This window comes from Acinonyx jubatus, chromosome B4 (genome assembly GCF_027475565.1).
Source record: "Acinonyx jubatus isolate Ajub_Pintada_27869175 chromosome B4, VMU_Ajub_asm_v1.0, whole genome shotgun sequence".
Classification (NCBI taxonomy): domain Eukaryota; kingdom Metazoa; phylum Chordata; class Mammalia; order Carnivora; family Felidae; genus Acinonyx; species Acinonyx jubatus.
Genome location: NC_069387.1, coordinates 42,229,994 through 42,374,172, shown reverse-complemented (window position 1 = coordinate 42,374,172; position 144,179 = coordinate 42,229,994). Strand labels below are relative to the sequence as shown.

Sequence of the window (144,179 nt, the reverse complement as noted above, 5' to 3'; positions counted from 1 at the left end):
TACTCCCACGTGTATTTCAGTGTATAAGGGGACAGAGATTTGGAGACACTGATAAAATCTGGCATAAGGAATGTACTAGTGAATCCTATACAGAGACTTTTTTTTGTTTAATACTCAAACTGTTTTAATTGAGGCCCCAGAATGGCAATGTAAATGATTTCCCTACCAACGTACATACAAATCTTTCCTTCACTGGGTATATTCAGAATTGAACAAATTCTCCCAAAGCATCAACACCTCAGCCTGTGTTTGGGAGGGGTACAGGCAATGTAGTGAATGGAGTCCAGCGGCTATGGTTCCAAACAGAGTCCTACCACTCATTACCATTCACCTTGGGCGGTTTACTTAATCTCTGCACCTTCATCTGTAAAATGGGAGTGATAGTGGTATACCGGCACCTAGCTGATTAATTGGCTGTAAACATTAAATAATATCAAATAAACGAAGTGCTTGGAACAGTGCCTGGCACAGAGTGAACCTCTTACAGAAAACACTGGACTGCCTAGGGGTCGTCACCAGAGAAAGTGGCTTCGCTTCCGATTCAGGGAGATAGTAAAAGACGCAGCGAACGTCTAGTCCAGTGGTTTGCTCACGCCTTCGGGAATATCAGAATCACCTCGAGGGCTTGTTAGAAATACAAATTTCTGGCCCACGCCCTCCAGAGTTTCTCAGAGTAGGCGGGGTAGGAACTGGAATTTGTATTTCTAACAAGTTCTCAGGTGCTGCTGCCGCTGATCTGAGGACCACAAGTTGAGAGCCTTGTGCTAGTACATGTTCTCGTTTTCTACAGACGTGGAAGCTGTGGCTCAGACTGGTTGAGTACATTGACCGGGGTCACCCAGAGCCAGGGCTCAGACCTGAAGAACACTGACTCCCAGGCCTATGCCCTTTTGATTCTGCTCAGTCAGAGGTGCAAGCTCCTCCCAGATGTGGGGATGGGCTGAGAGCCCTGGGGTGGATTTGCACCTTCATAGCTGTGTGTAAGAGCTTTCCCACATTGGCATAGCAGCCGCTGGGGAGCTGGTTTTCCGCCATCCACTTGAGAGCATCCTGGATATTCTTCTCATCAATGAAGATGAATTCCTGAGCTTGGCCAAAGCATTTGGTGACAAACGCTGTCAACCTACGTGGGTAAAGAGAGACATGTGGCATGAAGGGGGGGATTCCCCAGTGAGGGTACAACAGTTCCGTCATTTATTCTGGCCTATGGTTCCAGAAGGGGATTGAGGAAACATAATGCCATAGGAGCCTAGAAAAGGGAAGTATTAATGGGTATTAATGGGGACAAGAACGGGGGAGGCACAAGCTCAAGGAGAAGGGTGAGGGGCTTGACCCTACATGAGGCTGAAATAATCAGTATTAAAGGAGTAGAAGACAGATGTAAGAAGGAATGGGGTTAAGGGAAGAGGTAGAGAGGAATAGTTCTACAGGCCCAGAAATGACACTCTGGGATCCACTGAGAATTGGGCAATATTACCAGGTGTTTCCATTTTCATCCTGCTCCCCAAAGGCACTGTATGAACCATTGCTGTGTTTGTACAGTAGCTCCTTCTGGTACCCTGGGAAGCCAGATATGGGGTTAGATCACAGGACCAACTTCAAAAAACATGGCTTTCAAGACTTTCAGGGATGTGGGCCACTTTGGAGGGAACCTCCCTATATCTTATTAGCCTATCATAGCCCCTAGAGAATGCGTTCAAGAAGAAAAATTGAACCAACTCACCGAGCTCCAGGAAACCCACTGCCCGAGACCTGATTTCCTCAGTCAGCAGCCTTGCCCTCTTCAGATACTGCAAGACGTAGATTATGGGAGCAAACAATACCATGTTCTGCTCCCCACAGCCCCTTGGCATCTGTACCAGATTGTCTAGGTTCTGGAGGGCTGTGCCCATAATGTCTCCTGAGATCCAAAAGAAGAGAGAAAGTGACGGTAGAGAGAAGAAAGAAGCCTTCTGAGTTATTGTCATTCATTTAATTTTTTTTAATTTTTTTTTTTACAGTTTATTAATTTTTGACAGAGAGAGAGAGAGAGACAGAGAGACAGAGCATGAGTGGGGGAGGGGCAGAGAGAGAGGGAGACACAGAATCCGAAGCAGACTCCAGGCTCCGAGCTGTCAGCACAGAGCCCGACGCGGGGCTCGGACTCCAGACTGCGAGATCATGACCTGAGCCAAAGTCGGACACTCAACCGACTGAGCCACCCAGGCGCCCCATATTGTCATTCATTTAACAAACACGTATCAGCTATCATTTAGTTGAGTACCTACGCTGTGGCCTGGGAGACAGTAAGTCAAGTACAGTCTTTATCTCAAAAGATCATAATCCGAGGAGCAAACAATTACAAAACATTACAAATAGTATTCATTATAAACAATTATAATATAGTGCGATCATTTTGGGTGCACACAAGGTGCTGGAGCACACAGAGAAGAAGTACATGGGTTACCTAAGGGCGTGGAGGGTTGTAAGAAGACATGTCACGGGCTGGTGAGTAACATAACAAAACCTACAATACTTAGACTCAATCTCTAAGTTCCTCCCCTGCGTATAAATGCATTGTCCTCCAACTCACCATGTTCCTGCCAAAGCGAACACAATCCTGATCCCCTTTTCCAAGTTATACCTACTGACCTAGCCATATATTTTATACACCCGTAAGCCTGATCTAAGTGACCCATTAACATCTGCACTTTTAGCCATTAAGTTCAATTCAAATCTATAAATACATACTGAATGTCAGCTATGTGGCAATAACTGTGCTAGAATCAAATAAAAAAAGAGGTGGGGCGCCTGGGTGGCTCAGTCCATTAGACGTCCGACTCTTGATTTCAGCTCAGGTCATGATCTCACAGTTCATTAGATGGAGCCCCACCCACATCGTGTTCCATGCTGACAGCCAAAGCCTACTTGGGATTCTTTCTCTCCCTCTCTCTCTGCCTTGCATGCTCTCTCTCTCTCTCTCTCTCTCTCTCTTTCAAAAAAAAAAAAAGGGGGGGTGACCCTTGTCCTCAAGGAGCCCACAGTGCAGCGTGAAAGACAGACATAGACAGTGAGCTACATCCTACAATAAAAATGAGTGTTACACTAGAGGTCTGACTCAACTACAGTCAAAATAGAGAAATTTTATCCTGGAAAGGATCTTAGTAGGGGATCAGAGTAAAGAAATGATCTAACATACACAGGGCTCCTAGTAGATGCTAGATATTGTGGTGGAAACTTTATATTTAATTTTTACACCAATCCAGAGAGGTGGGTTATCATCACAGTCTTGCAGAAGGGCAGGGGAGGATCAGAATTGTTTACTTATTCAAGGTCACGTGGCTATTAAATGGCAGAACTGGGATCCCAACCTGGTTTGATATGATTTTCAACCTCATGCTTTTCTACTCAATCCCTCTCCTTGCCCAGAGAAGTGTCCTGTCTGTATAAATATGGTGTTATTTCCCCTACGCTATACTCAACTAGATAAATTCCTCATTTTTTTAAAGGTTGCTACAAACATTATGTCTCTCCTCCACTCAGTTTATAGACCACCTGAACCTAAACGCATATGAAGCTTCCCTGACCTTTAACTTCTTCCTATCCAGGCTCCTTTCTGGTTTTTGTTTTTGTTTTTTAATTTTTTTTTTAATGTTTATTTATTTTTGAGACAGGGAGAGACAGAGCATGAACAGGGGAGGGTCAGAGAGAGGGTGACACAGAATCTGAAGCAGGCTCCAGGCTCTGAGCTGTCAGCCCAGAGCCCGATGCGGGGCTCGAACTCACGGACCACGAGATCATGACCTGAGCCGAAGTCGGCCGCTTAACCGACTGAGCCACCCAGGCGCCCCTCCTTTCTGTTTTTAACTACCATAGACATCTAATCCCACATGTACTGTTATCTAGAGGCTGTGTTTGCCCACTACATGGAATAAGCTCTTCTTTTGTCCCTTCTAATTTGACACATCTTCCCTCGGATAGGTCCACATGCCCCAACCCACTCCACACTTTCAGCAACTTTCAGCCCCATTTTTTTTTTTTTTTTTTGTCCTTTTGAGCAAGAATCTCTGGCTATTTACCCAGAGCCGCAACATAAGCCTTGGCTGAATCAGGAACCACATCCACAGGGAGCTCCAAGGAAATGGATTCTGAAACCACTTGTCCTGTGAGAGGCAGAGAAAAGGGGAAAGCATAGAAGGTCAAAACAGTGGGAGTTCAAGCCCAAACCATAGAAAACCTTTCTATAATCCAGGGTTGTCTGTACCCAGTCCTTGCTGTGGGATGGAGGCAAATTTCTTTTAACCTATTCATAGTGCTCTTTGCTGGAAATAAACTTAAAAAAAAAAAAACAACACACAATTGTGTTGTACATTTTTTCTTCATCCTGTCTCTCAGCTAATTGGTCCTATTAGGGACAGCACCCTTAGGCTCTCCTACCCTTTCCTGTCCTTTATATTCCTTCTTTGGCCCAAGAAAGTCTCCCGTTGGCTACGGGAATTCTCAGTACCAACCCCTCTCTGCACTCACCCACCTTTTGGGCAAAGCAATGAGCTGTGGGTCTTCTCCACGAGGACTCCTTCAGGCTGACATGAAGAGAGACATAGGGTGAAAACAATGAAGGTGAATGTCAGGGCAGGTGGCCCTGAAGGAACAGGAAGTGGATGGGAAATGGGGAGAAAAGGCCCTCCCTGTGCCCCCAGGGTTTCTCCCAACAAGAGAAAACAGAGCCTTCTCCTTGAAGTTCAGAAGAACTCCATTTCTTTTCTTTTCTTTCCTTTTTTTAATTTTTTCAATGCTTATTTATTTATTTTGAGAGAGAGAGAGAGAGAGCATGAGCCAGGGAGGGGCAGAGAAAGAGGGAGAGAGAGAATCCCAAGTAGGCTCCACACTGTCAGCTCAGAGCCCGATGTGGAGCTCGAACTCACAAACCATGAAATCATGACCTGAGCCAACGTCAAGAGCGGGACGCTTCACCGACTGAGCCACCCGGGCACCCCGAGAACTCCATTTCAACACAGGGATGGATCTACCAGTCAAATTCTTTCTGTGCAAGGGCAAGAACTAAGGGCAAGTTTAGGACACTTCTAAGAGGCATGATTGGCAATGGGGTTCCTGAGGGGATAAAAGAAAAGCAGCAAATGCCGATAGTAGAGATTTTTAATAAGAGAAACTAACATTCGTTGAGGGTCTATAGCCGGCGCTGTATTAGGCACTGTCATAGAGCATTGGTATGGGGTAGGCAAATAATTAAGGGCAGAAAGGGGTCACAGAAGAAGGCAAATGAGCTACCTGACTGCACTTGGAGTCAGACAGCCGTGGGAGACCAACCGTACGGTTACACACACACAGAGCACCCCCGGGGTGCCTGCTGTCTCTACCTCGTGAAGCTAAGCTTGCAGAAAACTCACCTTGACCAGAACTGGTTTGATGAGTGTGTCACTTTGGCCCTTTTCTGGAACAAACCCCTTCTGCCTCCCACAGAGTTCATCGCTGTCCAGAATCTGGGTAGTAACAGTAAAGTTTACATGACCTGACAAGAAAGAAGGAGAAAGGAAGGCATTAGCCCTGTTGCCGGAGGTCCAAGGAGGTCTCTTCCCCTCCAGACCAGTGCTCCTTAAACTTAATGGCGTTCAAAGACCAGTGTGGTAGGCCTCCTCTAAGGGTCCCCAATTATCTCTGCATCCCGGTATTCATACTGCTGTGTCAGTTCCTCTCAAAGCATGGGCTGGATTAAGTGACTGGCTTCCAAAGAGGAGGATAGGACAGAAGCAATGAGATGCCACTTCTGAGATTAGTTTACAAAAGACTATAGCTCCTATCTCAGGGGCACTCTTTCTCTTGGGCCCCTTACTCTGCAGGTGGCCAGCTGTCCTGTCATGAGGCCGCCCGGTGGACAGATTCATGTGACAAGAAACTGAGGGAGGCCACCAGCCCACAGCTGAGGCCAAGAACCGCAGCCCGTGTGGGACAGAGGCTTTGGAAGGAGCTTGGAAGCGGATCCTCTTCTAGTCAAGTCTCCAAATGAAAACATAGCCCTGGGTGACGATTTGATTGGTATTTGATGAGAGACCTTGAGACAGAGGCACCCTGCTAAACAGTACCTAGATTACTGGCCCACGGAAACTGGGTGATGAGAAATGTTTATTCTTTTAAGCCTCTAAGTTTTCAGGGTGGTTGTATCAGATAGGTATTAGATAACTAATGTATTAGGTAACTAATACATCGGAAGACCATACTTTAAGTCGCCAGGATCTTATCTTAAGAGCAAATGACATCTCTTAGGGCTATTGTGACGGTTAGATGAATTCGTACAGGTCAAGCAGCTAGAACAGAGGCTGGCCTTTAGTAAGTACTTGATTAATAACAAGACTCTATAGCCCTTGTCCTGCCATAAATATCAAAAGCTCCCCTTTTCGCACTCAAAATAGTCTCATTTGGATAACTTTTTGGTCGTCGATCAAAGAGCATTTGCTTATTTATTGATGGCATAGGCTTAGAGGGCAAAAATAGAGGCAAATAAAATGAAAAAGCAAGAACAAAGTGAACACAGGAGAGGAAAGGGTAACGTTCTCAATGACTGAGCTTTGTTCTATGCTTGCTCCCTCCACCCTCTCCTCCTCTTACCCAACTTGATAGCTGTGATATTCCAGTGATAGCTTTTTGCTTCATCAGCACAGAGACAGCTGGAGTCCTGAGGACCTGTCCACGATTCCACCTGGTACTCATCGGATTTAGCCAGGTGAGTGTGAACCTGAAGATGTTTAGGAAATATAAAGGGTCTGAGTACAGGAAGCCACGCACAGAGGCTTAGGAAAACGGGGAATCGCGTCCCATCTCTTTCCCGGGGTCAGAGATTCCCGTATCTCGGCTCTTACCCTGATGCAGTCCTTTAGATAATTGAAGATGGTGGCAGTAAGGCGAAAAGATTCCCCTCGAACTACTGAGTAAGGGAGAGTCAGATCAACAAAGAATGGTTTGAAAGCAGTCAGTCCAACAGTGGGTGACAGACCAAAGCCGCTAGTCTGGGAGGTGCAGAAAGTCATGGCCTTCCACTCGGTGATAGTATCAGGAACCGTGACGTGGACAGCCTCCTTCCCTGAGTTACTGTGAGAACACAGAACCCAGGTGAGGCGCGCACACACAGCAGGACAAGGAGAACACTGTGGAGGAAGCTATCAGTTCACCTGCAGAAGTCATTTGTTGTTGTCACGGAGGTGGGGGGAAGGTAAAAAAGGCAACTGAACTGAGGAACATGCCAGCCTCAGAGTGTGACCCTTCGGGGGGAGTGAGGATGTACAAATATGGGAGAAGGGGGTGCCTGCGTAGAGGAGGGGGTAAGAGCAGGTGGGCACGTGTGGACACACGTATCTGAAAGAGCCAGTGCCCCTGAATCTGTGAGGTGCGATCTCGTCGGGGTTCTCACTTGCATTTCTCTGATTAGCGATATGGAGCATCTTTTCATGTACTTTTTGGACACAGGAGCCTTGAGATGAGCTTGTCACGAGCCCCGGGCCGGGCTCTGTGCTGAGCGTGGAGCCTGCGTAAGATTCCCTCTAGCCCTCTGCCCCTCCCCTGCTTGCACTCTCTCTCTAAAATAAAATTTAAAAAAATAATAAATTTTAAAAATAAATAAGTAACTCCATGTCTTAAAAAAAAAAAAAAAAAACATTATCTCTGGGGTGCCTGGGTGGCTCAGTCGGTTGGCTCAGTCTGACTTTGGATCAGGTCACAATCTCATTGCTTGTGAGTTCGAGCTCCGCGTCGGGCTCTGTGCTGATGGCTCAGAGCCTGGAGCCTGCTTTGGATTCTCTGTCTCCTTCTCTCTCTGCCCCTCCCTGACTGGTGCTCCGTCTCTTTCTGTCTCTCAAAAATAAATACATATAAAAAAACAAAAAATTAAAAAAAAAAAAAAAAGATCTGACTCCGAATTCGCTGCTGACTCCACAAGGTACAATCTTGCTATATCTTTGAGGCATCACTTACCCAACTGGAAACAGATCCCAGAGCCAAGTCTCTGGGAAATACTGGCGGATCTGAGGATCCTCTGACTGAAGTGATGAAGATGATGATGATTCAAAACTCACTAGACGATTACCATAATTTGCTGAGGAGAACAAGAATAAGGGAATTTGGGAAAACAGAAGACTTTTGGGAGAGAGAGAGAGAGAGACCTCTCACACGTGCGAGTAGGGGCGGGGAAGAGAGACAGAGGGAGAGAGAGAATCTCAAGCAGGCTCCATGTTCAATGTGGAGCCCAAGGTGAGGCTCAGTCCCACGACCCTGAGATCATGACCTGAGCCGATATCAAGAGTCGAATGCTTAACCAATTGAGCCACCCGGGCTCTCCCAAAAGACTTCTGTTGTACGATAAGCTGAGGCAGAGGAACTACGACCAAGAAATTTAGAGGGAAACGGAGAACAAGTCAGAGACAAGGAGGAAGGAGTACCGAGGAACCGACTAGTCTCAAGGCCATCAGGGGGAAGTGACAGATGAGGAGGTTTGGCCAGGGGATGAATAGGTAAGGGCTTCAAGCTTCAAAAGTGCTCCCCAGAGAGAGATCTGGCTGCCTGCATCCATGACCGGCAAGCCATTATCACTCGGACCGGAGGCAACAAGAACAGGAAGCAAAGAGTGCGCTTCCGGAGTTCCATGATTTAAGCTACACGGGTAGCTTACCTTCCGCCACTGCAATGCTGTGCTTTAGAGACTGGTGACTGCAATCTACTGCCTTCTTAATCTGGGCATTGGACAGTATTTTCAGGCCCATGTCCTGATAGGCACCAAAGAAACCGGAGGACGAAGAGTTAAAGTGGTCCCCTCCCTTACTATGTGGGCTACTGCCTAGGCAGTCTATCCTCAAAGGGTTGAACCAAGCCTTCTTTTCCTGTTAACTGTGATACAGGTGTTTATTCCCCAACACTCAGCCGCCAAGTTGTGTTCACTTCTGTCAGCCAGAAATGTAAAAAATTGCAATTTTTTAAATATATACTCTGCATAATGATCACCAGAATAAGCCTAGTTAACATCCATCACCATACCTAGGTACAAAAAAGATGTTTTTTTCTTGCGATGAGAACTTTCAAGATCTATTCTTTTAGCAACTTTCAAATATGTAATACAATATTATTAGCCATGCGGTCGCCATACTATATGTTACATCCCCAGGACTTCTTTTTTTTTTTAAAAATTATTGTTTTCAATGTTTATTTATTTTTGGGACAGAGAGAGGCAGAGCATGAACGGGGGAGGGGCAGAGAGAGAGGGAGACACAGAATCGGAAACAGGCTCCAGGCTCTGAGCCATCAGCCCAGAGCCTGACGCGGGGCTCGAACTCACGGACCGCGAGATCGTGACCTGGCTGGAGTTGGACGCTTAACCGACTGCGCCACCCAGGTGCCCCTCCCAGGACTTCTTTTAAACCAGATGTCTGTGCCTTTTGACAACCCTTACTCATTTTGCACACCCCATGCCCACTGCCTCTGGCAGCCACCAAATTATTCTATGAGCTTGTTGTTGCTGTCGTTTAGGTTCCACATAGAAGTGAGATCATATGGTATCTGTCTTTCTCTGACTGACTTATGTCACTGAGCATAACGCCCTCAAGATCCACCCACGTGGGCGCAAATGACAAGATCTCATCCTTCTTTTTATCACTGAATAGTAATCCACTTATTTCATTGTCAAATATATTTCATGCTTCTTCCAAACGTTAGTCACTGTGCCCTTATTATTTGATTTAGCCTGAACTTTCTGAGGGCAGGAACCATCTTGGCTCAGTCAATTCAACAAAAACACATTGAGTATTATGAAGGATCAGTCATTAGAGAGAATACAAAGATGAACAAGACATGGTTCCTGACTTCAGAGACTTCCGGTCAGACTTAGGCCTTGGCATCCCCAACTCCTACTCATAAAGTACTTAACTTCTACTCATGTGTAGTTTATAATGATGGAAAGAGGCTGCACACAGCCTCTCACGGTGGCCCTCTTCCAATGCAGTTGGGCAGTTGGGTACCTTCTTCAAGGATAAGGACCAGGAGAGGCTACCTCACATATTAGGAGTTTCTTCCAAGGTTTTATCCCCTCAGTGCCCACATGAGTCTCTGCTTTTTTTAGATAAGGAATTTCCTCCTCCCACCACCACCATTGTTTCTACAAGAACAAAACTGGTAAGAACATCTACCTGGAAAAAATGGAAAAGGTCCACACGTTCAGAGAACCAAGGCCTCCACATAACCGAGAGGGTTTGTGGAGAGTTCCAGAAGCCAGACATTGGACACTCATCATATTCAGCCACCTGATGGGGGTAGTGACCATACCAGAATGAGAACATCCTATAGATCTGAAACAGGAAGGGAGAAGGAAATAAACTATTGACACAGTGAAATCAGTAGAGAAACTTCTCTCGGACTGTGGTGCCACAGCTCACCGCCCTCGTATTATTTCTCTTTGTTACTCCCGAAATCTTCCTGTATTTATTGCATCACAAAATCTCCCCTACCTTTACATTTTTGACCCCTTTTTCACCATTTTTTTAAAGGTTTTTTAAAGCTCATTTCTTTATTTTGAGAGAGAGAGAAATGTGCGTGAACGGGGGAGGGGCAGAGAGAGAGAGAGAGAGAGAGAGAGAAGATTCCAAGCAGGCTCTGTGCTGACAGCACAGAGCTCGGGGCGCTCGAACTCACGAACCACGAGATCGTGACCTGAGCCAAAATCAAGAGTCAGACACTGAACCGACTGAGCCACCCAGGCCCCCCCCTCTTTCTCACCTTCTTCAATAATCTGTCACCCTTAACTCCTATTACATCTTTCCTACTTCTATGCCCACATGAGCCCTGCCTTTCTCATGCCATCAGTTTACCTCTATTTCCCCACCAGCTTTTCTACCATAAGGCTTTCCCTCAGCCTTTCTTTCTCACTCCCTGAAATCCATCTTTTGTTCGAGTGCAGTCACACTGTCTTCTCTTCCCGCCCCAGTAGCAGACTACTCACAGAATTGTTGCTCAGCTCTCTCTCTGGCCTCAGCAGTGAGACACTCTTATCCACCGCCCGGATGGCACACAGGGACCCAGGAGTTGCCTGCAGCTGTAGTTCCACATCTGCTCCTGGAAGCTGCTGGGAAGGTGAGAAGCCAAGGGAAACCTGGGGAAGGGAAAAGTATCACTTGGGGATCAGGTCAGCCCGGAGACGGGGAGAAACAACATAATTTGCCTCATCTGCCAATATGCCCCAGTTCTGGCATCGGGGCCCATTCCTTCACTTTTATACTGATTTTTTTTTTTCTTTTTTTAAAGTCTGGCCCTTTTGGAACTAGTGCCCTTGGGGTACAGCTGGAAAAAGCGAGCAGCACAGCACAGAATAACACAGAAAGTTTACGAGGCAGAAACTAAAAAGAAAGAAGACCTAGGTAGAATACACAGTTTCCCCGGCATGACTTTCTAAAAAGAAAGAGAGCGATTTCAACAAAACATCCTGAAGATATAAATACGATAATGACGTCCGCCTCCCCATTATCTTCCTATTCCTCTGTCCCTGCCTGATCTCCAGCCCCAGCATACACAAGATCTCTCTCTCTCTCTCTCTCTCTCTCTCTCTCTCTCTCTGCCCAGACCTTTTCTTCACCTTCCTCAACTGCCATTTTACCTGATTGTCAAAACACATCTCTACTGAGAACTGAATTTTGTCGGCTATAACCGCTCCGCTGGGAAAAATGGCATAGATCACCAGAGAAGGATGAGGGGCTAGTCTGGAAGTGAAGGTCAGTGAGATGGAGAAGGAGCCTTTCATTCCTGGAAAAGAAGAGGGGATACACAGGGATGAGAATGCGCGCTCGTCCACCAATGACCTCCAACCACAAGTCTACGCCTCTCATTGCCCTAGCTGCGGCCCCCCCATTCTCCTGCTCTGTGGTGATCAGTGGTATTCTCTCATTGCTTCTTCTCCGTGGCTTCTGGGATAACAAGAGCTTTCTGGAAGTTGAAGATATTCTTTCATCTTTCAGTGGAAGCCTAAACACTCACCTTCCTTCTCAGAATTCAGGTGTTTCTGCCCCTCTATCTCCAAACGCCCTTTCCCCACTACCTAAAAAAGAGAAAAGAAAAAAAAAATCATCAACCGCACAGAAGTTATGGGACCCTACTTGTGGAGCATCCCTGCCTCTCTGCATAAGGAAAGTCTCCTTTCTTTGTTCCATAAGGAAAGTCTCCTTTCTTAGTTCCAGAGCCTGGCTCAGTGCTTCATGCCGCATCCGTCAGTTTGTCAAATGTCGGATGGCACCATGAGCCTTGATGACCCTTCCTCTTGGAGGCGCTCCCGAGAACCACGGCCAAGGATGGGAGGAGACAAAGGTCATCATTACTTCGGGGCCAAACGGAACAGAAGCCATTCTTCACAATAGAGAGCTGTCCACCGATTCTTGAGGGTCTCCAGGTTTGATTCTCTTATACTCCTTGTAACATGAAGTTAACCCAAAATCCATCCGTCTTCATAACTTTTTTTTTTTAATCGCTTGATTCAAAATTCAATGGAAACGAGTGCACTTTAAACTGCCTTAAGCCCTTCTGACATTTGACTCTTTGGGGGAGAAATCCCCTCGTCGAACTCTCCCTGTTCCCTCACTTGAAACCAAATTCAGTGAAACTGTTTCTGAGCAGGCTGTCAGCTCAGACTGCAGTCAAGGGCTCTAGGGCCGGCTCTTCAGACTCTCAGCTGGCCCTCAGCCCTTCCACACTGATCAGCCCATCCACCCGCCCCCCGGCTGTCCCCACACTCCTGTCCCGAAGACAGCGCCCGTGTTAGCACTCTGACTCCTTATGTTGTCTACCTCTCCTCATCCTGTTTGGTCAGGATGATTGTTTCTGCGCGAAGACACTGAAATGAATCAATGGGGAGAAAATCCCTCAGAAACTTGGAGAGGGTGATAAGAGAATAGAGACTCTGGGCCCTGGCAAACCCGGGCTTTACACAAATCTAATTCCCCGCTATCACCAAGGTGACCAGTAAAGCCGCTTATCAAGCCACAAGTTGTGATTTTACTCACACCACAAAGCTGCTATCAGTGTTAATTTTAACCTTTATCATCTATTTTTAAATTACTGACCAATGAATCACAGAGTGAAATTTGTTCTGAGTCCCAGCCCCTCCGCACCCTCTCCCCCATTCACGCACCCAGCTCCCATTCAGCCCTGACCAGCAATGTGTTCTCCTTAATTCTTCGTTTTATCTTCCCAGTTTCCCTGGGCTCCTTTCTAAAATCTCTTTTTTTTCACATCCACCCCCATCCTTTACACCGACACTGTGCAATACAGTAGCCACGAGCCACATGTGACTGCTGGAGCCCTTGAAAGGTGGCTACTGGAAAATACACACTTTGAGTTTCAGAGACTTGGAACTCAGCTGAAACAAGAAGTGTAAAATATCTATGAATAATTTTGGTGTAGATTTCAGGTTGACACGATCATATGTTGGATACACTGGGTTAAACTTATACATATATACGTGTATATACGTGTGTATGTGTGTGTGTATATACACATATGTGTGTGTATATACACACATATATACGTACATATATGTATGTATTATATATTATGTATATATACACATATAGATATGTATTATTATACATACATGTATGTATTATATATTATGCATATATGTATTGTTATACATATATGTATGATTATATATTATGTATATGTGTGTATATACATATATGTATTATTGTACATATATGTATGTATTATATATTATGTATACATGTGTATATATACATATATGTATTATTGTACATATATGTATTATATATTATGTATATATGTGTGTATATACATATATATGTATTCTTATACATATATACATATATACACATATACATTATATATACATATATACATACATGCATATATTATATATTATGTATGTTATATATACATATATATTATGTATATTACATACATGTATATATTATATATTATGTATATATGTGTGTATATATGTATATATACATATATTACATACACACATATACATGATATTTTATATATATATTCTCTACACCCAGTGTGGGGCTTGAACTCATGACCCTAAGAGCAAGAGCTGCCTCTTCCCCTGACTGAGCCAGCCAGGTGCCCCTAAAATGTATTTTTTAAATTAGTGTGACCTATTCTTTTCATTTTTTTAAATACGGCTTCTAAACATTTTGAAATTAACCACGTGACTTGCACTGTGTCTCTAGACATAAATCACCCTCTCCATCTCACTCTCCTCATTTCCTTTCCTTCCCTCGTGCACTTTCCCCAGCCCTCATTGCCCTGTCTCACATAGTAGGAGAAGATGACTTCCTGGGCAGGGATCGCATCAGCGGGATCAATGTAATAATCCACCAGCACTTCCTGGGGCTGGCCACATGCCAAGACTCCGTTTGGCTGGTGGATGCCAAGGAAGCTACGAGTTGTGTTGTAGAAGGGCTGTAGGCGCAGATAGTCGTTCTGGTAGTAATGAGGCACCTGTTCTGGCTTATATACCAGATCTTCCATTTGGAATCTGCCCTAAGAAAAGAGAAAGAAAAAGGCTTTTAACACAAGCCCCCACCATAGTAACCCCATGGACTTCTTATGGTTTTCAAAACCATCTCTCTCAAATCTTCACTGCCTAAGAATGGCCTGTGGATGTTTTACTAGAGGTCCAGCTAAGGATGATTGAAGAATCTGTAACAGTGGTTATGTGCAGCAGCACTTTGGTATGTAGACGAGTGAAATTATAGTTTTCAAGTGATGCTCAATTGTGGGTGATAAACCTTCACGGACTGATGCAAGAGATGTAGATAAGCATGACTAAGATTACACAGAAATCAAAGCATACATCCTAGGGATAAGAAAACCAGGTGTAAAGGATAGTAAGGTTAAAAATAATCATTTCTAGGGGCGCCTGGGTGGCTCAGTCGGTTAAGCGTCCGACTTCGGCTCAGGTCATGATCTCACGGTCCATGAGTTCGAGCCCTGCGTCGGGCTCTGTGCTGACAGCTCAGAGCCTGGAGCCTGTTTCAGATCCTGTGTCTCCCTCTCTCTGACCCTCCCCCGTTCATGCTCTGTCTCTCTCTGTCTCAAAAATAAATAAACATTAAAAAAAATTTTTTTAAATAATCATTTCTATTAAGGAACGAAAGAGATGAACATATGAGAAGGGGGGGAAGGAAAAAAGAGAGAGAGAGGGAAACAAACCATAAGAGTTTCTTTTTTTTTTTAATTTTTTAAAATGTTTATTTATTTTTCAGAGAGAGAGAGGCAGAGTGCAAGTGGGGGTGGGGCAGACAGAGAGGGAGACACAGAATCCGAAGCAGGCTCCAGGCTCCGAGCTGTCAACACAGAGACAGATGTGCGGCTCAAACCCACGAACTGTGAGATCAGGACCTGAGCCAAAGTCGGACGCTTAATCGACTGAGCCACCTGGGGGCCCCCGAACCATAAGAGCTTCTTAACAACAGGGAGCAAACTGAGGGTTGATGGAGGGAGGTGAGTAGAGGATGGGCTAAATGGGTGATGGGCATTGAGGAGGGCACTCGCTGGGATGAGCACTGGGCGTTGTCTGTAAGTGATGAATCACTAAACTCTACTCCTGAAACCAATATTGTACTGTAGGTTGACTAACTAGAATTCACATAAAAATTAAAAAAAAAAAAAAAAGAGGGGGAAAAAATGAAGATTATTTCTAAGTAGAGTGACTGAGTGAGGCCTTATGTAAACAATTACTTAAATGAGCCACCACACAAATTGTATGTGTTTGCTTAAGCAGCATGGTGAACGATGGCACTCATGGGCCCAATCCATCCCTCCGGTATTAATGCCCTCTGCCACGTAGTCTTGTGTTGCCCTGTTAGTCTAACTGCAGACCCACCATGTGACTTGTCGGGAATGGGATGTGAGCATATGCAAGAGAGGGAGAGGCTTGGAAGAGCCCTTGCGTGTCGACCTTTGCTCTTGCTCCCAGTCATGGCTGTAAGAATGTACCCGAACTAGTTTGCTGGGACGTGCGAGCCTGGCCTTCATCAGCCAGTTGAGCCACAGCATGTAAGAACCACCCCACTCAAGACCAGCAGAGCTGCCTGACTACCCCAGAGGGACAAGAAGTGCCCCAGAGGGACACACTTGTGGTTGTATAATACTAAAGTTTTGTGGTTGTTTGTTGAGCAGCATCGTGTCACAGCTGATAACTGGTATGAGTTGCCTTCCCTGGAAGTTATCCAAAACACAGAGTTTCCTTCTTTGCCATGTTTATGAGTAATGGCCCCAGAGCGGGTGGAGGGAGGGACATAAAGGGAAGAAAATGACTCTGAATTATCTTGTCCTCCCTACTCTACTTTTATTTTATTTTTTCATGTTTATTTATTCTTGAGAGAGAGATAGGAAGCAGGGGAGGGGCAGAGAGAGAGAGAGAGAAGGGGACAAAGGATCTGAAGCGGGCTCTACACTGACAGCAGAGAGCCTGACGCGGGGTTCGAACTCACAAACCTCGAGATCGTGACCTGAGCCGAATTTGGATGCTCAACCAACTGAGCCACCCAGGTGCCCTCTCCCTACTCTGATTTTAACGTTTATTTATTTTTGAGACAGAGAGAGACAGAGCATGAATAGGGGAGGGCAGAGAGAGAGGGAGACACAGAATCCGAAACAGGCCCCAGGCTCCGAGCTGTCAGCACAGAGCCCGACGCGGGGCTCGAACTCACAGACTGTGAGATCATGACCTGAGCCGAAGTCGGACGCTTAACCGACTGAGCGACCCAGGCACCCCCCCACTCTGATTTTAAATATGGGACCAAACAGAGATGAGGATAAGTCGTACGATGAATTAGTAGAAATAACATTGCTTACCTGAAGGAAAATTTATTCGGTTGATATTAAAGACCAACAAAAGTTTTTGTCAAGTGGGAAGCAGGACTGGTGAATGATGCTGACAGAATGACAAATGAGGGAGGAGGGGAGAGAACAGGAAAAGTTTGAGGTCTTCCTTCAGGGAAGCCTTACCAGAAAGCGTGTCCTCTTTGGTGCTTACCTCCAGAGAAATATCTCTCCCATTCCAACTGACTGTATCCAGCTCGAAGGGAGCAAGGCCATCGTTGTCAGTAGTTAGGGTCTGGTTGGTGGTTCCATTTATGCCAGAAATCACCAGAAATACTGAATGATTCTTGAGGGGGGAGCCGTCATGGCCCCTAACTCTTATCTAAAGGGTGAAGGTTATGAGGGCATGAGTTAGGGTTAGGTTTGGAGTCGATTCAAGTATGAGGTGAAGTGAGGTGAGAAAAGAAACTCTAAGAATACATTTCACGAAAGAGTCCAGAAACAAGTAGATGCGATTCAAGCATTGGAACCTGACATCTGTGGGGAAGTGAGAAGCAAACAGAAGCAGCTCAGCCTGGAGCAGGAATAGATTTGTCACGTAGCTAATGAAGCTTCAGTACCCTTCATTTACACAGGTTGCCCCCCTCCAAGGCTCTCTGTACATTATTATTTTTTTTAATTTTTTTTTAACGTTTATTTATTTTTGAGACAGAGAGAGACAGAGCATGAACAGGGGAGGGGCAGAGAGAGAGGGAGACACAAAATCTGAAACGGGCTCCAGGCTCTGAGCTGTCAGCACAGAGCCCGACGTGGGGCTCAAACTCACGGACCGTGAGATCATGACCTGAGCCGAAGTCGGACGCTTAACCAACCAAGCCACCCAGGCGCCCCTCTCTGTACATTATTATTTTTTTTTTTTTAGAGAGAGAATCCCCTTCCACTCCCAAATTTATAACCCATAGGCTCCCAGAGAATCTGGATCTACCCTTGGTCTAGAGACAAGATGGCTAAGGATTGATCTAAATAGATCTAAAAGTATGCTACATTATTGTGCTGAACGACTGTTTGGGAAGTTAACAAAGATAAACTGGAGAGATGGACAGATTGTCAAGTATCAGAAAGAAGACTCCAACAAAGGAAATTTTTAAATCTCTGAAGAAACTGCTTAAGGAGCGATAATTGGCTCCCTGTTAAGCCACGTTTAATCTTGCTTAGATGAGGAGCCAGACTAGATGATTTCTCCAGATACCGTGCAGGTCTAAAATTCAAAGATTTGGACATTAGAGTACGAGTCCCGGGCATTGGGAAAGGCAACGAAGTCACATTAATATTCAAGGCACATCTCATGTGAGACTAAAGGCAGCACAATCCAAGGAATTAAGACTATATACTATGGATGCAGTCTGCCTGGGTTTGATCCTAGGTGCCACTTACTAGCTGTATAACTTTTGGAAAATCATTTAACCTCTCTGTGCCTCAGTCTCCTCATCGGTAAAACGGGGCCAATAATAGTGTCTACCTCATTGGATCGTTGTAAGGATTAGACAGGCGAATACACATAAAGGACTGAGAAAAAACGTTAAATGAGCTATTATTATATGTCTCCAAGAAGAAGGCAACAGTGGATGGTTAAGCACCTTTTGGGTGTAGAGACAGGTTTCAACATACCTTCCCAGTGAAGGGGAAATTGGGATAATAAAAATTTTTGGTGTCTTCAAAGGTTATCGATCCCATTTCTGAAGAAATGTAGATATCCTGAGTGGTATTGGCCTCTGCTCCTGAAGAGGGAAACCAGATGTATGATGACCTAAACACCTGGTGTGTGTAACGTAAAATCCCTGAAAGGACAGTGCGACCTTGGACGTATGAAACTGAACACATTTCTGGCCAAAGATCCAAACGAACTCCTCCTCCCCAAACTTTTGGGGAAATAGGTAGTGAATGACAGATTGGAATCCGGCATTTCCCTTTGACGGTGAACTAGGAACAGACTCGTTCGCAAACACTAATGAGGGTAGGTCTTGAGCCCTCTCGATGGGTCTGTTCCTAGGACAGCCCTTCTGTCTCTTTTCTTAATGAAGGCAGGCGTGTCCAACTTACCTGTTCCTTCCTCCACCACGGTAGCCACAATATTGATGCTGTGGCTGTACGTGTAACCAGTGAGGTTGAAGGTGGACATATCCACGGAAGCTGAGAAGCATCCTGACTTGTCAGTCTAGTGAGGCAATCAGGGAGAGAGAAAGGGAGGATGAATCACCTAACTTCTACTCCCACTTGATAATATACCGTAGACAGAAATTCTGATCTCCATACTTCAGTTTCTCCACGTTTAAGAAAGAAAAACTCTCCTCCGACATAGATAATCATGAAGCAACGTTAAAGCTCCAAGATCGGAGAAGGAGGAGAAACAACCAACTGCAGGGCAGGAAAATTGTGCCTCGCGAGGATTTAGTGTAATTTCTCGACTCCAGGGCAGATTCTAAAAGACTTCACCTGTTTAGTATAAAGAAGACTGCCTTGTGCTTTGGAACTGGGACGACGATTGTGTGAAAAGGTTCCTACTCTGGGGTTTTTACTACTTTTCTATATTGGTATATTGGTGCTCAGTTACTTTCGGACACAGGAATAAGTTTCCCTTGCTACATCCCCTTTACTCACCTGTCCAGAAAGGTTCTTGCATCTGTCGGGTAGCTGTTCCCATTGTGCGTCTGGAAAATGGTGAGTATATGCCTTTTGACACACGGATACCTGTGCCGCCCCTCGCATGGGCTTTCCGTAGGTGTACCTAACCCAGAGAAGCATGACAAGTCAGAGTTGGGAGATTCCACTTGAGATCCAGCCCTCCTCTTCCGAGACACCACTTTCCCTTCTTTTCCGTACTCCAGCCTCTGGAAGCACTGACTGTCCTACCCTTCACTAGTCTGGTCCACTTCCCTGCTTTACCCAAAGCCTTAGGGCATCGGCCACCACACAACAAATACCAGCCGAAGGACCGAGATCGATGCTTTTCTTTCTCCTTACCCCGATTTCTCATGGGATTCACTGCTGTGTTCCGCACAAAGCGGCACTAATAATGCTGAGGGGCACGTGGGTGGCATAGTCAGTGGCGCGTCTGGCTTCCGCTCAGGCCATGATCTCACCGTTTGTGAGTCTGAGTCCCACAGTGGGCTTACTGGCTGCTGACAGGGCTGAACCTGCTTTGGATCGTCTGCCTCCCTCTCTCTCTCTCTGCCCCTCCCTCGCTCATGCACACTTTCTCCCTCAAAAATAAATAAATAAACAAGAAAAAAAAAAAAAAGAAAATGTAGGGGCACCTGGGTAGCTCAGCCGGTTGACTGTCCAACTCTTGATTTCAGCTCAGATCATGATCCCAGGGTCATGGGATCGAACCCCATGTCAGACACTGTGCTGAGCGTGGACTGTGGACCCTGGTTAAGAGTCTCTCCCTCTCTCTCTCTCTGTCTCCTCCCCCCTCCCCCGCTTGAGTGCCCTCTCACTCTCTCTCTTTCTAAAACAAAACACAAAAAACCCAAACCCCCCCCAAAAAAACAAAACAAAAAAAGAAAATGTGTTCTGGGAGAAGTCACGGCTCTGGACCGCATAAAATGTTTCGAGTCTTAACCACCGCCTCCATAACCACTCTCCCCTGTCACTCTTCTCCATATAGCTGTAATCTCCACCAGATCCAGAGTTTTAGTCTCACCTACAACAAATTTTCACTAAGAAGGATTCCTCCACGGTCGATAACTGCTTGGGTTCCACCACATCCACCTGAAACTTAGGCAGCACTGGGGAAAGTGGAAACAAAAATGGGCAAGAAAAAGGATTTGACCCCTACCGACAGTAGACAGAGGGATATAGAAACCGTGATAATTAAATGAATTAAGTTAAGGGAGGGGACGAGCAAGGCAAAAATGCTCCTAACGTTATTAGCTGGCTTAGCCAGGATTCAAAAACGAATCAAGAATCCCTCCCCGTAGTATATTTTACTGTACCTTTGCTGACTTGGGGGCAAGATTCTGTCCAATGCTCTGACCTGCTGATTCTCCCACCTACCATATTCTTCCACAAGGAAGGTGCCAAAGGTCTTGCCCCCAGCCACTGCCACGGTATAGGTGCCCAGCGTTGCCTCTGGGGCCAGTTGGAAGGACAGGTCCGCAATGCCTTGCTCCGGCATCACTTCCAGCCACTGGGCAATCCTGTTGCTATTTGGGTCCTGCGTTCATTAAAAAGAAACTTCATGACGTACCTGCCCGTCTCTCGCTCTGCGCTACAAAAAGCAGGTAAAGACACAGAGCGCAGGTAAAGAATCCCACTCCCTGGGATTCATGACCGCCATGGTCTGCATCCAGGAAGAAGGGCCCCCTGTTTCATTCATAATTTTCTTTGTGGCTAAGTTTTCATTTATAGCTTTCTTGTTGCTAAATAAATTTTCCTATAGGGCCGGACCCCACTGGGGAAGAAAAGCATCCTTGTGGATTCAAAGAGTCAGATCGAGTCCTCTAAGGTGTTATTGTCGGTTTCAGAAAGTGGGCTTTAGGATAGCCTTTACAGAGAGTTGTTTGTTCTCGGTGCCTATGTAGGGGTAATGCTGAGGGAATTTATCGTAAGCTACCTGACAGATAAGGTAACAGAACAATGGAGGCGATGCCATGAGATATTCCAGCTTTCTGGTCCCTGTCCTTCTCGGCACTGCCCACAGGTATTCACGTCATAGCCAACTGCTGAGCGTCTACAAGAACGGCCATGACAACAAGAAGAGTACAGAACTGAGCCCGGTGGAACTCGCGTGGAGCAGAGAAGTCACGGGAATCAGAGTGGGAAGGCTGGTGGCCGCAGGGCAGTGTGTCCTTATCTACAGAGGTTCAGGCCTGAGAGGGTGGGAGAGCACAGGCCAGAGAGCAGGCATGGCCTGGGGGGAATTGTGGGTGCTGGGCCGCGGACTCCATCTTGGGCACTGGGCCAACATCTCAGAGTGGTTTCTGGCCTCGGGGTTGAGCACCGAAATGATCTCCCCTTTTCCACAGCTGACAGAAAAGGAAAGGAAACTTCTACCTACCTGTAGTTCCACCATGGAGTACTGAAAAGGAAAACCAGACAACGTGGGTTAAAGCAGGATACGCAATAAGGATGGGCCGAAAGCAAAAGGTTCACGAGGGGCCACCTGGGTGGCTCAGTCGGTTAAGCATCTGGCTGAGGCTCGGGTCACGCACGATCTTACGGTTGGTGAGTTCGAGCCCCACTTCGGGTGAGCCCTGCTTCTCTCTCCCTCTCTCTGTCCCTCATGGGATTCTGTCTCTCCACCCTCTCTCACTTGTGCCCTCCCTCTTAAAAAAAAAAAAAAAAATTCACAAGGTCTGTCTTTCTCTGAGCCTTTCTAAATGGCTCTTTGGTGCCCCCATAAGGGTAACAATGAGCAAAAGCTTATTGGCTGGGGGGGAGGAGAGAGAAGAGATTTCCTCAAAGGGATTGCCAGTCTCCAGAAACTGAAGAAATGAAGCTTCTGATGCTTTTGCATCCCTTAGTGCTCTACACCACATGCCTTAAAAGAAAGTATTGGGGGCGCCTGGGTGGCTCAGTCAGTTAAGTGCAGACTTTGGTTCAGGTCATAATCTCATGGTTCAAGAGTTCGAGCCCCGCGTCAGGCTCTGTGCTGACAGCTGACAGCTGGGAGCCTGGAGCCTGCTTCAGATTCTGTGTCTCCCTCTCTCTCTCTGCCCCTCCCCTGCCCATGCTCTGTCTCTCTCTGTTTCTCAAAAATAAGTAAACATTGAAAAAAAATTTTTTAAATGCTTTGTTTAAAAAAATGTTTAATGTTGGGGCGCCTGGGTGGCTCAGTCGGTTGAGCGTCCGACTTCGGCTCAGGTCATGATCTCGCTGTTCGTGAGTTCGAGCCCCACGTCAGGCTCCGTGCTGACAGCTCAGAGCCTGGAGCCTGCTTCCAATTCTGTGTCTCGCTCTGTCTCTGCCCCTCCCCTGCTCATGCTCTGTCTCAAAAATAAATAAACCATTAAAAAAAAATTTTTTTAATGGTTTATTTATTTTTGAGAGAGAGAGAAAGAGAATGAGAAAGACAGCATGAGCAGGGGAGGGGCAGAGAGAGAGGAAAGCAGAGGATCCGAAGCAGGCTCCGTGCTGACAGCAGAGAGCCTGATGTGGGGCTCAAACCCAGGAACCGCAAGATCATGACCTGAAGTCAGCCGCTTAACCAATTGACTCACCCAGGTACCGCTAAAAAATACTTTGTTTAAAAGAGTTCCATCAAAGGACCATGTATAGTTTCTTCAAGAAAATGGACGCTAAAACCACTAAGTTCATGGTGAACGGGTTATTGGGCTAAGTGTCAAAGTGTCACCAAAATTACTTGCTAATTAAAAAAAAAGAAAAAAAAAGACAGGGGTGCCTGGCTGGCTCGGTCAGTATAGCATGTGACTCTTGACCTTGAGGTCATGAATTCAAGCCACAGTTTGGGCATAGAGCTCACATTTAAATAAATAAATAAATAAATAAATAAATAAATAAATAGAATTTAAAAAATTTTAAACAGAAGACATACTTTTACCTGGAGAAATTAGGCTATCACCACCTTAAATAAGTAATCAAACTCATCATCACTAATAACGGGACAATCTGACATTAGGTATCTTCTGAAGAGATACATTGGGTGTTCACAGCATTTCCTGATAAATATTTTAGCCAAAAAGGTTCAGTTTAAATCTAATGAAGACCTCAGAACTACCTCCAGAACATAGGGGAGCAAGTTAGACTACAAAGAAAGACATAATCAAATGAATGAAGAATGTCAGATATTTTGGAGCACGTGGGCGGCTCAGTCAGGTGAGGGTCTGACCCTTGGTTTCGGCTCAGGTCATGATCTCAGGGTTGGTGGGGATCAGAGTCCTGTGTTGGGCTCTGCACTGACAGCATGGAGACTGCTTGGGATTCTCTTTCTCCCCCTCTCTCTGCCCCTCTCATTGTCTCTCACAATAAATAAATAAACAATTTTTTAAAAAAAAGAACGTTGAGGGGCGCCTGGGTGGCTCAGTCGGTTAAGCGTCCGACTTCAGCTCAGGTCATGATCTCGCGGTCCGTGAGTTCGAGCCCCGCGTCGGGCTCTGTGCTGACAGCTCACAGCCTGGAGCCTGTTTCAGATTCTGTGCCTCCCTCTTTCTCTGACCCTCCCCTGTTCATGCTCTCTCTCTGTCTCAAAAATAAATAAACGTTAAAAAAAATTTTTTTTAATAAAAAATAAAGAAAGAACGTTGAATATTCTATAAGACAACTAGGCTTCCTCAAAAGTCAATGTCATTTTCTGGAATGGGGACATTCTACAAGTCATTTAGCCTGATCACGTCTCTCACTCTCTCTCCTAAAAAATATATAAGGCGACAATGAAAAAATAAGATTATTTTAAATTATGAGAGGTTTGAAAGATATAACAATCAAATGTAATGCATGAATTTAATCAGATCCTAGTTTGAAAAAAAAATCAGCCATTTGAAAAAAACCTAACTTAAGACAGGTGTTACATGATAGTAAATGATTCTTATTAATTTCCTTAGGTTTGATAATGAGATCATGATTATTTAAGATGTACTTTTTCTTTTTTTTTTTAAGATTAAAAAAAAATTTTTTTATGGTTTATTTAGTTGTTTTGAGAGAGTTATTTAGTTATTTTGAGAGAGTTATATTTCTCACACACAGGGGAAAGGGGCAGCAAGAGAGGGAGAGAGAGAATCCCAAGCATACTCTGCTTTCTCAGTGCAGAGCTGGACATGGGGCTCGATCTCACCAACCGTGAGATCATGACCCAATCCAAAATCAAGAGTCGGACACTTAAGCAGTCGAGCCACACAGGCACCCCTAACGATTTCAAGCAATCTGTACACTCATCATGGGGCTCAAACTCACATCCCCGAGATCAAGAGTCGCATGACCTACAGACTGAGCCAGCCAGGTGCCCCTGAGATATGCTTTCTAAGAGATACATGCAGGGACGCCTGCGTGGCTCATTCAGTTGAGCATCCAGCTTGTGATTTCCACCAGGTCGTGATCACAGGATCCTAGGGTCAAGCCCAGAGTCGGGCTCCGTGCTGAGCATGGAGCCTGCCTGGGATTCTCTCTCTCCCTCTCTCTCTCTGCACCTCCCCTGCTCATGTGCTCGTACATTTCTCAAAATCAATAAATGCGAAATACATACATACGTACATACATACATAAACGTTAATGCAATTAAAACTCTGATTAGAGACTGTACACCTATTAAGTTCAGGGCATTCCAAGTAGTATTACATACACTTAAAAACCAAATGGGATTGGGGCGCCTGGGTGGCTCAGTCGGTTGAGCGTCCGACTTCGGCTCAGGTCATGATCTTGCAGTCCGTGAGTTCGAGCCCCGCGTCGGGCTCTGTGCTGACCGCTCAGAGCCTGGAGCCTGTTTCAGATTCTGTGCCTCCCTCTCTCTCTGCCCCTCCCCCATTCATGCTCTGTCTCTCTCTGTCTCAAAAATAAATAAACGTTAAAAAAAAAAAACTAAATGGGATTGAAAGCTGGAATTTAGATGTGTGGTCTCAGAGAGGGTTCAAGGGCTGCATCTCACTTGGAAGGAAACGGAAATGAAGTCAAGGTGGTGTTTGCCTTTGATTCTTGGGCCAAGCACCACGTCATGTCAAGGCAGCTGTCAGCCTGGATATCAAGGATCATGGCAATTCTTCAGAAAAACAAAAAAAAATGAGAGGTAAGGATTAGAGGGACAGAAAAATTTCCCCCTTCTAGTTTCTTTGGCTAGTCTAGTAATCCAAAAACAGATTAGCAGGAGAAAAACATTTGATTACCGGCATTTGGGAGCCCCACAAAGACAATGAGACCCCAAGGCAGTCCGGCAATTGAGGCTTCTGTACCATCCTGAGCTAAGGAATGGCAAAGGTGCCTGGGGTTTCAAAGGGACACCGGGCAAGTCACAGGGAGAGCAGAAGAACAAATGGTTGGTAATCAAATCTTTGCCTTACCATGTAGATAAATTTTTTTTTTTTTTTTTGAGAGAGAGAGAGAGAGAGAGAGAACACGCGTGAGACAGCACAGGAGCAGGGAGAGAGGGGCAGAAGGAGACAGAGAGAGAAGCTTAAGCAGTCTCCAGGCTCAATATGGAGCCCGACTTGGGGCTTGATTCCACGACCCTGGGATCATGACCTGTACCGAAATCAAGAGTCGACACGCTCAACCAACTGAGCTACCGAGGTGCCCCCAGATAAATCCTTTAGATAAAAAAAGTTATATCTGGTAACTGGGCCAGGCCTCCTATTTCAGTTCTCTAAGTCAGTTAAGAGAGAGGTAAAAAAAAATGTTTTTTGAGTATGCTGGCTCTTGACTACCCGCAGTTCAAAACAATCCACGTGCCACAGTGGCCCATTTTGAGGTGGCACATTCCATTCCCCTTCGGGGTCAAAGGAGAGGCTTGAGACTTTCACAGACCAGAGCTATACAGACAATAAGGAGACAAAAATGAGATTACTATGGATGGCTAAAAATTAGAGAAAAAGAACACTTCTCAGGTAACAAAGTACTTTCCTCACACGGAGAGTCAAGAGGCGGGAAGAACACCAATTACTTAGAAGCAGGCTCTGGTAAACAACAAGTGTTCAAGTAAGAAGACAGCGTTTCCCCCTGGAAGTAGGCGGAGGTTTCTGGATAAATGGGTGTGGCCACCAAAGTAGATAGGCTCGGTTAATCTCAAGTATACTTCAGTCGCTTAACTTCACAATTGTTGTCCCTCAGTTTCTTAGTAAAGTTCCTTTAGTTGATTTCAGTGTTCCAAACAGGAGCTTCAAATTTGGAACTTGGAGTAGGGGGCTGGCTAAAGAAATGGTGTAGGGGAGAAGGAGTAATTTTACGATAGAAAGAGAGGATAGCTATGGAAATCAGAACAACTCTCAGTAATGGGGTCTAATTTGAGCAGAGGAGAGATCATAGAAGAAGGGTAGTTAATGGGACCCTTAACCTTCAGGCACCTTCAGGGGCCAGTGGAGTCTAAAATAATACTTGGCTGTGGTCACATTTTCCCCTAGCCTTTCCTCTCCGCTCTGGAATTAACAGTCTGTTAAGAAATAACTAGTCAATATTAAACCCGATTGATACAGAAAGGATACAGGTGACAGGAAGGAGAAGCTAAAAAGAATTCCAAATTGGGAAAGAAAGTAATGGCAGAGGAAGCTACTCATCAAGAAGCTCATAGCTTCTACAACCCAGCAATTGCACTACTAGGGATTTATCCAAGGGATACAGGGGTGCTGTTTCAAAGGGGTACATGCACCCCCATGTTTATAGCGGCACTATCGACAATAGCCAAAGTCTGGAAAGAGCCCAAATGGCCATCGATGGATGAATGGATAAAGAAGATGTGGGATATATATACAAGGGAGTATTACTCGGCCATCAAAAAGGATGAAATCTTGCCATTTGCAACTACGTGGATGGAACTGGAGGGCATTATGCTAAGGGAAATTAGTCAGAGAAAGACAAATATCATATGGCTTCACTCATATGAGGACTTTAAGATACAAAACAGATGAACACAAGGGAAGGGAAACAAAAATCATGTAAAAACAGGGAGGGGGACAAAACAGAAGAGACTCTTAAATATGGAGGACAAACAGACGGTTACTGGAGGGGTTGTGGGTGGGGGGATGGTCTCAATGGGTAAAGGGCATTAAGGAATCTACTCCTGAAATCGTTGTTGCACTATATGCTAACTAACTTAGATATAAGTGAAAAAAAATGTTTTTAATTAAAAATTAAAAAATAAAAAAATTGAAAAGAGCCTAAAAATGAAATATGAGGATAATGGTTAAAAAAAAAAAAAAAAAAAAAAAAAGCTCATAGCTTCACAGCACGGAGAGGAAAGAAACTCTGAGAAGGGGAGATGGAAATAACAATAATGCTGCCCTATGATTATCTTTAAAAGCTTCATGACGCATCATGTATCATGGGCTGTGAATGAAGGGCAAAGAAGGCAGCAGAAATGTCTGAGAGGTGAGGTAAGCGTTTCAGAAATATAAAAATGACACCAGCCCTAAGCTGAGATCAAACCTATCAAAAGGCTTATGATTCCAGGGACTGGGTTGTTTAAGGAACCTTTAAGTAATTGCCAAGTGTTACCACATTTTTTTACCTTAGGCATGTAATGTAGCCTTAGGAAAATTGCCTACTTTATAAATCACCTTGCCTTGTAGTAAAAACAAACAAACAAAAAAAAAAGATGGTGGGATTGGATATTCTTATTTCTAATTTTTGTTAGGAATACTCCTGAATTATTTCTTTTTTTTTTTTCCAGTGTTTATTTGACAGAGACAGAGAGAGACAGAGCGCAAGCAGGGGAGAGGCAGAGCGCGAGGGAGACACAGAATCTGAAGCAGGCTCCAGGCTCTGAGCTGTCAGCACAGAGCCCGATGTAGGGCTCATACCCACGAACCATGAGACCACGACCTGAGCCTCAGTCGGATGCTCAACCGCCTGAGCCACTCAGGCGTCCCCTCCGGAACTATTTCTAATTTTTAAACTGCAAGGTCATGTGGTATCACTCCTGGAGAGAAAATCTTGAAGTTTTCAAAAACTCTTCTATGTTATTTGTTTGTTTGTTTGTGTGTTTATATTTGAGAGAGGAAGAGAGAGTGTGCATGCGCACACGCGAACAAGCGGGGCAGGGGGGGGGGGTGGGCAGAAAGAGACAAAGAGAGAGAATCCCAAGCAGTCTCCACCATCAGCACGGAGCCTGATGTGAGGCTCGATCCCACAACCCTGGAATCATGACCTGAGCCGAAATCGAGTCAGACGCTCAACCTGCCGAGCCACCCAGCACCCCTGTAGAAACTCTTAAAACGACAGTGGAGGGGCTCCTGGGGGGGCTCAGTCAATTGAACATCCATCACTTGATTTGGGCTCAGGTCATGAGCCTGAGATTCTTGGAAGTCTCTCCCTCTCTCTCTCTCTCTCTCCCCCTCCCACCCCGCCGCTCTCCCCCACTGGCACTCGCAAGCTCTCTCTCTCTCAAACATTTTTAAAAAATAAAAAATAAAATAACATGGAAAACATTTAAAACGGGCAGTGGATACAAGCACGTCTCAGGCATATTAACCTAACTGATGTTCGCAGCTATCAGCTTAAGAACTGGCACCTCTGGCTGTTTTTAGGCTGCTGGGGACTGGCAGGCTTTCGACCCGTGCCCTGAGGCTAGCACAAGCATTCTGCTCCTCAGAGGACTTCACCTCATCACGCTCTTAGGAAGAATCTCTTCTCCTTCTCCCTGCTCTATCTCAGTCTGCCCTACCCGTCTCCCCTTCCCTCTTCCCAACTGAATTCTCACCTTGTCATTCACGGGAAGAAAGCTACCGTTCAGGGTGACGATGCGGAAATGCACTAGAATAGAATAGGCATCATTGGCAAAGGGATTTCCCCCTCTCCAGTCCTTCTTCCACTCTTTCCACTCCCCGCTGCCTCCCCCCCCCCCACTTCTGAGTCAGCAAAACCTGGTCAGGGTTTACTTTTAAAAAACAAACAAACAAACACACACAATAAACAACCTAAACTGACAGACAGATAAAAGCCCCTGACTTGGAAACATCATAATGGAATGCCCTTCTAGGGAAGAAGGCACAAAGTACAAATATCAGGAGCTTAAGCCAAATGCTTTTGATGCTTTCTTATTCATAGACAAGCAGCTCACCATAAGACACAGCAGCCCAGCTACACTGATCAAACGCCATTCCCGGAAAATGTATACTTTTGTTTCAGACACACACACACACACACACGCAACTCCACCCGCTTTTCTCTGCTTCCGTAACACAGCAGACATTCCACACTTGTCACGCTTCATCCCTCCAGAACTTTCTCCCTCCTGCCCCATAGGCCTACCCCCAAACCACAAAGCCCCTCTTTCTGGAATACGGGCAGTGGTCTCCCCAGTCTTTTGTCGAATCCCCTATGTACGCCTCTCACCTTTGTGCCCCGGGTTGTAGATGGGCTTGTCAGTTTGTATAAAGATGCCGTTCTCCTGCCTCTGAATCAGAACCTTTTTCTTCTCCACAAAATTGATGTTATTTCCAGTTCCCGACACCCAGATTGTAGCCACTTCTTCTGTGCCACCAGCAGGAGGTGGTACCTGGACAAGAGAAGGGGGCTCTGGAGGAGCAGGATGTTGGGAATGAATCAACTGGTCTCAACCCCAGAGTGGGAGGGTGGAAGGAAAGAGCTGAGTTAGAGGCGGGTAGCAAAGTTAGGGCCGTAAGACACATTGCCAGGGAAAAGAAGGGAAACGATATTCAGAGGTTAAGGTCAAAAACTAAAGGAAGAAATCCAAGGTCAAGGAAATGGTGAATGAGTTGTGGCCAGGAGCTGAGTTTACGTTTAGGGGAGATAAGTTTAAAGACTGTGGCAAAAGTAAGGCAACAGAAATCGTACTTACAATCAGATTGTGCCAAGTGTCTCCAAAGAAGGATAAGAAAGGAAGGGAGCAGATTCAGGGTTGAATCTGTGCTTACCAGAAAGGAGGTGCAATGGAAGTGTCTCTTCTTCAACCCAGAGGTTTCTAGCAACTTCTGGGTCTTGTCTTTGGTCTCCAGAGTAATAGTGAATTTTACATCATGGTTCCCAGGGCTCAGATCCAGACAAACTTTCTGGGTAGAGGGGAAGTTAAGCTGGGCTGGTAAGGTCACCAGGTAGTTTCTATTAAGGAAATATTAGAGTTTCAGGGCAGTAATGATATATTCAGTCAGTGAAAAATTAAGCTCTCTCCTAAGAACTCAGCATATAGCAGTGAATTAAGCAGACTGAGCCCTTGCCTTTAGGAATCTTATTTTCTATAATGGAGAAACAGATGAGTAACAAATAACTCAGTGCATAGCCTTAAACCTCCCACAATCACTAGGAGACCATCACTGAGAACCTATGCCTAGGGTACCAAGAAGGAAATTAATTCTATTACAGAGAACAGGGTATTAGGACCCTATTGTATTTTAACATTATCTTTTTTTTTTTTTTTTTTTAACATTATCTTTCCTAAGGCTCCCTTTTGATGCCTCAGCCTTTCTCTCTGGGTAAAGGAGAAATGAAACCAAAGAAGGAACAGATGAGAAGGAAATTAAAATAAGTCAAAGGTTATCTCTTCTCCCGCATATTTACATTTGAGAAAAATAGACAAAGAAGCCACCTGCCCTACATCACCTCTGACACCAAGCACTTACTGGAGAGATTTTTCTGCAATGGCTGGTGACAGGGCCAATATTCCTAGAAGGAGTTGAGCCCACATCTTTGCGGGTGAGACAGACTCCTCAAGAGCAGGAACCAGAAATCTGGGTCCCCGCTATAGCATATATATTAACCCCACAGGGTGTGGAGTTTTTATTAATGCTCCAGCCAATAACCTACTGGAGCCCCAGGCTAAGGTGGTAACCCAGGGTAGGACCTCTGCCACTTCCTCAAGTTTATTTTTCCCTGAAATATTCATACTGGCTCAGCCAGTTCGTAATACCTGTTCTGGGGGAAAACCCAGGGCTGAGTATTCATAGTGGTAATGCTCTTGGAACAAATTTTGGACTCCTCCCTTTTTTTCTGGTGTCATTCCAAATTTCCATCCATGTTTGATCTTTGCTCTCTTTTTTATGATCCTATGAAGACATTATTTGGGAACACAGGTATGGGTGTTCTATACACAGGTATAGAAAAGCAGTCTATCTACTTGGGAATTTAAAAAAATAATAATACTCAGTATTCCCGTGACTGTAAGGAAATAGGGACATATACACTCCTTACAAAAGTATAAATGGACAACCTTTCTGAAGGCAATTTCACACACATCAAAAGCCTTTCAGATCTGCGTGTTCTATGACTCAGCAATTCCTACTTTGGAAATGTTTCTTAATGCGGAAAGAAAGCGTGCATGTATGCAAAAGATGTAGTTACTAAGTTGCTTCACAGTGTTCTTTATAATGGCAAGACTTTAAAAAAAAAATTTTAAGTGTATTTATTTTGAGAGAGAGAGCGCAAGTAGAGGAGGGACAGAGAGAGAGAGAGAGAGAGAGAGAGAGAGAGAAAATCCCAAGCAGACTCCGCCCCACCAGTGCCGAGCCCAGTGTGGGGCTTGAACTCACGGACTGCAAGATTATGACCTGAGCGGAAGTCAAATGCTTAACCTACTGAGCCACCCGACGACCCCTAAAATGGCAAGACTTGAACGCCGCCTACAGCATAAATCAGTAGGGATACTTTCTGGGGCACTGAACAACCCAAGTCAAACCAACTTAAACAAAAAAGGATTTTTGGTAACTGGGGTGGATCACACACAGAGAACTGAAGGAGCCAGAGAAACTGAACATGTTATGGCCCGAAGTCAGAGAACTGATTCTGCCAGGACTTGCTTCTCCCAATCTTTCTGTCCCACCACACACAGGATTTCCTTCAAGCAGTGGAGAAGAGGGAGCTGTGAATCCTTCCAGCTCTATGATCCCAAGAGACAGAAATTTTTCATCTATGTTAGGGAAATTTCTGAAGAAGGATGTTGTTCCTCCTTCTCTCACATGCTCACCTCTGAATCAATCATTGTAGCCAGAATACTACGAGGGGGAGGACCTGGGTCCTTCTTACCACCCAAAGGCCAGCAGGATGAAGCAACCCCAAAGAGACATGTGGCATTGACCAAAGGAAGTTCTCTTCCACCGCTATGTCGGGGTAAAGATGCTGGGAAAATCAAATGTTAGGTCTATTACAGTGCCCAATCATTTTAATTTGGTTGAAAAAATTGCCAGATTAATATAAAACAACAATAAACAGCCGCTACAAATAATCTTCTCATGGGGCACCTGGGCGGTTCAGTCGATTAAGTGTCCGACGCTTGGTTTTGGCTCCGGTCGTGATCTCGCGGTTTCGTGGGTTCCAACCTCCGCGCTGGGCTCTGTGCTGACAGCATGGAGCCTCCTTGGGATCCTCTCTCTCTCTCCCTCTCTCTGCCCTTCCCCCACCCGCACTCTCTCTGTTTCTCTCAAAATAAATACATAAACTTTAAAAGAATAACAATATTTTCATGACAAGGGGAACTGTTTGCAGTACTAGTTGAACGGCAGGGAGGGAAGGGGGAATATGGTACAAAACAACATGTAGGAAGTGTCATTTCCATTTAGGATGTAAAAAAAAAAACCTGAAAAGAGCATTTTTCCCTACCTGATAGTGAGAAAAGGCCAGATGAAGTGCAAAATGCCAACTTTTCTTGAACCAAAAAGTTGAACGTAAGAGCCGAGCTTACGTCAACTGGTCAACTGGTCAACAGTTGCTGGTCAACTAAGTAGCCTGAAATCCAAGGAGGCACAGCTCCTCCGGAGAGGAGACTGAGTGTTGAACGGTCTCATCTATGCCAGAACATGGGAGGTGTTTGGGCCCTCACACAAGCCAGTACGAACGCAGCTAAAATTTCAATGATTTACTGAAAGTCTAGTGTGGACTGGAGTAACTACAAGGACGCTCTGTGTGCCACAAGGGGGGGCTTATATTCACTTACAGGTCTGTCCTCAAAGGTCTTTTCCGTGACCTTTACCAAGTGCTCACGAGAAAGACTGGATACAGAATAAGACTGAAAAGAGCTTCCCTTAGTAGTGTAGAGAGAACAGTATTTATGTATTCCATAGGAAAAGTCCCAGCTGCCCAGAGTCCTTTTAGAAAAGCTTAAGCCTCTGGGTAGAAGCAGTAAATACCGTTGCCCCTTCTGGTGCACAGGTAAATACCCGTAGTTGTCCGGGGATGGATAGAGGAAGAAGGAGGAGGAGGAGGAGGAGGAGGAGGAGGAGAAGGAGAAGCAGAAGGAGAAAGAGAAGAAGAAACCTACCCCAGAGGGAGGGAAAAGAAACAGACCTCAGCCCAGAAGTCTATACCAATGCTCTCAGAAGTTTCCTAAGACTGAAAGAACAGCAGGAAAATCTTTTCCACACAAGACCTGCCACAGATACAAAGGAGAGTTTGGTTGGGAGTAGAGGCAGGAATCCTAAGAAAATCTCACCCTCCAGGGCCCAGGCATATCAACTACCTATCAACAGAGCCACTGAACCCTGTCACCAGCACTCGAAGCAAAAACATAATGAGTAGAAGCAGTCCACCACCGGCAGAGGGGCAAAAATATGGAGAGAGACCAGCTCTGTGGCACCTATAATGTGTATGGGGAAGGCCGAGAGGAGAAAGTGGAGAATAAATACCAAGGTCTCCAGCATTCCAGACCCGACCCTAAGCATCAGGCATCCTAAGAGGAGTCCAAAGCCTATGGTGCACTGAAAATAACCTTGGCAAGAGCAAACCCTAAATCCACCTCATCTTTTAACTAGCATGACTTCATCCGCCGTGATCAACTGCCCGAGAAGAGATGTGTCCCTTTCTAGGGTCACGATCTCACGGTCTGTGAGTTCGAGCCCCACGTCGGGCTCTGTGCTGACAGCTCAGAGCCTGGAGCCTGCTTCGGATTCCGGGCTTCCCTCTCTCTCTGCTCCTCCCCCGCTCATGTTCTGTCTCTCTCTCTCTCCTTCAAAAATAAATAAAAACATTAAAAAAAAAAACTTAGAAAAAAAAAAAAGTCTTGAAGAGGGCCAGAGGAATAAAAAACTCATCATATATAGAAAAGCAAAGGTGAGAGTTCCAGCGAACTTCATGAGAAGCAATGTTAGCCGGAAGACAATGACTTGGCGTCTTCAAAATACTGAAAGGAAAGGAAAAAAAAAACAAAACCCCACAAAATCCAGTATTCTGTTAGCCAACAAAAACATCTTGTCAAGGAAGGGGAAAAAAAGACTTTTTCAGAGAAACCAAAGGTTAGTGCCAGACCTGTGCTACTGGCAATATTAAAGGGAGTCTTACAGCAGCAGATATGACAGGGGTGACAAACTATAGCCTGCAGGTTAAATCCCGCCCCCCACAGGTTTTGTAAATAAAGTTTTGTTGGAGCACGGTAACACTCATTTGCTCCTGTGCTACCATGGTAGACTTGGAATTCCAAGAGGAATTCCAAGAGACCATTTGTCTTGCAAACCCTCATGATTTACTCTCTGATCATTTCTAGAAAGTTTGCTAACTCCTCTCATAAGATACCAGACAGAAACTGCCCAAATAAATGAAGATCTCTGGAAACGGGATCAAATAAATATAAAAGACATCAAAAAAAATTTTTTTAATGTTTATTTATTTTGAGGGAGAGAGAGAGACAGAATGTGAGCGGGGGAGGCGCAGAGAGAGAGGGAGACGCAGAATCTGAAGCAGGCTCCAGGCTCCGAGCTGTGAGCACAGAGTGCAAGGTGGGGCTCGAACTCACAAACCGAAATCATGACCTGGGCCGAAGTCGACGCTTAACTGACTAAGCCACTCAGGTACCCCCATTTTGTGCATCTCTTAAGTACCTCCAAATTAATTCCCTCTGCTTCTGCTCTCCAAACTCTTTCAATGTTCCTTCCCTGTTTGCTTGGTATAATTTTATGATTAATGGCACCATTCGCTCTTTCCTATGGCTAACCTCAGGAAGAAGGAAGTTAGGATCCAGGAAGAAGGATCCACCTTTTATTTTTTTTTAAATAGGCTCCACACCCAACCTGGGGCTGGAATTCACAACACTGAGGTCAAGAGTCACACGCTCTACTGATTGAGCCATCCAGGAATCCCTGAAGAATCTATCTTCTGTCTCAATTGATTTATTAATAAGAGAGACATGGCAAAATGTTTGTTGGGACCCTGCCCCAGAGTTTCTGACTCCTTGGTCTCTGGTGGGGCCTGAGAATTTGCATTTTTTAACATTTTTTTGTTAATATTTTATTTATTTTTGAGAGAGAGAGAGAGACAGCACAACCAGGGGAGGGACAGAGAGAGAGGGAGACAGAGTCTGAAGACAGTCTCCAGGCTCTGAGCTGTCAACATAGAGCGTGACGCAGGGCTCAAACTCAAGAACCGTGAGATCATGACCTGAGCTGAAGTCGGATGTTTAACCAACTGAGCCACCTAGGTGCCCCGAGAATTTGCATTTTTTAAAAAATGTTTATTTATTTTTGAGACAGAGGGAGACAGAGTGCGAGTGGGGGAGGGGCAGAGAGAGAGGGAGACACAGAATCTGAAGCAGGCTCCAGGCTCTGAGCTGTCAGCACAGAGCCCGACGCGGGGCTCGAACCCACCAACCGTGAGATCATGACCTGAGCCGAAGTCGGACGCTGAACCGACTGAGCCGCCCAGGCGCCCCCGAGAATTTGCATTTTGAACAAGTTCTAAGGTGAGGCTGATTTCCCAGTCCAGAGACCGTACTTCGAGAACACCTGCTGTAATGCTAGATCTAAGAGTAGTCAGAAAGGCTTCCTGGAGTTTAGAGCAAAGTTCTGACAATAAAGGTTCAGAATGTCAACTCTCTTCTGCATTTCCTCCACCAATGTCCAATAGAAAGAGGTCATGAAACTGCCTACCTTTCCCTCTTTGTTCTTGTTCTCTTGCAGTCAGTTCTTCCCAGGACTTCTCTGAACTTAGCATTAGCAATTTTAGTTTGGTACTCTGCTACCTGGAATAAAACGAAAATAGTAACCACATCTGGTAGAAGAAATAAGATGCCAACACTAATGAGCTCTCCGTGGAACGAATCCAGATGAACTCTCCCTTGATAGGAAAGGCGAGTTGTTCAGAAAAAATGAGGGGCTGCCTCTGTGTTTTATTGTCTATAATTTTCGTTAAAATAGACCCATATAAACAGTCACGAGTAAGCAGAACAGTGAATGTTAAATTTAGTCTGCACCGTGGAGTAGTTAGTTAGCACTGGAAGGCCCAGGATATAGATTCACATCTACATTCATCTGGAAATCTCTCTGATGTGCACAGACGATATAACCTCTGAGGACAGGAACTCCGTTTTGCTAAATATCATATCTCTACATTTAATATAGTACCTGGCACCTAGGAAGCTTTTAATCAGTCATCACTGGTGAGTACTGGTGAGGTCAGGATTAGATCTTCCACAAATATCGCATCAGAGCCTTGTTAGGAACACGCTAGGAAACTTGTTTCTACAGGTTAAAATATTCCCTGCATGCTTCTCTCATTCCCACAGCAAACACGCACAATAAGCACACATACGCATGCACAGAGCAGAGTTCTTATTTAGGTTCGGAACACTTTGTGGTTGCCCAATTTCAGTTTTAGTCTACATCAAACAAATTCTTATGTAAATAATCAATTTTATTATACTATATAGTCATAGTCTACAGAAAGTGTATGTAAAGATGAATACCAATTTTTTTTTAATTTTTTTTAACGTTTTATTTATTTTTGAGACAGGGAGAGACAGAGCATGAACAGGGGAGGGTCAGAGAGAGGGAGACACAGGATCTGAAACAGGCTCCAGGCTCTGAGCTGTCAGCACAGAGCCCGACGCGGGGCTCGAACTCACGGACCGCGAGATCATGACCTGAGCCAAAGTCGGACGCTCAACCGACCGAGCCACCCAGGCGCCCCAAGATGAATACCAATTTAGAGACACATGAAAGCCAGGGTTTTGAAGTATTCCAAATTAGATTCCATTTTCTTTCTATTATTAATGACTACTTGTCTTTAAATACATGGTTCTAGTCTCTATTTTCCCTCTCGTTTCTGTCTGTCTCTCCCTGAAGTGACCATGAAGGGTCAGTGTCAGTCCTGCCTGATAGACACTTCAAACAGCAAACTATCTGAAAAAGAAACTTTTAAAATTCCCATTTACACTACATTGCATTAAAACCAGTAAAACACTGGGGTGGCTGCGTGGCTCTCAGTCAGGCATCCGACTTCAGCTCAGGCCATGATCTTGCAGTTCGTGAGTTCGAGCCCCTTCTTGGGCTCTGTGCTGAGGGCTCAGAGCCTGGAGCCTGCTTTGGATTCTGTGTCTCCTTCTCCTCTCTGCCCCTCCCCAACTCCTGCTGTCTCTCTCTCTCTCTCAAAAATAAATAAATATTTAAAAACTAAAACAATAAAATACTTAAGAATAAATTAAAAATTTTTTTTCAGTGTTTCTTTATTTTTGAGAGGCAGAGATAGAGCATGAGCAGGGGAGGGACAGAGAGAGGGGGAGACACAGAATCCTTAGCAGGCTCCAAGGTCTGAGTTGTCAGCACAGAGCCTGACACGGGGCTCGAATTCACAAACCATGAGACCATGACCTGAGCCGAAGTCGGATGCCTAACTGACTGAGCCACCCAGGCACCCCAAGAATAAATTTAACTGAGGAGGTGAAAGTTCTGTACATGTAGAAAATATAAGACATTAATAAAAAAATTGAAGACAGCACAAATAAGTAGAAAGATATCCCAAATTTATGGATCAGAAGAATTAATACTGTCAAAATGTTCATATTATCCAAAGTAATCTATAGACTCAACGCAATCTCTACCAAAAATCCAGTGGTACTTTTTTCATAGAAATAGAAAAATAAACCCTAAAATTCATATGAAACCACAAAAGTCCTTAAATAGCCAAAGCTTTTTTTTTTTTTTTTTTTTTTTTGAGAGGGAGAGAAAGAGAGAGAGAGCATGCACAGACAGAACTGGGGAGAGGGAGAGAGAGAGAGAAACTCAGGCTCCAGGCTCAGCGTCGAGCCTGACAATGCAAGGCTTGATCCCACTACCCTGGAACCCCGGGACCTTGGGACCCGGGGACCATGACCTGAGACAAGATCGAGAATTGGACATTCAACCGACTGAGCTACCCAGGCTCCCCAAAAGCAATCTTGAGAATTGCAAAGCTGGAGTCATTACACTTCCTGATTTAAAACCATATTAGAAATCTATAGTATTCGAAACAAAATGGTGCTAGGATTGGAGGGGAAGATAATGGCAGAGTAGAAGGACCCTAAGCTCACCTTGTCCCACGAATAGAATAGATGACTACCAAATCATCCTAAATATCCCAGAAATTGATCTGAAGACTGGCAGAGCAAACACCACAAGTAAAGGCAGAGAAGAGGCCACATGAAGAGGAAGCGTGGGGACACAGCTTGGGCTGCAGGAAGGGAACTGCCACGGATGCCGAGAAGGGAAGAGACAAATCAGCACACAGGGGGGCACATGGGGGTAAATGACTGCCCATAGCAATTCGCTTGGAAAGCAAGAGGGCCCAGATTTTGTGTTCTCGCAACCAGCCAGGCTTACAGACTGGAGTCAGCATGTCTGGCTCTGGGAGAAATCAGAGGACACTGGGGCCGCTCTTGGAGGAAAGGTAGACAAACCGCCTATGGACATACAGCGCGGAAAGGTCGTTTGCTCATCTCAGAGCACATCCCAGAAAGGCAGCATTCACGGAAAGAGCCCGCCAGGAACAACGGAACTGGCCGGGGCCATTTCCCTCCCCCACCCTTCCAGAAACACAGAACCACCAGCGCAGCACTGACATCACTATGCACCTAACTGGCCTACACCGAGCCCCGCACACTCCCCGCTCTGCACTCCCGAAGAACCACGCTTCCCAGTAACTCTTCCCTCAGTCCCAGTACATCGGCCCCTCTCCCCGGAAGACTGGCCCAAACCCCTGCCAACGCCACATCTCCTGACCCAGGAGTTTCGCGAGGCCTCGGTTCGGGTGGCGGCAGCAGGTCTCACTTCACAAGCAGACCGGAGCGCACCTCGCTACGCCGTGCCACGTTCCGGCCAGGAAACAAACACTGCCCACAACAGGCGGAGAGCCTCTGCAGACAACCGGCCTGAAGGATAAAGCAGCCAGGATCCGCTAGCACGCGGAGCACACGTCGGAGACGTTCCCAGAAGTGCCACACTCTGGGGAACAAGGGGACACTGCACAGCAGGGCACCGCAGGACCTCCTGTTCATAAAGCCCTTACCCTCAAGAGGAGGAGACACAGCTGACTCTCCTAACGCACAGACACAGGCACAGAGACTTAGACAAAATGAGAGGACAGAGGAATCTGTCCCAGATGGAAGCACAGGACAAAGCCAGTTTACTTAAGATGAATTAAGGACTTAAATGTAAGACCAGAGGGGCACCTGGGTGACTCAGTCAGCTGAATGTCCGACTCTTAACTTGCGCCCAGGTTATGGTCTCATGGTTCGTGAGTTCAACACCTGTGTCGGTGAGGAGCCTGCTTGGGATTCTCTCTCTCTCCCCCTCTCTGCCCCTGCCCCACTTGCATGTGGTTTCTCTCTATGTGTGTCTCTGTCTCTATCAAAATAAATAAATAAACTTGTATTAATTAATTAATTAATTAAAATGTAAGACCTGAAATGATAAAACTCTTGGAAGAAAACGGAGGAAAAAAGCCCCTTGACACTGGTCTTGGGAATGATTTTTTTGGATATGTCACCCAAAGCACAAACAACAAAAGCAAAAATAGACCAGCACATCACATTAAAAGCTTCTGCATAGCAAAAGAAATAATCAACGAAATGAAAAATCAACCTATGGAATGAGAGAAAACATTTGCAAACCATCTATCTGATAAAGGGTTACCATCCAAAATATATAAGGAACTTGTACAACTCAATAGCAAAAAAAAGCAAGTAATCCAGTCTTAAAATAGGCAGAGGATCTGAATAGATGTTTCTCCAAAGAAGACATACAAATGACCAACAGGTACCTGAAAAGTTCCTCAACATCACTAATCATTAGGGAAATGCAACTCAAAACCACAATGTGGTATCACCTTACACCTGCCAGTATGGCTAGAATAAAAAAGACAAGAAACAGTAAGTGTTGGCAAGGATGTGAAGAAAAAGAAACCCTTGGGTGGCTCAGTCAGTGGAGGGTTCAACTACTGATTTTGGCTCAGGTCATGATCCTAGGGTAATGGGATTAAACCCCTCATCAGGCTCCACACTGAGCCATGGAGCCTGCTAAAGATTCTTTCTTGAAAGAGAAAGAAAGAAAAAGAAAGAAAGAAAGAAAGAAAGAAAGAAAGAAAGAAAGAAAGAAAGAAAGAAAGAAAGAAAAGAAAAGAAAGAAAGAAGTAAAAGAAATCTTTACACACTGTTAATCAGAATGTCAGTTGGTAGAGCCACAGTGGAAAACGATATGGAAGTTCCTCAAAAAGTTAAAAATGGAAGTACCATATGATCCAATAATTCCACTACTGGGTATTTTACCCAAAGAAGACAAAACCACTAATTCAAGAAAATACATGCACCCCTATGTTTATTGCAGCACTATTTACAATAGTTAACATGCAGAAGCAATCTAAGAATCCATTGATAGACGAATGAATGAATAAGGAAGATGTGATGTATGTACACACACACACACACACAAACACACACACACACATATACATACACTTGAATATTATACAGCCATAAAAAAGGATGAGATCTTGCCATTTGCAACAACATGGATGGACCTAGAGGGTATTATGTTAAGTAAGATAAGTCAGACTGAGAAAGAAAAATACCATATGATTTCACTCATATATGAGTCTAAAAAACAAAACAAATGAATAGACAACACAAAGCAGAATCAGACCTGTAAATACAGAGAACAAACTGATGGTTGCCAGAGGAAAGGAGAGTAGGGGGATGGACAAAATGGGTAAAGGAGAGTGGGAGATACAGTCTTCCAGTTACGGAATGAATAAGTCATGGGAATAAAAGACACACCATCGGGGTGCTCCTGAGTGGCTCAGTGGGTTAAGCATTCGACTTCGGCTCAGGTCATGATCTCGCGGCTCGTGAGTTCGAACCCCGAGTCGCGTTCTGTGCTGACAGCTCAGAGCCTGGAGCCTGCTTCAGGTTCCGTGTCTCCCTCTCTCTGCCCCTCCCCTGCTCACGCTCTGTCTCTATCTCTGAAAAAAGAATAAACGTTTAAATAAATAAATAAATAAATAAATAAATAAATAAATAAATAAAAGACACACCATCGGGAATATATTCAATGATACTGTAACAGCACCTGAAACTAACATGACTCTGTATGTCAACTGTACTAAAAAACAAAAAACGAACCACAATGAGATATCACCTCACATCTGTTGGAATGGCTAGTGTTTTTTCCTTTGCCCCCCCCCCATGTTAGAACGGCTATTATTAAAAAGAAAAAAGATGACAAAGATTAAACACAAAAAAGATAACAAAAATAAACCAATTATATATTTTGAGGTGGATGTGGAGAAAAATGAGCTCTCGTGCACTACTGGTGGGAGGTCAATTGGCACAGCTGTCATAAAAAACAGTATAGAGTTCCTCAAAAATTAAAAATAGAACTATCATATATGATCCAGCAATTCCACTTCTGTATATATCAAAGGAAATGAATTGAAGATATACCGAGGATATATAATTGAAGATATAACTGCCAAGACATGGAAGCAATCTAAGTGTTTGTCAATGAATAAAGAAAGAAAATGTGATATGTACACACACACACACACACACACGCACACCGGAATACTATTCATCCGTAAAAAAGAAGAAAATCCTGCCATTTGCCACATTATGGATGAAAACTTGAGGGCATTATGCTAAGTGAAATCAGACAGACAGAGAGAGACAAATACTGTATGATCTCACTTATATGCAGAATTTAAACAACTTGAGTTCATAGAAACAGCGTTGAATGACGGTTGCCAGGGGCTGAGGGAGGGAGAAATGGGGAGATGTTGGTCAAAGCGTACAAACTTTGTCATAATAAGTTCAAGGATTCAAATGTATAGCATGGGGACTATAGTTCACAATATTGTATTGTATACTTGAAACTTGCAAAGACAGTAGAGCTTAAATGTTCTCACCACACACACACAAATTATAACTCTGTGGATGTGGTCACTAACCTTAATGTGGGAATGATTTCCAAACATATACATATATCAAATCATCATGTTGTATGCCTTAATATAATGCAATGTTATTTGTGGATTATATCTCAATAAAGCTGGAGGTAGAAAATGTTTCCCTGGTTAAATATTACATTTATGCTAATTTAGTCCAAATACTTTCCTATCAATTATATTTACTGATCTAACTAATAGCTATATGAGTTAGAATCAGGAAACCTCTCCATGTCTGCTCTCAATGTGAATCAGACTGCTTTTGAAATAAATTCTAGAGCATGAACATCCTGAGGTCCCCAGGATGTGGTTTGCCCATCACACTGGCATGTGATCAGAACATGATATAAGCATGGTTTGGGTCAGTCTTGTCTCTCCTTTTGTTCCATTATCTGTTTCTGCTTCCTATATTAGAAGAATCACCCAATTGCCATAATACACACCCCTCTACGGGAGGCTAGCTGACCTTCGGGTGGGAGTTGTTTACTGCTCTTTACTATGCTTTCAGTCAAATATTTTTATCTCTTCTAATCCATTTCAAAATCTATTGAATGCAGTTGTCAGCCTGATAATCTGCCTAGAATTTCTTAGGGGAAAATATCCTGGGTGTAATAATTTCCAAAATTTAGACTGCATAAAATCCTATTGCTGGCACATCACATAGCCTATACGGAGGGAACAGCCACGTTCATAGTTATTCTGTCAAGAGTTACCCTACTTAGTTTTGTTCCAGGTATCAGAATCCTGACATGAGGGTTTGAGCCTAAATAGATATCATAATATATTACCTGAAAGGGTTCTTGCATATGGCCCTTTACTGTAAATAATAAAAGTATTTCTGGAATAAGAATTATATAAATTATATATAAATTATAAACTATATAAATAATATATAATATTATATTATTGTTATTATTTTATCCTAATAGGTTATTATCTTATACTATTTATTATCTTAGGCATAACTAAGTTAACTATATTTATAGTTATATAATATATGTAATAGTTATTCAGGGGTACTCATAAATTTCCAATTCATCCACACCAAAAAATTAGTGGTGATAAGCACTCATCAGTACGTCTAAGAAAAAAAAAATTGCTCTGGTGTGCTTGGAATTCTTCATTATTTATATTATTCCAACTTTCTTGATCCTTTCATTTTTAAAAAAAAAATTTTTTTAAAGCCTATTCATTTATTTTGAGAGACAGAGACAGCACAAGCAGGGGAGAGGCAGAGAGAGAGGGAGAAAAAGAGAATCCCAATCTGTCAGCATGGAGCCTGATGTGGGTCTCAAATTCACAAAACCGTGAGATCATGACCTGAGCCCCAGCCAAGAGTTGGACGCTTAACTGGCTGAGCCACCCAGGCGCCCCTTAAAAATACTTCTTATATTTATATTTTATATAACTCAGTGATGTTATTTTCTCAAGTCCAGTCTGCTTTTTCACAAATAGTCTTAGGTCTTCCACCTGCTAATATTTTCTTCGAATATTTTGTTCTCCGAAAAGCTACTAGCTCACCATATTTGGTTATCTCTAAAAAAAAATAAAATAAAATACCTTAATACTATCCTTGGTATTCTCAGCAGGCCAGCTTTCTGTTCTCTTCATACCAGAGGAGAGGGGCCTGTTTCCCACCCACTCAAGGACTGCTGACTTGAGACTCTACTACTAGAGAGCAAAAGTCAAACAAATCAAGCTATAGTTTGGGGATGGAAGGGATTAGATCGGCTGAAGTTAGGGCCACTCCTTGCTTGCCTCCGTGTCTCCTCCACTCTTCTCTACTAAATTATAGGCTTCACTATTTCTTCCTCAAATCCATTTGAGTAAACCATACAATGTGTCAAAGGTCAAATATGAATGCATCAGAGCAAAAGGTTGCCACTCAACCAGACCGAAACTCAGACAGCAACTGAACCATCATGTTGGATCCCTAGCCCACTTGGAACAGTGTCTGTCTGTGGTAGGCATTTAATAAATATGAATGAATTTTTAAAATGAGAGCAAAAAAGGTCTAATTGGGGTGATTTCAGCAAAAATCCTGTAGTAAGTATCTCTAAAACTTTGTCCCTCCTTAAAAGCAACAACAACAACAAAATCCTGGCAAAATAGAACCGGCGTTAAACCCTGGAAATCAACCAAAGGTTTGCAGCCATCCAGAGAACACTTCTTTAAGAAAAACAGCTGAATCCCGGTAAAAGCAGCAAGCTTTGTGGCTTTTCCTTACCTTAGTCCCGTCTCCCACGCCCCAGTTCTGTAGTAACCCTAAAAAATAATAGCCTGCATTTCTAATCATGGAAGAGGGAAGGGTGGAAAGAATCTCATTCCCAAAGAAATGTTATTATTTGACCTGTCTGCTAATGGTTCCCTTGAAGACTACCGGAAAGTCTTTTCTTTATGCAACCACATACAAACTTGCCCACTGCTACATACCTCAGGGATATGGAGGAAGCGCTTTCGTTGAATGTTTTATAGCTGCCTAAGGTGATGCCATAAATAATAGACTAACCAAAATGCTTAAAAAGAAAAGGTGAGGAATGAGATATCCACAGGGACTTTGAAAAACTCCACTGTTGAAAACTTGTATGGAATTAGTTCAGAAGTTACTGGACAAACAAAAACAACTATAAAAACAGCAACAATAATAAATCCTGAGGAGGCAGAAGAATCTGATTTCTAGAGATGTCACATGATATTATTTGAAATGTTCAGTTTTCAACAGAAAATTATCAGGCAAGAAAGTCTGACCTATACACAGGGGGTGGAAATCAATAGAGATAGCCCCCCAAAGTTCCTGGATTTACTAGACAAAGACTTCAAACCAATTATTTTAATTAGGTTCAAGTAACTAGAAGAAAAAAATGTCTAAAGAAGTAAGAAAGTATGAGAACAATATTTCACTAAATAGAGACTATCAATAAAGAGATAGCAGTTTTCAAATGAATCTGGGGTTGAAAAATAAAACAACTGAAGTGAAAAATTCACTAGAGGGACTCAACACCAAATTTGAGTAGGCAGTACAAAGAAATCAGTGAATTTAAAGCTAGGTCAATTGAGATTATCCAGTCTGAGGAACAGAAAAAATAGAGAATGAATGAAAATAAACAGAGGCTCAGAGACCTGTGAGACCATCAAGCATGCCTACCTACTCAAAATGGAAGTTGCAAAACTGGTGGTGAGAGGAAAAGGAACAGAAAACAATATTTGAAGAAACATTTGCCAAAAATTCCCCCAATCTGATAAAAATCATTAATCTACACTCCCAAGCTCAATGATTCCAACGTAACAAATTCAAAGAGATCCGCCTGTTTTGGATTCCGTGTCTCCCTCTCTCTCTGCCCCTCCCCCACTTGTGCTCTGTCTCTCTTGCTGTCAAAAATTATATATATATATATATATATATATATATATATATATATATTCAAAGAGATCCAACACTCAGATGCATTAGAATCAAACTATGAAAGGACAAAGAGAGAAACTTGAAAGTAGCAAGAGAGAACAATTCCTCATGAACAAGAGAGCTTCAGTAAGATTAACAGCTGATTTCTCAGAAACCATGGAGATCAGAGGCACCTGGCTGGTCAGTCCTTAGAGTTACTTTGATCTCTGGGTTGTTGATTCAAGCTCCACATTAGGTATAGAAATTACTTAAGAAAATAAAATCTTAAAAAGAAAGAAAGAGAAAGAAAGAAGAAAGAAAGAAAGAAAGAAAGAAAGAAAGAAAGAAAGAAAGAAAGAAGAAAGAAAGAAAGAAAGAAAGAAAGAAAGAAAGAAAGAAAGAAAGAAAGAAAAATGGAGATCGAAAGGGATAATATATTTAAAGTACTGAAAGAAAAAAAAAACTGTAACCCAAGACTTCTATACCCAGCAAAAATATCTTCCAAATAGAGAAATTAAGACACTCCCAGATAAACAAAAACTTCGAGGTTTCCTTAGTAACAAACCTGCCTTACAAGAAATACTATAGGGAATCCTTCAGGCTGAAATAAAAGGACTTTCAACAACAACCTGAATCCTCATGTATTTTTTTTAAGTGAGTTGTATACCCAACAAGAGGCTTGAACACTCAACCCGAAGATCAAGAGCCTCATGCTCTATCTACTGAGCCTGTCAGGCACCGTTGAATCCTCATAAATAAAATAAAGAGCACCAATAAAGGTAACTACATAGATAAAATAAAAATAGAGTATAAATGTACTACTTGTTTCTCATGCTTTTTTTTTTTTCCTATCTGATTTAAAAGACAACTGCAGGGGGCACCTGGGTGGCCCAGTCTGTTAAACTTCTGGCTCTTAATTTCAGCTCAGGACATGATCTCACAGTTTTTTAAATTCAAGCCTTGTGTTGGGAACTGCTCTGATCTCGAGGAGCCTGCTTGGGACTGTCCCTTTATCTCTGCCTCTTCACTGCTTGTACACTGTCTCTCTCAAAATAAATAAATAAACTTAAACAAATTTTTTTTTTTTTTTTTAATTTGGGCACCTGGGTGGCTCAGCCGATTGAATGGTCGCCTCTTGGTTTCAGCTCGGTCATGACTTCACGGCTTGTAAGTTCAAGCCCCACGTCCGGCTCTGCGCTCACTTTTCGGAGTCTGCTTCAGATCCTCTGTCTCCCTCTTTCTGCTCCTCCCCAGCTCGCTCCCAAAATAAATAAACGTTAAAATTTTTTTTTAATTAAAAAAAATAAAAGACAACTGCATGATGCAATAATTACAAATGCAAGTTGTTGCGCATATATGTATAAAGCTGCAATTTCTGACAACAGCAGCATGGTAAGGGACAAAGCTCCATAAGAACAAAAGTTTTATATACTCTTGAAATTAAGGTGGCATTAATGTAAGCTAGATTATTATAAATTAAGTTATTAATGGTAATCCCTAGGGCAATCGCTAAGGAAAAAAAGATCTAATTATAAATTTACCATTAAGCTATTGTCACATATCAATTAGACATTTGCATGGAACTTATCTGGAATTTATTCTATTTCTCCAATAACTGAAAAGTTAACAGTAGAGACTGATCTTCAGAAATTTGTCTAACAACTAGCCATCACAGGATTCTATAAAAATTCCAAGAGCATCCTTCTAAAAGTGCCTTGCTATCCTGTCTGGCTTTATTAAAGTCTTTGGACATATTGTGTGGGAATTTGAAGGAGTAAGATTAAAGATTAAGATTAAGATGCTTGAAATCCAAACAGTGTCACCAAGTTCCTAAAGGAGATGCTGATTTCCATCAATAACAAATTCCATATTCACAGCCGTAAAAGAGGACTGATGGAAAAATCCATTGTTATTCTAGGCACCAACCAGTAGGTGGAATCAGAGTACAAGGGTCCCATCCAAGGGACGAAGGGCGTTAGACTAGATCAAAGCAATTATTTTAAAAAGGCATGAGCAGAAATGGACAGTCACATGAGCAAAGACATTAGGAAGCATCCTTTCAGATAGATTGTTATCTTCGGGCTAGAAGGCTAACGGGAGGTAACAGAATCTTTGTGAAACAAGTTTTAAGAAACTAAGCTAAAATGTCATTTGCCCAGGTTGTTCAAACATGAACTTAACTAATAGAAGAAGAATGACCCTTGAGTGACTTATTCAGATTCTTTTCATTTCACTGACTTTTTAAAATTTTTATTTTATTTTTTACTTTTTTTAACGTTTATTTTTGAGAGAAAGAGAGAAAGAGGTGCAAGCAGGGGAGGGGCAGGGAGAGGGAGACAGAATCTGAAGCAGGCTCCAGGCTCTGAGTGTCAGCACAGAGCCCAACGCGGGCCTCGAACTCACAAACCACGAGATCATGATCTGAGCTGAAGTCATGATGAAGAGTGGCTCCCTTGACTGAACCAGCCAGGCACCCCTCACTGCACTGATTTTATTCAGTCTTTTCATATATCTCCTGCCTCTCTCATATCCTCAATGATGGGCCAGTCTTTCAAATGCATGGAGTCTCCTAAGGAGTAATTGAAGGAAACTTAAGAATTTTTAAATGTCTTTAGAGAAAACTTTCTAGGTAGAGACTTTGGTTAAGTATGCTAGCTTCCCTGGCAGCTGGGGAGACTTAAGATTGGGCCAAGTTAACAAATAAGGCAAGTACAAAACACTAAGAACATCCTAGTGACATCAAAAAGATACTGAGGAGATATTATAAACAACTTTATGACAACACATTTGACAACTCAGCTAAATGGAGAAATGTTTTGACTACAAAAAACTACAAAGCTCTCTCAAGAAAAAAATCATTTCACTAGTCCTATATCCATTAAAGAAATCACATTTACATTTAAAAATCCTCCCACAGGGGTGCCTGGGTGGCTCAGTCGGTAAAGCGTCAGACTTCAGCCTAGGTCATGATTTTGCCGTTCCCAAGTTCCAGCCCCGTGCTGACAGCTCGGAGCCTGGAGTCTGTTTCAGATTCCGTGTCTCCCTCTCTCTCTGCCCCTCCTCTGCTTGTGCTCTGTCTCTCTCAAAAATAAATAAACATTACAAAAAATAAAAATAAATAAAAAGAATGGGGGTTGGATTTTGTCAAATGCCGTTTCTGCTTCTGTTGATATCATATTTTGATATGATGGATTACGCTAACTGGTTTTTCTTTTAAGTTTATTCCTTTATTTTGAGAGAAAGTGAGAGAGTGAGAGAGAGCATGAGAGGAGGATGGGCAGATAGAGAGAATCCCAAGCAGGCTCTGTGATAACAGTTCAATATGGGACCTGAACCCATGAACTGTGAGATCGTGACCTGAGTCAAAATCAAGAGTCAGACCCTTAACGGACTGAGCCACCCAGGCGCCCCAATTGATTTTTTTTTTAAGTAGGCTGTATACCCAACGTGGGGCTTGAACTCACAACTCTGGGAACAAGAGTCACATGCTCTACTGACTGAGCCAGCCAGGCATAACTATACTAATTGATTTTTTTAAATGTTTACTTATTTATTTTGAGAGAGAGAGAGAGGAGAGAGAGAAAGAACACACAAATGGGAGCATGGGAGGGGCAGAGAGAGGGGGAGAGAATCCTGAACAGCCTCCTCCCACACAGGACTCGATCTCACGACTGTGAGATTATGACCTGAGCAGAAATCAAGAGTCTGCACTTAACTGAGTCACCCAGGTGCCCCTACTAATTGATTTCTCAATGTTGAGTCAGCCTTTAGAGATGTCCTTTATCCAATCAAAGGCGTTTCCTTCTATTCCTAATTTATTTATCACGTAAGGGTATAGAATTTTGTCAAATACTTTTTCTGCAACCAATGAGATACTCGTGTGGTTTTGCCCTTTATTCTACTGATGTGGTGCATTACATGACTGCGTTGGTTTCTGGATGTTAAACTAACTTTGCATTCCTCAGATAAATCTCACTTGGCCGTGGCATATGATCCTTTTTATATACAACTGTTCGGTTTGCTAGTATTTTTTGAGGACTTTTTCCTCTATATTCAGAAGAGATATTGATCTGTATTTTTCCTTGTGATGTTTCTGTCAAGTTTTGGTATCATCGTAATATGGGCTTCACAGACTGAGTGGAGTAGTGTTCCCTACTGTTCTTTTTTTTTGGGCGGGGGGGGAAGAGTTCATGAAGAATTGGTATTCATTCTTTAAACATTTGGTAGGGTTTATCGGCAAAGCCACCTCGACAGGGATTTTCTTTGTCAGAAATTTTTATTAATAACTTGATGTCTTTATTTTTCATGTATCTATTTCAGTATATTATCTTGAGTCAGTTTTTGTAGCTTATGGTTTTTCAGAAATTTGTTTCTTGCAGATTATCTAGTTTGTTGACATACAATTGTTCATGGTATTCTCTTATAATCTTTTTTTTAGCTCAGTAGAGTCCACAGTAAGGTCCCTTATTTCATTCATAGTTTCAGTAATTTGAGTCTTCCCACCACCACCACCCCCCCAACCAGCTTTGGTCAGTTTAGCTAATGGTCTCTCCATTCTGTTGATCATTTCAAAGTACCAACATTGTTTCGTTTTGTTTTGAATTTTCTGGATTGTTTTTGTATTCCCAATTTCATTCATTTCTACTCTTAATATTTATTCTTTCCTTCCTTCTGCTTGCTTTGGATTTACTTGGTTCTTCTTTTCTTCCTTCCTAAGGTAGAAGTTCAGGTAAATGATTTGAGTTCTTTCTTCTTTTTTAATGTAGGTGGTTTACAGTATAACCCTTGCTTTAATTGTATCCCATAAGTTTCTGTATATTGTGTCTTTATTTTCATCCGTCCCAAATTATTTTCTTATTTCCTTGTGATTTCTTCTTTGGCCCATTGATTACTTAGATATTGTTTTATTTCCAAATACCTGTGAATTTCCCTAATGTCTTTCTGTTACTGGTTTCTAAGTTCTTCCATTGTGGTTAAAGAACATAAGTTGTATAATTTCAATTCTTTTTAAACTTATTGAGGCTTGTTTTATGGCATAGCATATGTTCTATTCTGGAAAATGTTTTGTACATGCTGGACAAAAATATGTCTTTTGCTGTTGTTGGGTATTGAAGTATTCCATAGATGTCTATTAGGTGTAATTGGTTTACACTGTTCTTCAAGTCTCCTATTTACTCGCTGGTCTTCTGCTTGGTTCTATCCATTATGAAAATGGTGTATTTTTTCTCCCTTTAGTTTTGTTCTTTTTTTTTTTTTTTTCTTCATGACTTTTGGGCTTTTGTTATTAGGTACATGTTTAATTGTTATTTCTTCTTGATAGACTAACCTTTGTCATTATGTCCTTTTTTGTCTGCCATAACAATTTTTGTCTTAAAACCATATTGTCTGATATTAGCATAGTACTCTAGTTTTCGTTTGGTTAGTATTCCATGCCATATCTTTTACCATCCTTTTACGGTGAACCTATTTTTCCTTTGAATCTAAAATGACAACATATAATTAGATCATATTTTTCCCCCTTTTACATAGCCATATGCCAATTTCTGCCATTTGAGAATTTAATCTACTTACATTTAATGTAATAAGGGTAAAGGAGGATTTATATCTGCCATTTTGCCACTTACTATGTCTCTTCATTCTTCAATTCTTCCATTATTGCATTCTCTTCTGTTAAATAGATTTTCCAAGGGTATCATTTTAATTTCCTTCTATTTATATATTTTAATTATTTTTTTAGTGGTTGCTCTGTGGTTTATTATTAACATCTTTTTTTAATTGGTAACATCTTAATTGATAGCAATCTAACTTGGATTAATAGAAATTTAATTTTAATTGTTTACAAAAACTGTACTCTCTCTCTCTCTCTCTCTCTGTCTCTCTCTATATATATGGCTCCACACCTCCCCCCATTTTATGTTGTATAATTTCAATTGAACTATCTTCAAGTTTGCTGCTTCTTTATTATTCCTGCTCAAAATTCCTTTAGTGCTTATTTCATTTCGGATATTGTACATTTCAACTTCAGAAATTTTATCTGGATCTTGTTAATATTTTTTATCTTTATTGATATTCTCTAGTTGATGAGACATTTTTCTCAAACATTATTTTACTTCCTTAGATAGAGTGTTCTCTTAGTTATTTTATTTTATTTTTTTAATTTTTTAATGTTTATTTTTGAGAGAGAGAGAGAGAGACAGAGCGCGAGCAGGGGAGGGGCAGAGAGAAAGGGAGACACAGAATTCAAAGCACCTTCAGGCTCTGAGCTGTCAGCATGGAGCCAGATGCGGGGCTCGAACCCACAGACTGGGAGATCATGACCTGAGCCAAAGTTGGACGCCCAACTGACTGAGCCACCCAGGTGCCCCTCTTTGAACATATTTTAAATAACTGATTTTAAAGTCTTTTTCTAGTAAATCATTTGCTCTTTCTCAGGTACACTTTCTATTGAATGCTTTCTTTCCCCCCTATGTATGGACCACACTTTCTTATTTCTTTGCATACATCCTAATTTTTTGTTGGGAATGGGGCATTTCAAATAATATAATTAAGCAACTCTGGAAATCAGAGTCTCTCCCCTTCCCAGGGTTTGTTGTTGCTATTTGTTGTAGTTGTTGTTTGTTCAGTGACGCTTCCAGACCGATTCTGCAAATTCTGTATTGTTTTTTGGGTAGAGACACTGAAGCCCCTCCATTAGCAGGGGTCAGCTAATAATTGGAGAGAAATTTCCTTTAAGGCCTAAAACTGGGAAATCCCTCAGTCTTTGCTGAGGGATTCTTTGTGCATATTGGATGGAGCACATCTTCTCTATTTCCCCAGGCAGTTTACAACTGTATCTCAGCCTTCATTTCCTGCTTGTGTATAGTCTCAACGCCAGTCAGAAGTCACCGCCTAGGACCTTCTCAGGTCTCTTCTGAGCATGTGCACAGCCCTAGTCCTGCATGTGGCCTCCTAGATCCCAGGAATAGGTTGGAGTTTTCAAAACCCATCTGGTCCTCACATTCCTCACCTTTTTCCCTTTTAAGACCTTGGCTAATCTATTGTTTGCCCCAGCGGCGATCGAGGCTTGTTAGGTGTGATGGAGCAGCTTCAGTCTAGGGCAATTCCCCCCCCCCCCAAGTCCTGAAGCAACACCCTTCTGAGTTCTCTACTTTTTGTCCCATGATCTACTTAGTTTTTCCACTCTGGCTGGGGGGAATACAAACGATTCCAAACCTCTTGGGAGCCCCAGGGACGGTTCCCACTCATGATTTCAGGTGGTTCTTTTCGCATCCTTGGGGAGTTTCTTCATATGCACGTGCTGCTCAGAACTCATCCAGACCCTCAGGGTGACCCTCTGCAGCCTGTGTACTCTCTCTGTGTGCAGCTCTTTCCTCTCTGGCACTCTGCCCTGAGAATTCTAGCTGCGTTGGTTCTCTAATTCCCAGCTCCATTTCTTAAACTCGGTAGGAAGGCTCGGCCACTGTTAGATTGCCTTCCCCTGCACTGTGACATAGAAACCGCCCCCCCCTCCCGGGTAGTATGCTGGGGGCAATCACAGGGCTCACCTTAGGTGTCTTCCCTCTCTAAGGAATCATTCTCTTCTCCCTGATGTCCACTACTTGTTTTATATATTATTTCCTGGTTTTTTAGTTATTTCAGATAGCTAGGTAGATTTAGTCACTCTTACTCCATCTTGACCAAAAACAGAAGTCCTCTTGCCTGTATTATCGCTGTAGCTTCCCTGTTTCTACTCGTGACTCTCCTGAATCTATTATCAACAGTGTAGCTAAAATAAGTCTTTTTTTTTTTTGAGTCTTCTAAAATATAAGTGAGATCATATTACTTTTCTTTTTTTTTTTTTATTTTTTTAATGTTTATTTATTTTTGAGAGAGAGAGACAGAGCACGAGCAGGGGAGGGGCAGAGAGAGAGAGAGAGAGGGAGACACAGAATCGGAAGCAGGCTCCAGGCTTCGAGCTGTCAGCACAGAGCCCGACGCCAGGCTGGAACTCACTAACCGTTGAGATCATGACCTGAGCTGAAGTCAGATGCTTAACCAACGGAGTCATCCAAGTGCCCCTTTTTTCTTTTCTTTAATTTTTTTAATGTTTATTTACTTTTGAAAGAGAGAGAGAGAGACAGAGCGTGAGCAGGGGAGGGGCAGAGAGAGAGGGAAGATCGTATTACTTTTCTAAAAAAAGTGTGCAATGCCTTTTAATTTCTCTCAAATTAAAACCATGCCTCTACAGTTCTAAGGCCCTGTTTAACCTGGCCCTTCATTACCTCTCTGACCCACTACTGCCCTCTCTGTCCATCCATACTCATTGCAGTCCTTCAAGCATTCCAGGAACATTTCCAGCTAGCTTAATTACATTTATGATTTACTGTTTCCCGTACTGTACCAGAAAGACTTTTTTTGTTTTTCCCGATTTTAACCTAAGCAGCTAAAGTAGTGCACCGCACACAGTAGACCCTTTAAATATTTGCTAAATGAAAGTCTGAGCCCAATCATAGAGCATTTAGGATATTAGGAAGTTTATAAAAATAGGCATTCAGCCATAGGAGACAAGACAGAAATCCAATTACCAAAAATGTCACATAATATCAGAGTGAGTCTTGCCTGTAACAAAGGTTATCTGATGCCAAGTGTTATTGTTGAACAAAAGATATTTAATGTGTTTTACCGATCACCAGAATTTAACCTAGAGATTTGGCTGAGATGAGAATAAAGCGACTCAAGCTGTGGGGAAGGATCTGATATTAAGCTCAGCTTGAAAGGCCCCAACAACATAACTAAAAAGGGCAAAAATGTCTAATATTCCCACTAGAATTCATTGAAGACTTGCTATATAATATCCTCATTCTTTTTAAAACACAATTTGCCGGGGCGCCTGGGTGGCTCAGTTGGTTAAGCGTCCGACTTCAGCCCGGGTCACGATTTCGCAGTCCGTGAGTTCGAGCCCCGCGTCGGGCTCTGGGCTGATGGCTCAGAGCCTGGAGCCTGCTTCCAATTCTGTGTCTCCCTCTCTCTCTGCCCCTCCCCCGTTCATGCTCTGTCTCTCTCTGTCTCAAAAATAAACGTTAAAAAAAATAATAATAACACAATTTGCCATGATTTTTAATACTGATACACATGTGGTAAAATGAACACCTTACAAACTAATGGCAGAATTGTGTTGCAAACATTTGTTTAATTTTTAAAAATTGTGGCAAAAATATAGATAACATAAAATTTACCCTAAAAGGTACATTAAAAAAATTCTTTTTAATGTTTTTATTTATTTTTGAGACAGAGAGAGACAGAGCACGAGCAGGGGAGGGGGAAAGAGAGAGGGAGACACAGAATCTGAAGCAGGCTCCAGGCTCTGAGCCATCAGCACAGAGCCCGACACGGGGCTTGAACCCATGAAATAAGAGATCATAACCTGAGCCAAAGTCAGACACAAAGTCAGACACACTAACCGATCGAGCCACCCAGGTGCCTCCCAATACCATCATTCTTAAGTTAAAAAGTGAAGCCATCATTTTTTCTAAAACTATTTGTGTCTACCTAACTAATATAGTTGGGGAAGTAAAAAGAATTTTTTCCTTTGATATCCGGGAGAGATTAGTTACGCAGCGTAGGAAAAAGTAGGAGAAAGCACAGATGAATTCCGGAGGCCCTTTTAATTCCTCGTGTGTACATTTGACTACATATTGTGCTGTTCCCTCGAATTGAAGAGACTTACAGCTGTCTTTAAGAAAAACATTATGTCTTTGACTCAACCCTCTTTGATGTTTGATCTCCTCTTTCAAATATACATCTTGCTGGAAAGACTACCTGGCCGTTCTTCCTCCATTCTTTTATTCTGTGATAGGTGTGCCAATACCGAGTCTCCTGGCATTGAAGGGTGGAATTCTATGCATCCAGCCATCTCATTTTGAACCTGGCAGCGGTTTGTGGACTGAGGTCTCCATCTGCACAAGACAGAGCAGCATATACAGCACCCATAGAGGCTCTAAAACATATTCTTACTTACCATGTGCTTCATTAGTAGTTACCCTGATGTTCTCATTTAGGCCACAAAATTATAAAGATACAGGATATTTCTTGCCTGTGATCCTCTGAGTGGCCATGAATTGGCAAGTTCAATTTCTCACAATTCACATCCCAGGTGCATTTACAAACCCTCTTCTTCTGGACTTTCAGACTCTACTCCTATAGCTTCTTTCTCATATAGATATATTTAAGTTTATTTTGAGAAAGAGTGCATGCACACGTGGGGGAGGGGCAGAGAGAGAGAGGGAGAAGAGAGAATCCCAAGCAGGTTCCGAACTGCCAGTGTGAGCCCGATGCAGGGATAGAACTCACGAACCATGAGATTGTGACCTGAACGGAAATCAAGCGTCCCATGAGATCATGACCCAAACCAAAATCAAGAGTCTGACACTTAACCAACTGAGCCACCCAGGCACCCCTGGTTCCTGAATATTCATATGTCACCACTTTGAAAAACTTATCCTCCCTTTCATATATACCTATATATACGAAATATATGTATATACCCTAGGTATGACTGACACATTTAATGTAGAAGGTTAGAGCTAGAAGGGAATCAGAATTAACTCAGTCGAATTCCTTCCTGTTCCAGATGAGGGAACTGAAGCTCCTCCAAATTAAGTGATTTATGTGACTTACGCAGTTAGTGGCTGAGCCAGCACAGAATACTACTTCCTGTCTCTCAATACCGTGCATTTTCCATTTTATAATGTTATTGTCCTAAGTCATGGAATATACTAGACTCCTATGCCTGTGAACCTATAAACTAGGTTACTCCACTATCAGACAAGGCAGCACAAATCTGCCAGTCTATATACTATATGTTTATGGTGTAAAATATATTATACAATATATAATACATATAAAATATTAAATATATTCGACATTTTATATAAATATTTTTACTATAAACATACTTGCATTAGGTTTCCATTGCTGTATAAAAAATCACCACAAGTTTTTGTGGTTTGAAAGAGCATATTTTATTGCCTTACAGTTTTCATTGGTCAGGAATCTGGACACAAGTCTACTCAGTTCTCAATCTCATCTGAGGCGCGGGTTCCTTTTTCCTAGTTCACTAGTTGTTTGCAGAATTCAATTCCTTGTGATTTAGGACTGAAAGCTTTGACTCTTAGAGGTCACTGACTGTTCCTTGCCATATGGACCTCTCCAAATGGCAGTTTGTTTCTTCAAGGCCAACAAAGAGTCTCTGCTGCTACAAATCTGGTTTCTCCTGTCCCACTGGGCTCGAGCCCACAAACTAGGAGATCATGACCTGAGCCGAAGTCAGGAGTCAGATGCTCAACCCACTGAGCCACCCAGGCACCCCAAGTCTAGTGTTTTTATATCTTGAGGTTACTTAATTTCTCTAAATCTGTGCCTTAATTTCTCAAATAGTACTTGTCTCCATTAAGACAATATTGTCTTTATGATACAGGGTCATGGATCGAGCCCTGCATGGGGCTCCACGCTCAGCCTGAAGCCTGCTGAAGATTCTCTCTCTGTCCCTTTCCCACTCGCACTCTCTCTACAAAAAGGACAATATTGTCTTTGTATTTATTCCTCGGTCATTTTCATTTCCTTCATCATCTCTTCTGTATCTTTTGAGGAAGAAAACTGCCCTTTCCTTTTATTGTTGTGGGAAATTCATTCTGTGTGTATCAGGAGGGGCTGACCCATCTTGCCAACACTGGTTATTACTTATCCTAACAAATGCTATCTTGCAGTTTTGATTTGTGCTGCATTGATGATTAGTGATGTTGAGCATCTTTTCATGTGCTTATTGGCTGTTTGTAGATCTTCTTTGGAGAAACATCTATTTAAATCCTTTGCCTGTTTTTAAATTTGGCTATTTGCTTTTGCTATTGTTGCATGTTAGGAGTTCTCTATATATTCCAGATACTGACCTCTTATCAGATACAGGATTTACAAATATTCTTTTTTTTTTTTAATTTTTTTAACATTTATTTTAGAGAGACCGAGAGAGACAGACCATGAGTAGGGGAGGGACAGAGAGAGCAAGACACAGAATTCGAAGCAGGCTCCAGGCTCTGAGCTGTCAGCACAGAGCCCGACACGGGGCTGGAACCCACGAACAGTGAGATCATGACCTGAGCCAAAAAGTCAGACACTTAACCGACTGAGCCATCCAGGCGCCTCAGGATTTACAAATATTCTTGCATTTTGTGGGTTGCTGTTTCACTGTTCATATTATGCAAATTTGTTCACAAGTACAAAGTACTTGAAAAATGTTCACAAGTACAAGAAAAATCTCTGTATCCCAGCAGACTTTGGCTAGTGGAAGACACAGATTACCACTTACAGTTCCGTTATGATTATTCGGTGCAAAGGGAAGAAACTCTAGGGAAGCCATTTATTTAATATCAATTATGTACCAAATGCTACTAGGATTACCCCCACATATTTTTTTAAATGTTTAATTTTGACAGAGAGAGAGAGAGCATGGCGAGGGGGGCGGGGGGGGGAGGGGCAGAGAAAGAGGGAGACAGAGGATCCCAAGTAAGCTCTGCACTGACAGTAGAAAACCCTATGCGGGGCTCAAACTCATGAACCAGGAGATCATGACCTGAGCCGAAATCGGGTGCTTAACCGACTGAGTCACCCAGGCGCCCCAGATTACTCCTAAAAAAAAAAAACCAAAAAACAAAAAAAAACTTATCACTGATGACCTTTGCAGATAAAAAAATTGGTGCATAGAAAGTTTAACTTGCAGGGGCACCTGGGTGGCTCAGTTGGTTAAGCATCCAACTTCAGCTCAGGTCATGATCTCACGGTTCACAAATTCCAGCCCGGCTTCAGATTCTGTCTCCGTCTGTCTCTGCCCCTCCCTGGCTCGTGCTCTTTCTCTCTCAAAAATAAATTTAAAAAGCATTAAAATATTTTTAAAAAGAAAGTTTAACTTGCTTACAATTGCAGAACTAGTATGTGGCACAGCTGAAATTTAGACTCTAACTTCCTTACTCAATATGCTTAATGATACTTGTCAAATGATTAGGCTATGGTTATTAGACACTATTGGACAAATAATAGACTTGATTGGCCTTATTAACTGACTTCACTGCAAACTCCCTGAACTGGGAAATTGGTATAGATCTGCCTTAGAGATAACGTATGTTATCAAAAGCCTAGTCTGTTCAACCCAGACTAAGCCCAGTATATAATACTTCAGGCTCTTTGGCACAAGTGCCTTGCATAAAGTGGTCTAGAATTATGTGAATTCCTCTGCTTATAAACTGAATTTATAAAATGTTTATTACCTGCACCAACAAGCGTATATTAAATGTTTCTGCCTGTCCAATGGCATGTTTTCGCTCAAATGGATTTTCCTGTAGATTTAGAGATGGAGTGTCTACGGAAATAAAATTGAAGACTATAAAAACTGTTTTTGGAAATATTGAATTGGTTGGCAGTCTTTCTTTTCTTTTTGTTTTCATTATGTTTTCATAGACCCCAATGAGGCCAAATATGGATTTTGAAAATATTCCGTTTGTTTAAATACTCAAATTGATTTCATTGAACTGGTAGAAATGACGTTACTATTCCTGCTGGTACTTTATAGTCCCTTGATGTTAATTAGACTCGGCAATTCTTTAATCCTGCCACATCCCTATTATGGTCCAGCTATCCTCCATTAGGTCTAGTGCCACTCAGGTCAATATAAACCTTCTGGATTATGGAAGTAAGCTATTTTTTTTTTTTTTTTTAATCAACTCATCTCTTTCTCATCCTTTGATAATTAATCAAGGACAGAATCTTGGGATTCACTCTGGATATAATTGTGTAAAGTTTCTTCGTGGTTTCCCAAAGTAGTATGAATTTTTTTAGTACGGGCATGCAGATTTTTCTCGCCAAGAGTTACCTCTCCAGCAAAGCTCAATTTCTGTTCAAGTAATTTTCAGTTGGTTATCCTAAAAAAATCTGTCAAATAAAGTTTATTTCCTTGTCCTCATTCTCTTTTCTTGTGTTAGAAATCTTTGGTTACGTATAACAGAAATAAATTTAAATACAAAGGAAAAATTTAAAGACTAGAATATTTCATGTAACTAAGCCACGGAAATAAATTATGACAGAAGTAAGCAGAATTTTATGTAGCTGTTTAAGAAACTGAGGTAGCAGTATACCTGTTTGTATGGCAAGATATTCAAGACACATTGGGAAGTTATGGGACACTCTTTATAGCATGAGCCCATGGGGTTTGAGAAGAAAAAAGACATGCGTATAAATGGATTCCGAAATTCTGGAAGGAGGGGCACCTGGGTGGCTCAGTCAGTTAAGTGTCCAACTCTTGATTTCAGCTCAGGTCAAGATCTCATAGTTCACTAAATCAAGCCCCACACTGGGCTCCGCGCAGCCAGTGAGGAGCCTGCTTGGGATTCTCTCTCTCCCTCTATGCCCATCCCCGCTCTCTCTCTCTCTCAAAATAAATAAACTTAAAAGAAATTCTGGAAGGATATGAAAGAAAATGTTAACAGTGATTCTCTCTAGGGAGTAAGGTCAGGAGGTGGGGGAGGGGTACTGGTGGGTCTTTCTTTCCAGTTGTTCTCTCCTTGAGACCCATTTGTCTACCATGAGCACTATGACAGCCACAGAGGTTTGCCAATCAGGCCTCTCCCAAAACTTGTGGCGAAATGTAGTTGGCTCGCTAGTCTCCAGCTGCTCCTCTGTTGGGTCCACCTCAGTATTTACACCAAGGCCACTGTCTTCCTGGCTTACTCTTAGCCGGTGACTACATACAGCAGAGGTATTAGATCTCAGGTACATCATATACAGCCATTGATCTGGCAATTCAAAAATCTTTTTCCTGGAGTGCCTGGGTGGCTCAGTCAGCTAAACGTCTGACTACAGCTCAGGTCACGATCTTGTGGTTGGCAAGTTTGAGCCCCACATCAGGCTGTGGGCCATGGAGCCTGCTTCAGATTCTCTGTCTCCCTCTCTCTCTCTGCCCCTCCCCCGCTCTCTCTCTCTCTCAGAAAATGAATAACACGTTAAAAAATAAAAATGTTTTCTTTTCTATCTCGATCAGATGAGGACCAGAAATCGTTTGCATCCACACGGAATGGAAAATATTCACTTAGTTCTGCTCCAGGGATATGTTAACCACTGTACCTTTGATGACATAATCTAAATTATAGGTCATATGGACATTCCATAGAATAGCACATCAATGACAACATGCTGATTGGACAAGATAAGCAAAAGTTAGCTTACCATACAGAAGGCCTCGTGTAGATACGTTTTAGAGAGTGGGAGATAAACTCTATAAAGATTTGAGGGTCTGCCATTCTTATAGTTTTTAGGAGACCAGGGGTAAAGGGCATGATGAACAACCCCTATAAAGTAAAAGCCTGCTACATTTGCATCACTTGCTACAAGGAAGCAAGCACAGTACCCGGTGGATCTCTCCAGATTCTGGAGGCAATACATTCCACCTAGAAACACCATTCCAGTCCATCTACTGGATGATATAACAGGCTAACAAGTTTGAATAGGGCCTGTATCAGGAAGGGGATCTGTAGAAGATTCAGGCCATGATACAAGATACAGAGATATGCCAGATCTATGGTATTATAGGTGTATTGGTCGAAAAAGACACAACAGAGCTTTTATGTAACAAACTCATAAAACTATACAGGAGCTGCTCCCGAAATGTATATAGAGAAGATTTGTACTGGCATAACAGGTAGAATGAATGTGGTTGCCATAGCAGTGTGCCACTCAGATCTCTTCAAGAAAACCTGATGCAAAGCTGGATGGGGCACCTGGGTGGCTAAGTTGGTTCAGCATCTGACTTCAGCTCAGGTCATGATCTCTTGGTCTGTGAGTTCCAGCCCTGCGTCAGGCTCTGTGCTGACAGCTCAGAGCCAGGAGCCTGCTTCAGAGTCTATCTCCCTCTCTCTGTCCCTCCCCCACTCAGGCTCTGTCTTTCTCTCTCTCTCAAAAATAAACATTAAAAAAAAAAAAAAAAAAAAAACAAAGCTGGAGACATCACACTTCCTGATTGCAAACTACAGTATATTGCTAAGCTATGGTAATCACAACAGTATGATATTGGCATAAAATCAGACACATGTATCAATGGAACAGAATACAGAGCCCAGAAAAACTCACACATATATGGTCAATATGGTAAATTAATTTAAAATGGAGCCAACAATATATAATGGGAAAAGGATATTCTAAGAAATGGTGGAAAACTGGACAACCACGTGCAAAAAGAATGAAACTGAACCCTTACCTTAAACCATATACAAGAATTAACTCAAAATCAATGAAAGAAAAAAAAAATGAGACACTTGAACATAGGGTTGAAACCATGAAACACCTAGGAGAAAACAGAGGGTAAGGCCCTTGACAATGGTCTTGGCAATAATTTTTTTTGATTTCACACCAAAAGCAAAGGCAACAAAATCAAAGAGACTACATCAAACTAAAAAGCATCTATACAGTAAAGGAAACCAACAACAAAATGAAGAGGCAACCTATGGAACGACAGAAAATATTTGCAAGTTATATATCTGACAAGGAGTTAATATAAAAAATACATAAAGAACTCATATAACTCAATAGCAAAGACAAACAAAAACAACACAACCCAATTCAAAAATGGACAGAGGAACTGAATATAAATTTTTCCAAACATGGGGCGCCTGGGTGGCGTAGTCGGTTAAGCGTCCGACTTCAGCCAGGTCACGATCTCGCGGTCCGTGAGTTCGAGCCCCGCATCAGGCTCTGGGCTGATGGCTCGGAGCCTGGAGCCTGTTTCCGATTCTGTGTCTCCCTCTCTCTCTGCCCCTCCCCTGTTCATGCTCTGCCTCTCTCTGTCCCAAAAATAAATAAAAAACGTTGAAAAAAAAATTAAAAAATAAATAAATAAATTTTTCCAAACACAAGACAACAAATGGCCAACAGGCACATGAAAAAGTGCAACATCACTATACATCAGAGAAATGCAAATTAAAACCACAAGGCGCTATCACTTCACACCTATTAGAATGGCCAATATCAAAGAGACAGAAACGCTGGCAAGGATGTGGAGAAAAGGAAAACCTTGTGCCCTGCTGGTGGGAAAGTAAATTGGTACAGCCACTATGAAAAACATTATGGAGGGCCCTCAAAAAATTAAAAATAGAACTGCCATGTGATCCAGCATGTGCAACCCCATGTTCACTGCAGCTTTACAATAGTCATGGTATGGAAACAAAGTGTCCATCAGTGAATGAATGGGTAAAAATAATGTGGTGTATAGATGCAATGGAATGTTATTCATCCATAAAAAAAGAAACCTTGCCATCTGTCTCAACACGGATGGATGTTGGGAGCATTATGCTAAGCGAAATAAAGTCTGAGAGAAAAAGATATATACTGTAATGATCTCACTTATATGTGTAATCTAAAAAACAAAAAAATTCAGGAGAAAAGATGAGATTTGATGTTGGTCAGAGGGAGGTTTGCAGTGGGGGAGGGGGAGGATGGGTGAAGATAGTCAAAAGGTACAAACCTCCAGTTACAAGATAAAGGAGTTTGGGGGATGTAATGCACAGCATGTTGACAGTTAACAATGCTGTAAATTTCCGAGAGTAGATCTTTAAAAACCTCATCATAGGGGCACCTGGGTGGCTCAGTCCAACTTCAGCTCAGGTCATGAACTCATGGTTTGTGGGTTTAAGCCCCTTGTTGGGCTGTGCGGACAGCTCAGAGCCTGGAGCCTGCTTCAGTTTGTGTTTCCTTCTCTCTCTGCCCCTCCCCCACTCACGCTTTGTCTCTCAAAAATGAGTAAACATTAAAAAATTAAAAAAGAAAACCTCATCATAAAAAAAAATAACTGTGGTGACAGATGTTAATCAAACTTACTGTAATAATTCTACAGTATATGTACATAACAAATCATTGTTATACACCTTAAACTAATACAATGTTACTGGCCAATTATATCTCAGTAAAGCTGGAAAAAAACTTGTTACAAGCAGCCTCCAGAGGCCACTCCTTCTGATCCGCCCCAGCATTCATATGGAGGTCATGGTTTCTCCTCAGGCTGCTCCCGGCTCAATGCAGAACTACCCTAATGGCTAATCTGCTCTAACATTCCTCCATCAGGCTGGCAGAGATTTTCTCAGAGAAAATCTGTTGCTTTTATTGTCTTTTTTTAGAAGAATGTGTGGGGTTTTTTTTTTGTTTATTTATTCATTTTGAGAGAGAGAGAATCCCAAGCAGTCTCCACGCTGTCAGCGCAGAGCCTGACGTGGGGCTCAAACCCACAAATCGTGAGATCACAACCTAAGCCAAAATCAAGAGTTGGACACTTAACCCACTGAGCCATGTAGGCACCCCCTGATGCTCTTTCTACTCCACTTCCGTCACAGGCGTCAGGCTCACATCACAGTCTGAAGGCTTTTCCTGTCTACTGTTCCCTCTCTCTTGCACGCTTCACTAGCATCTTCTTCAAAACACCCTAGCACATCTAACTCCCTCTTGGTGTCTGCCTGCTGGAGGATGCAAAGTGACACTAGCATGGATGCTTTCACTTTTAAAATGACGATAATCAGGAAGTTAAAAAAAAAGTGGGGAAGATCATCCCAAACCATCTGCATCTCTTGACTCTACACAACTTTCAGGAACACAGATCTCAACGGCCTAATCCGTGTTGTCTCTCAAATTTATACTACACAAATTTTAGATGTCATGAAGTATCAATAGCTGAATACTCTTGTGGCCCCTTGTAAAACCTGCTTCATGAAGCCCTGACTTTTAAAGGTTGGTTTTTGTTTTTCCCTGAGTAATTAGCAGCTGAGTACAGGGGAACTAAAAACAAATTAAACTAAACAACCCATCAAGGTCATCCATTTGAACTTTATTTACTGAACCTTCAAGTATTAAGAAACTTGAAGGACTCCGTGCTAAATCACATTTTGGTCACATAAACCCCATCTTTCTGTTCAGATATTTCTACTTAAGCTAACTTTCATGGTGATATCAACTCTTCCTTGACTACCAAAGCATCATTTTTGGTTCACTACACAGAATTTCAATACACCAGTTTTCCTACCACAGCAAATAACTCTACGGTTAACAAAGCCTCCAGTTTAGAGAATTGTTATTTCGTTGATTACTTACTGCCTAAGGTACATTCAATCCACCCATTCCTCTAGAGTAGGTGTCAGCCTGTTTTGTATCACCTATGAGCTAACATGTTTTTAAAGAGTTAAGAAAATATTTTTTAAAAAGCAACAGAGACCATATGCAGGTGGTAAAGCCTAATATTTACTTTGTCCTTTCACAGAACAGAGAGCTTAGGTATGTTTCTGATCCGTTTTTTGTTTTTTTAATGTTTTATTTTTGAGAGAGGAAGAGAGAGAGAAAGAGAGAGAGAGAGACAATCTGAAGCAGGCTCCAGGCTCCAAGCTGTCGGCACAGAGCCCGACGCAGGGCTCGAACCAACGAACTGGGAGATCATGACCTGAGCTGAAGTCAGAGGCTTAACCAACTGAACCACCCAGGTGCCCCCTGAGCTGTTTTCTTAAAGGCACCTTTAAGAAAAGGTGCTGACAAGATTTAGGGCAGTGGTTCTCAAACATTGGTGCGAGAAAGTCACTTGAGTTTGTCAAAAAGCAGGTTTTTGGTCTAGGGCCCTAGAATCTATATTCTAAATAAGTAATTCAAGTGATTATGATATAGGTGGTTGTAGGTCATTTTGAGGAAATTTAAATTTTTATCATTGAATCAGCTCCGACCATCAAGAGGACTTCTTACTGTGCTGGCTTTAATGGATTGCATTTTAGTGTCACGATACTGATCTGCATTGTGAGCTATCTCAAAGATCAGAACATAATCCCTCTCCAGTGCAATAAATTTGCTTCTATCCTAAGGTTACTATGAATCTTCTAATTACCGTATTCTCTTCTGCCAATTTTGTTCCACTTCCAAGCAAATGTATAGGACCTCATAGTATGCATTTGCATGATTTTAATCCCTGTTTCACCCAATTTTTGCCCTTTATTTTGGCTTTATCTCAATCTTCTCATTTTGTTTTAATATGTCTGTTAAGTCACTTCAAACCATTTCTGGGAGGTCAAGTCATACCACCCTAAGTGATTCCTTACAGTGCATCATATGCCTATTCCTCACTTGTTTCATTCTCCTGAGTTAGAAGAAAAAGTATTTTTGTTATGAGCTGATAGGGAAAAACTGGAGCAAATATGAGATAAAAGGTATCTTATATAAATCAGTCACTGAAGTGTGGAGACAAGGAATAAGCAGTGCAGATTAGGAAAAACACTACATGTGTGCACAATGTTCCAACCACAAAATCTTGCGAAAGGAGCTTCAATAGGAAAAGTGGAAAATGATCAACAAAGAAAACTTTATGGACTCTAATTCTGAGATGAAAAGATTCAGCAGTTCTTGAATAAGATATCCAAAACCAAAATTTATATAATTAAAGGACAATTAGTATTTATTATTCAACTATGTGTTAAGCACTATACATGTATTGTAGCAAAGCTATACTTACACATTAATCTAGTAAAGTACAATTGTTTCCGTTTTTTTTACAAATACCCCTCTATGGCTTGAAGGGGCTGACTTGTCCAAAGTCCAGGTAAACAGTAAATAATGGGATTAGAATTTGTATCGACACCTGACAACAAAGAATATCCATAGGTTTGGTCTGAGGTACTAGGGCTGCCTCCGTATGCACATATATGTATCAGATCTTATATAGTTCAAATATATTAGGTCAGACATGATCTCTAGTCACAAGAAGATTAAAACGTAGTGAGTGATGCTGTGATGAGTGTGTGGCAGAGCCTTGTCAGAGTGAAACAGAAAAAAGGCTGGATTTCTTCAGAGATTAAAAAACAAACAAACACAGAAACAATTATTTAGCATAGACAGATAAAGAGGGATGAAAGGGGCAGAGGTAAATCCACGTAATACATATTTATAAGTAAAATGATACATATTTTAATGCCTATGCACCAAGGGGAGTAATCATTTCAAAACATATCATAGAAAGATCAGTATGTCAAAAACAAAGGAGTTTCATCTTGCATACTGAAGAAAAGAATAAAAAGAATGACACATGTGGAGCTAGACTTCAAATCTAGCCATATGGACTGAAGTGAATTCATACAAGATGGAGTGGGCAGAAATGACTGCCAAAAGAACAAATCACACCCCATACTATTTCATTCCCAGTTCTGGTGTTTTTATTTTAGAAAACACATTGAATCAAACAGGTTAGAGCTACTGCTTCCTTGTTCTGTGTATTTCTATCCTCCATTTCAAAAACCATACAGTCAAATCTATCTTCGTCCATTCTGTGAATGAAGTGATAAGCAAAAAGGATCACTGGTTACTTCAAAAGAACCTAGAGGGGGGAGAAACACATATAGCTCACTTAAACCACAGATTTAAACAGTTTTTATAATTAATATGAGAAAAAGAAAATATTGAAAATTAACTAATGTGACAAAATTTTACAAACTGTCTAGATTACAAAAAACAAAAACAAAAAAAAAACAAACCAAAAAACAAACGCACAACTAGGTTTTTTGTGATTACCACACTTTACCTTTGTGATCTCAGTTGAAAAAGATATATACTAAGGTATAGTCTGTTATTCTGACATATAAAGATGTGTCAGCAATATTATCCCTTAACAATCCTATTATATAGACAACTGGGGTTTACTGTCGCCAGGAAAATTGTACCAAGAAGAAAACCTTGAGACAAGAATAATCCTTGCACAAGATCACACAAAATAAAACAAAATTATTATACCAAAATGCCTGAACAAAATTAAATTTGAATGTTATATTCTTACTCTATTACCATAGGTTACTTTTTTTTTAAATTTTTATTTTAAGTAGGCTCCACACCCAGCATAATGCTTGAACTCATGACCCTGAGATCAAGAGTCATAGGCTCTACTGACTGAGCCAGCCAAGAGCTCCTAGGTTACATTTTCAACAAATTAGACAATGAACAATAAATTTTGATTCTAATTAAAGTTCAAGTTGGCCATCTCTATAGGAACCAGAATTCAAGATGAAGACAAAAACTGTTTGAAAAGACATACAAATTCTAGCCCTATTAATTGAGGTGGTATATTCTTGTGTTCCATGTAAGTATACATAATGTCATTCAGCATTAGAATAAATGATCTTTTTTGATAGAAGGTAACTTCTTTTTACACTGTTTCTTTAAAAAAAGGAACAAAAGGATGCCACATATTTGGGGCGCCTGGGTGGCTCAAACGGTTAAGCGTCTGACTGTGGCTCAGGTCATGATCTAGTAGTTCATGAGTTCGAACATCACATCAGGCTCTATGCTGACAGCTCAGAGCCTGGAGCCTGCTTCGGATTCTGTGTCTCCATCTCTCTCTGCCCCTCCCCCACTCACGTTCTGTCTCTTTCTCTCTCTCCCCAAAATAAATAAAACATTAAAAAAAATTTTTTTTAAGTTGCCATATATTTATTTAGTCAATGGTATCGGTTATTCTAGCTTCATGTTACCATTCATCCATGTATACACAATCATCCCGTTTAACCATCCACTTGCCGCATTGCTAGTCTAATAATCTGCTAGAAAATAAGGAATTTCAGAACAATATAAAGTTTTTGTTGTAGACTGATTCATTTTCCAAAATAGGAATGCAAGGCAGGCAAGAAGACAGGTAGAAGATTAATGTTATACTAGGTCTAAGGAATCCATTCTGTTCTCCCTTAACCAGAAATTGCAAAGAATCTGAAGACCTCTTTGTGTCTTATCTTAATAAGGGACATCATCACCAAACCCTGTAAATGATGTAATCGTTAATTTTACATATAAGCCATTTAAAATAGCCACCCACAGCTAGCCTTCATATCCTTCATTTGAAGGGACTCCCCACAAGATAACCACAAGCACAAACAGTGATAACTTTCCATTGGTGTATCACAGCTCTCACTGCAGAACATTTCATTTCTTCAGTGACTACAACAGACTTTCAAAGATCATGATAAAATGAGCACTTTATTAGCAGGTAGGAGATTTGGGTCCTTATTCCGGTTCTATAATCTTGGGAAATTTAATAACTTCTCTGAACCTTAGTTTCCTTACTAGCATATTCAAGATTACAATATATAGCCTCCAAGCTTGCCAGCTTAGAAATTCTAAACTTCTATGGCAGGGCCTTGTATGCTGGTAGTTCAATCTGTTATTACATATATTAATAGGAAGCAGGACTCCATCTATCCATCTATTCATTCATTCTTTCATTTATTTAGGACTCCTTTTCTTTAAATAATAATTTCTCCTCTGGATATCCTGTTTTCACTGTCTATAAAATTTGAAAACAGGTATTTGTGCACTACTTTAAGAAAGTTAATTAACACTTCTAAAATCTTCACATGTATATCTTAGAAAAGATTTAGCTCAATTGCTATTAACTTTTATCTTAAAGGCTAAAATTTTATTTTCTCTCCAGTTATAAAGTACTAAAATTGCATATTTAAAAGTTGCTGGGAGTAGAACTTAAGAGTCCTCATCCCAAGAAAAAAAATTCTGTAATTATGTACAGTGATGCATGTTACCTAGACTTACTGTGATGATCATTTACCAATGTATATAAATATCGAGTCACTGTATTGTACCTGTAACACTAGTATAGTGTTATATGCCAATTACATCAATAAATTTTTTATTTTCTCTGGTAAATGTCTACAAAATAATGACTGCTTTGCTCATTTTCTAATTTCATTAGAAACTTTAAAAAATCAGGGACAATTTGAAGTTAAAAGTCTAGATGAAATTAAGAACCATAGGACTTTTCTTCTGTCCAAGTGCTCATAAAACAGCTTGGTTTCCAGCAACAAGAAAGACATTATAGTTAAAATAAACATGTAGCTGAGTAAAGAGACCTGCATCTCATTATAAATTTCAATTCTTAACTCTTGGGACTTAAAAAACCTCAATTTCTTCTTATTCAGCCTCACCAACTTCTAAAATAATCACACTGTTGATACTCTGATTAACATGTCTTAAGGCAGTTATTGATGCAAAGAAAATAAAGCTGTTTACCCGAGCAGATACAGACGCAATACAGAGAATGCAAATGAAAAGGGGGAGACACACATACAGAAAAGCAGGCAGGCAGAGATGAAAATGGCAACAATGGAAAAGTGAAATTCTGAGGGAATGAATGAAAGAAAGGGAGAGGCATACAGGGAGACAAAGGCGAGGAAGAGTTACAAAGACAGGGAGGCAGAAGCACGACTAAAGAAACGGAAGAAAGTAAGAGCAGAGACAGTAAGGCCAGAAAGAAAAGTGAACAGAATGGAACTGACGGGCAGACACAATAACAAGGAAATGGGACTAGATAGGGGATAGCTAGTTGAAGAAAAGATCATTTTTACCCCCTAAGTTTTTCAAATTACATTTAAAAAAAATTTTTTTTTATTTTTTAGAGACAGAGTGTGAACAAGAGAGGGGAAGGGGGGAGAGGGAGGGGGGGGGGGCGGAATCTGAAGCAGGCTCTAGGCTCTGAGCTGTCAGCACAGATCCCGACGTGGGGCTCGAACTCACGGACCTTGAGATCATGACCTGAGCTAAAGTTGGACGTCTAACCGACTGAGCCACCCAGGTGCCCCACCAAATTACATATTTTTATTGCTATCCCCCCAATGTGCCACTAAAAAGAGGACAGACTTTTTTTTCTATAAAATGGCTAACAATGTGTATTTCACTTATCTTACAGATTTTCTAAAAATCTGACTCACTGTGAGACGCGTAACTTTTGCCATCTTTAAGGTCACATAGTGGATGTGTTGATAATTTGATGAGAGAGAATTTTACAATGTATATACCTATCAAATTATCACACTGTATGCTTTAAAAACACAATTTTGTCAATTATACCTCAATAAAGCTGGGGAAAAGGTCATATATATCAATATACTGGGGAGAGACCCCTAATTTTACACATTGCTATTTTTTTAGTGTTTATTTATTTATTTTTGAGAGAGAGAGCGAGCGAGCGAGCATGAGCGAGCATGTGAGCAGGGGAGGTCAGAGAGAGAGGAGAGAGGACCAATCTCAAGCAGGCTCTGGGCTGTCAGTGAGGAGGCCAGCATGGTGATCAATCTCACAAAAGGTGAGATCGTGACCTGAGCTGAAGTCAAGAGTCAGACACTCAACCGACTGAACCACCCAGGTGCCCTAATTTTTTTCCCCCCGAAGTAAAAAGTGATAGGACCCTAGTTAGGCCAAATTTATCCTAAGGCAAAGGCCTACAGGGCCATTTATGATTACATACTACAATGGCATATAACACCACTATCCCACTATCAGACTAAAAACACATTTTTAGTTGAAAATAACTTACCATTCAGAGTGAAAATCCAAAAATTTTTGTCCTGTTTCCATTATTTGCCCCCTTTGCTTCAATTGACATGTTATGTTCTATCTCTTGTCCTATGGAGATTCTTTCAGTAGCCATCAATCTGAAGAATTCCTTCTTCTGCTGCCACCTACCAGTTTATTTCTCTGCTGCAGCAGAAGGGTATATAGAAAAAGTTCTTGCTTACTATTCAGATTAAACTGAAAACTTCCTTTAACATTTCATATTTTCACATGTGCACAAGCTTCCTCACTGTTCCCCCAAGTCCTCCCCACCAAAGTCAAAACAACAAAAGTCCCAATCACAGAAAATCAAACAAGTATGATCAATATTCATGCTAAGCTGGGAATTCTTTTTAAGTGGAAAGATTTAGATGCTCGGCAGCTGCCATCTCAAGAGCCATTTCTTCTGTTACACTTAACTTCTTCACCTATCTCTACAATCTTATGAATAAGTGTGCAACTTAAAATTTTAACTAGGTAGTTTACAGCTCCTACAAATTTTAAGCTCAGAAACTTTCAAAAGAACTGTGGAAGATGCAGCAATAAAGGCGTTTTTTAAAGTAATTCTAGAAACTAAAGGTGTTAGGTGCTTTACCTGCATGAGTTTTCAATGTTCTGGACTGCTTATTGCCCAATGGCTCTGAATACATTAAAACACGAACACATACGCCACCTACATTTAAAATAGGGTAGCATTTGTATGCCCATATAAGCACTGGGTATATCTTTTGCAAAAGAGTAATAAATTCATTAAGTCCTTTTAAAAGGACTAATCACAAATGCACATTTCCTCAAACTCTATACATACACAAAAAAATTAGGCCAAAAAAGGGAGACAGAGTGACAAATGTAATAGCAGTTGTAGAACTGGAAACTAACACAACATAAATGTTTTCGGTTTGTTAAATTCCTGAATATCATTTCTATTCCCATTCTTTTTAACCTGAGGGTCTAGGTTAAAAGTTTATTCTGCATTAGCTACTAAAGAACAGTATCCAATAATGAACAGTAATAACAGTAATTAATGGCTTGTTTTTGTTCCACCCTCCCACTACCTTTACCCCAAAATACAGTTTTGCCAACATAAAAAATAAAACAAACAGACATAAGCACCAAAGGCTAGTCAACAGTGGCACTGCAGCAACATTGTTTCTACTTTCTCATTCCTTCCCCCGATCTCAAACCCCACCCTTTGACCTCTGTATATGGGATGAGCCTGAGCAGGAGAGTTGGTGATGTCAGGACTGCGCCGTTCCCACGGATGCTCCTAGAGGCCTGCTGTGCTTCTGGGAACTGGGGCACAGTGATGTCTGTCTGACTGAAACCTAAAACAACAACAATTCACCCCACCCCTCATGTTCCCAAACCCCACAACAGCAGCCAGGTATATACGCTATATAAGGCCCAGCTAGTAAGTTTGTATATAGTGAAATCTGAAAGCAAGATCATTCTTAACAAGTCAGTGATCTTCATGGGGATAACAGAATGGAGACTGTTAAATTCTCCACGTCCCATGCAATCACATAGCCCACACATTCTAATGCCGGCCATTCTTATAGCAAGAGAACAAAGTTCTCTGGTACAAGCCTTTTTAAGTATATATCACAAATTCCTGCAGGAGGCAGCTGGGATTCCATTGTTAGTAAATTTCAGTTCAACAGATAAATGCTTTTCTCTTAAGATGTTTAGGGGAGAGACTGGTCCTATCTGGTTATGGGTGAACTGAAGCACAAAACAGGTTAATGATTTATTTTATGCCTTCAGCTGTAGAATGCATTACAAGCCAGGATTTTCCTATTAGCTAACTAGTGAACTTAAAGCCTCGTCGGATATACGTCTAAAGCCACAGAATAAAATTACGCAGAAGTATATCTTGAAAAGTTCCTGACCGCTGTCTAGTAGAAAGAGGATTTTTCTCCCCAATGATAGTAACTCATATTAGAACTAAAACTTTAGGAAAGACAGGAGAAAGGAGGAAAGGGTAGGTGGACTGGGGTAGACAGAGAAGAGGCTACTACATTAGCTAATGGGAAGGCTATTAAAATGGATAACTCCTATTTGTTTTATAGCCTTGGTTAATGTGCTTAATGATTTGTGCTTCAGAAATGCCCTCCGATCTTTGCAAATCTGTAATTTTTTACTGTTTAAACCATTATGATAACCTCAAGCTGCTCACATCTATCTTTGTTAGAACTAGCATCTTAGAAATGCTAAAATGATTAGTTCTGAGTCACACTGTTCCTTAAATAACTGAAATGCTTTCTATTATCTTTGTCTCATCATTCCTTTTCATTTTTATAATGATGTCACAGAAAGAGAAGCACTAAGACCAACTCAAGACTATGATGAGTTTTTACCATATATATAACCTAGAACCTAATTTTACCTTTTCAAAACTCTAGTTTTCCATACCTGGCAACTCCTAATTGATGTCTTTATACTGTGAGCTCACTGTATTCGGAACACCAACCCCTGAAAAAGCTTAAGCCAGAGTAGCACAATGGAAGAAACAAACAAACCCAAAACAAAAACAAAGCCAAAAAAGTCACACTCTGAAATACTTAATTATAGACATATATGCAAGGAATGGAGTTATCTAAATGGCTAAAGTAAATCCCCAAAGTCCTGAGTTCATCCCAACCAACTCAAACTTTACCCCCAAAAGTTCTTCTTTAATCAAATTATCTGTTAGATATGCGTTTTGTTTCTTTTTTTTAAACAAGAGTTTTTACAGACCCACAGTTGCCTTTAAAGTACATAAAGAAAGAAAATTTTTTAAAAAGAAAGTAAGGTTAGCCTTGCGATGGAAAGAAAGGAGAGTCAAATTACCTGCAAGCAGGCTGGGGCTGTGCCTGAATCCAAACCGCTGCATTTACCATTCATTATACAGCTGCATTATTGGGGGAAGGGGAGTTTAGAAGGGCACTGACCCCGAAAGTTCTCAATACTTCTCACTCATCATCAGGAAGGGGGAAGAAGGAAAGTTTTTTCTCTGGGTATTTTTTTGTTTGTTTGTTTTTGTTTTTTTGGCTCCTGAAAAGGCTGGCAAAGAACAGTAACAGTGCAAGCAGTTAGAATATTTCTTTAAAAACAATTTTTAAAAATGCAAAACATTAAGGAATTTAAAACACCAAACTTTCGTTAATATAGAAAGAATTTTCACTAGAGTTAGGCAGCCACCCCAAAACAGCATGGCAAAAGGGCACTGATAAAGGAAATAAAATACCACACAAAAATCCAAAACAAAACTAAAAACATTTCAAATTAAACCTGGAAGACTAGAAGATTCCAACAGCAGATTTCTGTCCACTACTGAAACATTCCAAAATCCAAGCTTCAAAGGCGCCTAAATGTATCTTAAATGAAACTTTGTTTTGTTTTTTTTTTAAGAAAAAAAAAAAAAAGAAAGAAAGCAGTGAACCTGGTTATAAATCCTGCAATATATTACATTTTAAGATATCCTAATACAACAAAAACAAATTTTAAATGAAATTAAACAAACAAACAAACAAATAAAAACAGTAGCAGCAGAGGTTACCTGTCTGAGCACCTACATTTTCTTAGGAGGGGATCGTGTCTCACCAGCCATATAGCCCATAAACCTTCTCAAAAAGAGTGAGCCAGGAGAAAAATGTAACACAAGATTTGATTTCACAACGTCTCTAAGCTCCCCAGACCCCAAACTGGGGATTCACTGAATGAAGAGATTTTGTTTTTCCATCGTTTTCCTCTTGAGAAAAAGAAGAGATGATTTTGAAAGTCAATTACTTCTTTCAATGCCTTCGATACCTTCTCAAAAGTCTGATAAAGTGCTTGATGAAAGCAAGTCTCTTGATGGATTTTTCTAATGTTCCAGCATATTTTCTTATTGATAGCATATACAGAAAGATTTCAAAGTTCAGTGGAGTAAAAGCCAGCAGAAATGACCAATCAATTATTAGGCACCAAAAAAAGAAAAAAAACTATTAAAAATTTTAAATGGAATCGTTCATATTTGTGTATGTGTGTGTATGTGTGTGCATAGTCCAGTTTTCATCACAGGTAACATAAAAACAATATCAGAATTACTTTTAAAATACAATTAAGAATTACAATTTTAACAATACACAATTTTACAATAATTCAGATTTAGGCATGATAAGACTTATACATATTTGATAAATATACATTTTTACCTCTCATAATAGCAATGATAATACAAAAGTTGTTAAACAATAAGAAAATATATTTAACTTTCACTTCAATATCTGGGATGTTTCATTTGGGTTCTTCCAGAATGATCTGTTCATATTCTTTACCTTAATTTTTGAGTGAGTTCAAGAAGATACCCATGTTTTAAAGTCTAAGATGACCATTCCTACCCTTTTCCTTTTAATATGTGAGTGTATGATCCAGAAATAGGTTGGTAAAGCTATGTTTTAATATACTGTGAATGCACAAAAGATCAATCAGTAGTGAATAAAACTAAAGGTGAAATAATCTCAGATAATTCTTATGATATAGTTGGTTAGTTTGGTAAAAAAAATTTTAAAGTCTATCTACATTTTTCCTAGTGCCTTATCCAACCCAACACAAACCCTGAGTTTTTCATCAAATAGAGAGGGTGTTCTATTTATGTTATAAAATTCATAAATCTATATACATGTTATATGTAACTATTTAATGTGTCATAATTTATGTGACAACCAGATGGTCTCTACACAAACATATGAATAATGACTTAATTAAGCAGTTCTTTCTCCCTCATTTATCTCTCTATCCCAAATATTATGCATCCTCCTATGGTCATTCAGTGAAAGAAGTACCATGTATTTCTTTTTGTTAATGAGACAGAGGTACTTATATATGTATGTAAGGCCCACAATAACTCTATGCAAGTCAAATTCTTTTATAGGAGATTAGAATATCCTAAAATAAATTAGAAAATCCTCTTATTATCTTTTTCTGAGGTGAAATGAGACACTGCACAGATTAGAGGTACTATTCTATTTGTCAACAATCAACCTTTCACTCAATTTTAATATTATTTAATTCTATGGAAAAAAACAACTTTTATTACATTCCTTTTTAAAACGGGAAAAACTGTACAAGCATGATCAAACCTCTGTTAGAGCTGGTTAATACTGATCTTTTATTATTGCCTTGAAGTCTCTCTAGTAGTGTCCAAGATATTATGTTTAAGGTCCATCTGAAGGAAAAAAGCACTGGAGAGGCAAGAAAGGACTCGGGTAAAAGCTTCAGAGGATTGTAGTGAGATGGAACTTGCTGTTTAAAAAAATTACGTTGAGCTCTGGAGCATCTCCATTTCTTAACACACCTTCCAAACCCATTATTCAAATAGATTTACCCCTGTTTCAAAGGCTCGTATTATATGCCATTTGGGGGATCTTATAAATTCAGAAATTAAAGGAATATAAAGAATGGACAGTGTTGAAGGCTTCAGAGTTGGGCTATAAGAGACTTAATACTGCTAAGTAAGTCCCCAAACAAAAATGTCCAGTCCACCCCACCCTCAAACCTACATGTAATAGGAGAAAATGCACAGCCAGAAGCATAGAAAAGCATGTAGCCTTGAATAAATCATACACTGAACAGTCTAGAACCAAAGAAAAAACCAAACAACATACATATACATAAAAAGGCCTAAGAAGCATCTATTCTCTTTATGTCTTTAGTGAGTACCTCTACCCCAGTGGAGTATAGTTATTAAAACAACTTATCTGTTTTTTAAAGTAAAAACTGTTTCCCCATCATGCTCCATTTTCTAGAATCTATCTTTTTTGATTGTTTGGTGAAACAAAAAGCAAAACACATACACATGCATGCGTGCACACACACACATATATACTCCCTCCTAAAATGTGAAAAATGTAAATATATAACGCTGGTATTATAAATCACTTCAGCTTTATACTAAAGAACTCATAGACCCTTGATTTGCCCCCCAAAAATATTTTTCCTTGTCCTTATACTTTAAATGCCCAACCACCAAAAGAAAAAAAGGAAAAAATAAAAGGCTTTAAATGCACATGTTTCAAGTCAGTGTCTTGTTAACAAAAAAGGTAGCACTTTCTTCACTTTGGCCATTGTTAAAGATGCAGGCATAGATCAGGGAATGTTAGACTAGCATGTATTAAAAAAAACTGCAACATTAACAGAGCATATATCTTTCAAAAAAGATTAAAACACTAACAAATACAAGTCAATGCACATATTTTAAACTAGTGTAATTTTATCTACATTGGAGTAAATGTCATCTTGTGTACCAGACATTGCAATACTGTTCATTTCCCTTTTATCATGCAAAAATGCCAATTTTGTCATTAGAAAAAACCTTTATTGGGTTATATTAATACTGCCCTCCCACCCAAATGAAGGGAAAAACCGAAGCACAAAAATTATAAATCCCAGCAAAATAGCTCTTCAAGATTTCATAAACTACGGACATAAAGTTGCTAGTTAATATGGTAAAGGCAGAATTTTCAGACTTGTATAAAAAAATTCCTATAATTTAGGTAGATTATTTTCCTCGCTCATCACAAATCTTTGCAACACAATGTGAAGTTATCCTACTCTCAATTTTGTAGCAACTATACAAAAGCAAAAGCAAGAGACCATGAAAAAAAAATGTGTGTTCTTGATGGTCTGAGAGCATACACATTTTTGAGTGATTAAAAGGTTAACTGTAAGAGCCTGATGTGTTTCTGTATCTCACCTCTTCTGCCTGTCTGCACTATCCGTAAACAAAAGTCAGTAACATCTTAATAGCAGAGGTCTATCTCTCTCCCCTGTCTTCTCTCCTAACTAATCCTACTCAATTTTCTCATCTTCCTGAGTACCTTCCATGAACAGCATTGCAAGTTGGTTTAAAAAAAAAAAAAAGGAAGGAAAGAAAGGGGAAAAAAAGAAGAAAAAGAAAGTGAGTTTTACAAGGGTTTTGTTGGTTAATTATTTACCGGTGGAGTCACTCCACCAGGAGTTTGATTTCATTGGCTAGCAGCTGGTTCATGTTGAATAGGCCCCCTGGGAGCTTGGTGAGTAGCTCTCGCTCCGTGCTTTCAGGGTCGCTGTCAACAGAGCTGGAACTTGCGCTCATGTTGTCGACAGCAGTGCTGGCTGGGGGACCCAGCTCCGGCTCACTAGTCTCACTGGCCGTGGACACCACGGAGAGCAGGGACATACGCCGGGTGAGCCGGCCAGAGGGCAGGAGGGAGGCGGCATAGTCCGCTATGATACCAGCTACATCTAGATTACAAGCCTTATCAAAGGCGATGAAACCTACATTTGCATTGGCCTCGCAGACACAGAAGGAGCCGTCATCTTTCATCAATAGGTCAATGCCACACACATCCATCCCCAGGATATTAGACACCTGGATAGCTAGCTGCTTCCCTTGTTCACTCAAGGAGCACATCATCCCCACACCACCTGGCAAAAAAAGAAACAAAATAAGTTGCCAAACTGATACATTTTTGGAGTAAAAACACCGTTTTTAGTTTTTTCTAATTTATTTTTGAGAGAGAGACAGAGCATGCATGGAGGAGAGGCAGAGAGGGAAACACAGAATCAGAAGCAAGCTCCAGGCTCTGAGCTCTCAGCACAGAGCCCAACATGGGGCTTGAGCTCATGAAACTCGAGATCACGACCTGAACTGAAGGTGGATGCTTAACCGACTGAGCCCTCCAGGCACCCCAGAGACAGAGAATCTTAAACAGGCTCCACACTCAGCGCTCAGGGCTCAATCTCACAACACACTCTTTTAAATCAGTAGTGAAAGCAAAGGTGCCATATGCAATTTTTTTCTGAAGACGGCATTCAGCTTCCACAGAAACCTATCTTACTTGCAATAATACGGATAGAGGTGAAGGTACACCACAGACTTTATATTTTTATGAAGGCAGAGAAGAATAGAAAACAAAGTAGACAAAACTGTTATCTTCCAAATAGCAGAAAATGTATGTCTGATTTGAACACAGGGACACAGAAGTTAACCGTTAATGGAATGTAAAACCATGGATGAGCATCCACGTTGACTGAGTTTGGGAACAAGGGTGGAAATGGAATTAATGGTACCTTACAAACCATAGAAGTTGGAAAAGAAAAAAGAGGAAGAAGCAATTTAAATAATAAACACAAAATCAAACTGAAGGAATTAAATAAACTGTATGAGCAATAACATTAAAAACGAACTGAAATTTCCCATGGAAAAAGTGGAAACTAGTCAGACCGGAATGAAAGACAAAATTTAATTATAGGCTGTATTAAATGAAAACATTTTTTGAAAACTAAAGGAATGGACAAAGAGATAAGGGACAAAGGCAAAAACAAACTTGACTTCATAGCCTTATATCTCTTGAATATAGTATATACCGATATACACATTTTTTCCTTTATCAAATACTGACAAATAATCATGTGCTTGTCCCAGGAAACAAACAAAAAAACCTTAACAAATTTAAAAACACTTTTTACAGGCAACATTCTCTGACAATAACCCAAGAAAAACAGAAATTATAAATTAATGATTTAAGTAACCAAAAGATTTATTAAGGACTTAGAAATTGCAACACTGATCCCCTAAATTACAGGGAAATGAAAACATGTATAAAATCACTTCATACCAAAACTTTTATTTTGAATTAGCAAGAAATTACTTATAAAGTAAGAAACTAAGAAGAGAGATTCAGTAAAGACAGAAAGTTGAATGAATAGAATAGAAAAATAGAAAGGACAAAAAAATCCAAATGTTACTTTGACAAGATTATGAATGATACCAAAGACAAAACTGCAGACAAAGGAGAGATTCAAATAAACACAAGCAATCATCTAAAGAACCTGGCAAAAAAATCTGAAACCTAAAACAAATGGAAAATTTCTAAGCAAATGATAAATTACCAACACTGCTTCAAGCAGCAGCAAACTTAAACAGGCCAATTATTATTATGGAAGAGATCGGAAAGGTGATAAAAGCGCTACTACTACAAAAAGAACTAGGACCAGATAGGTTCAAAGTGGAGTTTTGTTTAGCTATCCTTTATTCTGATGTTATTTTACCTATAGAGTGCCAGAAGACTGAAAATTCCCCAATACATCAAATAAAACCAAAATGTTATATAACCTTGATCAAAAATGAATAAGAAGTTTTGTTTTGTTTTAAGTTTTTCATTTATTTTGGGACAGAGAGTGACAGCAAGTGCATGCAAGCAGGAAAGGAGCATAGAGAAGGGGAGAGAGGGAATCCCAAGCAGGCTCCACACTGTTAGTGCAGTGTGCGACTAGGGGCTCCGTCCCATGAACCATGAGATCATAACCTGAGCTGAAATCAAGAGTTAAACGCTTGGGGCCCCAGGGTAGATCAGTCAGTTAAGAGTCCGACTTAGGCTCAGGTCATGATCTTATGCCTCGTGAGTCTGAGCCCTGTGTGGGCTCTGTGCTGACACCATGGAGCCTGTACCCTGCCTCAGGTTCCGTCTCTCTTTCTTTGCCCCTCCCCCATTCACACTCTTATCTCTCTCAAAAATAAATAAATTTTTTAAAAAGAGAGAGAGAGACATTTAACGAACTGAGCCACTAAGGTAACCAAAAAAATGATCAAGAAACTTTAAAAAACGGGGGGTGCTTGGCTGGCTCAGTTGGCAGACCATGTGACTCTTGTCCTCGGGGTTGTGAATTCAAGCCTGACATTGGGTGCAGAGATTACTTAACAAATAAATAAATAAATAAAATCTAAATGTTTATTTACTTTTTGAGAGATAGAGTATGAGCAGGTGAGGGGCAGAGAAAGGGAGACACAGAATCCCAAGCAGGCTTTAGGCTTCATGCTGTCAGCACAGAGTCCAACTTAGGGCTCGAACTCTCAAACTGTGAGATTACGACCTGAACCAAAGTTGCACGCTTAACCGACTAAGCCACCCAGGCGCCTTCCAAAAAATAAAATCTTTAAAAAAATCAGTCAATCAATAAAATGTTTTACAGTCAACAAAAACTATTCATTATGGAAAAACCAAAACAGTCTTTGAAAAAAATAGCTTGAAAGCTTATTTCCAGGAATAACCATAATTATCTAAGATATATGTATGTAACTTCACTTAACTGAGATATTGTGTAATGGTTTTTTAATTACTTTTTTGAGACAGAGTGTGTGAGTGAACGCGAGTGGGGGGCGGGCAGAGAGAGAATCCCAAGTAGGCTCTGCTCTGTCAGCAGAAAAGTCCAACGTGGGGCTCAACCTCATGAACCCTGAGATCATGACCTGGGCCGAAATCAAGTCAGACACTTAAACCAACTGAACCACTTAGGCGCCCCTGAGATCATATTACAGTTAAAAAAACATTAAGAATATGAAGGGACAGAGCTTAACAGTTTTAAAAAATGATTAAATTCATGTCATGTACTTGAAAATCTAGATATCTGCAGAGCTTCCATGTAATTTTCCAATTTTGGAAATCAACATATTCAAGAGTGGTTAAGAGGACAACTCTGGAGCCAAACAGTATATTTGCATCCTGGCGGCACCATTATTAGATCTGTTATCTTGAGCAAGTTACTTACTGTTCTGGGCCCTCCTCATCTGTAAAATGAGAATACTAACAATACCTAGCAATATCTAAAGAAGTTAATAGTCATAAAGCACTGACTACTGTACCAGCACTGGAGAGATGGTAGTTGGCATTACTGTTAAAACTGAATATAAGAGAATGCTCATATAAAAAAGGCCTCTAAACAATCTGGTTACCAGAGGGGAGAGGATGAAGGGGGATAAAACAGGTGAAGGGGATGAAGTGGTACAACTTCCAGTTACAAAATAAACAGGTCATGAAGATGAAAAGTATAGCAAAAGGAATATAGTCAATAACATTATAATAACATATGGGGACAAAGCACTGGGCTGTACACTTAAATCCCTGGGTTGTACACCTAAAACTAGTATGTCCATCATACTTTAACAATAAATATTTGACCAGTTTGGGTCAAGATTCAAATGTCTGTTGGACAACTACATGGAGATACTACTGAGTAGGCAGTTATTTATATGTACCTGGAGTTCAGGAAGAAAGCCTAAATTACAGATATAAATGTGAAAATCACAACACATACATGGTATTTAAAACCATGAGCCAGATCGGATGACTAAGAAAGTGAAGTATAAGAAAGTGAAATAAACATTAAAGAAGAAAAAACTCAGACTAAACTCTGAGGCACTTCAGCAGGAAGATCTCAAAATTTATGACTCAGACAAATCCAATTTTACTACTAGAAAAACAACTCAAAAGTATATTTACTATATTCAAGGTACGGCTACTGATCATAGTTATATGTGAAAGGTGAAAGATAATATTTTTCAACTTACTAAGTAAAAAGATCTGTAATTATATATGAACACTCGCTGGACAAGCTGTAATAATATTATATATACTAGAAAGACACATGCATTGTTTTTACCTAGTGAGCAGTTACTTTGCATCCTTCCATCCGTTGAACAACGTAACATGGTGCCAACCACACGGCCTCCCACAACAATGACACGCACATCCCGTCCATGAGACTCTTTAACGTACTTCTGGAACAGGTATGGAGCTTCATGGCGAATAAGATGGCTTAGATCAGCCAAATGGTGCTTATCTCGAGCCAAGAAAACAGCTTTGCCTATGATTGAAAAAGAATAAAAAACACATGTAAGTCATTAAACTGCGAGCAGTTGATATGTATTACCTGCACCTTCTTGGGTCCCAACCTGCTCTTTCAGAATCTATTAATTTTTAACCAAAGTAACAGTTACGGTAGTTATTGAAACAATGCAAAAATGTATTTAAGATAAAGTTAATAATCTCCTACCACTCCCTTAATTCCTACAGTAACCTAGAATTTATTTCAGTAGGTGTTGTGAAGTAGAGGTCCAAGGTTTATATTCCTCCATGTGAGCCAATAATGCCAGCCTCGTTTATTAGCAAAACATTTCCTTCTGAGAAAAACCATGTTTTATAGGGATATCTGGGTGGCCCAGTTGGTTAAGTGTCAACTCTTGGTTTCAGCTCATGTCATGATCTCACAGTTCATGGGTTTGAGCCCCACATCAGGCTCTGTGCTGACAGTGCAGAGCCCTGCTTGGGATTCTCTCTCCCTGCCCCTCCCCTGCTCTGTCTCTCTCTCTCTCTGAAAATAAATAAACAAAAAAAAATTTAAAAGACCATGTCTTATATATTATTACACAATATATACAAAATTTGCATAGGGTAAAAGAGCAGTATGTTACTATATACCTAGTTTTATTTCCAAGTTCACTAGTCCATTCCACTGCTCTATTTGTCAATTTTTATGTCAAAGGAAGTGGCTATTTATTTAATTTTTTTAATGTTTATTTTTGAGAGAGAGACAGAGTGAGAACAGGGAAGGGGCAGTGAGAGACAGGGAGAGAGACAGAATCCAAAGCAGGCTCCAGGCTCCAAGATGTCAGCACACAGCCCAATACGGGGCTCAAACTCACAAACTGTGAGATCATGACCTGAGTCAAAGTTGATCAAATAACTGAGCCAGCGAGGCGCCCCAAAGAGCTATACATTTCAACTGATAAGGCTATTGTCTAGTCAATAACCGTGAGGAAATACAAAGAAAATAATAAGAGCATTGATCAGATTAAGAAAAAATCTATTTTGTATCATCACCCTTATTAATTCTCAAGAGTAATTTCAAAATGATGTGCCATAGTGACAACTCATACGCACCTCTATGACCCCGCGTATTCTTCACTACCATTGGAAACTCCAGTACTTCTGCTTCATCGATCATTTTAGCAAAATTTTCATGACCACCTGGTTTGAGTAAAAAAGAAATTTAAAAAGAATAGTAACAGAGGTGTTTTGTGATGTTATCTATGCTAAAGTCAGCAACACAGGAGATAGAAGGTAAGAACCTGATGGCTACATTTTGTTTTTCTTAGAGAAAGTAATAAATAAAAGTTGAAAATATAGTTAAACATCAGTTTAAAACAACACCTTTTAAAATGGATGAAAGTTATCTTAAATTATAAATATTCTAATATCTAACTTAAGGAAATTATCTTTCAGTTAAAACAAAGTTTCCTAGTTCTATACAATTTTTCATATTTTTATCCTTTAATCTTCCACTACACAAATAACAAAACCACCAAGACCTACTTTAGTGTAGTTAAATTCCAGTTTTAATCTAAAGATTAAAGAATCTCAATCTAAAGATTAAGAAACAGAAGAATGAGTCTGTTTAGAAGACTCACTCAAGGATGAAAAGATGCTACGTGTGTTCTATCCCTCTCAAACACACAAATTAATGTTTCATATCTCCATTATGAATCAGAGTTCTTTGTATACTACGGCAGACAGTACCCATGAGTTAAGTTTTCTTCTGTTTTTACTGCCCAGGAACAAATGATACAGTAGCAAAATCAGAGCAAAAATGAATTGTGGTATCAGCCTGGTGATGTAAAAAAAATTAAACCAGGAAAAAGTTCATTAAGCAACTGCAGTAGCATACATTTGCAGCCTAGAGAAATTAAGATGATTCAGTCCCCAATTTTAAACTGTCAACATTAGAACATAGGTAGTATTTGGTAATTGGGCTAACACTTTTCTCCTTTCCATTCTCTTAAAATCAAAAGTGTAGACCCATGATATAAGCTATAATATAATATTCCAAAAGCATCTGACAGAATTCTCGAACTATTCATATTGTCTCTTCTTATGCAATTGCTAAAAACAGCAACTGTATCAACACATGTCATACAGACTTGGGGAGTTCTCTTCTTTAAAATACTAATGGTAGGAATAGGATAGGGATTTCTTTTTAAAGCTTCATTAACTCTCTAAGCATACTACTGGACATTTATTTGAAAAAAATGTCTTTATGGAAAATTGCAATGATTTATAGCAAATTTGATCCTTTCTAATCTAAAAGAACTGGACAGGCAGGAAATACATTAACATAATATTGTTTACGGCAGTGTTACTCAAAAGTGTTGTCCAAAAACCTGTGCCTGTTTATGACTTCTCTGCTACTGATATGTAACCAGGTAAATACAAAAAGAGTAAACACTGGAAGCTTTTATAACAATCTGGCATTTCTCAGACTTTTTTTATCATATTTTGTAAGAGTATTGATACACAGCATACTGGTCTTTAAAGAAAAAAAAAGATCCTTTACTTTTACCATGGTTTTGGAAGCACTGGTTTTAAAGTATACCTATTACAGTGTCATTTCCTTAAAAAATAAGAGAAAAAACTTCAAAAAAAATTATCATGAAAGTGCTAATAAGGATAAACAGATATTAAACAGAGAGATGTGTCGAATATTACAGCCTATGAGATCTGGCCCACTGCCTTTTTTAAATAATAAAGTTTTATTGGAGGACAACAACAGTAATTTATTTAAGCATTATTAATAAAGCTCTCTGACTACAACAGCATTACTGAGAGCACAAGAGTGAACTTACAGCCTAGAAAGCCCAAAATAGCTAAATCTACTCTACCAATATCACGGAACTAAATCTTGACACATGATTCACAATGCTCCTGCCCAGTTTGTTAACAATGAAAATTACTTCTGTAAGAAGTTCTTCCATGTTCACAAATTTCCTTGTATCACATAACCCTCTTAATTTAGTATGCCTTTCAAAACCATCAGTGTTGTAAAACTTAGACTATAAATTCTTATTAGCGAACTTACCATAAGAGAAAGTATCTGGCAGAGGAACACCATGGCCCGCCAACTCTTGAAATGTCCAGAACTTATTAACACAGTTCAGGATGGCTTGAGGTCGGTTCATCAACCGGCATCCCATCTTCTCTAGATGGCGCAAAACAGTGATGTCACTATCACTCTGCACCCAAGGGGTTGGTACTCTCACTACCACCACCTGGGGGTAGGCAGTAATTAGTTCTCCATTGATCCGTAGACCTGAAATACACCCCAATGAAGCCAAAACCATTAAAGGGAATATACCAAAATATACTAGACCTGGGCTCACAAAACCAAATATACCATTTTCACCAGAACAGACAGACATTCTTCCTTAAATTATATTCCTTTATAAGAAAAAAGAAAATTTAATGAGAAGAATTTCTGCAGTGGTTAAATAAATTATGGTATGTGCCAATACAATGAAATACTGCATAGCCTTTAAAAAAGAAATTCACAGAAGCACCTGGCTGGCTCAGTCAGTAGAACATACAACTCGTAATCTCAGGGTGGTAACTTCAAGCCCCATATTGGGTGTAGAGCTTACTTATTAATAAAAGTTAAGGGGCGCCTGGGTGGCTCGGTCGGTTAAGCGTCCGACTTCGGCTCAGGTCATGATCTCATGGTCCGTGAGTTCAAGCCCCACGTCGGGCTCTGTGCTGACAGCTCAGAGCCTGGAGCCTGTTTCAGATTCTGTGTCTCCCTCTCTCTCTGCCCCTCCCCTGTTCATGCTCTGTCTCTCTGTCTCAAAAATAAATAAACGTTAAAAAAAAAAATTAAAAAAAAAAAAGTTAAGAAGAATGTCATAATCTCTATGTTCAAATGTAGAAAAAAATGTCCAGATACATAATGCTGAGTTTAAAAAAATCAAATCTGATGTATGGAACTGCTGAATCAATACACTGCACACCTGAAATTAATATAAAACTGTAACTAGAATAAATTACTGGAATTAGAATAAAATAAAAATAATTCTGTACCAATTATGTTCATTATGTGTTCATTTCAGATAAAGCAGGAAATAAGAAAGTTGCCTTCTTTTATGATTTTGCTTATATGTTTTTATGCCCAGGTGACGCATTTTATTAAACACCTGTTTACATTTATTTTTAAGAAAAACAAAAAACAAATCTGAAAAGTTTTGTATTTACATATGCATAGAAAATGTATGACCTGATAAATGATATAGGTAGCTTTCTCTAAGTGTGAGTGGGTGGCAGTGCAGGAAGACAAAGGTAGAATGGGCAACTTCACATTTTGCTCCATGCAATTCTCCATCTTGTTTAATTTTTTTTTAAGCGAGGACATTTATAATTAAAAAAAGATTTTAAAGAAAGTTTTGGGGCACCTGGCTAGCTCAGTTGGTACAGCATGTGACTCTCGATCTTGGGGTTTGAGTTTAAGCTCCACATTGGGTATGGAATCTGCTTACATATAAGATCTGTAAAAAATAAATAAAATAAATAAAAGTTTTTTGGATGTTACCCAATACCATTCTATTTAAAGAGGTCCCAAATAATAAAGGAACAAAGCATCTATAGGAGTTGTTCCTTAAAACCTATTTTCTTTGGGGTGCCTGGCTGGCTCAATCAGAAAAGCGTGTGACTCTTTATCTAGTGGTTGTGAGTTTGAGCCCCACATTGGGTGTAGAGATTACTTAAATATAAAAAAAAATCTTCAGGAAAAAAAAACCTGTTTTCATTTAAAAATAGCATATGCTCTTCAGGGGTCCCTGGGTGGTTCAGTTGGTTAAGTGTCCAACTTTAGCTCAGGTCATGATCTCGCAGTTTGTGAGTTCAAGCCCTGGACTGGGCTCTGTGCTGACAGCTCAGAGGCTGAACCCTGCTTTGAATTCTAGGTCTCTGTCTCTCTCTGCCATGCCCCAGCACATACATTCTTTCTTTTTCTTTCTTTTCTTTTTCTTTTTCCCTTTCTTTCTTTCTTTCTTTCTTTCCTTCTTTCTTTCTTCTCTCTCTCTCTCTCTCAAAAATAAACATTGAGGCGCCTGGATGACTCAAGTCAGTTAGTGTCCGACTTCGGCTCAGGTTATGATCTCACAGTTTGTGAGTTTGAGCCCCGCGTCAGACTCTGTGCTGACAGCTCAGAGCCTGGAGCCTGCTTCGGATGCTGTGTCTCCCCCTCCCTCACAAATGTCTGTCTCTCGATAATAAACATTAAAAATTTTTTTTAATAAAAAAATGAAATAAAAAACATTAAAAAATTAAAAATAAAAATAGTATATGCTTCTTTACGACAAAGACAAAAATATGTGATATATTCTGCTCCCATCCAACGTCCTAAGTACTCAGTGTTAATAGTATATATTTCCCCCCCTGCTAAGTACAGAAAAATATTTATATAATTTTTAGAAAAATTCAATTTTTAAAAAAAACTTAACAATTATATCTTATAGATACACCATATGAGCAATACCTTACTCAGACATTCATTCACTTAATAAATATTAAGCAATTAGTATGTGTCAGATTATTTTATAAAGAGCAGGCTTGGATTGGCAAATAAGGCAAATAAGGTCCTTACTCTTGAGAAGATTCCATTCTAGTAGGAGACACTTTCAAACATGATGGAAGTTCTAATATAGGAGAGATCAGTGGGTAAGAGCTGAGTTAGGGCCTAAGACTTAGGAACGTGTGTATTTCAAGAAAAGAATAATGACACTTCACATATAAGGGAGTGGGAGAAGTCACAGAGCAAAAAAGCAGTACAAACAATATGTGCTTCAACTGCAATTTGTATTGACAGAATGTAAAAGATAAGGTTGGTCATTTAAGGTGTCAAGCATGCAAAGCCACAAGTTTTTATTGATATATAACTGGCATATAACACTATTAGTTTTAGGTGTACAACATAATGATTTAATATATGAAAAATACTGAGAGATGATCACTGCAATAAAGTTAGTTAACATCACCTCACGCTTATAAATTCTTTCTTGTGATGAGAACAGTTAAGATCTACTCTCTTAGCAAATTTCAAATATACAATACAGTATTGTTAGCCATAGTCACGATGATGTACATTACATCCCCAGGATTTATTTTTATAACTTGGAAGTCGGTACTTTTTGACCACCATCTCCCATTTCCCCAACAACCATCCCCCCAGATCTCTGGCACCCACCAAACTGTTCTGATTTGTAGCCAGGAGTTCAGACTTTTTTGATTCTACATATAAGTAAGATCATACAGTATCTGTCTTTCTGACTTATTTCTGTTAGCAGAACAGCCATAATATCCATCCATAATGTCACACACAGCAGGATTTTCTTTTTTAATGGCTAAATAATATTCAAATGTATGTAAATATATATCACATTTTCTTTATTCATTCATCCATCAATGGACAATTAGGTTATTTCTGTGTTCTATCATAAATAACGCTGCAACGAAGCACTGAGATATATCTTTGAGCTGGTGATTTTGTTTTCTTCAGGCAAATACTCAAAACTGGAACTGCTGGATCCACAAATTCTGAGCTAAAGAGTTTATATCTGTTCTGATTAAGGAAACTGAGGGTATGTGCTGCCTGTTGACACTTCACACCATCCCTATCTTTTAATCCCTCCTGTATGGCAGGATCTAGAAGCATTTCCTATACTCCCTTACCAGCAGGATTCCATTTTGAGAATCTACCACCAAGAGACAGTTATATACAATTTTAAAGGTGAAAGAGCTATAGAAGTCATTATTCTCCAGGAGCAGCTGCACATAGGTATGTGGTCACCAGCACATGTGAGGATTTGCCAGTTGCTTCAGGCACTCTCACAATCATTCACCGTGCTGCTACATCTTGAGATCAGCACTCAATTTTCTGCAATCCCGCACTTTCTCATTTCTTAGGGTTTTGCAATGACTTGCCTCTACAGGCAAATCTAAACACCATTTTTTCTTCTTTTTAGTTGGAAGAAACCTACTGACCAGATTGGGGGTTAAAAGTTTTTAGACTAGGATATGGAGAATGAGGAAGTTGAAAAGCAAAGCCATTTTAGGGCAGAAGATGCTGAATTTGGATCTAGACAGAAAAGAATCTGGTGATAATATGAGGACATCAAAGCAGAACTATTCTGTAATAGCTGAACTGTGGATTGAAACTATACATATACGTTATATATACACATAATTCATATTTGGAATATGGAGTGTGTGTACACATGTGCGTACTACTTATTTGTCTGTTTATTGGAATCTGCCCAAGAGATAATAGCTAAAGAAACAGGGATATACAGACTGAAAAAATAAAAGGAAGAAACAGAGAAACCTAAGACCAAGATTTGACGGGTCCCAATAAGAGACAGAAAAGGAACTAAAAACCCGAGGAAAAAAATCAGCCAAAAACTAGAAGAATCTAGTTTTAAGTAGTACTGCAAAAGAGAGGAACGGACAGTATTATCAGGAATGATCAAATTCATTAAATAAAACAGAAGTAACAAGAAGACTGAGTTTTGAGAAGTTTATTCAAGAAAGAGATACTGTCAATTGTCAAGAGAAAATTCAACCATTATTACCTTTTCTTTTCACTTCCCTAAACTGGAGACAGTTTTTGTACCTTTTAAGAAAGGTGATAAAGAAAGTAATGGAAATGTACCAATCTTAGTCCACATTACCAGTAGAAACTACCTATCCGTTGCCACTGGAAATGGGGAGTATGGGAGTACTTTCACCCAAAATGCAGTCAGATCTGCATACCATACTATATGGGTATTACTGAGGATGGGAAGAAATTCAATACCTCCTGAATGGAAACAAACACTTTGTTATTTTATACAAGCAGAGATGAACCAAGGCTAGAAAGAGGAGTAGGTACAGATGAATTTAAGCCCAAAAAAACAAAGCAACATCTCTCACAACTCTGCCTTAGTGTTACTGATCTTTTGGGCACTCTTACCAAATGCTATTATCTTTGATGTAGAGTTTATAAAACTGAAATAAGAAATGACTGCGCCTTAGATCCCTGTTATTCAGTACACACATGCAAATGAACGTGTACAGAATTTTCCCAATTCCACTACACTTGTAAAAACAGGTAGTCCAGTTGGATGTGCTACTACCACTCAGCTTTGTTTTCAACTCTACTTTCTCATATATATATTGTCTTTTTTACTTACCTTAAATCTAAACTTGTGAAACTGTTGATCTAATTATATTTTGTACTGGGATGAAGATTTCAAAACAAATATTATAGATATCACATTTCAGATTAAGTATATATATGATCAAGCATTAACAACCAAAAGTAAATTAACCTCAGTATAGCAATGGGGTGTGGGAACAATTTTTGTTCCTATATTTTCAAGATAAATGCATTATGTAGAAACAAGTGTTGGTGAATATGGGGAGAGAAAGGAACCCTCCTGCACTGTTGGTGGGAACGCAGACTGGTGTAGTCACTGTGAAACAGTATGGAGGTTCATCAAAAAATCAAAAAAGAACTACCACAGGATCCAGTAATTGCACTACTCAGTACTTACCCAAAACACACTAACTCAAAGGGATACATACATGCCTACATTTACTGCAGCATTATTTACAACAGCCAAACTATGTGGGAACCGCCAGTGTCCATCAACTGATGAGTAAACAGAAAAGACATGGTATATACGCACAACAGATTATTCAGTCATAAAATAAAGAATGAAATCTTGCTATGGACAGAACTATAGAATATTACAGTAAGTGAAATAAATCAGAGAAAGATAATACCACATGATCCCACTCACATGTGAAATTTAAGAAACAAAACAAAGGAACAAAGGAAAAAAAGAAAGAGACAAACCAAGAAACAGACTCTTAACTATGGAGAACAAACTGATGGTTACCAGAAGGGGGACAGGAGGGGAGGGAATGGGGAAAACAGGGCATGAGGATTAAAAAGTACACTTAACGCGATGAAAACTAAAATGATTTAAAAATGTATTACATATTAAAAGTCTGCTGCTGGTTTAAATCAGAGTGAGAAGGTGCTACGGGCTGATTATTATTCAAGTTGAGAGATTCTTTTGGGATATTAACACTCTCCTTGCCAATAATTAGTTGGAGAATCTCTCATGTAGCTCTAATGTAAATCTGTGATTTTGAAAGTAGAGTTTGGCTACACCCTTATTTGGATAAGTACTAGGTGAGGCACCTGGGTGGCTCAGTCAGTTAAGCATCCGACTCTTGATTTCGGCTCAGGTTATGATCTCACAGTTTGTGAGACAGAGTCCCACGTCAGGCTCTGTGCGGCCAGCATGAGGCCTGCTTGGGATTCTCTCTCTCCTCCTCTCTCTCTCGGCCCCTCCCCCACTCGTGTTCTCTCAAATGAGTAAATAAGCATTAAAAAAAAAAGGAGGGGTGCATGGGTGGCTCAGTCAATTGAGCATCCAACTTCAGTTCAGGTCATGAATTCGCTCATGAGTTCAAGCCCCACATCAGGCTCTGTGCTGACAGCTCAGAGCCTGGAGCCTGCTTCAAATTTTTTGTCTCCCTTTCTCTCTGCCCCTACCCTGCTCACGCTCTGTCTCTCTCTCTCTCTCTCTCTCTCTCTCTCTCTGTCTCTCTCTCTCTCTCAAAATAAACATTAAAATAAAAAAAATTTTTTTTAATAAAAAAAATAAGTACTAGTATTTTGGGGGCAAGAAAAAAGAGTAAGTACTAGTGTTTTTGTACTCAGGAAACAAGAAACAGGCAACTGATAGGTTCCTTGCTAACTAGGACTAATTTTTTCCCATCTTTTAGTGTTCTAGAAGGATTCTTCAGGATTTCTGGGATTTTGAGCTTTAACCGAAAGTTTCAAGTAAAGGTACTTTTTGTGCACTACTAAAAACGCACACAATCTCTGTGCCGGAAATCAAGGAAGCACTCAAAGACTAAGGGAGGTATGTCACTAAAAACACAGGAGAGAGTCTAGGAGGGGTCCTGTTAGCCAAATTTCAGATTACTTGACCATTAAAAATAATAATTAATTGATAACACTGTGAATACAAAACAAGTTCATGAATTCGTAACAATTATAAGAATGGGCAAAAAAAGTCTCATTTGCTATCACTGAAGGGACTACTACCCAATTCCTTATTCTAAAAACTAATAAATAATGAGAAAAATTACATTTATCCCAACTTTTCAATAGGAAGTATAGTTTATCACTAGTAGGAAAAGCTTTTCTTTGAAGATAAATGTCAATTAACATAGAAGGAGTACAAAATTTGAAAAATAAACACTTTGTAAATCCCAATGAAATAAGTGAATGAGGCAAGAATCATTAAGATGCTAAAAGTATTAAGAAAGGTTGAAGGGATATTTGGGGGGGGGGGGGTTGCTGGGTTTTTTTTTTTGGGGGGGGGGGGAGAGATTTGTACAGTACCAAAATATAGATTTTAGAAAATTTAGATTTTCTAAACTGAGAGTAAAAATAGGTTTTTGTAACAGACCATATAGACACTACTTACCTAATGATCAAATTTAGCATCACTAATAGTGGCAAAGACTGTCATTTTGTGCCTCCTGTTTGAATGCACTATGAATATCTACCTTCGCCTAGGCAGTATTTTTTATTCAAAATGCATAACCTGTAACTAATCATGCCAAGTCACAGGAAGCTTCAGAAGGCAGATAACACAAGGAAACTCTTAGACAAGCCCAGAATATGAGACATTAAAGATAACTGTTCTGATTACTTCAAAAAGTTGATGTCACTGAGAAATATGGAAACACTGTTAGAGTTAGAAAGACTAGGTAGACATTACATCCAGTACCCTTCCATAAACCCTTACAGAACCCGATGTGAAAAGAGTAACTGAAAGATCTCTCTCCCTCGCTCTCTGCCCCCCCAACTCTCTCATTCTCTCAAAATACATGAACTTAAAAGAGAATAACTAAAGGATATTTTAGAATCCACTGTGAAAATCTGATTCTAGAGTGTTTACTAGATGAATATTACAGGCTTATTCATTTCTAAGGTGTGCTAGTGGTATTAAATTATATAGGACAGTGTCGTTATTTTTTGGCTACAGATACTGAAGTATTTAGGGGTAACAGTGACATGAAGACAGCTACTTGTTGTGAAAGTCTAATAACTCCCTCAAAAAGCTATACGTAATGTATATGATATTTATACATATTAGGAGAAAGCAAGTGAAAGAAAAGGTTACTAGTGAACACTCCATCTAGGCAGCAAGAATATAGCTGTTCATGATTCTATTGTGTACTTTCAACTTACTATACACTGAAAATTTTAAATACAAAGCTTGGAGACACAGGCAGAAACCAAGAAATCTTATCAAATTCATCTGAAGAAAATTGGTGTTAGTCATTCCTATTTCAAAATCTCTGGGACTTGCTGCTTAGTTTTTCACTCTTATTTTTTTAACGGTCTCTCATCCATTCATTTCATCAATACCGAAAGCCCATTTACTGTTCAACTACCGTCCCACATCCCTTGCCATTTATGTTCCAAATGTTATTACTGCAGTAAAATAATTTGTTAGTTCATCTTCAAAGGGGAGAAAAGGAAAGACTAAATAAAAGCTAGAATAACTTACTAAAGGTATTCAGAGCCATATCTAGGACCAGAAATCGAGCACATTTTTTCTCTGAGTTCTAGCTAAAAAAAAAAAAAAAAAAAAGCAAGGTGGCAGTGTAAGAGATGAACTGAGCTCCACACTCCCAGATGAATTCAAGTAACAAAATTTAGTTGTTTTAGGTCAATAGTCCACAAAACCGATTCATTACCTAACCGATAAAACTATTCTTCACCAAAAAATGGTATTTCCCACAGTGCAAAATCTCCAGAGTCATATCACCAAAAACAGACCACATAATTCTGAACATTTTAAGATACTCATGTTATCATACAGCTATTTCCCAATTAATCTATTCTAGAGCAATAACTAATAAAAGTTTCAGTAAGAGGGATCAGGTTACACAGAATAATGTCTACCATAATAGGCATAAAACTTGCATAAATGCAAATTGCAAATCTGTCTTCACATATATCTAAAACAGCAGAAATGTCTTTTTTTTTTTTTTTTTTAATTACTGGTTTCTATCCCCCTCACATCCCTACCAGGTTCCAAACTAATCAAAATGAAGTAGGAAAAGTAATTACCTATTTTGAAGAGAACCACTGGACAATGGATATGAATAGTGCCAAAGGTCAGATAATTCCCAAAAAAAGTAATACAAAACACTAAAAAGTCTTTATTAAGGGTGGGTAAGAATTCAAACAGCTATTAACCAAACACCAAAAACAAGTATACTATTAAGAATCCATTCTTGAGCTGCCTGGGTGGCTCAGTCAGTTAAGTGGTTCTTGATTTCAGCTCAGGTCATGATCTCACAGCTGTGAGATGGAGCTCTGCACTGGGCATGGAGGCTCCTTAAGATTCTCTCTCCCCCCTTTCCCTCTGCCCCTCACCGGGAGCTCGCTCTCTCCTTTTCTCCCTCTTTCAAAAAAAGGAAGAATCCATTCTTATGCCATCTATAAGATGCCTTTCCTATCTGGTTAGTTGCTTCTTAAAGAGATCTGTTGTTTGCTATCAAAACATCCTTTGTTAACCCCCTCGGCTGTCCTTTTTCCCTCCAATTTGTTTCCAAGTCTTATCTAGCTAGTAATCCCAGGTAGAGACAAAATGTTTTTCTTCAAAGAAGGTAAGCCCTTTTGTGAATGAGGCACTAATAAAACTCCTTTCCAGATCCCTCATCAGTGGCACAAAAAGAAGCAAAAGGAAGACTACTTAACAGTGCACTTCAATATCACTGAGTACTGCCGCACTGCAGCATTACAGGCATGCATTTAAAAAAAAAAAAAAAAAAAAAAACAGAAAAAAGTTGGGTCCACTGTTTGGTGGGGTTTTTTTGGTTTAAATAAACTAAGGAAGTTTTAAAAAGGAGAAAAGAAAAAGGGAAACTGAAAGGCAAACAAGCAATCAGACGATCACTGTCCATTTTATTTATTTTTAAAGTTTATTTATTTTGAGAGAGAGAGTGAGTGCAGGGGAGGGGGAGAGAGAGAGGGAGAGAGAATCCCAAGCAGGCTATGTGCTGTCAGCATGGAGCCCAACTTGGGGCTCAATCCTAAGAACCACAAGATCATTACCTAAGCCAATCAAGAGTCAGACCCTTAACCAACTGAGCCACCCAGGAGCCCCTTTCCATTTTAAAAGCATCTTCATTGAAGGTAGTGACTTGCTAGGATCTTTTTCAAGTACCTTTAACAAATAAGGAATCTGAGGTCAAGATGACCAACTGTATCCCAAAAACTGGCAGAAAGAGGCAAGACACATCAACATCAAGAGGCAAGAAATGTGATGTCACTATCTAAAACAATTCATCACTTGAGGTGCCTGGGTGGCTCAGTCAGTTAAGTGTCTGATTTTGGTTCAGGTGATGATCTCATCACTGTTTGTAAGTCTGACCCTGCATCCGGCTCTGGGCTGACAGCTCAGAGCTCAGAGCCTGCTTCAGATTCTGTGCCTCCCTCTCTCTTTGCCCCCCTCCCCTACTCACGGTCTGCCTCTTGCTCTCAAAAGTAAACATTAAAATTTTTTTTTTTTAATTACTCATCTCTTTAAATTTTATAAATGCAAACATTCAAGAATGTTTCAGTACATTCTTTATAGTGCTTCCACAGATAGTTTTTAAAAAATTATCTTAGGAGAAATATTTCCTGAAATTGATAAACAAAAAGACAAAAAATACCTTTAAGGGACTCTTCCATTTATCCATTCCTTCTTTTATTCATTCAAAAACATTTGCTGAGTACCCACTTTAAGATATTCTGAGCCTTGGGATAAAATCCTAGCCCCACTTGAGAGGTTTTAAGAAGAATGACAGGGAAGAAAATGCACGTAAAGTACTTAATAAATTATTGGCATATACTAAGTGCTTAATTATTGTTAGTGACTATCAATTACTCTGAGTTTACAATGGTGAGGAGGGTAGGTTGATAGCACAAATGGTAACTTTTAATAGCAATAAAACTTAGGAACCTGTTTCTTTATCCCCTTTTGTCCTCAACTGCAATCAAACTGATCTGATTTATTTAATATTTGATGCATAAGAACTCACTATTAAAAACAAGAAGATATACTTAAATTTTGCTAATTTAGCACGAAACCTTCCTTTTATGAAGTTTTTTCCTTACTGTTATCCTAATATGACTGAAAATTTAAAAACTAAAATACTATGTCTAACCTAATTATATTTTGCTCTTCCACAAAATAGCAATCTTTCCTGAAATGGTAAAGAAAACCTATACAGAAGATAAGTGGGGAAATATATAATTGAAGTCGCTATTAGTGAAGCCAGCCACAAAAAATTTACTGGGGTCTTCCAGCAACAGACTGCTGTAGAAGAGAGGGGGAGAGGCAACAAAGCTTGTGATATACACAAAGCTTCTTTAAGTATCAAGCCCCCTCTGTCTACTCTAAAAGGGGCAAAATTTTTTTAACAGTGGCTCCAGGTTAAAGACATATACTTGTATCAATCTGTGCTACCAAGTTTTGGTAATCAACAGTAGCTTACACAACTAATGATAACTAGAACTTTCTGAATACAGCTAAAGTAAAAATGAAACATAAAAATATACTCACATATTTATATCATTTTAAATAAATATAAATTAAAGGCTATGGAATAATTAGTAACAAACGGAAGAGATGTTCCAGTTGGACTGTTTTCGTTGGGATGTGTTATGTTGTATGTATACCTATACAGCCCAGAGTCTCTGATGAACTTACACAGTTTCAAAAAAATGTTTGATAAACTGTGATTTTTGTTGATTTATCTCAATAAAAGCCTACTGGAACTCCAAAAACAAACAAACAAACAAGCAAAACAAAAAACACAAAGGGAGGGAAGCTATATCAAAATCTTTGAATACTGAATGTTCCAATAAACTATAGGGAATGTAAGAGATTAAGGTTTTTCCCTCAAATGTTTCATTTGAACCCCAAACAGCAAAGGATAATGGTGAGAGGATAGCAAAGGCAAAAAGAGAAAGTGAGATCTACTGCAAGGTCTTCTCTAGCATGCATGTAACAAAACCCCACATCTGATTCAAACCTAGTTCTGCCACTTACCCACTGTGTAACCTCAGGCAAATTACTTCTCTGTGCCTCAGGTTCTTTATCTGTAAAACGGGGATAGTAAGAATAGTTCCTTTACAGAGCTGTGGTGAGGACTAACTTGGTTAACATTACTGAAAAAGTATCCGGCACATAATAGGCACTTAAAAACTCGTAATCACCACTGTCATTCATCATCCCCTCTTGCAGCTGGGAAACTGAGAGCTAGAGAAAGTAGAAAATAAATTTCATGAGAGTGGGATTCTGAGCATCTTCTTTACAGCTGTATCCCGTAGCACTCTCTAGCATATAGTAAATGCTCAATTACTATTTACTGAAATTCAAACATCTCACAGTTTTTAAGGAGAAGTGGGGTTTAAGCCCAGGTCTGAGTCTGACTATACTGCCTTAAACAAAATTGTCCCAATAAATTGCTTTACAAAAACCAGCAAACTCAAACCAAAAACACCAAAGATAAATGAAATCATATTAATATCCACAAACCCAAAGTACAGGAAAAATGGGGCATGTGGGTGGCTCAGTCGGTTAAGGGCCTGACTTTGGTTAAGGTCATGATCTCACAGTCTGTAAGTTCGAGCCCCACACTGGGCTCCTTGCTGACAGCTGAGCGCCTGGAACCTGCTTCAGATTCTGTGTCTCCCTCTCTCTCTGCCTCTCTCCTGCTCATGCTCGATCTCTCGGTCTCTCTTGCTCTCTCTCTCTCAAAAATAAACATTAAAAAAAATTCAAAGAAGGAAAAACTTTTAAGAGAGAAATGCAAGACAAGCCAAGCTAAAAGTTTGTCCCTAAAAAACTAATTTGTTAAAACCCTGACGAGAATGATCTAGAGGAAAAAAAGAAATACAAATAAACAAAGGTGAGAATGAAAAGGGAGTTTCACCGTATGTTACAGACACTGAAAAGATAATGAAAAAATTTTGTGAACAACACATCTGAAAAGTCAGATAAAATGTACAAAAATTTCTGGAAAAATACAATTTACCAAAACTGCCATAAGAAGAAATATAGAATCACTAAAAACAATAAACCTTTAACTAAAACATTTCCACAAAGAAATCTTTAGGCATAAATAGCTTTCAAAGGTGAATTCCATCATTTCAGGAAAAAATAAAATATTACTATGCTTTTGTCTTCCAGAAAACAGTGAGGAACAGTAACAACCAAAAAACACTCCTCAGCCCTTTTTATGAGGCCAAACACAAGTTAGCAGAAACTAACAATGACCAATTCACAACAGGAAAAGTTACAAGCCAATCTCATTCAAGAAGATAAATGTAAAAATCTGCAACAAAATATTAACAAATTAACCCAATTATAATAATAATAATCATAAGCAAGTTGGGTTTATTCTAAAATTTAAGTTGGTTAACTTGTAAAAACTAATCATGTAATCTGCTATTGGGTAAAAATAAGTATAACCACTAAATAGATGTATAAACACTAATAAAATTCAACAAGCATTCAGGATTTTAAAATATCTTTAGCATACTCGAAGAAGAAAATGTCCTTAATCTGATAAAGGCTATCTTAAAAATCCTATAGCCAATATCATTCTTAATGGCTTAATGAAAGCTTGAGATCAGGAATGAGACTAGAATGTTCACTATAACTATTTAATCCAACAATTGTCCAAAGGTCTTGTCCTGTGTTGTCAAGAAAAGTGAGACATTAAGGATTGGAAACGAAATATGAAATTGTTATTATTTGTAGATGATACAATTTTAGAAATAGGCAATCCAAAATAATCTATCTTAAATTGCTGAAAAAGTAAGTTATTTGACTGTCAGTATATTAAACTCAACCAGCAATGAGTCAGAAATTTAAAAAATTTAATTATCATTTACAATAGCAGCATAAACATAAAATTCATAAGAATAAAATACTAATAAAAGATGTGCGAGGCCTTGGGGGATAAAATTGCACAATATCATTAGAGAAATTAAAGACAGTGAGAGAGAGAATAAGCACAGGCCAATATTCACATATCAGAAGGTTTAATGGTATGAATGTGTCATTTCTTCCCAAATTGATCTATAAATTCAATATAAATTCTAATCAAAATGCCAAGTGGTATTTCTGTGGAACTTGCCAAGCTGATTATAAAATTTATGAATAAATGCAAAAGAACATGAATAACTAGACATTCTTGAAGAAGAAGAGAAGACTTGCTCTACTGGATATCATGACACTGTAGTGATTAAGCCACTGTCATGCTGGTGAAAAGAATCACAATTAAGCAAAGGAGCAGAATAAACCCACTTATGTACAAATACTTGATTTATGATAAAGACAACACTGGAAGGCAGTAAGGAAAGATCAATCTTAATAAAAGGTGCTGGGACAACCAAACACTCAAATGGAAAGAAAATGAACCTTTACTATTACCTATCACCATACACAAATCTCAATTCTAGGTGGATTATAAACCTAGATGTGAATGGGGGTGTCTGAGGGGCTCAGTCAGTTAAGCTTCCAACTTCAGCTCAGGTCATGATTGCACGGTTCGAGAGTTCAAGCCTCACATCAGGTTGTCAGCACAGAGCCTGCCTCAGACCTTCTGTCCCCTTCTCTCTCTGCCCCTCCCCTGCTCACTCTCGTGCTCTCTCTCTCTCTCTCTCTCAAAAATAATACATACATACATACATACATCTAGATATGAATGACAAAACTCTTTGACGTTAACTCTCTAAAAGCTAATGTAAGAGGTTATCTTGAGGATGTCAAAGTAGGAAAAGATTTTTTCATGCAGGGCACAGAAAGAATCAGCCATAAACAATAAGACAAGTTACAGTACATTAAAAGTAAATTCTTCTTTTTATTAAGATACCATTAAGAAGTTAAAAGGCAAGCCACAAATGAGGCATTTACCAAAGTAAAATAATCAAACAACCAAAGCAAATGGACAAGAGACTTAACAAGCACTTTACAAGTAAGGATACCCAAAAGAATATATAAAAAGATGTTCAACCTTATTAGTAACCTGGGATATAACACCACAACTGGACACCATTTCAAACCCACTAGAATAGTTAAAACCAAACTGACCATAAATAAGTCTTGATGAGTATGTGGTTTAAAAAGAAACACCCCTTGTGGCACCTGGGTGGCTCAGTTGGTTAAGCATCCGACTTCGGCTCAGGTCATGATCTCGTGGCTAGTGGGTACGAGTCCCACATCAGGCTCTGTGCTGACAGCTCAGAGCCTGGAGCTGGCTTCAGATTCTGTGTCTCCCTATCTAGCTGCCCCTCCCCCACTCGTGCTGTTTCTCTGGGTCTCAAAAATAAATAAACATAAAAAATATATATATGTATACATATAAAGAAAAACACCTCTTTCATCACTAGAAAAGGTAAGAGAAGGGAATTTCCTTAACTTGGCAAATAGTATTTGCCCAAAAAAAAAAAAAAAAAATCTAGTAAGTATCAGGTTTATTTATTGGAACAAAATCACAGCACTCCCTTTAAGATAAAGCCTAAGACAAGTGTGCTCATTATCATCATTTTTATTCAACATTATGTTGAAGGTCCTACTTAATCCAGTACACTAGGAAGTAAAAGGCACAGAAACTAGGAAACTATCATCATTTGCAGACACTATTTGCATAAGGCATCCTGGAGAATCTAATGGAGGAAAGAAGCAGCAGACAGAAGAGTATTTATAGTATACCACTTTGTATGTAAGAAAAAGAAATACGAATATATTCTGAGCTCTGAAGACAGACTGCCTGATTCTAAATCTTGGCTCAATCACTTAATAGCTTTATGATGTGGAGTAAAACATTTAACCAATCAAGGATTCCATTTTCACATTTGTAAAATACAGAGAGTAACAGTACCAATCACATGGGATTATTGCCAGAATCAAATGAGCTAATATTTGTAATAAACTTTGAGTATTTTTATATAAGTGTCTGTAAAAATATATATATAATTTTAAAATTTGAATTCTAAGACCTCAGACTAAAGTATCATTCTTTGCCTAAGTCAGTTTAGTAACTACACTCACTACTCTTCTAAGTTCTTTGGTGACTTGTCACTTGGCACCTCTCAGAAAATAGTCTTAGGATCATCCAATTTCACAACTATCAAAAGAACTGTGCATAAAGGGCACCTGCGTGGCTCAGTCCACACAGCATGCAAATCTTCATCTCAGTGTCATGAGTTCAGGTCCCAGATTTAGTGTAGAGTGTACTAACAAACTAAAATAAATAAGCAATTAACTTCTTGAAAAGCACTTTGCATAAACAGAATAACACTATGTTTTCCTGTCAACAATAACAACATCATTTATTAAATATTTACTGTGTGTCAGATATCATACCAGGGAATTTTATACACATCTCAAGTAATTCTGAGCACAACATTATAGAATAGGCTTTTTTTCCCCTTGAATAGACGTTTTCATTTTTATTCCTACTTGTTAGAAAACTACAAACATTTAATTTCATAGCAAGTAAATAAAACCAGACAACCAGTCTGACCAACGGCAAAAGGTTTTGTTTAATAACTAGATCAGCCAGGACAATTAGGTCTAGCTAGTTCTAAAGCCCGATCTCTTTTTTTGTGTTACATGAATTCCCTCCAAATCTCTAGCTGTGCTAATTTCCTAAGCAGCGTGATAGCTGGAAGACTCCTTTCAGCAGGAATATACTCTAATGGTTAGGTTAAACCTATATACCCAAATACTAGAAAGCCCCTGAATTCTATTATTTGCCTTGAAAAAAGAACTTAGAACGAACTCCTTATTCATTCCTTTTGAGTTCCTCCATTGCCTTCAAAAGGCCATTCTACCCTCCTACTTCCCAATTCCTCACACTTCCTTTTTTTTTTAACGTTTATTTATTTTTGAGAGAGAGAAAGAGAGAGAGAGAGAAAGAATGGGAGACAGAATCCCAAGCAGGCCCCATGCTGCCAGCACCGAGCACAATGTGGGGCTTGAACCCACAGACAGTGAGATCATAACCTAAGGCAAAAATCAAAGAGTTGGAGGTTTAACCGACTGAGCTACCCAGCCGCCCCCTCCCCTCACACTTTCTAAAACAGGTTTTATCTGGCAACACCTACCATTCCTCTGAGTTTTACACTAAAGACGACCATGGTTCCAAGTAAATAAAGGTAATTACTTAATCACCATTTTTAACATTGTGTACCATAGGTTATTAGATTACCTCTCTGGAATAGTTCTAATCTAATTGGACTTCTGTCTTACCTATGCCAAGTAATCAATCCACAATCTGCTCTCCAGAATTAATTTCTGTATTGGTTAAGGTTATTGGATTTGTAAGCAACTAAAATATCTCTAGGCAACTTTATTAAGAAAAAAATTAATGGATGGATGGATATAGGATTTTGTTTAGAACTTCAGAACTAAAAAGAATGATGACAAAAACGGGCTTGGGAAAAAAGACCATGGCCATTCTTCAAATCTGGGAACAAAGAAACAACCTAAAATTTTAAGATGCCATACGAAAATTATTAAATTCCAAACTTTCTCCTTCTATCCTTGAGTCAAACTACTCAAAGGGACAAGAGAAATAAAGATAGACTTCCAACCTACAGCCCAGCTTGACTATCCAGGGGTAGGGAACCATAAGTAACAGCCCCAACAAGACTGCACAATGTGGAAGAAGGAATTTCTCAAAAGGAAATCAATGTGCTGTTTAGTTAAGAAATGGGGTGCAGGAATAGATATTGAAGGCAAAGAAACAAGAATGTACCACAGGCCAAGAACTGAACTAGAAACTTTATCTACATTATATTTACTCCTTGCAATTTATTAGTATTTGGTAGGGCAGTTTTCATTATCTTTAATAACTATATTTCGGGGACAGAGACCAGGGATACTCAAGGTCTTTTAACACTTCATCACTATCTCTTCCTATAACATAACCAAGGGAATTATTTTGAAATGGTATTTATAATTAAGAACCTGCTTATTTAGGGGCACCTGGGTGGCTCCTGATTTCCACTCAGGTCATGATCTCACTGTTTTAGAGTTCAAGCCTGGCTTCTGCACTGACAGTGCAGAGCCTGCTTAGGATTCTCTCTCTCCCTCTCTCTCTCTGCCCCTCCACTCCTCATGTGCTTGCTCACTCTCTCTCCCCCACTCCCCCAAGAATAATTAAAAATAAATGAATAAATAAAAAATAAATAAATAGGGTTGCTTAATAAGTTAAGCATCCAACTTAAGCTCAGGTCATGATCTCGTGGTCCATGAGCTCGAGCCCCATGTCAGGCTCTGTGTTGACAGCTCAGAGCCTGGAGCTTGCTTCAGATTCTGTGTCTCCCTCTCTCTCTGCCCCTTCCCTGCTCACACTCTGTGTCTCTCTCTCTGTCTCAAAAATAAACATTAAAAAAAATTAAAAATAAATAAATGAAAAGAACCTACTTATTTATTTGCAAGAATATCACATTTCTTAATTTATGTCACTTGTCTATAAATTATCACTATAACTTTTATTCATATGAATATTCACATACATATTTATATTCATATCTTAATTTATAACACTCAACATCACATATAAAAACTGCAGCCATTTCCATGAGCAATTTGATCCCTAAATCCAAGAGTTTAAATAAAGCATTAGAGGGGCAACTAATCCAATTGCTTCACTTTTCTGAACTATTTCTGGAAAGGGATAGGCAGCTGCTAAGACTGGTACTTGGTGCTGGTAGAAAAGATAAAAATTCCTTCAGTTATATCACTGAAAAGGTGCCTGGCTGGCTCAGTAGGAAGAGACTCTTGATCTCAGGGTACTGAGTTCCAGCCCAACACTGGGTTTAGCACACAGACTAAATATAACCAAAGCTCCCTACTATTTTGATAAGGTCGGGGGCAGGGGACAGAAGGCCTGAGTTCATAAAAAAAATTTCTTCCTGATGACTGAAGACATTAAAAGCTTTTTCCGTTGAATACTCAACAACTGATTTTTTTTTTTTAAGTTTATTTATTTGACAGAGAGAGAGCATATGGATGAGGGGCAGAAAGAGAGGGAGAGAGAGAAATCCCAAGGAGGCTCTGTCAGCACAGAGCCTGATGCAGGGCTTGATCTAATGACCTAAGCTGAAATCAAGAGTGAAGACGCTCAAACAACTAAGCCACCCAGGCGCCCCTCTTTTTTTTTTTTTTTTTTTTTTTTTTAAATCTTAGAAAGAGACAGAGAGTATCTTAAGCAGGCCCCACACTCAGCACAGTGCCCAACACAGGGCTCAATCCCATGACCCTGGGATCATGACCTGAACTGAAATCAAGAGTCAGATGCTCCAACTGACTGAGTTACACCCCAGGCTCCCCCAACTTATTTTTTGACTATAAATCTCACTGTCCAGCTGGGTTTGGAATCATAGATCAAGTTTCTAAAAGATTAAGCAGAAAAGTGACTCAAACTAAATGAAAACAATCGCACTGGAGAGAATACTGGAAAAGGACAACCTTTCTGGAGGACACTCTGGCAATGAACAGTGATTCCTCTTCAAGAATTTATGGCAAAGGAGTACTACCTAACAGCAATGCATATACTCTTCCTCTCACTGTATTCCTGGATAACACCTATCTATCCATCAGGTTTTAGTGTCACTTTGTTAAAGAGGCCTTATCTAACTCAATCTAAATTGGATTCCAGTTAGGGGCACCAGGATGGCTCAGTAGGTACAGTGTGTGACTCTTGATCTCAGAGTTGTGGGTTCAAGCCCCACACTGGGTGTAGAGATTACTTTAAAAAAAAAATCTTAAAATAAATTAGATTCCATTAGTGTATTCTCTCATATCACACTACATATACTTTTCCTTTATACCGCTTAGTGTGTAACTATTTCTTTGACTTTTATATAATGTTCATGTTTCCCAATTAGTTTAAAGAAGCCATGGACCAGGTGGAATGTCTATTTTGCTATAAACTCTGTATCTCCAGTACCTAGTATCTTGACAAGTAGATGACACTCACTGATAAGTGAAAAAAAAGTTAAAGGACAATATGAAGTAATTCATTTATGTTTGTGTGTTTAGCAGTGATAAACCTATGGATGGTAAAATTTCAACTGACATTTGCTTTAATCTTTATATTTTGGTACTGTTTGTGTCACTTTATAATTAGGAAACATATAAAGCTATTATGATTTTATAAAATAAAAAAAAAAGATACATGTGCCTAGCACTATGCTTTATATACAGTAGTGCTCTCAAAATGTTTCTTTCTCTTTCCTTTGAAATTAACTGAGAGGAAACTTCCAGGGGAACATTTAAGGAAAATGTTCAGAATAAATTAAAATGTTTTAATTATATGAAATAACTAAGTGTTATTTGGGGATAGGTTTATCTACTAATGCAACATGGGGGGCGGGAGGCAGAGTGCCAAATAGTGAGGATTAGCTCAATGAATTAGGACCAGCTGAGCTGTCATTAACACTAACTGTTTCAAATGACTGAATCAACCTCATGATAGCACTATTAACATTAATGGGGTGAGTGGGGGGACAAAGTATATGTGTATATTAAAAGTAGGTAATTGGTAAATCTAGAAATTAAAACCAAAATACCAAAGTAACTCAGTATATGTAAAAGCAAACTGATTTCTTCTTACAAAACCATTCTTAAGAAGAAAAAAAAGGGGTGCCTGGGTGGCTCAGTTAAGTGTCTGACTCTTGATCTCAGCTCAGATCATCATCCCAGGGTTGTGGGATCCAGCCCTGCATTGGGCTCTGTGCTGGCAGCATTGACCCTGCCTGGAATTCTCTCTTCCCCCCACCCCCACCCCGCCCTCCCGCCACTCACGCTCTCTCTCTTCCTCCCTCCCAAAACTAAATAAAAATTAAAAACGAAATAAAATGAAAAAAAGAAAATATTTCCAGACACAACAGCTTTTCAGAGACATAAAAATATGTGAAAAGAAGATTACAAATTGTTTCAGGTATGAAATAAGTTTTGGAGAATATGAATCTGAGTTGTTGCCATCTCTCCCTAAAGAAAACAAAAGTCTTCATTGGTAAGGTATAAAAAAAAAATCACAGGGCCCTTCTAAAATGCTAACAAGTACATGCCATAAAACTTCTGTTTTATGAAAGACACAAATTACATAAATATGTATTACACACGCATAGAACCTAAACAGTAAGACAGGCCTATTATAAATCAAGTGTAGTGTCATGACCTTTTGTGACCTTTTCAAAGCAATGTGTATTTTCCGGTGAATTTGCTAGAGTAAAACAAAAAGCTTTAGTTTAACTCAAGAAGTGATTTTGGGAATAACAAATTTTCATCAGGTCAAACTTTCTCTACATTTATTCTACATTTTTAAAAAAAAATTTTTAATGTTTATTTATTTTTGAGAGAGAGAGAGCAAGCTGGGGAGGGGCAGAGACAGGAGGTGACACAGAATCTGAAGCAGGCTTTAGGCTCTCGGTTGTCAGCACAGAGCCCGACTGGGGGCTCGAACACAAACAGTGAGATCACGACCTGAGCTAAAGTCAGACTGAGTCACCCAGGCACCCCTAGTTTACATTTTTTATTATAGAAACTTCTAAAAAGGAAAGTAGTGAGAATATTACAATGAATTCATCTACTATTCATCTACTTTCAATAATATACTATTCATCTACTTTCAATAATTATCAATTATTCTCTATTATTCTCTACATCCCCATTTTCCCCAACCACAGATTATTTTGAGTCAGAGAAGTCTAGCTCATGCTTGCTCTTCAACCTTTTCTCTCTTCCCTAAAGGTAACCATATTTTTAAAAATTATGATTTATCCTTCCATCAGCTCCCTTTTCTTATTTTTAAAAGTTTTATTTTCTTAAGTTATCTCTACACCGAACGTGGGGCTCAAACTCACAACCCGAAGATCAACAGTCACACGTTCCTCTGACATAGCCAGCCAGGTGCCGCTCCATTATCCATTTTTTAAACCAGCAAAGGTTATAATCACATATCACTCTCCCTTTAGAAAAGATACCATATCATATGTCCCTTTCCCCAACTTCATAATTTCACTTAACAATTTCTTATTTTATCAAGTAGGTATTTCAGTATGTGTCTCAAAGGAATTCTTTTATTTATTTATTTTTTATTTGAGAGAGAGACAGAGGCAGAGGAAGAGAGAGAGATTTTTAAATGGGCTCCAAGCTCAACGGACTGAGCGACCCAGGCACCCCTCAAAGGAATTCCTGGCTCCATAAATATTTTTTAACAAGGACACAAAAGCACTAGCCAAAACAAATAAATATAAATTATACCTAATTAAAACTGGCAACTTCCATCCACCAAAATATTCCATTAACAGAGCAAAAAGGCAAACCGCAGAGTGAAAGAACATATTTACAATGCATATATCCATTAAGATACAAAATACAAAACATCAGAACAAAAAGAAAAAGAGAACATCAATGAAACATGACAGAAGAGAGGATTCTGGAAAGGTAATGGAGTAGGGTGCACCAGGAATCTGTCTCCCTGCCATTATACAATAATTGCACTGGCACAATCAGATATAACTGCTTTAGAACTCTCAAGTTTGTTGAAGGACTGAAACTTTCGGGAAATGACAAGAATAGTAAAATACAGTGAATTCTGCTCAATTTCAGCTCTTAACAGAGGAGCACTAGCCATCCCCCACCCCTCAGGCATACTATGCATCTGTTCCTGGGGCAGCTGACACACCTTGCAGGAGCCAAGGCTGGCTAAAAGGATCCTGTCCTCTGAATATTGAGTATCTCTCTTCTGATGGCTGGTTGCAGCTTCTGATCTTACAATTTCAGGCAAAGAGGTCAGTAGCCATTATTGTTATACTACCCCCATCCACTGTTATAAGCCCCTACCAATCCAGGTTAAGTGTTTTCCAGGGTATTTATTTATTTCTTCAAATATCCTCTCTGCCCCCCTCCTCTGTCTGTCTTGCCCTTTTTCCCCTTTCAGGAGCCAGACATTAAAGACCAGGACATTAAAAAACAACTGCATATATGGAAAACTACAAAGTGCCTGTGCATGACTCGGAAATGGTTTAGAAAAGTCCTGAGAAGACATTAAATTTACATCCCCAGCTAATCCTCAGCAAGGAGACAGCCTACAACAATCAAAGAAATAAAAATGAAAACAGCAAACAAAAAACACAAATCCTAGGGAAGGAAGAGAATCTGATTTCCAGAGTTACCACACTACTAGGGGTTCAAATATGCAGTACTCAGCAAAAACTCACAAAGAATACAAAGAAACAGGAACGTATAGATGTTCAAAGGAATAAATCAACAGAAACTGTTCTTGAAAAAGATCTAACAGCAGAGACATTAGACTAAGATGTTAAAACAACTGTCTCTAAGATGCTAAAAGAACTAAAGAAACATGAGAAGAAAATCCAGAAAACCATGGTGAGCAAAATAGAAATATCAATAGATAAAAACAATACAGAAAGAAGCCAAGGAGTAATTCTGAAGCTGAAAATAAAAAGCACAAAAATGGAAATAAAAAATTCATTGGAGGGATTCAAAAGTAAATGTGAACAGGCAGAAAAAAGAATCACTAAACTTGAGGAGACATACATATTACAGAAGTCCCAGAAATGAGGGAGAGAAACAGAGTACATGGGATGAGGAAAGGGAGGGGAAGAAAGGGACAGAGAGAATATTTGAAGAAATAATGACTGAATACTTCACGAATCTGATGACAGACATGAATATCAACATCCAAGTAGCTCAACAATCTCCAAGCAAGATGAACTCAGACTCATGCCGAGACATACTATAATCAAACTTTCAAAATCCAAGACAAAGAGAGAATCTTAAAAGAAGCAAGAGAAGCAAATCATCATATGATAAGGATCCTCAAATGGCAGATTTCTCAGTAGAAACTTTGGAGGCAAGAAGATGGGAGGCCGACATATTCAAGGTGCTAAAAAAAGAAAAGAAAAAAGAAAAGAAAAGAAAAGAAAAGAAAAGAAAAGAAAAGAAAAGAAAAGAAAGAAGAGAAAAGAAGAGAAAAGAAAAAAGAAACTATCAACCAGCAAAAGCATCCTTTAAAAATGAGGGAGAAATCAAGAAAGACATTCCCAGAAAAACAGAAGTTGAAGGAGTGCATGACCACTAGACCTGTCCTGCAAGAAACATTCAAAGGAGTCCTGCAAGAAGGAATGAAAGGACACTACACAGTGACTAAAAACCATACAGAAAAATAAAAATGTCAATAAAGGCAAATACAGGAGGAATTAGAAAAGCTAGTATTATTGGAACAAAAGTTTCTAACTGTACTTATTGTTTTCTATATGACAATGGAGACTAATACGTTTAAAGGAAAAAGTCATTAATATAAAAGCAAGTATTACTGTAAGACACCAGTATAGGAAATAAGGGACAATAAAAGCTATAGGGTATAAACAAAACAGAGCAATGACAGAAGTAAGTCAGTCCTTAACAGTGACTGCTTTCAATGTAAATGAATTAAACTCTCCAATTAAAAGATTGATGAGGCTCCTGCTCAGGGGGTTAAGAGTCCAACTCTTGATCTCTGTTCAGGTCATGATCTCACAATTTGTGAGATAGAGTCCCATGTCGGGCTCTGCACTGACAGTGCGGAGCATAGGATTCTCTCTCTCTCTCTCTCTCTCCCTCTCTGTCTCTGCTCCTCTCCCGCTGATATGCTCGCTCTCTCTCAAAATAAATAAAATTTTTAAAAAATTTTTTGAAAATAAAAGAGAGATTGGTAGAAGTCTTCCATATAAAAGCAGTCCATAAAAACTGAGAGTGGTGGCTGTTTTTTCAAATGCTCAAAAACCAACAAAAAATAACAAAGGCTAGAGAGAAACAAGGCAACATGGTTCAAAGGATACAAATAAATCTCCAGACATGACCTTAAATAAACAAAGATCTAATGTTGCTAATGTAACATTGTGTGGTAATGAGAATATCAATGAAAAACTATTAAAAAAGAATCAAACAAATTTTAGAGCTAAAGAGCACAAAAACTCAACTGAAAATACACACAGTAGTTTACTAGCAGAACTGTTCAAACAGAAGAATCAGCAAACTCAAAAAAGACATCTGAATTACTGAGACAGGAAACTTTAAAAAAAGAATGAGAGGGGCGCCAGGGTGGCTCAGTCAGTTAAGCATCCGACTTCGGCTCAGGTCATGATCTAATGGTCCGTAAGTTCGAGCCCCACATTGGGCTCTGTGCTGACAGCTCAGAGCCTGGAGCCTGCTTCGGATTCTGTGTCTCCCTCTCTCTCCCTGCCCCTTCCCCACTCATGCTCTGTCTCTCTCTGTCTCAAAAATAAAGAGATGTCAGAATAAAAAAATTAAAAATAAAAGTGCTGAAATAAAAAAACTGACAATGAAGAATAATAACATATCCAGCAAGACTATCCCTCAAAAATGAAGGAGACATAAAGATTTTTCCCAGATAAAGAAAAGTTGAGACGTTCATCACCAATAGTCTGGCCTTATAAGAACAGCTAAAGACAGTCCAAGTTGAAAGAATAGTAGAAGCCAGTGGAGGCAGGGGTACTCCTGACTGGCCCCATCAATGGAGTGTCTGACTCTTGATCCTGGGGTTGTGAGTTCGAGCCCCACACTGGGTGCACAGATTACTTAAACATGAAATCTTTAAAAAAATTTTTTTTAAATACGAAAAACAAAGAATACTAGAAAGCAACACAAAAGCATAAAAAAAATAAAGCTCTTGGATAAAGATAAATATATATATACAGAATCCTAAAATATTCCAATGGTGGTATATAAATCAGTGTTATTGCTGGTATAGCATTTAAAATTAAAGGCATACAGGGTCACCTGGCTGGCTCACTTGGTACAGCATGCGACTCTGGATTTCAGGGTCGTTAAGTTCAAGACTCATGTTGGGCCTAGAGTTTATATATAAAAAAAAAAGTTGGGGTGCCTGGGTGGCTCAGTCAACTAAGCATCCAACTGTGGATTTCAGCTCAGGTCATGATCTCACAGTGTGTAGGTTCTGGCCCCACGTAGGGCTCTATACTGGCAGTACAGAGCCTGCATGGGATTCTCTCTCTGCCCCCACCTTTCTGAAAATAAATGGATAAAATAAACTTAAAAAAAAAGTCAAAAGCAGGGGCCCCTGGGTGGCTCAGTCAGTTGAACATCCCAACTTCGGCTCAGGTCATGACCTCACGGTTTTTGTGGGTTGGAGGCCCACGTCTGGCTTTGCAATGACAGCTCAGAGCCTGGAGCCTACTTTGGATTCTGTGTCTTCCTCTCTCTCTCTCTCTGCCCCTTCCCATGCTTGTGCACCTGCTCTCTCTCTCTCTCTTGCTCTCTCTCTCTCAAAAATAAACATTAAAAAAAAAATTTTAATGCATAAAAATAACGATGCCCATAAAACTATTTCAATGGATACAAAATATAAGATGTAATTTGTGACATTGTTAACATAAGATAAGGGAAGATTTGTAAGGGCAGAGTTTGCATATGAATAAATTTATCATCTAAAATAAATTAAACTATATAGCATATTACGTAATCTCCACAGTAACGATGAATAAAATACACACCTATAGAAAATACATAAAACTAAATAAGGAACTAAACCATACCACTATAATAAATTAACAAAATACAAAGGAAGTCTATAAGAGAGGAAAAGAGAAACAAAATAGGTACAAGACATACAGAAAACAGTAAGTCTTACTCTTTCAGTAATCACATTAAAAGTAAACAGAAGAGGGGTGCCTCGGTGGCTCATTCAGTTAAGCGTCCGACTTTTGGCTCAGGTCATGATTGTGCAGTTCGTGGGTTCAAGCCCCCCATTAGGCTCTGTGCTGAAAGCTCAGAGCCTGGAGCCTCCTTTGGATTCTGTGTTGCCCTCTCTCTTTCTGCCCCTTCCCCACTTGTGCTCTCTCAAAAATAAATAACAAACATTAAAAAATTTTTAAAAAATAAAGGTTAATGAAAGAAACCCCCACAATGAAAAGATACAGAGGGATAGAATTGATAGAAAAAGAAGAGCCAACTATACGCTACTAACAAGAGATTCATTTTAGATGTAAAGACACCCAAAAGCTGAAAGTAAAAGACTGACAAAAGATACTCCATGCAAATGGTTACCAAAAGAGAATACAGGTGGCCATACTTATGAGATAAAATACCCTTTAAGAGAAAACCTGTCACAAGAGATAATCATCATTATAATGATGAGAGTCAATTCACCAGGAAGCTATTAACAATTGTAAATATGCAGACACCTAATAGAGTACCCACTTGCATGAAGCAAATAGTAAAAGACCAAGGAGAGAAATGGACACTAACACAATAATGAAAAATTCAAATACCGTTATGTTATGGTATGAAGCAAACAGACAAAACCTCATAAGGACAAACTTCAAGGTGTATTACAGAGCTGTAATCATCAAGACAGTATGGTACTGGCACAAGAACAGACACTCAGATCAATGGAACAGAATAGAGAACCCACAAATGGACCCACAAACACATGGCCAACTACTCTCTGACAAAGCAGGATAGAATAGCCAATGGAATAAAGACAGTCTCTTCAGCAAGTGGTGCTGGGAAAACTGAACAGCAACATGCAGAAAAATGAACCTGGACGACTTTATTACACCACACACAAAAATAAACTCAAAATGGATGAAAGACCTCAGTGTAAGACAGGAAGCCATCAAAATCCTCAAGCAGGCAAAAACCTCTTTGACCTTGGCCACAGCAACTTCCTACTCAACATGCCTCCAGAGGCAAGGGAAACAAAAGCAAAAATGAACTACTGGGACCTCATCAAGATAAAAAGCTTCTGCACAGTGAAGGGAACAATCAGCAAAAGTCAAAGGCAACCAAGGGAATGGGAGAAGATATCGGCAAATGACCTATCAGATAAAGGGTTAGTATCCAAAATATATAAAGAACTTATCAAACGCAACACCCAAAAAACAAATAATCCAGTGAAGAAATGGGCAAAAGACATGAATAGACACTTCTCCAAAGAAGACTTCCAAATGGTGAATAGACACATGAAAAAATGCTCAACATCACTCATCATCAGGGAAATACAAATCAAAACCACAATGAGATACCACCTGACACCTGTCCAAATGGCTAACATTAACAACTCAGGCAACAAGAGATGTTGGCGAGGATGTGGAGAAAGAGGACCTCTTTTGCATTGTTGGTGGGAATGCAAGCTGGTGCAGCACTCTGGAAAACAGTATGGAGTTTCCTCAAAAAATTAAAAATAGAACTACCCTACGACTCTGCAATTACACTATTTATCTAAGGTGTGCTGTTTCAAAGGGGCACATGCACCCCCATGTTTATAGCAGCACTATCAACAACAGCCAAAGTATGGAAAGAACCCAAGTGTCCATCAATGGATGAATGGATAAAGAAGATGTGATAAATATATACAATGGATTATTACTCAGCAATCAAAAAGAATAAAATCTTGCCATTTGCAAATACGTGGATGGAACTAGAGAGTATTATGCTAAGTGAAATTAGTCAGAGAAAGACAAATATCATATGACTTCACTCATATGAGGACTTTAAGAGACAAAACAGATGAACATAAGGGAAGGGAAGCAAAAATAATATAAAAACAGGGAGGGGGACAAAACATAACAGACTCTTACATATGGAGAACAAACAGAGGGTTACTGGAGGGGTTGTGGGAGGGAGGATGTGCTAAATGGGCAAAGGGCATTGAGGAATCTACTCCTGAAATCATTGTTGCACTGTATGCTAACTTGGATGTAAATTAAAAAAATAAATAAAAACAATGACCATTCCCCCCACCAAAGAAAAAAAGAAAATTTCATAAGGAAACAAAACTGAAACACACCACAGATCAACTAGACCTAACAAATATATCAAAACACATACCCCCACCCCAAATAACAACACAATCCAAGTTCTGCAAGGGCAAATGAAATTTTCTCCAGGATAGATCACATGTTAAGCCACAAAACAAATCTTACATTTAAGAATACCGATATCATACCAAGTATCTTTTCCGGTTTCTATGGACTGAAACTAGAAATGAATACCAAAGGGAAAATGAAAAACTCATAAATACCTGGGAATTAAATAACACACTCAAACAATAAATAAAACAAAAGGGGTAACAAGGGAAATCAGAAAATATCATAAGAACAGGCGCCTGGGTGGCTCATTCATTTGGTTAAGAAGCATCTGACTCTAGATTTTGGCTCAGGTCATAATCTCACTGTTTTGTGAGTTCAATCCCCATGTCAAGCTCTGCACTGACCCTGCGGAGCCTGCTTGGGATTCTCTCTCTCTCTCTCTCTCTCTCTCTCTCTCTCTCTCTTCCCTTCCCTGGCTCACTGTCTCTCTTAAAATAAATAAATAAATAAAGTTAAAAAAAATTATTAAAGTTTAGGAAAAAAGAGAAAAAAAAAATATTAAGAGAAAAGCAAAACACAGAATACCAGAACTTATGGGATGTGGTGAAAGCAGTGTTAAGAGCGAAGTGTACAGGTATAAACATGCACATTAAGAAAGAAGGAAAATCTCTGGGGTGCCTGGGGGGCTCAGTCAGCTAAGCATCTGACACTTGATTTCAGCTCAGATCATAATCTCACAGTTGTGAGATCGAACCCCACATCAGGCTTTGCACTGTGAGTGCTTGGGATTTTCTTTCTCTCTCTTTCTCTCTCTCTCTCTCTCTCTCCCCCCCCCCCCCCCGTTTGCATTCTCTTTCAAGAAAAAATTAACTAAAAAAATAAATTAGAACACAAATAACCAAAATAAAAAAGAGAAAAATAAAATAAAAATCAACAAAACTAACTTGGATTTTTGGAAAGATTAATAAATTAACAAACCCTTTGCTAGACTAAAAAGGGAAAGAAAGAGACTTAAATAAGAAATCAGAAATGAAAGAAAATGTTACAATGGGCACCAAAAAAATAAAAGTAATCATGAGACAACTATGAACAATTACACACCAACAAATTGGATAACCTAGAAAAAATGAATAAATTCCTAGAAACCTACAACCTACTAAAATTGAATCACTGAGAAATAAAAAATCTGAACAGACCTATTAAATCAGTAATCCAAAGTCTCCGAACAAGGAAAAGCTCAGAACCAGATGTTTTCACTGGTGAATTCTTCCAAACATACGTTGTCATTCCATGCAGGAGTGGGATGGATCCTATGGTAGCTGTATGTTTAACCTTTAGAGAAACTGCCAAACTGTTTTCCAAAGGGACTGCACCATTTTACATTCCCATTAGCAATGCAGGAGAATTCCAATTTCTCTATATTCTTGCCAACACATGTTGTCTCTTTTTCATTAGAGCATCCTACCGGCTGTGAAGCTGGGTCTTATTGTTGCGCATGTGGTAACATTTATGCTATAAACAGTGGACATGGAAAAGTATGCTTAGTAAACTGGCTCAAGTCATGACCTCACATTCATGAGTTTGAGCCCCACATTGGGCTCTCTGCTGTCAGTGAGGAGCCCTCTCCGGATCCTCTGTCTCCCTCACTCTGCCCCTCCTGCTCCCTCTCGCGTGCTCTCTCTCCCTCCCCCCCCCAAAATAAATACATTAATTTTAAAAATAAATAAATAATATAAATAAAAAATAAAAAGCCCTGGAGCGCCTGGATAGTTCAGTTGCTTAAGCATCTGACCTCAGCTCAGGTCATGATCTCATGGTTCGTGGGTTCGAGCTCCATGTCAGGCTCTGTACTGACAGCTCAGAGCCTGGAGCCTGCTTGGGTTTCTGTGTGTGTCTCTCTCTGTGCCCCTCCCCCCACTCATTTATTTTTTTAAATAAACCTTAAAAATAAAATAGATTGAACAGTGCTTGGAAACAGGGTTTCTGAAGGTTTTTAGAAAGATGATAAAACTGGTGTTTAATGAATGAGAAAGAGCTAGAGAGGAAACACTATAGTGAAAGATAACGAGCTATAGGCTATAGGAATGTTGCAGTCGTTTAAACTTGGGGCCATTAACAGCTTGACTTAGGATACTGAAAAGCAGAACAATTGTCATTTAGAAGGAAAAAGCAAGAAAATTTTGTGGCAGAAATGGCTCTTAAGAATAAAACAGAAAAGCACACATGTGGCTGAGTCAGTTAAGTGTCCTACTCTTGGTTTGTGGGATAGAGCCCTGCATTAAACTCTGCACTGACAGGGCAGAGTCTGCTTGGGATTCTCTCCCCTATCTCTGCTCCTCTCTGCTCTCACTTACGCCCTTCTCACAGACCTCTTACTACAAGATGTGGCAAATGCAATGGACATCTCTATTCAAATACCTACTCTAAATATAAGTAAATAAACTTAAAAACTACATGTTTAAAACAAAAGATATGTTAACGGTAATACCAGGGCAAAGGACAAAATACAAACCAAAAGGCTGAAATAAGATAGCTTCGTGGGGAAGAAGTGAGTTCAATCTTGTCCTACTGGCCTGAAGTGACAGTTGAGAACAAAGAGTGTCCAGGAGGAAACAAAACACGAAGAACAATGGTTTTCAATCTTAGATTTTTTTTTTAAATTTTAATGTTTATTTATTTTTGAGATAGAGACAAAGAGACAGAGTGTGAGCAGGGGAGGGGCAGACAGCGAGGGAGACAGAGAATCTGATGCAGGCTCCAGGCTCTGAGCTGTCAAACCAGAGCCTGACGAAGGGCTTGAACTCATGAACCGTGAGATCATGACCTGAGCCAAAGTCGGACGCTCAATGGACCAAGCCACCTAGGTACCCCAATCTTAGATATTTTTCAACCTATGGAAGGTATTAGAACAGAGATGTCCATTTGCATTTCCCACATCTTGTAGTAATAGGTCTATGTGACAGAAGCTTGGTCTAATAAGAAACCCTGACTTCAGAGGACTGTTGGAAAGGCAGCCTTTGGTTTTCCAACCTTTAAAACAGAGACATACACCATAAGCCTGCAGTTTAGGTGTTTAGTGACCTATGTACACTGGCCTTCTCACACATACTTCAAGAGCATGGCTCCTAACACAATACTCTGTCCAGATTTCTGACTCCAATTTCAACAATTGTATATGCAATTTTGTTGAAAAACCTGCAAGTTATAAAAGCATGTGATAGATTCTGAATTTTAAAGAAAAGATTTGCCCGGATTTGTTCAGGATGTATCTGTCATAGCTAGCTAGAGGGCAGGGGGGTGCAAACTGATATCCATTCCTTTTATAATTTACCAAAGTTATAATGATTTTACACTAATATGTGTGATCACTTGATTGATGTTAATGTTAATCGTGGCCTTTAGAATATAGGGACTATGTCTCATTTTGCATACCATACCAATTAATTAGCACATAGTAAGTGCTCAAATTATATTTATGAAAGAATGGAACAGGCTCTATCCCAAATCCAGAATCTGAATAAGTGTTGGACCTATGTATATACATTTAAAAAAAAGAAAAGTTGACCAAAAATAAAATAATGTGCATCTTTCTTATAAAGGTAGTAACTAAAACACTCCAGTGAAACAATCTGGAAACAGTTCAGTTCTAAAGAAGTTATTTCCAAAGCAACAATAACTGTAAAAAGGTAAAGTGAATGGAATAAATGTTAAAGGACAGAGAGTAAAGAGCAACTGTTTGCTAAGAGATTTTACCTACTTAAATCTACAGTATCATGTTATTCATCAGGCAAGACTCTGGGATCTATTAACTAGCCTACAAATGAAATTACCCTAATAGCAGATTTATATTCTGCATATTATTAGTTCTCACAATAACCACCTCCCCCCATTTTTTTGATGAAAACACATGTTCTCATTATGATTATAGTCTCGAAGCAAGTTAAGTAACATAGAATCTGTTTTAAGTGTTTGTCTCATATCTTTACTAAATACTATCACTAAACTATGTCTAGTCTTCTAAAAGTTAATCCAAAATGGCACGTATATGCCACCATATAATGCTCCCTAACAGAAATGACCTACAAGTCATAACTTTCCAGAGTAAAGACGTAAAGATTCCTAAGTCAGTCCTAAAGAATTCTGTTTCTAAGATATCCTCTTGTAACCCTAAAACAAATATGAAATACAGAATTAGAAATACTAGACTTATCACCAACTGAGTCAAATTATTCAGACACTTTTATCCAGTGAAGAGAAACAAACGGTATATTATATACTATATGTATAAAATATTTTATAAAGAAAGAAAAGGAATGCCTGGGTGGCTCAATCGGTTGGGCATCCAAGTCTTGATTTCAGCTCAGGTCATAATTTCACAGTTTGTGAGACACTGAACCTAGCGTTGGTCTCTGCGGTGGCAACATGGAGCCTGCTTGGGATTCTCTCCTCTCTGCCCCTCCCCTACTCACATTCTTCTTCTCTCTCTCTTTCAAAATAAAGAAATAAACATTTTTTAAAAAGTAGTCAATATTCTGAAGTTTTTAGAAAAAAAGAAAATAAGAATCACATGTGGAATTTGATGAATTTACTAAATTCATTACTGAATTATCCCATGAAGTACAAGTTCTCTCAGGGGCACCTTTAAAATTAGAAGACAGTAATAATGGGGAAAAACAAGTAGATTTTCTTTAATTTCTCTCCCAACTATTTCCTAAATAATATCTTAAGAGATTCAGGTCACCTGAGTGGCTCAGTCGGTTTTGCGTCCATCTTCAGCTCAGGTCATGGACTTTGGCTCCAGTCATGATCTCACGGTTCGTGAGTTCGAGCCCCGCGTCGGGCTCTGTGCTGACAGCTCAGAGCCTAGAGCCTGCTTCGGATTCTGTGTTTCCCTCGCTCTCTACCCCTCCCTCACTCATGCTCTGTGCATGTGTGTCTCTCTCTCAAAAATAAACATTAAAATAAAAATAACATAAGAGGTTCAATTAATTCCGGGGTTTCCATTTCTTCCATAAAATATGCTACATTTTAAGATCAGATGATTGTAATATAAAGCTATTAACAATTCCTTCATCCAAATTATTCCTAGAAAATGTGGATTCAACATATTCTAAGAAAAAAAATCCATAAAATTATTTAGTATAGACTTACCCAAGTTTCCTTGCTCGATTGTCAGTACTACTTCATCCATCACCACAGCCCTGAAGTCCAGTTCCTCCTCACAACATTTGGCCTTTAATGCTCGTAAAATCTCTTTTTGGGGATAGTCTTCCCTGATTCGACGATCGGTCAAAAACCACAACTTGGCCGCCACAGAGCTACACATCTTGATCTGCTTGTTCTTCCTTTTCCTGGATTATTTCCTCCTGAATGACGATTCTCTCTAGACAAAGACCAAATACACACACAGGGTAAATAAAGAATTCTACCTAAGGAATTTCATGTCTTCATGCATCTCCCATACATATGAAATTAAATTTTATTTCTTTCTGTTTTAAAAAAAATAAAAGAAAGAAAGAAAGAAAGAAAGAAAGAAAGAAAGAAAGAAAGAAAGAAAGAAAGAAAGAAAGAAAGAAAATAAATATACTTGGGGCACCTGGCTGGCTCAGTCACTAGTGTGTGACTCTTGATCTTGAAGTTATGAGTTTGAGCCCCATATCAGGCATGGAGATTACTTTTAAAAATATAGTAAAAGGAGTGCCTGGATGGCCCAGTCAGGCATCCAACTCCTGATTTTGGCTCAGGTCATGATCCCAGGGTCATGGGATCAAGCCCCATGTCAGACTCCAAGCTGGGCAAGAATTTTCTCTGTCTCTGTCTTTTTCTCTTTCTCTCTCTCTCTCTCTCTCTCTCTCTCTCTCTCTCTCCCCTTCTCTGTCCCCTTCCCACTCATGCACTCTATCTAAAATTAAAAAAAAAAAAAAAATCAAAACTTTTACAACACTAGAAATGTAGAAACTCACCACCTCCCGAAACAAAATTTCTCCCCCTTCCACTGGGGAAGCACTGCAGTTTAATAATTACAGCAGGTCACTTAATAAAAGTGCCATTTTTTAGGGGCGCCTGGGTGGCTCCATTGGTTAAGCGTCCGACTTCAGCTCAGGTCATGATCTAATGGTCCATGAGTTCAAGCCCTGCAACGGGCTCTGCACTGACAGTTCAGAGCCTGTAGCCTACTTTGGATTTTGTGTCTCCCTCTCTGTCCCTCCCTCATTCATGCTCTATCTCTCTCCCTCTCTCATAAACATTAAAAAAAAATAATTAAAAAAAATAAAAGTGCCATTTTCAATATTATATACTCAATGCCATTCCCTGTATTATATATAATCTAGAAATATACTTTTATCTGATCATCTACTTTTGACTGATTTACCCCACCCAAAATGCAAATACCTTGATATAAAATAGACAAGGTTGTAATCATTAGTATATCATATCCCCGTATCTCCCATCACGATAAACTCCATTATATATGTTCATGTAACTGTAGTTTTTTTATTCAATTTTCTTCCCTTGTTTTCTCATATGTATGTATATTTTATCACTAACATATTTATAGGAATGTTTTTTATATGAGATAGTAACACCTATGTTATTAGATGAGTATCAACACTGAAGTCATTCATGTAACAACTTTAATCAGAGTAATTTGAGACTGTGGGAAAAAAACTTTAAATAGCTGAAATAAATGCTGGGGTCCATTTGCTCAAATTTATTTCAGTCAGAGGACAGCATGCTCTTACTCAATGTTTTTATACTTACTTTAAATAGAATTTTTTTTTAAACAAATACAGATTGTTTACTGTAATACAAAAAAGGACTTTCTTCCACAAATACAGTGCTGCTTCTCAGAGTTTGCATCATGGGCAAGAGCTTGCATCATGAGCAAGACAAAAGCTGAAAATTATTTTCCTGAGAAGAAGCAAAAAGTTACAAGCTTTACTAACAAACATTAACAGGTTATTTCAACAAAAAGCCTTTCTTTGTAAGCGTTATTTTAATTTTTTTTTTATTTTAGAGACAGAATGTATGCAAGGGAGAGAGGCAGAGGAGGAGAAAAACAATCTGAAGCAGGCTCCACACCCAGGACAGAGTGTGACATGGGGCTCAGCTCAATCCCATGACCCTGGGATGGTGACCTGAGCTGAAATCAAGAGTTGGACGCTCAACCAACTGAGCCTCCCAGGCACCCCAACAAAAAAAAAAAACTTTTTTCAAAAATAAAATTACTGGGGCATCTGGCTAGCTCAGTCAGTAAAGCATGCAACTCTTGATCTCAGGGTCGTTAGTTCAAGCCTCATGTTGGGCATGGAGCTTACTAAAAATTTAAAAAATCCTAATACCACCCCAGATGACACAGCAAATCTAACAGAAAAAAAGACAAGGATAAGAACTAGAGGAAGCAAAAGCCATACATAGACAGCTTCCAGTGTCACAGTAACTGAAAGTAGCCCCTCATGCACCATTCACACACTCTCCAGGGTCTCCGCCTGAATGCACACAATAAGACTAGAATATCACGAGCCAGAAGCACCACCACACACACACGCCAGCACGCCAAACCTTGGCCTGCCATACCTGCGCCGCACTCACCCATGTGCCCCACAACATGGGGTCTCAAAGGCATCAATCACAGGAAAGCAGGGAAAGAATAAAATAAAATGAGAAGCACAATAGTTGTGACTTGTAGCTGAGGAAAAGAAAGGTTAAGAGCTCTCAGTTATGGTGATGCATCAGGCCAAGACCCAACTAACCAAAAAAGGGGATGCCCGATGCCCACAACCTCCTAGCCCCCTGTGCACCTGTTCCACAGCTGTGGTCAAGAACATACCCTTTCAAGCCTTAGGCTAGATGTAGTAATAATTCAACTTACACAATAGGAAGATGTGGTCACTAGGAAGTCTCAATCAGAGGAAAAACTCCACCAAAAAAAATTTGCACTAGGGTACCTAATGTAGAGATCCCCAGTTTTCCTTGAGATAGGCACTATAAAAATGATCCTAAGACTGGATAGTTTTTGAAACACCCTGTCAATGACCTCCATTATTCCAAAGCCCATCTTGGTTCCATCCCTTACACTTAGTTCTTGAACATCATCTGTTTGCCAATATGACTAAATTTCACCACATGAAATTGTACTGAATGAGTACAGCAGTTGTGGCCCCAACAGAAATCAGGATAAGATGGTATAGCCACTGGCAACTGGGAAGCAGGACTGTTCTGCCAATATTGATATGGCAACTTGTGGAAACTTCCCAGGCCAATAGTAAGACAATATGGTGTTTTCAAGGATTGTATCATCAGATAATAAAAGCACTCCGGGCCTGCAATCTCACATAGTTATGCAGCAACTCCTGACAGATGATGCACGTGAGCATCTCCATGTCTGGCTTCATGGCTGCAGCTCTGATATCCTTGCATAATCTTTGAGTGTTTCTACACTGGTATGCAACCAACACATGAAAGTTCAGATTAGCCTCCCCATCTCCTTTCATTTTTTTCCTTTTTTTTTAATGAACCCTAAATCCTCTTGATCCTGGGTTTCTAACAAAGAAAATGGTGTTCCCTCTCTGCCTTCATGATTTGGAAGCAAGCCTAGAGATCTCATCATTTGCCACAACTGGGACTATACCTTTCACAGAGAATACTTGCACCCCCATATCTGGAACTAGAAGAATGTTCTCACCCTGCAGAAGACTCTGTGAAAGAGGTAGACACTATCTTGAAAAGGTCCAACATCAATGTCAATGGTTGTAGTTCCTCAAAGCCCACCTAGAGGCAGTTAATATGGCAAGATCTGGGGATCATCACCTTGCCCTGCACCAAAGTATCTTTGTTCATATGGAATATATTTTATTTATCAGCTTCAAAAGATTCTCATGTCATGTCTTGCTTTTCATGTAAAGAATCACAGAGGTATGACACACTGTGTTCCAAAATATTCTTTCTGTATACCAAGTACATGACATTCCCAGTTTGAAAAGGGCAAGTAAGCTTAAACTCTAGCTTGTCACTTACTGTTCCACTGGTACTGGTATTTTCAAGTGACACCTGTCCAATTTTTTATCCAGTATAATTTCATAGTAATCTCCAAAGTCTAGTTCACTGACAGAGAAAGAAAGAACACAACCTCTCCTCCACCAAATGGTCCACTTTTATTTCGACAGGTTAAGGGGCCACTGGTGGTCCCCAGGTACCCAGGGTCGCTTGCCTTTTTCAGGCTGCTCCACTGAGATTCACATCTAACAATAACCAGGAAACAATCAGGAAAAGATTCTCCAACCACCAAGGCAAAAGCTTTGCATTCATTCTCTCCCCTTCCCAACCCTCACACTGGCCCTCCTGCTCTGGGAGACCTCCAAAACATTCCTGTGGGCCAGGCGGAGACCAGTAGGCCAGGGTCTCTTCCAACATATCTATTTCTCCCATCCATAAACATGAGGGGAAAAAGAAAAACAAAACTGCTGATAAATCAAAAGCGTTATGATAAATCTATAGAGGTCAGAAGACCAAAAGTACACAAATAAAATGATAGTCCTGAGTCCTTAAAAAACAATTTTTTTTCTGATTACATTCACTATTTTAAATGTCAGAAAAGAGTCGCTTGTAAAATAAAATGGTTCCTTTACTCCCCCTGACATTTAAAGGAGTAAGTTTGGTTACTTACTATTAGAAAAGAGTTTAAGGGCACTTGGGTGGCTCAGTCAGTTAAGTGTCCCAACTCTTGGTTTCAGCTCAGGTCATGATCTCACAGTTCATGAGTTAGAGTCCAGCACTGGGCTCTGCACTGACAGTGTGAAGCCTGCTTGGGACTCTGTCTCCCTCCCTCCCCTCCCCAGCTCACTCTCTATTTCTCTTTAAAAAAATACTTTAAAAAAGAGTTTATTCTCCAACAGTGTTAAGATAAACACAGCATTTGTAAATGTCCACATATACAAAAGAATATAGTATTTCTGCTCTTAGAATGTAAATTCAGATCAACTAATTCCTGTCCTCGATTTATTTCTCCCACAGTATCAAGGAAAATGATATACAAATATCAGATATAGAATAAATGCTACTGAGTAACTACAAAAACAGTTGTTGTTTTTTTTTCAATAAAGAGATATTCAACAGTGAAATTTTAGTTTTATATTAGAGATAGTTTTCCCATGCAAACTTCTGGATATACAAACCAATAAAAAAATTTACTGTCATCTGTCAATTGTACAGGCAAGGCTAATTACATGGGAATCATAAATAAAGTGCATCATTCATTTTTCTCATGAAGCCACTTCCCAATGTTAATTATTTTGCTAGGAAAAAAGCAAAAATATCAATCTACCATTTGAAGACCTTAAGGCACCTCTTTCTACAAGGAAAATCATTTATTCCAGATAAGACACAGCATATGAACTTAGAATCTAAAGACTGAAAAAGAATTAAAGATTAGAGGAAGGGAAGCAAAAATAATATAAAAACAAGGAGGGGGACAAAACATAAAGAGACTCTTAAACATAGAGAACAAGCAGAGGGTTGCTGGAGGGGTTGTGGGAGGGGGGATGCTTTTCTCTGTACATAATCCCCAGGGCTTCCTTCTTAAACCCTTCACTCCTTTCCCTAGAAATTTCATCCTCAGCCAGGCTTCAACTATTATCATTAAAATCTGAATATATCATTGACCCACTAAATATCTTTCCAACCTGGAGTTCTCAACTGTATTTGAGATCCTATTTCAATCTGCTTAGTAGGCATCCCTAACTAAATGCCACAAACATTGCCTCAGTTGAGCAAGTAAAATTCTGAAGTTTTTTTATTCACATACCTAAACACCTTGAATTCCCATTTTAATAGTTCAATATTATGCGTCAGCCTGGCTAGACAATGGTGCCCCGTTTGGTCTAACTCTAGTCTACATGTAGCTATGTAGGTACTTTGCAAATATGATTAAAGTTTATAATCAGTCGACTCTGAGTAAAGGAGATTACCCTCTATGACATGGGTGGACCCCATCCAATCAGTGGAAGGTGTGAACAACAAAAAAGGGTTTCCAAGAGAAGGAACTCTGCATCAACACATTAACACAGAGGTTCCTCCCTGAGTTTCTAACCCATTGGTCTGCCCTACAAATTTCAGACGTGCCACAATCACACTAACCAATCCCTTAAAATTAATTTCTATTTCCTTCTTTCTCTCTTTCCCCCCTTCCTCCTTCCCTCCCTCCGTACATCCCTCTCCCTCCACATATATACAATTTCTTACCGGTTCTGTTTCTCAGAAGAATACTGCCGGATATACTCATCCTAATTTAAGCATTTAATTCAGAAACTCTGGCATCATTTTCTTCTATTTTTCTTCACTACGTAAACATACAATTACAACAGTAATTCTATTTTCTAAATACCACTTGAATTTCCTATTCATCCCCAGTACATGCAACATTTTGCACCTAAAAACACCTCCAAACTAATCTTCTACCCTCTCTTCTCTCTCATTTACCAATTTCCTGAACACATTGTATTCTCTCATGCTTCCTTTTGCTTAGAATATACATCCTAAGCCTACCTTAGTAAATACTGGCTCACTAGTTAATACATCTGTTAAATTTTTCTGACTCATAAAAATCATCCTAACTCCATGAATCTACATTATCTTATTATACACATATTCTGGCAATTATCACAGTATGTTGTAATTAATTTTTTTTTTATACTGTCAGGGCTATAAGATGAATTTTTAAAAGGGTATGCATGGGTGGCTCAGTCGGTTGAGCATCTGGACTTCAGCTCAGGTCATGATCTCCCAGTTTGAGTTCGAGTCCTGCATCGGGCTCAGAACCTGGAGCCTGCTTTGGATTCTGTTGTCTCCCTCTCTCTCTGTCCTCCCCCACCTCACTCTCTCTCTCTCTCTCTCTCTCTCTCTCTCTCTCTCAAAAATAAATAAACATTAAAAAGAAACCTTGCTAATAAAAAAAAATTATAAATAAAACCTTTGAAAAAAAAGGAAGGGTGAAAAGGAAGAACCATACCATTTGGGGATAGGAGGTGATTTTTGTAGCTCTTATTAAGGTACAGAAAACGACTGAATGGTAACTTGAAAACCTCAGAAGAGTCTCAGAAATAACCAAGTAATAGTCCAATTACCCCATTACTCACTAACAATGTTCATCAATAAATAATCTCTAAAAAAATGTCCCTCTGAAATCTGGATAGTTCCTATAAAATCCCATCCTTTACCTAAGATGCCACATAAAATAAGATCACTGTTTAGGTGTTCTGAGTTTATAGAAAATGCCATGTTCTTTGCCACATTAACTTTAAGGCAGACCGGAATGCTTTGAAAAGTAGGAGCAAAAGGCTAGATATTAATCAAAGTTGTCTTTAGCTATAACAGAAAAGAAATGTATGATAGCCCTCACAACCCCCTCCTTATATTGAAAAGGATATACCTCAAAAATAGAGCAAACCAATAAGTTCCTAAAGGTTACATGACACACTCATTCACACTCTCTCCTTTTTATAGCGCTTGTAATTACCTATGATACTGTTTTTTTTTTTTTAAGCTACATATGTGATTATGGGGGGAAAGAGAGGGCAATGATTTTCCTACCCAATCTCAAGAAGATCCCTTTATCAAAAGACTGAAAAAAAATGAGTGATGAAACAGAAAAACCAATGAAGGTAAGAAAAGGCAACACTTTGAAATATATAGACAAGTGCCTATCAATTCCCTTTCCTCATACGAAGAAACATATGCAGGACAAAGGCAAAATAATGCACACAGATAAGGTTAAAACTATTCTCCATTTACAGCTCATGAAACACATTCCACATATATTTTCTAATCTAATCTGCATGTAATTACGTGAGGAATACACACATATATCTTCCCATTTTAAAGAAACAGCCTGACCGTTTAAGTTATCATGAGCTTATCACAATAACGGAGCCAGGACTAAGATTCAGGTTTTCTGATTTCTTTCTACTTTTTTCTACCATACCTAAAGACAATGAAAGGAATTTGGATAAATATTTTTAAAAACCCACATTATACCATGGTAGGCGATTTATTTGTATCTTCTCATTCAATCCTCACAACCATCCCTTTGGTGCATTACTGTCTTCATTTGTTAGCTGAATACATTCTAGCCAAGAAGTTAAGTGGTAAAGCCAAGTAAATTCAAATTCCACACACTCCATTGCACAGACTGCCACTTCCTTCCCAATATCCATTTTCTAATGACTCCTTAGTAATAAGATATCCAATATCTAGCTAAGCACAATGCCATGCAACAAACAGACTGTATTCTCTAGGCTTTCTTGCAACTAGATGTGATCATATAAGTAAATTTTACTCAATAAGAGCTGAGTGAAAGTACTGCACTGAAATTTTTAGAACACATACTTAAGAGGTATACTATACTATTCCTTGGCCCTTCCTCCACCCTACCTGGAATGTAAGTGTTATGGCTATAGCTCTAACAACCACCTGGACTATGAAGACAGGAGTGAAAAGTGAACCCTAGGAAAAACACAGCGACATGTTAAAACTTGAATGCCTGACAACTGTGTAGTGCTGTGACCCTGGACTACCTACTACCTTTTTTGCTTATGTAAATGATATCTGGGAATTCTTTATTATAGGCCATAAAACCTTACCTTAACAAGTATAGTCTATCATACCTTGGTCAAATCTTATAGGAAAATTTTCCCTTGACATTAAAATTTTTGTATGAAAATATTCCCTTGACATTGAAATATTCCCTTGACATTAAAATACCAGTAAGTATTGGTATCGATGATAAGAGGGAGTTTCTTTTTACACTAACAAGATCATCATCTTACATTTCATCATTTCACTTTTACATTTATTTTTATAACATCCCTGGAGAAGTATTTCTATATCCCTCTCTCAAAAAAAAGAAAACTGTTCAAAGTCAAACACTGGTCATAATCTCAGATCAATTAAGAATCTAAATGCTAAAAACACTAAGTATTCGATTAAATACATTTAATTTAAAAATTAGTATTTCAGTGCCTACTATGCACTCTAAAATATCATGGTAAACAAAATAGACATACTCCCAGCCCTCACAGAGCTTTTTAAAAAGGATGTGATAATAAAACATCACAAAAAAAGATGCTCAACATCACTAATCATTAGGAAAACACAAATCAAAACCATATAATTAACTCGCACACACTGGAGGTCTACTGTCAAAAAACAAAAAATCACAAATGTTGGGGAGAATGTGGAGAAACCTGAAGCCTTGTAAATTGTTGGTTGGAATGTGAAATGGTGCAGCTGCTATTAAAAATAGTATGGCAGGCGCACCTGAGTGGCTCAGTCGGTTAAGCATCCAACTTCGGCTCAGGTCATGATCTCACCTTTCATCAGTTCAAGCCCGCATCGGGCTCTGGGCTGACAGCTCAGAGCCTGGAGCCCGCTTCAGATTCTGTGTCTCCCTCTCTCTCTGCCCCTCCCCTGCTCATGCTCTGTCCCTCACATTTTCTCAAAAATAAATAAACATTAAAAAAAATATTTTTAATAGTATGGCAGTTCCTCAAAAAAATAAAAATAGAAATATTGTATGATCCAGTAATTCTAGTTGTAGGTATATAACCAAAATAACTGAAAACAGAGTCTTCAAAGAAGAATCTTCATACACATGTTCATAGCAGCGTTACAACAGCTAAAAGGTGGAAGCAACCCAAGCCTTCGGTTGACAGATGAATAAATAAGATACAGTATGTACATACAATGCCTTAAAAAGGAGTTAAATTCCAATACATGCTGCTACATGGATAAACCTGGAGGACATTATGCACCAGTATATAAAATATATAATGTGTCAATCCACAGAAAGTAAAATGGTGGTTGCCATAGGCTGGGGTGTTGGGAGAATGAGGAGTTAGTTATATGGGTATACAGTTTCAGTTCTGCAAAATATAGAGTTATGGAAATGAATATGGTAGATAGTTGCATAAGAATATGAATATAATTAATATCACTAACCTGTGAACCTAAAAAATGATTAAGGAGGTAAATTTTATGCTGTATATTTTACCACAATAAAAAGAAAACTGGAGAAGAAAAACAAACATCATGAGCAAATTAACAAGCAAATTTACATATATTCAACTAAAAGATCAGAAAATTATGTTACCTTTACTTAAATTACCTGTAGCTTTGTTATTCAAAGCTATAGGTAATTTAACAGTCTGTTATATAAAAATAGTCTGGTGTACAAAACTAAACTTTTAAAAAAAAGTTTTCTCTGAATGGTACCCCTGGCTGGCTCAGTTGGTAGAGCATATGACTCTTGATCTCTGGGTTCCTAGGTTCGAGCTCCACATTTGGGTATAGGGAATACTTAAAAAATCTTTTTTTAAAAAGCGTGTCAAGGGGTGCTTGGATGGCTCCGTCAGTTACGCGTCTGTATCTTGATTTCATCTTAGGTCATGATCTCAGGGTTTGCGAGATGGATCATCGGGCTCTGTGCTGACAGCGCAGATGTCTACATGGGATTCTCTCTCCCTCTCTTTCTGCCCTTCCCACACTCCCACTCTCTCTCTTTCAAAATGAGTAAACTTTAAATAAAGTTTTCTCACAAATAAAGTTCTCAGTAACCCAAATAAAACTTCTAATGATTTCACTTAATACAGGAATGTTAAATCAATGTATCTCTTTCTGGAACATGGCACAAAATTTGCAAAGTCTTCCTGAGACTCAAAGGGTAGTATGGCTTACTCAGAGCTCATGTTTAGAGGCACCTGGCTGGTTCAGTCAGTAGAGCATTTGACTCTTGATCTTGGGGTTGTGAGTTCAAGACCCACACTGGGTACAAAAATTACTTTGAAAATATAAATAAAATCTAGGGGCACCTGGATGGTTCAGTGAGTTAAGCATCTGACTTTGGCTCAGGTCATGATTTCACATGGTTTGTGAATTTGAGCCCAGCATTGAGCACTGTGCTAACAGCTCAGAGCCTGGAGCCTGCTTCAGATTCTCTGTCTCTGTCTCTCTCTCAAAAATAAACATTGGGACACCTGGGTGGGTCAGTGGGTTGAGTGTCCGACTTCAGCTCAGGTCACGATCTCACGGTTCATGAGTTTGAGCCCTGCATCAAGGCTCAACGGTGTCAGCGTGAAGCCTGCTTTGGATCCTCTGTCTCCTCCTCTCTCTTTGCTCATGTGCTATCTCTCTATCTCTCTCTCTCTCTCTCTTTCTCAAAATAAATAAATAAATAAGATCTTTATTTTTAAAAAAAGTTCATCATGTTTAACATGTTAAATGTTGGGCCTTCCTTCTAAATTTTCTTTCTGGACATTACCTTGAAAAATGAGTTGGGAAGATATTACTATATTCAAGTTGAAGGTTTTACAAACATGGCTAACTAATTCACATGTCAAAGGAATAAGCTAACAATTAAAAACCACAATGAATCAGGAAAAATTTCAAAGTTCCTGTTTGGACAAACCTGCAAGATATTTCCAAAATGTAGTTTTCTGATAAACTATCAAAGTCTAAAATGCTGTCAAATATGGGAAAGTGGAGCAGTAAGAGAGAACTAGTGTGACCTAATATCGCAAATCCATGTTCTATTTGGAGACCTTATTTCTATATTGCTAAGAACATGAAGTCAAGAGCTAGTAACAGGAAAGGTTAGGGGGATGGAGGAGGTGGGAGGGGAGGGAGGGAGGGAGAGGGGAGAGAGAAAGAAATGAAAAGGAGCTGAACAGAGCAAAAACATTTAAGTAAGGGGTAGGTTTCAAATTTTGTTTTTATTTTAATTCCAGTTAACATATGGTGTTGTATTAGTTTCAGGTGTACAGTATAGTGATACAACAATTGTAAATTTTTTTTTTCTTGGTCACAACTTGGTGATATGCTGCCACTTTTGAAAGAAAGGAAGTAAAAATTAATTTGGCATATCGATGTTTACACAAATTTGTTACTTTATCAATTCATAAATCGATACACATTTTACAGTAATCTAGCAGACTCCTCCGGACACTGATGGGAGAACAGACTGCCACATGAAAAAATCAAGGATCAATGAAATTAGACTGTGAACTCCATGAAGACAGAATCCTTATTTTATTCTCTATTATCTCCAGCAAGCAACATAAAACCTCATATATGACAGGTAAATGTTAAGCGTTAGGGGTTAGGAGTTATTTTAAAGGGGTCTGTTACATTGAATCGTAAGGCAGGATCAAAAAACACAGCTATTTTCAATATTTAATAGCAGGCAAATGCATACCCCATAAGATCTAAACATAACTGTCAAAAATTCATAATTTATCTTTTCAATTTCTCATATAAATAAACAACCCAATGGGGCGCTTGGGTTACTCAGTTGGGTGAACGTCTGACTTTGGCTCAGGACATGATCTCACAGTTCATGAGTTCAAGCCCCATATCCGGCTGTTAGCGCAGAGCCTGCTTCAGATCCTCTGTCCCCTTCTTATTCTGCCCCCACCCCGTGCACCATCTCCCTCTCAAAAATAAACAAACATTTGGGGGGGAAAAAAAACACAAAAAACCCAAGCCTAATGCTACTTTCCATCACCATTATACATCTCATCCTGAAATAATTACCTTTGCTAACAATAAAAGTCAGAAGGAAAAAAAACCTGTAATTTCAGTAAAAGCAGTTAAAAAATATAAATAAATAAGCAGATGGGTTCCATGCAGACCAGGCTCTAAGGGAGTAGAGCTGGCGAGCTCTGTAGCTTTTGTCCTCCAAGCCAATTTTGAAAGGAAAAACACACTGGAAAAGAAAACATTGAAAAAACAGCATGGCATGATTTATCATGAAGTCAGAAAGTCAGTCCTTTTCTGCAAATCTAATATGTACATAGGCACATATTGCACACAAATCTAAAACACATTATGTACAGATATTTTGGGGGGTAGTATGTTATTATTTCTTAACAGCCCCTAGTACGACGAAAAGGAAGATTCCCAAATAATGAAAGACAGTTTCCCCAATATCTGTACCTAATCTCTCCTACTCGACCTCTCTTGAAACAACTGTGTATGCCAGTACAGTTAACATTAACATATTTTTATTCTTCCTATCACAACCTATGCCCAGACATTAAAATAACATTAGATTATAATTTCAAAGCTCTTTCCCCCTATGCCTATGACTTAATCCCACTTGCAGAGATTACTCTGTAACCTAACCTGCCATAAACTCTCTACAAATCCACAGCACTAAGTAACCCCCAAAACGGTGTAAGCAACATACAAACTCCCCCTTCCTTATGTTTGGTTTTCTGTCACTCTTGTCGTGTTGTTCCTACGTTCCTCCACCCACTTTCATGCAGTTTAAGTCTCTATGCCCGCTCCCCAGAGGAAGATGATAAAAGCTACTTCTCAAACTGTGGATCAACTGGTCCTGTTCTTTCCCCTTCCCCCAAATCCTTCCAGTGTTATGTTCTTTCAGGTCATAGACAGGGGAGAAGTTTTGAGAAATCAATCTAGTGATTTACCCCAGTAATCCCAGGTGGATACAAACTGAGGAAAACAAGAATTGGGAGGTATTTTTTTTTAGCCATGGTTCATCCTGTACCCCAACACACTAATGCCTGAAGTCTGGCTGGCATTCATTGGTCCTATGTAAAAACATGTTCTCTTTAGTGTATGCCTTCATAATACAGCTAAGAAGGGGTAGAGGATTTATAAAACATTGCTTGTGATTTCCTTGTGGAGAGGGAAAAGGAACTGAATGAGAAGGAAAAGAAAAAAAAGGGAAATTTCTGGTTGCCACTCAATGAATCTAAGAAAATGAAAAAAAATTAAAAGCTATCCACCAGCAACTAAGTGGAATTTTAGCTGGTAGCCCAAAGTCTAAAGGTTAGTCATACAACTCCTCCCCCCCTGCAGGGGGAAAGGAGGGAACAGAAAAATGGACCTTCAATGAGTGGAGGATTCTAGTGACTGTATTTGATGTTCTTGGCTCCCCGTTGTCAGAATCAGAGTGCCCCCCCTCCCCAACAAGCAGACTCTGGCACCTGGTGGGCGTAAGAGAAAACAAGAGGAAAAAAAAGGAGACAGAGAAAGATGAAAACATCAACAGCCATCTTGCCAAACTAACAACCAAATCTTTGACATGAGAGAAGGAAAGTCATTGCACTAACCAAGATAGAAAGGAATAAACAAAAGATCACCTCCAAAGAAAAATAGGCCTCCTCCCCTTTGACATACTGACCAAATAACACACAGCAACCATTAGAAGAGAAATTTTAACTATGACTGTCATTTTTGAAAATTAGAGGTTGTCATTCTAAAAGTTAGAAAATAAATGTTCAATCTCCATGACTGGAATTTCAGAGTGTTTCATTCCAAATGAATATCTTATAGTATTCTGACAGTGAATTCTTTGTAAGAAACAGGAAAAAAAATGACCTTTCAACTGCCCAATGGTGTTAAAGACCTAACGAAATTTACATAGCATTTAAATTTTAAAAGGTTACATTTAATAATTAAGAACTTCGGTACATACAATAAACACCAAGCCCACAGAAAAAGAGTGTCTTCCATATTAGGCTGCCTCATGTACTTTCCGTTCAGATTTAGAATTTAATCCAACTCCCCAAAGATGTGAGAACAATTTATGTAATTAATGGGAAAATAACAGCACGCTAAAAGAATGCACATCGGAAGTTACAGTCAACACGGGTAGCGTAACAACCTCACTCATAGAATGCAATTACCGCCCCCTCTCTATTCACACCTACAAGTGGGGTAAAATACTGGGATTACAAATCTGCCATCTGAGATAAGGACACATTAGTAAGGCAAATGTGAAGTTATTCTCTAACTAGTTTGGGGTTTTTTTTAAAGGGAGGGGGGCAAGATTTGCATCATGGTCAAATGCCTTAAAAAAAAGAAAAATCGAACGAGCCAAGCAGTTATTTGTCACCCCATTCTTACTCAGAGCACTGCCAAAGGCAAAGGTGGTAGGACTGTCACACTCTCTAAAATTTCACACGTTAAGGAGGAAACCATGGGATTTAAACCATACTAAGTGCAGGACGAACACCACATCCTCCGCCCTCGGCCACACCACAGGAATGTGTCTGATGGAAGCAAGGGCAGGAGCGATCACCACACGCTGGAGGACAGGTTGGCACAACGCGTGTTCTACTCCAACGAGCACTCCCAGGGTTACCACACCCCCCTCACAAACAGGGGGAAGCACACTTCACGCCCGAGGACGCCGCCTGTCCCCGGCAGTTCTCACCCGTCACACGCACCCGGCGACCTCGGCCCCCTCCCAGCACGCCGACCGGGCCGGGGCTCCCCCCCGCCCCCCCGCAGCGGAGCGACCCCCCCCCCCGGGCTTCACAAGCCCCCCGGCCCCCGGCGCGCCCCGCCCGGCCGAGCCCCTGCTCGTCGCCGAGTCCCTAAGGCCGCAGTCGCCCATTTGGGGGAGGGGCTCGGGGGGGGGGGGCGGCGGCGGGCGCGCCTCCGCCTCACGCCACTACACCGGGGGAGGGAAGCGATCGCACCGCTCACCTGGCTCCGGCGGCTCCTCCCTCGCTCTCGGCCAGCGGAGCCGGGCTGGGGCCTCCGAGGGAACCGCGGGCTGCCGGGCAGGCTGGCTGGAAGTCCGAGAAGGAGAGGAGGGGGAGGGGGTCGGGATGCCGGGAGCCGCCTCCTTTCTCCTCCGCCACCGCGGCTCCCGCAGCCAGGCCGGGCACCCTCGCACACTCGCCCACTTTCTCACAGCCTCGCGGTCGGTCTGGCTGTCCCTCACCCCCACTCCCACTCCCACGCACTCCCACACGCACTCCCACACGCACTCCCACACACACACACACACACACTCGCCCCCACCCCCAAACACACTCTCACACCCGGCCGCTCCTCGCTCCCTCACTCGCCTGTAGTGCGCGCGCGCGCGCGCAACCCCGCTCACACACAGCGCGCGCGACGCCGGCGGAGACCGCCCCGCGCTCCCCCAGACCGAGGCGCCGCGCGCCGCCCGCCCGCGTGCAGAGGACCCTCGCGCGCCCCGGCCCCGCCCCCCAGGCGCGGCGGCGCGGCGGCGCGGCGGCGCGGCGGGCGGGGGGCGAGGGGCCGGGCCAGCCAGCCAGCCAGCCGAGCCCGGCCTAGCGGATCCATCCAACACCTGCGTCGAGACCCGCCCTCCAGGCTCCGCGTCCCCACTCGCAGCCATCGTCAGCCTCTCGGGTGGTAGAGGGGCGATGGAGCGCGAGTGCCGAGAGGGAAATGGGAGCGCGAGAGCGCTTCGAGGACGCGCTTTCCCCACCCGCCCCCAAACCGTCCTTACTAAGGAAGGGAAACGCGGGGGGGGGGGGGGGGCGAGTTGAGACGAGGTTTGTTCCCACCTCGAAACCGCGAGATTGATTCCTTCCGTTGTACACCCTCCCTGCCCTCACATTCCCTCCTCTGGCCCCATTCATGCACACTTTGAACCCTGACGCCAGCCCACCAACCACCAAGCCTCTTGGGGGACTGTGTGGTTGTGCGTGTCCACGCCTCTGTCTCCTGCCCTGCCCAGCCCAGCCCACCTCCCGCGCAGCCTTTCCGGCGCCCTCCGCCTGGTGTCCCCGCAAGCCGTGGTCTCTCCCCTCCCACAGGCAAAGATTGGGAACAAAGATCAATACCTATAAGGTCCTTATGCGTGTACGGAATGAAGACGTTGCCTCTGTACGTTGTAAGGCAAATTTGTAAACTACAGTACATCATACATGCTCAGGGCTTTATGCAGGTTTAAACATATAGGCGGGGCAGTGTGGTACAGCCCGCTCTGCTACTTGGAAACCAGTATAAACCTTGGGGCAAATTAGTTTCATAACTTCCCCCCAAGCCTTTGTTATGAAAAGCTAAGAATATATTCCAAGGTTGCTGTGAGAATGAATCTGAATATGTTCAGCTACGTTACTCCTGTGTTTTTTCTAGATCATAAAGAATGAAACGAAAGGTAACAGATCACCGTGCGACTGTACCTGGCAGATTCATTTCCAAAATGACCATAGTCATTTATTACCCCGAGATCCCACATGAGGGATACAATGATGTCCTAACTAACCAGTTTGCCTTCTTACGAATCACATTCCATTCTGAGTCGCCTAAGTCAACAAATTCTTTTCAGCAATCCTTTCCCAACCATTTTGGTCTGCCTTTTTTGCTGATTTCATTCACTTAGTCCTTTAAGAGATCTAGCAAAACATAGGGTGGTAACTTCTGGACTCGCTCAGAGTTCTAGTTCCCCTTACTTAAATCTTCTGAAGTACCCTAACTTCTCTATCTTAATCTGCCCGACTACAAAAGTTAACTATGAAAGTATTTTGTAGAATATACAAAAATAGTTACTTCATTGAGTTGGTATAAGGAGTGAATTAGCTGATAAGACTTAACGCCTGGCACAAAGCAAGTGCTATTGTGTTTGCTGCTGTTTTGCCACTGAGAGTAACCTAGGAGGGAACAGTTCTCACAGAGGACACGTTTACAGGAATAAATGTGCTATTACTATCTTCAAAAAAAGGGGAGGGGGGAGTCTACAGAACTAAGATGTTGCTCTTTATTTCCACCCTGATATTCAGTCTCCTGAAGCAAAGTATATTCAACCTAAAGACAAAGAAGAGAAGCATTAAGAGAACCTTGATCACAGAGATGCTAACACAATGAGAATCTGGCAAAAGATACACAGGGTGATTGACAGAGGGAAAAGGTTGCATGACTGGCCCCACCGATTATCAGTACTACCTATCCTATTCTTCCGTCCTACTGTTAAGAAACCTATTTCAAGGTAACCATGCAGCACGCAGGGAAAGGATGTATTGCTGAAACTGTCGGTAGGGAATATTAGACTAGTAATTCACTGGCCACTTAAAAAAACAAAACAAAACAATGCTATGTATTTCATGCACTGTCATTATACGCCAGACACATCCAAAGAAATTCATAATGTATACAACGTTTTGGTTTCCACTTAAGGTAGTCAGAAACAAACAAAAGACAGAAGTATATTCTTAAATGCAAAGCCAAGGATATGGCTTAAATTGTCAGTATATAATACTTACATAAATGATGATCAAATTCACTTTATTTAAATTATTTTTAGCATTTCCATAATGGAAAGCAAGGTCCAGAAAGGTTCAGATTCTTGGACTCAGTCATAATCTTTGTGCTTTTATGGTTGTTATTTAGACAGGTATGGACTCACATCTCCTTTGGGTAACAATATATTCTTGAAAGTATTTGGGGGCACCTGGCTGGCTCAGTCAATAGAACATGTGATCTTGGGGACCTAAGCTTGACCCTCACGTTGTGGGTAGAGTTTACCTTACAAAACAAAGTATTTTGGAGCACCTGGGTGGCTGGGTCAGTTAAATATCTGAGTCTTGGTTTCGGCTCAGGTCATGATCTCACAGTTTGTGAGTTCGAGCCCCACGTCAGGTTCAGTGCTGTCTGTGTAGAGTCTGCTTGGGATTGTCTCTCTCTCTCCATCTCTCTCTGCCCCTCCCACTCTCACTCTCAAAATAAACTTTAAAAAAAAGTACTTTAAGTATTACTTAAAGCTTATCTTGGTTTAATCATGCACCACTCATTTTTAACCATTAAATTAATAGTCTTCAGTATGCTCTGGGGTCAGTTGAATCCCTTGAGAAGACATAATAAGCAACCTAGCATCTCTGGAGTCAGGTAAATCTGATTTAAAATCTTAGCTTTATTTCCTAGTGGCATGTGATTGGTGCTTAGCCTCTGTAAGCCTCAGTTATCTCATCCACAAAATAGAGATTGAGGTCACTCAAATATGATCTACTACATAGTAAGTCCTCAGAAAATATTGGTTATTGGGGCAGCTGGCTGGCTGGCTCAGTGAGTAGACCAAGTGACTCTGAATCTCAGGGTTGTTATTTTGAGCCCCATGTTGGGTGTAGAGTGTATTTAAAAATAAAATGTTTATATACGTGTGTGTGTGTGTGTGTGTGTGTGTGTGTGTGTGTGTAGGCTATACCAAAATAGTCAAATATCAAAGAGAAGTTATGCAATGTTTAGCTATGTGTCCTAGTACAAACTGTTACTGGGATCCAGGCACCAATATTTTTTAAGACTCTCCGGGGAATTCTAACACGTGGCTAAGCTGAACCAAGGTTTAGACAACAGAGATATTAGAATTAACTATATATGACACTACACATTATCTAGACACATTTCAATGCATCAATGGATTAGCTGGTTAGAATGTGATAGCGAGATTTGCAGCAAGAAGCACTTCTTTAAAATATTTATTTTTATTTTTTCAGAAAGAGAGCATGAGCGGGGGGAGGGGCAGAAAGAGAGGGGGACAGAGGATCAGAAGTGGGTTCTGAGCTGACAACAGACAGCCCCGTGCTGGGCTCGAACTCAATCTCAAACTTGCAGACCAAAGTTGTGACCTGAGCCAAAGCGGGATGCTCAACTGACTGAGCCACCTAGGTACCCAGCAAGAAGCACTTATAAAAGTTCTTGGTAGACAATATGAAGATACTAGGGGGAAGGCACATAAAATGCGAGGAGGTGATGAAAACAAAATCTCCCCTAACAAAGTTGTCCAGGTGCCAACTAATTCCCTGTCTCTGATTCCACTTGTGTTGCTTTGGTGTCTATCTCCACCATCCAGAAAAACATTACTTACATATTCTCTAGAATGCACATCAAGCAAAAATCTTTAAGTACCGCATAGACGCCATCTGGCGCAAATCTTTCCTTCCTGGGTCGAGACAAGAAAACAAGCTGGGATTGGATTGAAATTAAAGTCCTCCGAGTAGCAAACAGGAGAATTGTAAACAGGAATGAATCCAGGACTGTTATCAGTACTTAAAATAGTAGTCCTCACGGCATATCTGATGGGATTCCTGTAAAATTCATGTGGGTGGAGAAAAGGTAGTCTGTGTCACATCAGAACCTACACTAGCAAATACGGAACTGCAGGGGCAGCTGCCCAGGCTCTAGCTGTCCCCACGGCTTCCTCTCCCTGAACCAGCCGGCTAGAACCAGCCCGACAACAACAGTCTCCACAGTTAGAATAGCTAAATACTGATCTAGCCTTTCCCCACCCACATCCCTCCTCCCTTTCCGCCACTCCATTTCTACACATTAAACTGAGCGCCTCTCCAACTACGCGAAGAAAATGTCCATGCCAGACACAAAGGAGGATGGGAGGTGGGGGGAAAGGAGTGAAGACCATACCTTGGCTCAATCAGGAGGAAAGGGTGTAAAGAAAAATAAGACTTCGAGAAGTAATGGAGGGCTCCCCCTCCTTAAATGTATCTGGCTGTTTGGAATATTTCATTTTCTCTACCACTCAGGAATAACTTGGAATGCGTGTTCACATTGCAGACTCCTTGGCCCTCACGTCTGACCTTCTGAATCAGCCTGGATATCTGTATTTTTGAGCCAAACTCAAAGCGTAGACAATCACCCCTGAGTCTGCATTTTGAATTCACATCCCAAATAATTCTTAGACCCATGAGACTTTGAGAATAATGTCTTAGAGAAAAATCATTTGTAAAATATCCTTTATTTAAAAGGGCGCCTTTTAAAGGGTGGCTCAGTTGGTTGGGTGTCCACTTCGGCTCAAGTCATGATCTCGCTGTCTGCGAGTTTGAGCCCCGCGAGGGGCTCTGTGCTGACAGCTCAGAGCCTGGAGCCTGCTTCGGAGTCTGTGTCTCCCTCTCTCTCTGCCCTCCCCGCTGGCACTCTGTGTCTCTCTCTCAGAAAAAAAATAAACATTAAATGATTTTTTAAAAATAAAACCTTCCACATTTTTAACCTCCACATCCAACGTTGGGTTCAACCTCACAACCCCCGAGATCAAGGGTCACACGCTCCACCCACCGAGTCAGCCAGACGCCATAAAGCCTTAACATTTACAAACTCATTTTAACTACCAGCAACTTTGTAAGGTTAAGAAACTATTTATTTCTAGACCCCTCTGACAGAGGGAAAATTGAGGCAACAAGATGAAATCATTGGTGGCAATTTCCGAGTCTCCTGATTCTCTGTTCACTGGAATATCTTTTTTTTTTTTTTTAATGTTTATTTTTGAGACAGAGAGAGACAGAGCATGAGCGGGGAGGGGGGGGGGGGCAGTCAGAGAGAGAGGGAGACACAGATCTGAAACAGGCTCCGGGCTCCGAGCTGTCAGCACAGAGCCCGACGTGGGGCTCGAACTCACAGACCATGAGATCATGACCTGAGCTGAAGCCAGACGCTCAACCGACTGAGCCACCCAGGCGCCCCTGCAATATCTTTAAAAAAATTTTTTTAATGTTTATTTATTTTTGAGAGAGACAGAGCATAAGCGGAGGAGGGTAGAGAGAGAGAGGGAAGGAGGGAGACAAAGAATCCGATGCAGGCTCCAGGCTCTGAGCTGTCAGCACAGAGCCCAGGGCAATGCTCGAACTCACTAGCTGTGAGATCATGACCTGAGCTGAAGTCAGACACCCAACCGACTCCACCCAGGTACCCCATGTTCACTGGAATATCTTAAAAGTATATCAATCTGAGGGCACCAGGATGGCTCAGTCAGTTAAGAATCCAAATTCAGCTCAGGTCATGATCTCACATTTCATGAGTTCAAGCCAGGCATCGAGCCTGGCCTGGTGCAGAGCCTGCTTGAAATTCTCGCTCTCCCTGGCTTTCTGTCCCTCCCCCACTCACACTTTCTCTCAAATAAATACCTAACTTAAAAAAAAAAAAGTATCTTAATGTGGGTGGTGCCTGGCTGGCTCTCAGGGCTGTGAGTTCGAGCCCCGCATTAGACGTAGAGATTACTTAAAACTAAAAAAAAAAGGAAATTTTGAGGGCACCTGGGTGGCTCAGTCCGGTAACGGTCCAACTTCAGCTCAGGTCATTATCTCATGGTTTATGGGTTCGAGCCCCACGTCGGGCTCTGTGCTGACAGCTCAGAGCCTGGAGCCTGCTTCGGATTCTGTGTCTCCTTCTCTCTCTTTGCCCCTCCCCTGCTCTCACTCTCTCTCCTAAAAATCATAAACTTAAAACTAACAAAAACAAGAATTTTTTTTTTAAAAAAGCATAGCAATCTGGTAAGAATAAAGGGAAAAGTAAATGTGAAAGGCAGTGTGTTCTTTTCTACAAAATAGAGGAAACGTCAGGTAATAAGGGAAAAAAATAAAACAAGAACCACCCTCCCTTGGTTCAGAGAAACATGAATGAATTAGTAAACATTTCAACCAGACCAATGCCACACAAGAGCTCTGTGGATCTGTCACAATTTATGTCACCAGCAGCACCTTGAATTATTATTAAACATTTACATATTGAGTAAAAAGTCTAAAAGCATCCTAACAACCTAGTATTGAAAAAGTTATACTGGGGCACCTGGGTGGCTCAGTTAATTGAGCGTCTGGCTCTTGATTTCAGCTCAGGTCATGATGTCAGGGTCATGGGGTCAAGCACCATGTCAGGCTCTGCACTGAACATGGAACCTGCTTAAGACTCTCTCGCCATCTGCCGCTCTCCCCCTCTTGCACTCTCTCTCAAATACATAACACTTTTAAAAACTTTAATAAAAAGACAAAGTTAGACTCTGGAGCCCTGTTCATGAGTCTAAGTTCTTGTAGTTATCCTCAGTGCAAAGAAGCAGAGCAATTTCTATCTATTCTGTCCCAATGGTTACCTGCCATATTCATTTCTTTTTCTTTCTTCTTTTTCTTTTTTTTTTTTTAATTTTTTTTAACGTTTATTTATTTTTGAGAGAGACAGAGCATGAACGGGGGAGGGTCAGAGACAGGGAGACGCAGAATCTGAAACAGGCTCCGAGTTATCAGCACACAGCCCGACGCGGGGCTCGAACTCACGGACCATGAGATCATGACCTGAGCCGAAGTCGGCCGCTTAACCGACTGAGCCACCCAGGCGCCCCTCTTTCTTCTTTTTCTTTCATATTTTTAGAGTTTACTTTTGAGAGAGACCAAGCCCTTGAGGAAGCGTGAATGGGCAGGGCAGAGAGACAGTGAGAGGGAGAATCCCAAGCAGGCTCCATGCTGTTAGCACAGAGCCCAACGCAGGGCTTGAACCCACAAACCGTGAGATCAAGACCTGACTCAAAATCAAGAATTGGACACTTAACCGACTGAGCCAAGTGGGTTAAGTGCTCCCAAATGGGTGCTCCTCATTTCCTTTTTTTTTTTTTTAATTTTTTTTTTCAACGTTTTTTATTTATTTTTGGGACAGAGAGAGACAGAGCATGAATGGGGGAGAGTCAGAGAGAGGAAGACACAGAATCTGAAACAGGCCCCAGGCTCTGAGCTGTGAGCAGAGAGCCCGACTGGGGGCTCAAACTCACGGACCGTGAGATCATGACCTGAGCCGAAGTCGGACGCTTAACCGACTGAGCCACCCAGGCACCCCGAGTTATTATTTTTTTTTAACTCATCTTTGCTTTTACGTAACCTTGCTTCCATCAACTCCACCTGAATTCCCAAACTCCTTGATTTTTTCCCTAAGTGCTTTTCAATTTAAGTTTTCTCATAACAGCATAATAAAGTCAGAAAAGAAAGTAAGCAAAAGAAAAAAGGAAAAGGAGAAATCTATACTGAGTGACACAATGGAATCACCAGACAAATCTCTAATACACAGGTTTTGATCCCTCTTGCTCGGGTCCCAGAACTTCTGTGGACAGCCGGAGTAGACAACTTAGACTAAGATAGAAGATCTATAATACTGACTTGCTGAGTACAGAAGTGGTGAATGAAAATGTACGCAAGAGAAAATTACCACAAAAATACTTGAAACATATATAGTTATACATCTGTCCCTAGTCTCATAATAAACCTAAAGTAGCTTAGAACATGCAATGTTCTTAGAACCTTTATATGTATATTAAACAGTGTAATCCTCATAATAACCCTACTGGACCTCAGGATCTTTTTTTTTTTTACAAATGAGCAAACTGAGGCGCAGAGAGGCTGAGTAACTTGTCCAAACTCACACAGCTAGCAAGTGGCACAACCAGAATTTCAATCCAAGCATCATCAAAGTACATGTTCCTGATCATTTACTCTAGCCCCTCCAAAAGCTATAAAAATGTGTTTTTTCTGCAGTTTCTCCCTACTTCTTAATACAGTATGAGTGGGGGAGGGGTACAGAGAGGAGGAGATACAGAATCCAAAGCAGACCCCAGGCTCTGAGC

The 144,179-nt window shown here is 40.3% G+C and overlaps 2 protein-coding genes across 9 annotated transcripts in view; both read right to left on the bottom strand.

Annotated features, from left to right (window-relative positions):
• A2ML1 (alpha-2-macroglobulin like 1) overlaps positions 1-55,810 on the bottom strand; it is a 67,822-nt gene extending 12,012 nt beyond the window's left edge. The window contains exons 1-27 of one of the 3 annotated variants that reach the window (XM_053225794.1): positions 55,781-55,810; positions 36,279-36,370; positions 30,351-30,534; positions 29,809-29,971; positions 29,174-29,226; positions 21,875-21,895; positions 20,872-21,031; positions 20,519-20,603; positions 19,474-19,600; positions 18,916-19,030; positions 18,484-18,593; positions 17,030-17,197; positions 14,302-14,529; positions 12,001-12,061; positions 11,624-11,769; positions 10,973-11,122; positions 10,164-10,322; positions 8,657-8,750; positions 7,963-8,083; positions 6,855-7,083; positions 6,604-6,730; positions 5,388-5,509; positions 4,511-4,562; positions 4,059-4,142; positions 1,724-1,900; positions 1,478-1,559; positions 967-1,123 (exon numbers count right to left, since the gene is read on the bottom strand). In XM_053225794.1, coding sequence (XP_053081769.1) covers positions 967-1,123; positions 1,478-1,559; positions 1,724-1,900; positions 4,059-4,142; positions 4,511-4,562; positions 5,388-5,509; positions 6,604-6,730; positions 6,855-7,083; positions 7,963-8,083; positions 8,657-8,750; positions 10,164-10,322; positions 10,973-11,122; positions 11,624-11,769; positions 12,001-12,061; positions 14,302-14,529; positions 17,030-17,197; positions 18,484-18,593; positions 18,916-19,030; positions 19,474-19,600; positions 20,519-20,603; positions 20,872-21,031; positions 21,875-21,889 — 2,769 coding nt within the window. In that variant the 5' untranslated portion in view covers positions 21,890-21,895; positions 29,174-29,226; positions 29,809-29,971; ... (1 more) ...; positions 36,279-36,370; positions 55,781-55,810. Of the gene's footprint in view, positions 1-966; positions 1,124-1,477; positions 1,560-1,723; positions 1,901-4,058; positions 4,143-4,510; positions 4,563-5,387; positions 5,510-6,603; positions 6,731-6,854; positions 7,084-7,962; positions 8,084-8,656; positions 8,751-10,163; positions 10,323-10,972; positions 11,123-11,623; positions 11,770-12,000; positions 12,062-14,301; positions 14,530-17,029; positions 17,198-18,483; positions 18,594-18,915; positions 19,031-19,473; positions 19,601-20,518; positions 20,604-20,871; positions 21,032-21,874; positions 21,896-29,173; positions 29,227-29,808; positions 29,972-30,350; positions 30,535-31,052; positions 31,733-36,278; positions 36,371-55,780 lie in introns of those variants that run through there. The other 2 variants (XM_027074213.2, XM_027074212.2) reach the window with 2 other exon arrangements.
• Positions 55,811-64,776: 8,966 nt separating this feature from the next.
• Positions 64,777-136,038, bottom strand: RIMKLB (ribosomal modification protein rimK like family member B). 6 transcript variants are annotated; one of them, XR_008300093.1, is made up of 9 exons: positions 135,527-135,884; positions 120,167-120,398; positions 86,093-86,323; positions 84,121-84,207; positions 82,841-83,044; positions 74,937-78,826; positions 71,994-74,440; positions 71,382-71,545; positions 64,777-67,385 (listed from the first exon to the last, which is right to left on the bottom strand). XR_008300093.1 is itself a non-coding variant. In XM_053225792.1 (7 exons), the coding sequence occupies exons 3-7, from the start codon at positions 120,339-120,341 to the stop codon at positions 78,363-78,365; spliced, it is 1,161 nt and encodes a 386-aa protein (XP_053081767.1). In that variant the 5' UTR covers positions 120,342-120,394; positions 135,527-135,608; positions 135,891-136,038; the 3' UTR covers positions 74,790-78,362. The 6 variants fall into 6 exon arrangements, 4 of the variants coding, with proteins under 4 accessions (XP_053081767.1, XP_053081766.1, XP_026930012.1 ...); XR_008300094.1 differs by having other exon boundaries at positions 74,953-78,826; XM_053225792.1 differs by lacking the exons at positions 64,777-67,385; positions 71,382-71,545; positions 71,994-74,440 and adding an exon at positions 135,891-136,038 and having other exon boundaries at positions 74,790-78,826; positions 120,167-120,394; positions 135,527-135,608.
• Positions 136,039-144,179: the final 8,141 nt, after the last annotated feature.

Coding starts and splice junctions, on each gene's coding strand:
- RIMKLB (XM_053225792.1), bottom strand. CDS start 120,341: ATGTGTAGCTCTGTGGCGGCCAAGTTGTGGTTTTTGACCGATCGTCGA. Junction 86,324..120,166: donor AATCGAGCAAGGAAACTTGG/GTAAGTCTATAC, acceptor GGTGTATTTCAG/GTCTACGGATCAATGGAGAA. Junction 78,827..82,840: donor GCAAAGTAACTGCTCACTAG/GTAAAAACAATG, acceptor TTTTTTTGCCAG/GTGGTGTGGGGATGATGTGC.